At 40.4% G+C, this 121,896-nt stretch overlaps 3 protein-coding genes and 2 long non-coding RNA genes across 11 annotated transcripts; 3 read left to right on the forward strand and 2 right to left on the reverse strand.

The window, feature by feature from the left end:
- Positions 1-26,082: 26,082 nt before the first annotated feature.
- On the reverse strand, positions 26,083-71,635 carry LOC119120378 (protein diaphanous homolog 3-like). Of its 3 annotated transcripts, XM_037247208.1 has the most exons (29): positions 71,504-71,635; positions 71,076-71,246; positions 70,321-70,353; positions 69,782-69,961; positions 69,585-69,689; positions 69,199-69,329; positions 68,756-68,830; positions 68,459-68,528; positions 67,350-67,486; positions 66,954-67,059; positions 66,058-66,168; positions 65,823-65,941; positions 65,467-65,583; positions 64,540-64,658; positions 64,399-64,463; positions 64,110-64,202; positions 63,031-63,354; positions 62,188-62,302; positions 56,499-56,594; positions 56,084-56,178; positions 55,378-55,479; positions 52,672-52,911; positions 50,964-51,093; positions 49,221-49,345; positions 47,931-48,095; positions 45,566-45,701; positions 42,552-42,647; positions 42,309-42,371; positions 26,083-27,192 (listed from the first exon to the last, which is right to left on the reverse strand). In XM_037247208.1, the coding sequence occupies exons 2-29, from the start codon at positions 71,202-71,204 to the stop codon at positions 26,840-26,842; spliced, it is 3,630 nt and encodes a 1,209-aa protein (XP_037103103.1). In that variant the 5' UTR covers positions 71,205-71,246; positions 71,504-71,635; the 3' UTR covers positions 26,083-26,839. The 3 variants fall into 3 exon arrangements, with proteins under 3 accessions (XP_037103103.1, XP_037103105.1, XP_037103106.1); XM_037247210.1 differs by lacking the exon at positions 70,321-70,353; XM_037247211.1 differs by lacking the exon at positions 42,309-42,371.
- LOC119120381 lies at positions 71,396-86,866 on the forward strand. The gene is made up of 3 exons (XR_005097502.1): positions 71,396-71,409; positions 72,133-72,135; positions 86,774-86,866. It is a non-coding gene; the product is annotated as an uncharacterized LOC119120381 (long non-coding RNA).
- On the forward strand, positions 72,334-79,253 carry tdrd3 (tudor domain containing 3). 5 transcript variants are annotated; one of them, XM_037247213.1, is made up of 13 exons: positions 72,334-72,531; positions 73,291-73,393; positions 73,696-73,761; positions 74,256-74,413; positions 75,706-75,847; positions 75,938-76,009; positions 76,085-76,228; positions 76,374-76,511; positions 76,789-76,960; positions 77,167-77,289; positions 77,370-78,226; positions 78,317-78,442; positions 78,610-79,253. In XM_037247213.1, the coding sequence occupies exons 1-13, from the start codon at positions 72,494-72,496 to the stop codon at positions 78,724-78,726; spliced, it is 2,256 nt and encodes a 751-aa protein (XP_037103108.1). In that variant the 5' UTR covers positions 72,334-72,493; the 3' UTR covers positions 78,727-79,253. The 5 variants fall into 5 exon arrangements, with proteins under 5 accessions (XP_037103108.1, XP_037103109.1, XP_037103112.1 ...); XM_037247214.1 differs by having other exon boundaries at positions 76,085-76,210; XM_037247217.1 differs by having other exon boundaries at positions 78,317-78,447; positions 78,575-78,740.
- On the reverse strand, positions 86,841-89,769 carry LOC119120379 (protocadherin-20). The gene is made up of 2 exons (XM_037247212.1): positions 89,594-89,769; positions 86,841-89,482 (listed from the first exon to the last, which is right to left on the reverse strand). Exons 1-2 carry the CDS (start codon positions 89,639-89,641, stop codon positions 86,864-86,866), a joined length of 2,667 nt encoding a protein of 888 aa, XP_037103107.1. The 5' UTR covers positions 89,642-89,769; the 3' UTR covers positions 86,841-86,863.
- Positions 89,770-109,424: 19,655 nt separating this feature from the next.
- LOC119120580 lies at positions 109,425-119,953 on the forward strand. Its single transcript, XR_005097545.1, has 3 exons — positions 109,425-109,604; positions 109,721-109,843; positions 119,536-119,953. It is a non-coding gene; the product is annotated as an uncharacterized LOC119120580 (long non-coding RNA).
- The last annotated feature ends 1,943 nt before the right edge of the window (positions 119,954-121,896 follow it).

Consider the following 121,896-nt stretch of genomic DNA (forward strand, 5'->3'; position numbering starts at 1 on the left):
ACGTGTGTACGACAAATCAACATTTCCATGACAGTGTATGAAAAACAATACACTTATCCGTCTATGAATTACAAGATGGTGGCGCCCCTCGGGGAAGCCATCTTATAATCAGTTTGAAGTTGAGTTTACTGCCATCTTAATGCTAATAACGAGTGTGAGGTATAGCTTGAATAATTGATGCCAACTTAAAGAGAGACCATAATGGCAATTCTCTGATCTGGTACTGTTAGAAATGGAAGGTCTAATCTGTTTCAAAACGCCTCCTACTCTCAAACACCCACACACAGAAGGGCGACTCCACAGTCTTAACTGTCTCCGACTCATTACGTGTACATGGTTGAAGATAGATTAGAAGATGGCGAACCAGGAGAAAAAGGTCACAGCGACACAATGGCCTGATCTGCTTATTCCGCCAAAGAGACCAAATCGAACAAATAATACGCTCCCATGAGTCCAATGAGTCAACAGCGCAAAACGTAGTGGTGTACATAATATACCATGTGTGCCACTGCCCCAATTCCGGGTTGCTCACAAACTCCTCATGAAAGTAGATCACCGAGTGGGTGGATTCACTCTGCCACTTAGTGAGCTTTTGTGTGCCGATTATGCCGCAAAAGGAAGAAAGGAAGAGTGACAATGCTGTCTCTCCACACAGAAATGGACGGCGCCGCCAAAGCAAATACAAGTACATATAATCGTCACCCAGGTGTTTGCTATCTACAAACACGAGAATCATCTTCTCATATTGCAACATCCGGCAAGCAACACTCTCAACCTTTGTGTGGCAGGATGAAATATTGATAGTCACTAATGTTTGAGTCTTACATCTTCTTGGGTGCCTGTTAAGTGTAGTGACATGGGTGACACATACAAGATAGCATGTCTGGTGAATCATTAATACCAGGAACCATGAATACTGGACGGAGTATTCATCCAGTGAGCCACTAAGAACATGCCGAGCCGAGGCTTTCTTCCTTTTGATCATTATTTCTATCTGTCTGTAAATTCTGTAGACGCACTAGTCGATTGTCACTTTCATCATGTAACTCACATTTCAATAATAAAAGGGCATCATTAAATTTTGGGGAGGTGAGTCCTGCTGTTGCAAAATGATGTGACGAAAAATATGTTTGTTTTCTCACACCAGTCATTTAAATATCCAAACGGATAATTAGATTTAAATTGATTTCAAGGGGCGGAGGATGAACTCTCCTGATGGCAATTTGATGTGAGTGTGAATGGTTGTTTGCATCTCTAGCCTGTAATGGATGAGTGAACCAACCCAAGGTGAATGAGCTCTCTTTTCAGGTCCAGTCTAGTATGAGGCAGGGTCTAGATCACTGGTGTCAAACACAAGGCCCGGGGGGCCAGATACGGCCCACCATATCATTTTATGTGGCCCGTGGACAAATTGTGAATCAAATTCATTCATTACTAAAATTGCATTATTGTGTTCACTTCATCTTTTTTAAAAGATTTGAAGTTTCTAATTTGAAAACGAGTTATTTGTCAGTTTGTTTCATAGCTTATACTGTCTATAATGTGAGGTGTTCATACGTTTATTTGGGTTGACAGTCTTAATAGCCCTCCGAAGGAAACTATGACTACGATGCGGTCCGCGACAAAATTGAGTTTGACACCCCTGGTCGAGATCTACGCAAGGGTGGGCAAGACTAGGTTTTAGTACACAGCTTGGCACAGCTCAAAACTGGCATTTTGCAGCATTGTGAGCCTGAACGCAACCAATTTTACTTTCTCAAGACTCAACTTTGAAGAATAATAAACCTATGAAGTTCTTTCTGAGTGAAGGCCCATTGGTTACTCTTCCAGAAGTTTGTGAAACTTTTTTGAAATTGAGGAAATTATGAGCAGATAATGGAAGTGGAAGATGGGAGCTGCTTACAATTGGCAAAGCACTGCCTGGACAGAAAAAGCTCCAGGTACATATTGTAGCAGATGGCTATCAACTTAGAATTTTCACCCATGCGTGCCAGACAGATGATGCTACAGGTGTGACAAGATGTCCAAACTGGATCCAGGCCCATTCCCGCTCTCATACCGCTCATCAATGTGCAATTTTCTTCCATTTTAACCTCCTGCCTTTTTCATCCCTCCTCTTGTTTTGCCTTTTATTCTACCTTGTTGCACTAAGATCCAAGAGCCAAAGATCAGTTGGCAACATGTACGGCACAAGTGATTGGAAGTCAACGGCGGCCAAGGAGAAAGCGGGCAGATCGGAACTCCTCAGGGCAAGGAGCCGTCCAGGTGGTTGCTCAAGCAGAAATCCAGCCAGTTGTTGACAGAGTGTGTGTTAAGTCGGGAAGTGATTACATGGCTGCTTTCCTTATAATATGAAGAACTGCAAGGGTGTCGCCTCATTAAAAGTCGTACTGCCAGTTGTTTAGTAAAGGTTAAAGAACTAGCAGCAAACAAATGAGATCTAAAAAATAACATTAATATTAAACAATACTAGTATTTTTAATTTGAATATTTGATAACACCGCTGATTTATTACACATAGTTTATTTTTAAGTCAACCTCATAAAAAATTAAGAGCGGTGTAACAAAACTGGCTGGCATATAATGCAGTAATTAAAATGGAGTACGTACTGTATAACATTATCACGCACCATTACACCTGCTTAATACAAACGAGAGCTGATGCGGTCGCATCAAACTGCCTTTTTATAAACAGCCATTTGCAAAAGTATCCAAGTGCTCTGCATCTTGCTTCAACCTTATTCAATCGTGCAGGTTTTTTTTTTTTCCAGCTGGTGAATAAGAGTAAATAAAATTCAATTAAAGGATATTGCAGTGTTGTGAGCTTTATTGTCACATAAAGTATCTTGGGAGCCATGCTGGTGCAAATCAACTGCAGTGACCTTGCAATTGGGGAAGTGGCACTTCCACTTGGTTAAAGCAGATTCTTCTTCCGCCTGAATCCATTTGTGGTTTTATGACAGTGCTCCGTGGAGCATACAAAAAAAATCTTTGTTTTTACTGGAATGGCTGCATGGTTTTTATGTTCATGATTAATGCTGTTAACCCTCTGCTTGCAGTTGTGTGGGGCTTTTATTTATTTTTCAACAAATTGAATCAATCCCCACCAAATTAGGCAAAACATATTGGATGTGGGTTTTTCTTTCTTTCTTATTTTTAATGAAATTTATGGTTTCAAATGGATGTTTTGCAACAATGGTCCTGGAAACACACGAGTGTCACATTGGCCCCTAAGTGAGTGTAGCTGTTTGTCGAGATGTGACCTGTCAGTCCAGGGACGACTCCAAAGCGAGATAAGCTCCAAGCGTGAAAAAGGAGATATAATATTGAATATATAGTGAGAGAAATACATTCAATTTCCTGTGGGAGCAGTTGCTACGCAGAGTTTATGAATGTGTATGAAGGCATCCCAGCAGCTGGCAAGCTGCACTTTGGCCTTGGCTGGTGTGGCGCTACTGAGCCAAACGTTGTACACAGGATGCAAGCCCTCAAAATATAACGGCATTATACATTATGCATTCAACTCATTTTCATAGAGCCCGATCCTATCCTACCTGACTTTGGTGGAAGGTCGGACGAACGCCAACCTCGCGGTCCATTGTAGAAACTAGATGGATTCTGTCTCAGCCTGCAGGTCAAGAAAATAAAAACAGATGAAGTTTCCATGCATACTGATAATTATCATTTACTGTATGTGATACTGAATGTATCACTCTCTTGGCCTTTAGCTACAAACTGAGCATTTAAAATGGGTTTAAAAAGTTGCTATGGCTTCAGACCTTATCAAAAGAAAAGAATTTTTTTTCCTCAACCTTACCTCAGGGCAGTCGTGTGTCTTCCTCTCCTGTCAGGCTCACGTGACCTCCGACACATCACTGGCCTTGATAAAAGCAGACACAGATATTACCTCACACTGTTTATGAAATGAGGAGAAGGAAGTGACAAATTCAACACAACCTAATAGAATATTCAGACAGGATAGTATGTGCCCCCTGGAGCAATATTCTGTATCCCCTACTGCTAGCAAATACAGTACGTGCAACACCAAAGAGTTGATCTATCTCCCCGACTAACGTTTTCATATGGAGTTCTCTCAGAGCACTGTAGCGAAATGTAACAAATCCACATGGGCACTCTACAATTACCAGATGCAATCAACATGCTGATTTCTTGTCTTTACCATTTTGGGTGCAAATCCAGAATGTTTTTCTTAACCGCTTTTCACCTCCATTTGTGCAGATTGGATGCAATGGTTGCACAGAGCAAACAGCAGATAGCATTTGACATTTATTCAGGGACATTTCAGTGTGAAGGTTATCGGTGGAATTTTTTAGGCTTGTGCCATATCTGATGACTTTTTTTTCCAGAGCAAGACTTACATTTGACTTGAAAGGCATGCTCCTTGTATTTAGATTTCAACCTTGCTCTGTCTCACTGAAATGACAAATGGCTCTAAGAAGGGAGACATTATGTCTCACCAACTGACAATACACCAGTAAGAATTTGCATTGGCATGAGTAATACGTATGAAGAAAAAAAAAAACATAAAAAACAAATGAAATATTCTTCAAGTGTGCGTCCTTTTCATTTCATTTGCACACATTAAGACGCGAGGTCCAAAAATATTGTATAAATAAATATAAAATATAGATAAATAAAATATATAAAAATATATATAAAATAAATAAATGTACATAAAATAATATAAAATAAATTATATATATATATATGTATATATATGGTAATTTGTTATACTGAAGCCATTGCATGTGCACCCACCCGTTCCATCATCCTCTTCCCCCCATTAACTTTGTGGTCTTAAGCCATGGCGCACACCCCTATAGCACTCACATACTTCCCAGATTATATAACTGCACAGCACTTTTTTTAAACGCGGAAAAATGCAAATAATGGTATGCGCTTGCTCATCAGATACGAAGAGATATTTGGTAGCACCACTTCAAAAAGAAGCATGCGGATAACTTAAATATTAACTAGAATTTTATGACTTCTTACAAAAGTATTGTGGGAACGGGTCAGAATGTTTTTTTGGTAGCCTCAGAATCTGATCTCAGCCTGGACCTTTCTGTGTGGACTTTGCATGTCTCCCCAATGCTTGAACATACATTCACGGTTGATCTCGTTTATAACCACAGTCCAGTGCTGTCTTCCGACTGATTGGTTGTTCATGTTTAGCACATTTGGTTTCTCATTTCTTCCATTTGTTTTCTTGCTTTTGTACATTTTCTATTCATCCTTCTTTGGTCTCATCTTAAAAGGCATCTGAACAGAAGCTCTGCCCCCAAGTTGTCCCCAGCTGAGTCCTTTTGATTAGCAACATTCGCTGCCAGTTGTTGGTAATGGAGCCAAAACAGCAGTATAAGGTACCTAATTTACAACTGCATGACCCGGTAATTTGCCGCACCATTATAACCTTCACATTACACTTGCAAGCTATTCTGAAGTTATTGTTGCAATCTGCATAAAGAGCCTGGGGCGCCCAAAACTAAAACAATCTTTTCATATTTGTACAACAACAGTAACCAGGCCGGAAGTCACCGGAACGGGCTATGCTGGGCAAAGAAGGAGCACGGCCAAATTGAACACAACTAAATTGCCAATGAAGAAAGTATTCATACCCGATCTTTTTTTGTAATTTAGATTCCATGCCAAAAAGATGAATCAATATCTTACATTTTCAGCGGCACAGTGGCCTCTCTGCAATGTTGTTTTCCATTAGAATTTGCCATCTCGGGAAATGCAGAGGATAAGGTCTGCTGCTTTTCGCCGGGGAAACAGAGCTGATTCAGTAATGTAGTGCATCAAGAATTAGTGTGGTCATCATAATCATTACCATGTTTCATTTAGCATCTGATGTGACTTGGTCTGCAGGCCAGAGGTCTGATGACCATCTGTTAGAAGCGCATGCAAAATGAAACAGGGGAGCTTGCTCATTCAGTCAAATCACAAGTAAGGTTCTCATTTCATATATTTGAGGAGAATCATGTTTTTTAATTGTTTCGTTATCGGTGCGTCCGCGCAGATGGCGGAAAGAATTCCCCAAACAAGCATACAAGTGCAAAACAATGCAAGACTGCACATGCAGAGAGCGAGCTGTGTTGTTTTTCCAATTTTTTTTTTTTTTTTACAGAGTTGAAGCCATAAAGCACAGAGATGGGGGTCTCTGGCTGACATGCAGAATGCAAGAAGGTTTATCCTGATAGAGACTGACACTTTTGACTGTGGCATTTTTATTCTTTTAACAACTATGGCCTGTAATTGAATCGTTTCCTCAAACGTATCCGACAATTGGACATGTGCGAAGGCAAAGGGATGGCTAAGGACGCTAAGACAAATGGGATTGATGGCGGGCAAGACTACGCATTGTGAGATGGAAGAAACTGTCATTTATCACGGAGAACCCAACAAATCAGCGATTTGCTGGCCGAGTGCAGTGAAGCAGCCGAGTAATCAAGCCAGTCTGTGGCCATTTTCATCCCATGCGGTATGACCTTAAAACATCAATTCTTAAGAACTGGATCGTAAAATAATGAGACACGCACGACGTTGTTTAGGGTGATGGCTCAAGAGTTTTGAAGGAATGAGAGGGCGGACACTGAACAAGGGTGGAAGGAATCAAATGTCTACTGGCACATCCCCAGATAACAAGACGCGTTTTGTTTTTCGCTTTGGACATTTCCTCAAAGGAGTTTTTCCACTAAGAGAGATTTCTGTGCTCATGCCTGAGGCTCTCAATGGAAGCAATAAGACGGTTCGTATTGAGACTGGTCTGGACAGCAGTGAGTCACTGATTACTCAAAAAGGATGCAAGCGGGGGGTCAGATTATCTTACCTAACAGACATTGGAGTAATTGGCCAACAAATAACTAAATAATTAAATAAATAGAATATGACAAGTTAAAAAAAACATATTTTATTGTTGCTTCAACAATTCAATTAAGTTTACAATAACTTTTTGCAGACCTTCGTGTCCATGCAAAACATGTTGTGCACCGGACAGCATTAAGTGCACAGCTACTTTGGCGACCGAACCAGCTGGCTAATTTCCGATAGCATTACGAATTCTATCAGCACCCCAAAAGACAATGCAAAGTTTTGAAACCTGAACAAAGATGAGCTTAGAGATCAGGACTTCAAAACTGAATTACGCCCAGTCGTTGGGTAATTTCTATGGCGTGTTCAATTTTCTTATTTGGTTACATTAACAGCTGTATTTTGAATTATTTTAACTGAAAAGGTTATTGACATCAAAAGGAAGGAATACTGGGTCATGGCTTTGTGATGACCGTAGCCAAAAACGTTGCTCTCAAAACCATTGTCCACAAGAGGGTGCCAAAGAGCCCTCTGTGATTCTGAGGTCCCCATGACATGAAGAAAACAAAATGGTGTGTGTGTGTGTATGTGTGTGTGGTCAGTTAATTGATGCCGTGACAAGGGACATGTCAGACTTGCATGTCATCTGTCAGGGACAACTAATTAGAGCTCCCTGTAGGGCTTTTCCTTCCTGTTCTCCGCTTGCCCTGTCATCCTCTCGCTCATTTTGTTCATTTCCCAAAGTAATTTCAGCCCCGTCTGCTTTAGAGTAACAACAGACGCAAAACAGATAAGACAGCAACTTAATTAGGAATATTTTTGGTACCCAGTTTTAATCAAAACCTTGGTAAGTGTGTCGGCTAACCTTTTTTTTGTGACAATTTCAGAAGTCCAATCAATGAACATGCAAAAAGGCGGAAAAGTTGTGAAATTGCAACACTTGAAATTTAATTATTGAGGAACATCCGCATGTGTCAATTAAAACGAGAGATTGTTAATTGAACCAAACAGCCATCGCCCTTGTTTAGTTTGACGGATTTGAACATGCGGGGAGGCGATAGATGAATCTGAGATGGATAGACTGTCTGATCATCCGGCATCTTCTCGTGGAGGAGGAAACCTGACTAATAGATAGGAGGAGTTAGTCGGCTTGCCCCTGAGAGTGACACCACGGCGAAGGCACGTGCGGACATCGATATGTGGGGGAGGTGGAATGAAAGGAAGTGATTATACTCAGTGTCTAATGGATTGCAAGGGGATTGTAATCAGAGACTGATCCCTCTTCATCAAGGCAACTCCCTTCTCTTAGGAGAGATTTGGAAAAAAAGCTCACACGTTCTTGCTGAAGAGTGATTGAAATATTCTTCGTGTGCGTCCTTTACATTTACACACATGAAGACGCGAGCTCCAAAAATACAATATAAATAAATATAAAATATATATAAAATAGATATAAAATAGATAAATAATATAAAATAATAAAGACATGAGCTCATATATATATACTATGTATATATATATATATAAATATATGTATATATATATATATATATATATATATATATATACACACACACACACACACACACACACACACACACTGTCGCTGAAGCAGAAGGTGACTTGCTATTGTAACGACAGTGAGAACCCAACAGACTTATCAGCTCTTAACCGCCGCAGAGGCAGTAAAATTAGATGCAATTTGAGTGTGGAACAACATGATATATTTGTCAAAAGCGGAGTCGATATTTATTGCAATTACATTATGAATTGAATTTACTGCATTGGTAGACCTCTTTGGCTGAGTTTCCAGCATCTGCCGAGGCAACATCAATAACCGATGACAGCTGCACAGCATGAACAACCGTTATGGCTCTAACCGCTCCACAGATTCTTTGTTTGTTGTTGTTGTTTTTTTTATATTGTGTGTTTGTGCTAATTCTGCTCTGGTGCGCGTTTGCCAGCACTAATGTTTTATTTTGCCTCGACGCTGAAAATCTCCGATAATGATCACCGCTGTCAGAGATTCAGATAGCAATTTGTTTAGCGTTGTGGGTTTCAGAATTGCGAAAAGTGTTCTACTTTGACTCTCAAAGCAAAATATTAAAATCGTTGAGTTTCTACACCACGACAAATTACAACAAAACAAACCTCTGACACATTTTGTGCAAGTGATGTTCACTTAGCATGGAGGTCAAGACAGGACACGGCCATAAAAAATGTTTGTCACAAAGTAAACAAATGAGCATGAAGCAATAATTATTAACCACCATTTTGTCAACTTAATTAGGTGAATAATTTTCAAATGAATGATGATAACATTTACCAAGAAATGGCCAGCTTGTTTGGATCACAAACACCTTAAAAAGACCATTAGAAAATATCAGGACAGGCTATTAACTACTTTTAATTACACTTATCTTTCCCCCCAAAAGATTAGTTGTCCTTTTATAGAGATTGGGCTTGTCATCATCTTGTCATTTGATTAAAAAAAAAAACATTCTATGCTCATAGTACTGCATGAATTATCTGGAAGGCTTAATTTGGGGATACGATAAAGACACAGAATAGACAACATTTTGCAAATCAACATGAGTGATGCTGATGCCTTACAGAAACAAATTTCGAAATGCGCTGGCTCAATTTTGAAGTGCACATCAATTTTGTCTTTTTCTCCATCTTTGTAAGCTCAAAGGATTGCATACATTGGAACAGATCGGATGTCACCAACAATCGGTAATAACCAAGACAGTGAAAAATAACTCGAGCAATTACACCATGTGGCCGACGATATATTTGTCTCTTTTGTTTGATGTTACATTTGTAATGCCAGACTCTTCACATTCCAAAAGGTGACAGTCTTGCAGAGTGGCATCAAAGTGAGATTGATTTAAATGTATAAGACTAAAATAGGCCGGTGGAAAGGGGGGGGAGGGGGGTGTCACCCAATGGTAACAGCCCAAGGCATGTGAAATCAGTGATCCAAATTAAGTTGTTTTGGAGAATAAAGTCCATTTCTAATGGGTCACACTACCGCATCACCTTAGGCAATGTTGAAAATATCATTGGAGTGAGAAGGTCTGAAGACAAGAGTGACACGCTTAGCTATTTCCTGACGGTCCTCGTGGCCCGCGGCTCCACGTTCTCGAGAGAGGACAATGACTTTGTGACAGCCAATCAGAGCGGAGTATGTATGTGTGGCTCTTATCCGCATTGTCTGCACGGAGTACTGACTGGGAGGTTAAATGGATGACATTTTGTTTGATTTTATTTGACATGGATATCATCCCATCATTTGGCTTGGCTTCTTTGTACTTTACACTAAAATAATAAACATCTCTCCAATATCTGTCCTCAGACACCATACATTGTATTTGTTAGCGAACAATGCGCAACGCAATACTAAGCCAACTGTCACAAGAAGCACATATGCAGCAAAATGGTAACGTGTTGTACCGCTGCCATGGCTGGCCTATTTATGGCATTTGTACAGATAGCTGGAGGAAATAGGTGCAAAGTCTGGAGCGCTTCAGGCAGTCGGAAATTGCAAATTTGCTGAGAAGCTAAAGTGTTGTTTGACTTTTATTTTCAGCTCTCACTTGTTAGAATATATTCTGACTCTCTGGTCATTATCATCTTTCAAAGTAAAGGCCTGACCTTTCCCGAACATACATTAAAGGGCCCTATACACTCATTTTAATGTTCTGGGCTTAGAGTTAAAAAAAAAAAAAAGTGACTTTAGGGTTGTTTACTGATTGCAAATTTTTCTTCTTGTATGTCGACTGTTATTTTCTCTTGAAGAGTGTGTGTGTGTTTGTGTGTGTGTTTGTGTACTTATTGCTCAGGAAGGGTCGCGCCACTTTCTTACCCGTGATTTAATCACACAAGCAAAACACATTTTTACCTGCAAGATCACACAGAAAAATATGATAATTTGAAAATGCAAGTAATTTTTTTAGAATGTTTTCATGTATTGGCTTCGCCTTTGCATGTACACGTGAGAAGAAACTCTTTTTCAGCATCTCGCTCTTACCTGTCACACTATCTTGTGATTTCTTTTCATAAGTCATTTCGTAAAAGTAACTCAACTCTAATTTAAGTGGACTTTCTTTTAAAGCAAGAGATATCATTTTAACCCTGAAAGTTGGCAGATTGATGGAGGTCGTTACAAACAACGGGGCAGACACTTGCAAGAGGGACAAAAACAATATGGGCAGAGGACAGGAAACAAAATCTTCTAGCCCCTCAACAGGAACCAACTCTAAATCACACATTTTAGAGCTTGATTAATTTTGTCAGCAGCATTTTAAAAGTATTAGAAGTTATAAATTATTTAATTAATAGATAAATAAATAAATAAATGTCAACATGTCCAGACCCAAAAAAGCAGTTGTAGGTATTAAATTTGACCATTAAAAGAAACATCCATACAGAGGATAGTATGTTAGCATTTTACTGATTATTATACCGAGTAGCAGAAAATGAGTTTGAAAAGCCTGCTGCATTTTTCAGAGCAGTGAACTTTGACAGCTTCGGCCTCTTTATGAGGCTCATCTTGGCCCTGTTGCAATCTAACCTTCCTTGCGACGCCACATTTCTTTCTCTTATCACCGGGGCAGATGCTGAAAGCCTTCCCCTGTTCCATGCCATTCATCTTACCAAGCATTTTCTGCTAAGATAATTCGTCAGGCCATGAGTTGATTTTTTTTCTTCCATGTGGTTCTGCAAACTGCACTCATGTGTCACTGCAGTCACTTCTTTCTGTAAGTGTGGGATGCAATCCCAGGTTAGAGCAAGGTCACACTAAAGGGATTATTTCTCACGGCTGGACCCAAGTGCTTTTGGAGATCCCTTAGGTGTCGTTCCAACAAACACATTGCAGCTGGATAGGACAAATTATTACGTTTATTGAACGACGGCCAGGACCCTTACCCGATGAGGTTGGAAAATGGATCACCTGGACTTGCATGTTGAGGGGAAAAAATATTCACAATCTATTACATTGATGAGATATTTCAATGCCAAAGCTGCACGTAGTATTGCTAACACTTGACTGATGGGGTAAATGTAATTGCATATTGAATAATTGTGATCAATACGTACACAAATTACACAGAAAATGCAATGCAATGTCATCAATAAACAAAGACTGTTTAAGGGTTGTTCATGCCACGTATGGCTCAGTGTTATCAATATTTCTTGTGGAACCCCCGCTGGGATTGTGCTAAATGTATTATAATAGTCATTGTGAAGAAAAGGCAGCTTGGAAAACAAGTCTGGAAAAAGTTCAGTTGTCTTTGTAAGTGTCAATCGGCCCCTGCAATGTTATTGTTAGCCATGACTTAGAAAATGAAGCTTCAAAATTGCTTCATGAACCAGTTTTTGTATTTTTTTTTTACTTTTCTCGGTGATACTCTCTGTTCAGCATTAGGCACTCGCCAATTCTTAATCCCCTTTATCTAAACCAACAGTACCATCTCGAGAAGTCATGCTTTTCGTGGCGGCACATCTATAATAAAGTTTGACTTGACCCTGACAGCAGAAGAACCGCCTTTAATGAAAATATTTTTTTGTGGCAGTCTTGTGTTTGATTTCATGGCTCTGGGCCAAATCTGTCCAATATCCTCACTTTGCTTGCACCATGACAGGAAAATCCAACATGATCTTCCTATGAAGTTTTACTATTCAGCGCTATACTGCAAAATTTATCCGAGCGGGTCATCACATGTGGATGTTTTTCTTACCGTCCTCAAGTCAGGCAGTTGCCGTACGTGTTCGAAATACCAGCCGAGCCTGTTTTCATCAGGTCAAGGTCCGTAGTAGAAACTCTGATCCCAGTCCTACCAGCTGAGATAGTGAAGCACATTTCAATTAACCCAACCAGCCTCCTTATCATCATCTTCATCTCTTTCTTCAATTGACTAATTAATCAAACTGGATGGATATACAAGTGGAATTATAACAAGATTCCAAACAGTCGCTCTTGGTTGGCAGCTCTTTGCAATATTTTCCTTTTGTAATCCTCTTCACTTGAACGTTCACACCGTGCACTAATTGGGTTACTGCTGGCTAATTTAAATCATCCTTTTTTTTAATTGTAGTTTTAAATTGTTCTTATGCCTACCCTTCTTTTAGTATTATTTCATTATGTACAATTATTAAAAAAAAGTTTTTTATCAGTGGAGGGAGAGTACCAAAGTATGATTTTTAATTCCTCAGTGCGACTTCATTTTACTGTCATCATCTTAAATGTTAAATGAATTCATTTTGTTGTATTAAATATTCAAAGACAAGTTTTGTGGATTGGAATTTCATTTGGATCCAAAATGACCCTGCAAACAGTCCAAGAACTGGGGTAGTAGGAATTCCACTGTGGGTACTTTTCTCTGACAAGGCCCTTCCCTGGGGTGCTCAACTAGGTCAGGTTTTTAGAAGAGCTTTGTCTGGTCCCTCATCAAGAACCTGTTTGCCAGGGGTGACCTTCCCAAGGGCATACTACTGTAAAACCACAGATGATTTCCAGATCCTCTATCCCGACGAGGTGACGGCCCAAAGGGAGAATGGAAATTTATATTTTGGTATAAATGAAGCACTATTTTCCAGTCTGGGAGTCATTTAGGATGTTTCGTGATTGGATTCAATTGTGTCAATCAAAAGGAATTGCTTGTTTTAGCCAATGGATAAATTTACACAATGTTTGTGTTGGCTCTTATTAATCTGACATAATGACATGCATGTGGCCCCTTTACTCAGCAAACACATAATTAGATTTTTTTAATGGGATTTTGATTCTCAAATGTGGGCATATTTATACCAACCCACGTACATGTGATATTTGCATTTGTACTCGTCGAATGTAGCACACGTGCTTGAACGAACAAGATGCCCTGGCAAATGGGTTGAGCGAGCGAATCATTAAAACTGCCATTCTTGTGAGGAGCAGGCATCAGTATGTAATTCGATAATATGTCAGGTTATTGAGTCTTAATTGGATTCTATCTTGGCGCAGCGTTTCCAGGTGGAAGGAGGCCCACTTGGATCGAGAGCATGCTATCAATAGTATAGCTCAGCAATGTCCAAGAATAACACAACTTCTTTTAGTATCCAAGCTTTATTAAATGAAGTCAATGTTATAAAGCACTTCATTTTTTTTTTTTTTTTTGAGGGGAGGTTCAAGACATTCTGCGAGAGATTTATGTGGTGAGGAAATCCTTTTAAACCCTGATTCTTTTTCATTTGGACTTTCGATACTTTTATTTTTCTGTCAAGTCAGCATTTTTGTATCCTCTAATTGGATGGTCAGACAAAAACGTGTTACAGGCAACTTAGGTTGCAATCTGCACACAGCATCAGCAGACATTCATTTGCGATTCAGACAGCCTCTGGGACAAACGATTGTGTTTCACAAGTTCTGGGAAGCATTGCTAATCTGGCAATGAATAACAAATCATTGCTTTGCTTGTGCAAGTAATGATATTACTTTTAGAAGAGGAACTTGCGAGGGGGAAATAAGCACCATGGTGGCATTTAGACGATATTATATAAAAACACAGCTGAGGTTGGCGAGCTGGCATCATCACCTTTAATCCATTATCCTGGAGGTGGTTGATATAATTAAATGTGTGATACTGATGGACACTGCAGAAGTTGTTGCTTCCAACAGATCTTTCCCTCATTTTTGCAACTTAAAAGGAATACAAACACATCAAAAGAGGGACAGTCCAACTATTGGATGTGGACGACGAAGAAAACATCCACACTTTTCCATATCAGATGGTGCATTGCAGCAAGATTAAGCCTTCAGTATTTACTGAAGGACAAATGAGGCTTAAATTTCACCACACCCAGGTGTGTGTGTGTGTGACGATCATTATTGGGACTTTTATTTTACTTTATTAAAGAGGTTGAAATTCCATTTTCACTTCAATAGCCTTTATCTTTAAACCGAGAGCACAATCGCCATCTAGAGTCGTTTAAAAATATCGCAGGTGCTTCATGAAGCTTCACATCACAGTTAACAAATTAGACTTTTGACGAAATGTTTTTCTTCCCCAGCTGGTAGAAATCAATCAAAAGTAATTAAAACGAATTTTCTTCCAAACTTGGGAATGATGCATCTTTTCTAGAGGAAGCGCCCAACAGATTTTTTGCTTGATCTCTCACCAAAGATATCCAGCTTTCAAAAGACACTATATAGATTTAGCTTGAGCTACCTAAAGTCATCATGTTCTTATCGTGCCTATTTTCTCTGACCTTTTGCAGTTTTAGAGACATCTTTATGTCTTAAGCGTCTTCCTGAGAAATAATCTGCAATTTGTCCTTTGCCGGAAATTTATACTTCATCCCAAAAATATATACCAGTGCTGAAGACAAACAGTAAAGTAGCCCAATAAGTGTTTTGTGGCTACATTTGACCCACACTTGGCTCTGCATCGCCAACTTCCCACACACAACTCCACACAGTATAATGAGTTGGCTTGCTGGCTTTACGTTTGCCCTCAAAAGTAAAAATACTTGACAGGACGAAAGTTGTTTGCAATTACATACCAACAAGTATATTATGATGCTCCGGTGCAGTGAAAACTCAGGCCAGCAAGGCACAATATGCACAGTGCCTGGAGCTTTTCCTGAGGGCTTGGCACTGGCATCAGGAAAGAGTGTCATGCAACATTGGGCTCCTTTCTTTGTCCTCCAGGATGCTTCACATTGTTGGATGCTTGTTGCTGTTTTTTTTTTTCCAGCATGAAAAACTAACAACAGCGTGTGAAAGTGTCAGGGGAAATAGAGTCATAATTATATTTAAAATTAACACATATATTGGAATTGGCAGGAGGTCAGCAGTCACACGCTCATTGTTATGACCCTTGCGAATGCCGCTGCAGAAAGGCCTAGCATACCAATCACCAAATCAGGCCACTGATTGGTCAGCTAAGTTAGGCCCACCAATCAGTGGAAAGCTCCCACACACAGACTAACAAACAATAACACAAACACAAATTCAAACCTATAAAAAAATGTAGTCTTGTATTAACCAAACATACTCTCAAAAAGAATTTGTGCAAGCACAGGAACAGCATGTACATATATTCCACACAAAACCAGGGAAGTGAAAAGTTCAAATCTAAAACCTGTGCACGGTGGGATAGTGATGAGGAAATGAAGCTTCACATTTGTTTCATGAAGCAGTTGTATTTTTTGACTCCTCAAGTGCCATACAACAAATGGTTCGTGAAGCAAGCTAATATCAAAATATCAATTCAACTTGATCGTGGCACTCACAATTTCATATTGCAAAGCAAACTGCTCCATTCTGAACACTCGTAACTAACTAGCACTGTTGATTACAAACTGTTAAATCAATTCTACCAGTTTACACAAGCATGCATACATTATAACCTCAGACAGTTTTGAGTCTGAGATGACACTTAGGAGCTTGTAATGGAGAAGCTGTGCACTCATGAGAACACTTCCAGTGGCTCTGCATTTGGAATTGGGAAGCAACACAGATGTCACAGCTATTAATGATTCAGAGGCTTTGTGTGTGAGTGAGGGGAGGGGGGGGGGGCAGCACCCAAGAGAAAAGTTTCGTTATAGTTTTATGTCCCTATATGAATCTATTATTCGTGTCTTTTTGCCACCAGCGGTGCACATAACTACATAATATATAACAGATAAAGAGGAACCTTTCTAGCTGAAAGATCTGACCAGTACTGATACAACAGAAAGTGAATAGTCGATATGAAAATTAAAATTCTGTGACTTGTTGCGATAACATGAAGCTATAATACATACGCTATAGTTAATTTGAGCTTTTTTAAAAAAAAAATTATTGATGTTTAAAATGTCAAAGGCCTCCAACAATTTTCTTGCTGACTAATATCAGCCCTGAGGTTGAGGATTCTGGGTTCAGCATAGACTCTATTAAGAATTACGTCCGGTTTGAGATTCTGCCTGCTGTAGCTGCCCACAAGAGTTCTCATTTGTAAATTTAGTACTGTTCAATAAACAATTCAAAGCGCTTCGGTCATTATGGCTCTTTTTTTTTTTCACTTCACTCGGCGCATGAGTGACTTGCTAGGAATTCTCAATTTTGGCTCACAACACAAAGAAAAAAATGAAATCGACCAAGTGACAGCTTGAAACGTAGACAACTAACTTTATGAACCATTTGTTGTCTTTTTTCACTCTTGATGTCACATGTTTAAAGAAACATCTTTAAAAAAATGGAAGCCTCACTCATCTCAATTCAGAAATGAATTGGGAAACTTATTGTACATACATTGGTTGTTTTTACATTGTCCTATTAAAGATCATTAAAAGTTGCTGTAGCTGAATGCGATACTTTTCCAGTGTAGCCATATTATTATGTTGCCAAACGCTTTGAGCTACTGTCCTCAAAAGGCAAAACATTCCAATACAATACAGCTAAATCCTGGTAGCATATGACAAGGGTCTTACATCCCCCATTTTTCAATCGGACCGAAGCCTCAACAACCAGCTTGACCTACTTGGCTTCACCAGGCTGCCTCAAGTTGGCTCTCCGTGCCAGATGTGAAATGTCTGCCTCTGTCATCACGAATCATGAGGTAAGGTATGTAGAAGGACATGGATGGGCTTGCTTTCTGCATATGTGTAAGCGATAAGCAGCATCAGTGGCTGAAGGCTTCTGAGTTCTGCACGCATTGTGCAGTTTGGCTCCTGCAGACGGCTGAGTGTGGCGAAAATTGTTCTAAATGTAAGCAAGAAGCACTCGCATTGTATTTCAAAAAGCATGAGTTAAATGTCATGAAAAAGAATACATTTGCCTCCATGCTTCTTGAGGGATTTATTTTAGCTTCCTCATTCACTTGAAGTGTCAATCAAAATCACTGTGACGTCTTTCTCTTTCCTCGTGAGTGATTTTAATTTCCGACTAATCACAACTCGCCCTCCTGCAAGTTAAGTGGCAGAAAAGAAAGTCCCATTCTTTCTTCTCTATGTGAACACGATAAATTTAAACCCATTGTATGTCAAAGAAAGCCGAGTCTTCAGGGACTGTAAGCATCAAAACACGGGCGCGTTCAAGAGTACTTATTTTTTTCTGTGTGTGTGTGTCAAAAACATTCATTAGTTGTACGTCAGGAAATGCTTTTGCTGCCCTACACTCACCCCAATCAACTGCTATGTGTTTTACAGTACGCCAATTGTACATTTCTTATCTGTCATGACTTTTTCTCAAGGAAAGGCGAAGCAGTTCAGTAAATGAGGCAATCTTTTTTTTTTTTCTGTCCAGCAAGACAAAGCTTTCTTGCTTTAATTGGCACTCTACCTATAGCAGGGGTCTCAAACTCCAGTCCTCGGGGGCCGCATTCCTACATGTTTTCCAAGTTTCCCTGGTTAAACACACCTGATTCAAATGATCAGTTCATCCTCACGTTCTGCAGGAGCCTGATAATTGAATCAGGTGTGTTTAACGAGGGAAACTTGGAAAACATGTAGGAATGCGGCCCCCGAGGACTGGAGTTTGAGACCCCTGACCTATAGGGAATAAAGGAAGAAGCAGTCACCGTGCGGCTCTTCATGCAAGGCTTCATGGAACCAACTCGTTGGGATTGGGATGTTGACGACGAAGTCATTTTTAAAAAAAACATTATTTGAGTCAAGGGAGGACAAAAATATGGCCAAAGAGGAAAATGCACATCATGCACAAACATATAGAGCTGGTAGAAATACAGTAGGATGTCTTGATGATACTTAAATTAAATAATGAAAAATAATTAATTAAATACAGAAATAATTAAAATAATTAATTGAATAATCAATAGTTAATAAATAATAATAATAAATAATTAGTAGTTAAATCATTTTCGCTGCTTCTCTCAGTATCTTCACAAAAAATAAAAATGGTGTACAAAAAGTTTAAATGGATTTTATCAGGCAAAAATCGGTCCGATTAAACGCTCATGCTCAATTTTGAATTGTGGTTTAAAGGATGACAGCAGCGTTGGAGTTGTTTACTGCCGCTGTTAACTATTTTGCAAGTGTATCACAAATGTGTTTTGTGACAGAAAGTTTTGAAAAGGTTTTGCTGGGGGAGTCTTGTGAATCGATTCATACAATCAACAAGTTGGTGCGAGGAGACATAAGACCTATGCAGGCCACAGAAAATATCATTCAATTTCACAAGGTGAATATGTGTCAGTGGGACATCTATGCATACAAGCTCGATTCCATTCCGCCAAAGTAGTAAATAGCAAAGCTAATCATATAGTTCACAAAACCATAAGCACAAATGGAACACACTTTTAGGGTGCCCGACACTCTTTTTACAGAACTGTAAACACATCTCTCTGCTTTACAGTTTTGCAAATGGATCAACACGTTATTTGCACAAAATGTTTGTGAAAATGAATTCACTGCAATAAGGCTGAGCACTAAAAATAAGCCAAAGGTGAGATCTCGTTAATTTTGTGAAGATGTCAAAAGGTCGGTCTATTACCACCAGTTACTATTTTTAGCACGAAGGTCAAATATTGTTTTATTTGGGTAAGTGTGTTTTGAGATTTTATGTTTACATTGAATCCATTAAAATAAAAACATCTGAAATATCACAGTGAAAATCAAACACTACAGTGATTCTTACATGTCCATGAAATCTTTTCAACGATAAGGTTACAAGCATCCCTCAAATGTGCCCGTGGTCTTTTGGTTCTTGAAACGGACAAAATATTGGTGCGTTTTCAAACGAGTGGAAGGCAGGCTGTTCCCTGAGCAAAGCTACAGCTGACTCAGACACTCCAACCTGGGGCTGGGGGGAAAAAAAGAAAAAATTCAAGGATGCACATCAAAGTTCAGTCTCTGGAGCATTTGCGCTCACATACTGCTGAGATTATGGCTCCATCTATGCACACAAACACGTCCATAGAATTGCTGATTGCTTATGATCACACCATAATATGAATCATAATGAAAGCTTATTAGCACTCGCCATCACTGGCAGCGTTCCAGGGGAACTTTGACTCCGACGCACGCTGTGGAGAGGCCTTGAGCATCTACACGCTCGCCACGTGTCGGTTGATCTGACCTGACCATCAGACCTGAGGGAGAATTAGAGGGATTCCGCTGAATGTCAGAATCATGTTTTTCTCTTTCACTTTTTATTGCCAGCTTTTCTCTTGAACAGAGAGCTCAGACTAGGCAGAAACAAATGAGTGCATTTGAGAGAATTTTCAAGCTGATACAAACTCATCCATCCAAAATGAGCGTCCATTTTGTTGGCAGGCTCGACATGTCAGGCGTGAAGTCATTTCTCCAGAGCAGGGAATCAAAGGGATTTTGAAAACATTTTACATGATCTGCAAATTAGATGAGACAAGCTGGTTATTTGACGGGCATCTGTTGCTTGGTTGTAATCTTAATTCATTCATCAGGAAAACAGATCAGAGTCTTCGACACGAATGCAATTTGCAGAACACCTGAATTAAAAAATTCAACATGCGTGTGAGTGCATTAAATGTTGTCTCAAAGGCAATAAATATACATAATCATAAGAGGAAGGACGCACAGACAATATTAGTTTTCATGATGTAAATCTTGCATGGGGCTGATTCTCATGTTGGTGACGGTCACGTTGTCGTTTCTTGAATGATGTGTACAAATAAGATGACTGAAACGAAAAACAGATAGTGTAGTACACCGGTGTCAAAGTCAAGGCCCGGGGGCCACATACGGCCCGCCACATCATTTGAGGTGGCCCGCAAAGACAAATTGCGCATCGAGTTCACAAGTCAATTCCAAAATTTCAAATTGTTTTCTTTTAAAAAAATAGAGATATTATTAGCAATTTTTATTACCATTCATTTTTTAAAATAATTTTATTTTTTTTAAGTATTTGATTTGAGTATTTCATTTTTAAATATTTGAACAATTTTTATTCGTCTTAGTTTATTATTCCTGTTTGTTGTGTAGCTGATACTATATATACAATACAATTATTTGGGTTGACAATTTTAATGGCTCTTTGAAGCAAACTATGACTATGATGCGGCCCACGACAAAAAATAAGTTTGACACCCCTGGTGTCGTACAAATAGTGACACTAAGGCTTCACAAACTAAATATTCAACTATATATTCAAATGAGATGGTCTGCTTTTCATCTGTGTTCCATTGTCTGTAAAGGTTTTAGAAAAAGTGCAGGATAACGGGAGAATACACACACACGCACGCGGCATGTGCAGCACACACTTTGTTAGGATGCCACTATCTGTTCCTCTCCAACTGAGATGCAGCTGCCAGTTGAACAACTCTCAACAAGTATCGACTCCAACCGAAAAATACACTATAACAAAAAAAGAAAGAATGGCTCACGTTTCCAAATGGTGCCAAAATAATGAAGCTTTCATATGCCGTTTGAGGGGCAAGCGCACATTGAATTCATGGCCACATTCAGTCGCTTTGTGAGGATTAAATTTGACTGTCATGCTGCATATATCATGAAAAATGGGTGTGAGTGTGCATGAACACAAGGTTGTCCTCGGTGGAAGTCCGCTGAAAAGGTTTAAAACTGATTATGGGATGTAAATGTCACATGTGACTTGGAGTTAATTTCAACTTTTTGTGATGGGTGGGAAAAGTTTATTTTGGAGAAAGAAGGGGAGTGAGAACAAAAATAGAGTCGGTCCACCTTTTGCATCAGAAATAAATGCCATGTTGTGCGAGACAAAAACCATGCGAGGGCCATCAGAGGGATTGTAGCAACGAGTAAATGTTGTCAAAAAAAAAATCCAGGTGTGCTCACAACTCTGCAAGTACAAGTGCATGCTACATTTTTTTGATTAGGCTTCATTATGGAGCTAATGTGGATGTGAGGACTGAAATAAAATAGATAAATATGGGTTGATAAACGGTGCATTCGTTTGAACTGTAACGAGTAAAAAGGCCAAAAATTATATTTAGAATACAATGAAGCGCTCATATCTTGGCTTAAATTCTCCTTTAAAGGGTGTCTGAATACATTTGTCCATATAGCTAATCAGCAGCAATTTGCAACTTATTGTTCCTTCTTAAAAGAATATGCAGATCTCTTTTCTGATTTGAGAGCCCGCAAAGAAAACACAGCTGTTGAGTTGTTCAGAAGCAGAGCCTGATTGTTGGCAGTCAAGTCGCATTCGCACTGGCAGGAGCCGCCGCCACAGGGTGACTGACCCCCGGCGCGAGACAAACATGGAACGCTGCCACGGTCCTTAGCAGCGAACTCATAATCGGGGACCGAATGTACTCGGCCCACGAGCTTTGCTGCTGGCTTTCCTCGGCGACATTTTGTCATTAATTGCTCAAAACTTTGCTTTTCATTTCAGCTCGCATTATGCCAGTTTTTATTGCAATCTCAGAGTTGCTACCAACATTAACACAACGCCATCCCGAAATCATATTCACTCGCTAATTAACTCATATAGTGACATTGACGGTTATACACATCAAAGATATGAACTATTGGCAGTGAATGAGTTATGGACGCAAAGATGCGTGATAGTTCAAGTGTTCTACTCGACAGTCCCAATGGCAGCAATGCAACACACTCAAGCAAATGTAAGTGGCAAAAACAAGCCACTCAAGTCTCATCTTTGAGCCCTTTAGTACAGATTAGAATTGTGCAAACACTTGGGAGAGGATTTCTTATTTCCATCATAGTGTCCCATTTTCAGATATTTTTAGCAGATTGACAGTCTGTCACAAAGATCACGATAGCTTCATCTTTCTTAAACAGGACAATCTAGTGGCCCTCATCTTCACAAGAATTCAATCTAACAAAATAGCTTTGGTGTGGGAAGGATTTCCCTCATGGGTTTCACAGAGTTGGCTTGGCAGAGCATCGAAAGGAATGAACATTTAAAGTCAAGACCAATTCTGGAAACAGGAAGTGAGAATCAATATAAAGCTAATGACGCTCATTTGTCACATCTTCGGTATTACAGGCCGACATCGGTGTCATATCAGGCGGGGCGCTGAGGAAATTAGACGGGATCTTGTTCATTCTTTCCCAAAGTCAAACTTAATTGCTTATGACAAGCATTTGTAAAGCAAAGAGCAAGACTTTGGTTTATCAGCTTGCTGACACAGATGCATGCGTGCAAGCGTACTGACGTGTCAGAGGGAAAAAAAATAAAATAACGCCGGCTAATCATCTTAGTCAGCGGTTCTCGAGCCATTTTAAAAGTACCCGTTCAGCCCACAGGAAGTCTAAATGAGTTCATCAAAATCTGGTGTGATATGAGAACGGCGAGGAATTCTCCTTTTTATTTTTTTAAGTGTTACTTTACTGATTGAGGTAACAAGAAAAACATCGACAAACATCACAGCGGGGCAGAGAAACAAAAACGGAGGCCAAACAATTCCGCTAGCGTACCACAACTGTGATCAAAGCTGAACAAGACGCACAAATACACCTGCCGGAACAGATGGCGCCGGCCCCATTTCACAAGAGAGAAGCCAAGTAGCGTACAAACAGGTAGACAGGGAACAAGGAGGGATAATAGCCAAGAGTCGCTGGCTTACCAGCTTGATCTTTGCACTACTGAGAGAAGAGAGCAAAGACCCGTCCCTGGGATATTATTAGTTTACCAACAGCCGCATTGTGGATCTGAACCCCGTGTCGAAGATCTCCTGCTTCGGTGCTGCCAGATCAGCGGGATTCCGGCAGCCGGGTCCCTCGTCTTTGTTGCGGCCTTTATACCTCAGAAGTAAAAAGGAAAAACTCTTTGGTTGTGGAGATAGAGAAGTGGAAAAAAAATCCACAGCTCAGACTCTCAGAAGTCCAATTTAGTAGATGTCGAGAGTAAAAGTCTCGAGAAGAGCGGAGCGTTTTTTGGCATTGACGCACTGAGCAATTACAACAATTCTTCTTTCAGAGGAGTAAACACTGAGATGCTGTCGGGAGAGGAATGAATGACTTCTCGTCTTTTTTGGTATCCGGTCGCCTAAATCTGATGTGAAAAATCTAAAGAATGAGGGCCGATGTAATAGCAAACAAAGATGCTGCCGGTTTCGTTGGGAACAAAGAAAAGACTTTAATGGGAGATCACAGGTAAAGCAACAGTTTTGTTTGTTTTTGAGATCTGTTTGAGAGTCAATGCCAATATCTTATTTTTTTGACTAATCAACAACATCCAGTGGCACAGAAACACTGTTGTAAACAATGGTTGGCATGCAAGCAGAGCGAGTGGAGGGGGAAGGGGACAGTGGGGAGCACTGTCCCCCCTGAATTATGCTTGGACCCCCCAAAAGTCAGGCAAGATAATTGACAAAGGTTTTTCCCTGGACAAGCGAGCAATATGTCATCGTGTTGGGTAAGCAAACATTTATGGAAATATTTTGAGGTCGAGGATGAAAATGCGACATCATTTAATTGCTTTTTGCGACATACACTATCTCCGTGAAAATTTTAGACATTGCTTAGAGCTTTCCAAGGCTCCAATTGGACAGGGGAAAAAATAAAATAACAATGCAAATACATGCACATGAAATGGAAATCACTGTTCAGACTCGTGTTCCCTGCTTGTTCAGAGTTTTGTGCACGTCTCGGATGTTCACCACATTTTGTGATTGGTTGTAAAAGAATCAAGCACTCTTGTGCATCATAAAAACGTTCGAAGAGTCTTAACTCACGTCAGATAAGAATACAACAAAGAATATTTTTTTCAGCTGTCACTTATCAAATTAACTTCAATCATTGTTTTGCATTTTGAACCACAAATGTTTATGAATAACAATGATAAGGGAGCTGGGGTGCAAACAAAACAAAAGAACAAAGTACATATGACTTAAAAAAAAACAAAGCTCGCACTGCAAAAATGCTAATAACTTGTGAACCTTAATCCACATCTACATTTTGCAGCATTTTATTATTTTTCACCTCCTTCACCGGTGAGGTAGCTGGCATCCCATGCTCACATTTAAGTATTCAGTAAAACCTCGTTAAATATCGCATTAGCGGCGAAAAGTCAGAAATGAGAGCCTGGGGCGTGTACAAAGTGAGTGTTATGATACGACATCAAACTTGAGTCCAGATGCACCATTTGCGTTTTGACTCGCAGCCTCGGTCTACCTGCTACAAAAAATGGAGATGCCCTCTGTGTTTGTGAGGACTCAGAATGACGTACAAACAACTCAAGAAGCATCCAAGCAGCGGTAAGCTTGTAAATTATTTTTGGCAAGACAAATCATGAGTGTACAAACGTGATATGAAGGACAAAGCAATGGATCGTTCCTGTTTTTAGCCTACTCGACAGTCTAACTGACACGATCAACAGTAGATGACAAATGATACCGCCAGAGGACTGGGAAATTAGAAAAATAAATTGTGACAGAGAATTACACAACTTGATGTGAGGAGGCTATTATAAATGTTTCCTCTACGACTCAAGGGGAAGGAAATAGTGACAAATCTGATGGGCTTTTTTTGTATTTGCCACCTTGCGGAGGAATCCTCAGATGCTTTTTAACTTCAGCTCCAATCAAAGAGGCCCAGATTGCAATCTGCTTCACAATATGTTTTGTCCTCCTTTATTAGGACTGTAGATAAACCTCATGGCTGTGACACAGGCCTGCGAGTAATGAAGGCTCCCCGAGTGGAACGGAATTCCACTCCCTTATGCTCTGTCTCAATTTGCTGATTTTATTTTTGTTTTTTTTCCAGGAAGTAAAATGATTTGCCAAAGTCAAAGAATAGATGAAAAAGTGCAAAGAGGGACACTCGTTACATTGGGTCCGAAAAGTGCAAAGGCTTTTAATTAAATTAAATGTATTTAATATTTATATTATATTTATTATAATATTTAATCAATTTAATTAATTGATAAAAAACATTATTTAATTAAGACATTTTCAGTCACCTCATCAAAAGACCTTGTGAGATTTTTCTCGAAAATATGTTTGCTCAAGTTAAACAAAACTCCCTTTATGAAGTCAAATAAAGAATTAAAATAAAAACACCCACACATCTGGTGGTGATTGGTGAAATTAAAATATGAGATAAATATTTTCCTACCAACCAACTTTGATGAAGTTCTATCTCTTTTAAAAGCAATAAATGAAGATGGCTCCGACAGTTCCAATCAACTGAGCATGATTGTATTTGCAAGGGAATCATTCCCGATGCAATTATTATGTTTGATTTCAATGGACTGCGCATTAGCGTCGCAATTAGCAAACGTTAACCCAAAAAGGAGCGTTACTTTGTTTCAGGGGGGAAGCAGACAATGACAGCATCTGTCACATAGCCAACTATTTTATTGCAAATTGGAATATAAAAGGAAGCATTTAATATCAGGATTGAATAAGCAGCAATTAACATTTTTATTTGCAAAGCATGGACAGTAGTTTAAGACATAATTAGTAATGCTTGGGTATAAACGTTCCTTTGGCTAAAAACATGGTCAAATACATTTTACTGTCAAACAATCTCTAAGCATGTCCCTTGAAAAGTTACAATCATATATCAGGTTACACATTGTAAGTAGAAAAAAACGTTTTAAATATAGAAAATAGAACACACAACATGAGGAAAATACAAAACTTAGCCCATAAGAGACAATTGTTCCACAATGAGTTAGATTTTAAATGCTAAAATCAAATAATCCTGTGGAGATGTTGGAATTGAAAAGTGTCCTATGTAGTGCTAATATCTTGTATGATTTCCAACTAAATTCTTTTGAAAGCCTGCTGAACAAATGTTATTCATGAGATAAGACAAATTTGCATGAATGTAAGATAAATACAGGAAAACTGAATAACATTTGTATCAGAAAGTGCTAAGTCGTTTGACGTTAACGTTTTTGGACAACAAAAACTGCAATTTCAGGTCAGGTTTAATATTTACAAAGACACCAACTTGTGTCTTTTTGATATACTTTCAGCCACAATTTGGTCTAACAGTTTTAATTCTGTGAAGCTTCTTCAAAGATTCACTTCTTAAGATGATACGTGTGTGCAAACTATAAAGCCAATGTTTGGTTGTATCGAGACTCCTACAAGGCCCTGAGTTTCGCCAACAGAGCTTGCACATCAGACTGGCTGCCGGCGCTGGAGTGCACGGCACCGCTGGATGGCGTCTGAGAGGCCAGAGGCTCGCCTTCATCCCTTCTCTTGATCTCTATAGGTTTGGGATCTTCCCTCACCGCCGCTCTTCCGCTCTCTGACGCATAAGTGTGGCCCGGGGTGTTCTTGTACCTGTGTGCCGTGTCGGAACGCAGCGCAGATTTGAACGGTGCTGCTGCTGCTTGGCTGTCAGATTCCTTGGTGGGCGGAGCCTTCGCCGCCGCAGAAACGGCATGGACGTTTTGGCGAGATCGAGAACGGAGTAAAATTGCCTTCTTGTTTTCTGTAAGGGGAGGGGGTGAGTAAACAAAACAGTGAGCAAAAGTGTATGATGACAGGTTGTGGAATAGGGCTGGGCAATAATTCAAAATCAATAGAATATTCCAATAGCCATTAAAATTAAAGGTTAAATAAAAATTGTCATAGTTGTTTCAACTGCTTTTAATTTAATGTAAATATTTATTTTATTTAAATTATTTAATATTCATTTAATGTAAATCTTCTACTTTAAAATAAGTGAAATTCAGCTCTTTTCCTCGTACTTATTTGGAGGAGTAAAATTGCTCGACTGATACGACGGTGATACTTTTGAACCATATTGCCCAGCCCTATTGTAGAAATTTATGAGCAGCACGATTGTTAGACAATTGCAAGCAAAGGAACTTGATTATAAGCAAAGAAAACAACATTAAAGTTGTCAATGTGGCAAACAAATGATGAGGAGAAGCGAGGGGGGGGCACTTAAGTCACAAGAAGCAAAGTGAACATCCACATTGGCGCTGTTTGTTTGTTGGGATGCAAACACACAAAGATGGAGACACACATATTTATCTTTCAGTCATGTTTTCTTTCCTCATCAATGATGTCCATCCTACAACTCGCTGGGTTCACCATCATTATCTGTTCAACTTCGATGGGTCTCGTCACCCCCCTCCGCGGTCCTCGCCCTCCCCGGCCCTTCCCATCTGCTTTCATAGTGTTAAGAACAGTCAGTCAGTGAGCAAATCAGAGCCGCATCGTGAATTATTATCCCTGTGAGTGGAGCTTGGACTTCATCATCAGTATGTGCATGCTGGCGGGAGAGGGCCAATCCATATTCATGCGACCTTGAGCAGGAGACGGCGAAGGTACGGCAGGAGCGCCGACACCGCCGCATTTAAAGTTTCCCGAACGCGGGACGTCTGGCAAAGAGGAGTCAGACACAGCGGAGCAGAACAGAACAGGCCGCTCTGTCAGCCAATCGGTAATGAGCTTGGAGCGTGGCCAGTCAGTCATGACAGTGTGTTTTATGGGCACGCTGACGAATGACAAGCAAAGTCCCTGAACACAAACTCTGACAAATAAATAAGGATATAGGGAGAGTACAGAGGAGACCAGACAAGATGGAGCAGACTGCGAAAATTAAGCAAAGTACGCCTTCGATCACAGGTGCCACCCCCCGAGACACAATTGCAGAACATGACGCCGTTCGGAAAAAAAAGGACAATGTTATTTCATTCGACCGTGACTTACCGCTATCGAAAAGCCAAAACTCGTTTCATAATTCCATTCTTTCTCCTTCTGACATTTACCCTGGCGACTGCTTTCCCGCTCGAGGTGTGAGCAATGCCTCATAAACACGAATTTGTCGCCAAACACACTCAGCGCTAATGTGAAAATTGGCTATAGTGATATCGGTAAATTGCCTTTTAACTTCCAACATCCTGCTGCTGATAGAATGCCAATCATCTTAGAGAGTAGGTCGAATAGTGACAAAATATTGCCAGTTTTTTTCCAAAACTAAGGTATGATTCCAAACAAATTCAGATTCATAAATTACAGGCCTGATGAGATATTGATTCCTACGCAGTATATTGAGATCACGATTAGCTCTTATGTACCGTTTTTATTTTTTATCTGATGGTTGTTACGCCATCAAGCATTAAAGTAGCGAACATGATCAAAGTGCTCTCGGGTTCAGTTTCTCCTCACGCTTCCCTTTCAGTGACATGCTCGCTCACCCATCCTCTGAAGTCAAATAGCTTCTCAATGTTTGCCTTCATAGAGGCTGTAAAGCGAGGCGGAAAGATGTGAAGCGTGTGTCATCGCCCGCTTGCTAATTTCATCCGAAAGCTGACACTAAAAGTCAAGCGCGAGTTGCCGGCAGATAACCGTTCGGACCGAGACTCGCGAGTGTTTAACCGCGATGGGGCAAAAGTATTGACGTATCCGCTTTAATCAATAAATAATCAGGCGAGAGTTGGGGCTTCCCCTGAATTCCAATTCTTTAGTTTAGCAAGACATTTAGGAAGAGACGGATAAGGATATGTTGTCTGGCCGGGCTCCTGATGAGCTTCATGAACTCAAGTAATGATTGTACTGCTTAATCTGCCAATCAGGGGCTGGACCAGACAACTTTGTTCCTGATGCTTTGTAATTATCAGGATCGTTTGAGTCTTGCAACTGTGAGAAAGGTTTTGGGGAAAACACAAAGCGCGTTCTACAAATGCAGGCTTGGATCAGTCGGTTCGGAAGAAGACATTGAGTTGTATTCATAGCAATTGGCGAGTTATTTGAATTGCGATTTTTTTTAAAGCGATTAAATGTTCCAGATAATAGATTCACAAACTGTGACACTAAAAGATTACGATTCATAGTGTAATGGCAGCTTGGCAATTTCACACTTATACCAAAGGTCATTCCTTGGGAAGTCTAGTAGCTCTTGATAGCATTACGCCATTTATTGCGGATGTCAATTGCAAGTCGGATCTCGGAACGTTCCAGTCAACATCTTGCTGCTGTTTTCATTTGTCTACGCATGTCAACGATATCTAATAAAAATGATCTATGGTGGTAGCTAAAGTGTTTTTCTCAACTTTGCCGGGCCATGTTGGTTATAGAAGAAGGATTTTTTTTTTTTTTTAAAAAAGACAAATTATTGTTCAAAAAAGAAAGATAAACATGCTCATATGTTTGGTAAGATTGTGTTTTGTACAAAAGGCCCTGTCCATTTTTTTCCCTCTCTCTGCAAATAGCTGCGAGGAAGAATCCACATTTCCCCTCCTCATCAGATCATTTGCCACATCAAACAAGATGCAGATGAGCCTTTCCTCTCACCACTCTCACACTCGCCGTCTCTTCGCTCTTATGAAGTTTGCAGTATTTGATCATATGCAGAAGAAAGTAGTCAGACACTTATAAGAAGAGGCCGTTTCTCCCCGTGGAGTGATTGACACAACAAGTTAAAGCTAAAGGGATCAAACCTAGCATACGTACTTTAGATTCGCACCTCGGCTGCTGCGACACTGCGGCTTATTCATCTTGTCTTTCATTTGCCCACTACATGACATTAAATCGCTGAAAAAGGTTTTATTTTTCATTATTTATGTCTTAAATTAATTGTCTGATTAACTGGTTGACAGATTCTTTTCTCCTGCCAAATATTGGAACCAGGGCCAGTCCAAACAAAAACAACACAATTTTTCCGATTAATCGTTTTCCAGATTCTTTTCTCCTTGCCAAATATTGGAACCACGATCGGTACAAACAAAAATAACAACAAAAAAAATCGGTATCAGGTGGGCACAAGTTCAAAGCACGTCTGACATTTTCGGTCGGACGCATTCAAGAAAACATCACTAAGTAACATTACTGGAAGAAGACGGTGTCGCTCCCAAAACAAAGGGGGAAACCTCGAGAATATGAAAGGGCTGACTTGAAAGTCCGTCAAGTCTTGCGCCCTTCGGTGAACCCAAACCGCTGTGGGCTGCACTGAAGCATGACATTGAGTTTGCACGCTTTGGTGCATCCAACAATGCCTCAAAAGTCCACCCGATTCCCCACCACACTGGCTTCTTCTCAACAGAATTAATTTTACAAAAACAATACTGCACAAAATTTCAAATTATAGCAAAACTTGATACAATTAGAGTAACTGGACAGTTATTGGCGTATTTTACACCCTAACCAAACTTAACATCACAGCACAAAAATCGGCTTAACAAAGATCGGTTACATTTGGAGATTGTGTTATTTATTGCAAGTGTCCGCTATCTTCTATAAACTGTCGCCTTAAGAGACAAATTGCATTGCTTTGTATTTGAGGAGCTGTTTTCAATCTAGTTTAATAAAGAATAAATCAAAAGATGAATAAAACGCACACAAATCCTCGAATCACCTCACTTTGTGAAGGACGCGTTCATTTAGTAGTAACACAAAAAAACGAGGGGGGGTACATTGATAATCTGAGCTGTCAATTAGCGAGGCTAATTTGCAAAAATGTATTCACTCAAGGCAAAACTCGCTGTGTTTTGAAATGCAGCCGGCAATTAAAAGACATTAGAAAGAAGAGAAACACCTGGCAGATGGCTCTTAATCGACTCAGCCTCACTAGAATGACACGCGGGCTAATGGACTGAGAATGTATACTCATAGTAGGACGGCATCACTTGCAAAAGGCCTCTTCTACTTCCATCTCGCCCACAGACTCACATGTTCACCTTTTCTATTAAGCTCTGATAAAATATTGCCAGTGTAGTTCACAGCTGCCGGCTTGAATTAAACATATCTGGGCTTTGGGGCTCTGCTACCTGTTGTTATTTATGTGGTTACGGCTGGTAAATATCCCCATCAGTGAGCGTGTGAATACATATTCAACACAACAGCAGATTCACACTAACGGCAGACAGCCGTTTTCTCTGCCATTGTAAGCCGGAAAAAAGAAAAAAATACTGTTAATACGCATTTGCAATTATGTGATAATGAAACCCTTTTTCCCCTTTTAAACAAGTCTGTGGTGGCTGGTTAGTGCTTTCTTAAGAAGGATGGAGACATTATTTTTTTTCTTAAAAAAAGGCCCCAAAGTGTAAATAACAGTTATATTGTCTACTTAAATGGAAATGTGAGTAAATAAGTAAGCCTCCTATAGATATTTGAGTCGTGCTCCTTTTTTTGCCATTGTTTTCAGTGCCACTTGAGCGGTTGTGTTTAACACTCAGGCTGCTTGACAGATCTCAACATGCAAGGCCAGTACTGCCAAACAGACTTATGTATTCCAAACGGCCTGGAGTCATGCTCTATATTTCATTGAAGTTGAATATTTAAAAAGATCAACCCACTCAAAACCCTATAAAACCTATCGTTCTGGGGCCTCGCGTCCTAAAAATAAAATCGCATCTGCCATATCGCATTACAGACGGCCACATCGGCCCCATCTCTTCGGCAGTTTGCTCTCCGTTCCCCTCGCTTTCTGACAAAAGCCATCTGGTAACCAGCCTGTCTCCGTCAACACAGAGTTTGCCCTCTTTCTCTGTCAAACAACTTTGCACTTTTTCCTGCCTTCCTTCTCATTTGGTTCCCTTTTCCTTTGTTTACTTTAATAGTGGTACTGTAACACCCTGGCTACTCTCAAAACCTGTCTCTATCTATCTATCTATCTATCTATCTATCTATCTATCTATCTATCTATCTATCTATCTATCTATCTATCTATCTATCTATCTATCTGACTATCTGTCCACCTGTCTGTCTGCCAATGTATCTGTCGGTCTATCTAGCTATGTCTGTCTTTCTGTCTATCTGTCCCTCCGCCAATACACACACAATCACACGCACGCAATCACACGCACGCAATCACACGCACGCAATCACACGCACGCAATCACACACACGCAATCACACACACGCAATCACACACACGCAATCACACACACGCAATCACACACACACGCAATCACACACACGCTAACACACGCTAACACACGCTAACACACGCTAACACACGCACGCACGCACGCTAACACACGCTAACACACGCTAACACACGCACGCACGCACGCACGCACGCACGCACGCACGCACGCACGCACGCACGCACGCACGCACGCACGCACGCACGCACGCGCGCGCGCACGCACGCGCGCGCGCGCGCGCACACACACACACACACACACACACACACACACACACACACACACACACACACACACACACACACACACACACACACACACACACACACACACACACACACACACACACACACACACACACACACACACACACACACACACACACACACACACACACACACACACACACACACACACACACACACACACACACACACACACACACACACACACACACACACACACACACACACACAGACACACACACGCACACACGCACACCCACACACTTTGTGTGTGTGACCCAATTTCCACTTTAAATGGGTGTAATTGTATTTTGGTACTGTTAATTGATATTAGGATCATTTTCATCATGTGAGCCCAATGTTTTGAATTAGTACGTAGGATACAATTCTGAAAACTTTAATTGCACTGATAGTTGAAAAGGAAGAGATACTTGGCTGGAATACCCAATACAAATCAGAACAAAAGGGCCTCGCAATATTATACACTGCCTGCGACATCACAAAATGCTTAATTTATGCCCAATTGAGCTCATATATAATCTACGATGAATAAACATGACAAACACATGCGCAAGCCTGTGGGCATGAGCATGTATGCCCATTTAGCAGCCTTTGGAAAATGTGATCAAATCAAGGCATATCAGCATTAAAACAAAGAGGGAATGAAAAGCGAGGTCCAAGATTTTTGCATAACTGATGGGATGTCTCACTGATAAATCAAACAGATTACATTAACATAATATCGAAAGACGTTTGCATGAAGTTCTGACTGGTTAGGGGTTGACCCAATAACGGGGTGGTTGGTACAAAAGAGTTGAAGGGTCAGATATGGTTCGGTGCAGCACGTTAGAAGTCTTCATTGTGCATTTGCCGTGGATCAAAATCCATATAAAGTGAAAACTCGTAATATATGAAGACCAAATGACAACCGTGCTACAGAAACTGGCAGCGCTAATGTGATTTGCAACGGTTCTAAGCGAAATGGATAAGTGGTGGCCAAAGCGACAGGATTTTCACTGTAGCAGGGAAACATTCGTTTTTTCCATATACCATGCATGCAAATTTTCATTTAATACAAAAATCTGAAAAGTTTACCCAGGAAAACATTCAACAAAAACATCAATGATGGCTGCGTCCCAATGACACGGACAAAGATGCACCGATGGTTCTGAGTTTGCCACCTCTCCTGGGGCTTCTCCTTTCTCAGGCCCAGCAATTAAAAACACACGCATGATTGGTCCGTGCAATTTTTTTGGGAGGAACATAATAAAATATTTACACCAGAGACACATAATTGGACGTATCCATTCCGTGGACTGCAAATCCGTCATATTACTTCTACACTTGCAACTGATGGCCAGTTGCATTCAAAGAACCATTAATGGAGGCAGCAGACAAATGATGCGGGGGAAAAAAATTAGTTTGTACATATCATAGCTCAGGGGAACACATTAGCACGATCACCTTCAAGGGAATGGAGAGGGTTGTAGTTCAACACGGCAGAAAAATGACGGGAATTCAAGGAGGGTGGCGTTGGTGCGTTTAGAATGTACAGATGTTAATCAATAAAAAGATGAACAGTGACGTGTGACCTCCAAAGGAGAAGACACATATCCGACTTGGGCAAGTCAATTTTGCAAATAGTTGCCAGCGCATGAGTAGAGACTTTGTCGCTGGCGGTTAAAGTAAATTAGATGCTTATGTAGAAACAATGAAAGGCTATTTTGATAGTTTGGTTCACAAATTCAGAGTTCATTGATCAGCACAGAGCGCATGTCACATGACACTGCCATGGAAATACATCCGATTTTTAACCTAAAGCTGATTTTGCTGACAGTGCTTTCCTTCAGCTGTACAACGACTAACCTTAGCCTTATTGTTGATTGGAATTCATCCTTCAAAATCCACAGACAACAAACGGGAAAAATGGCTTTTTGTTTTCACTTGGGTAAACAAGACCCTTGGCATTTGCCGATGCTGACAAAGTCTCTCGAAAACGTAACGGTGACGTCACACCCACTTTTTTAAACTCATTGTATCAAGGAAATATGATCAAACTTGTCAAGTTTTGATTTGTTTCGCAGATAAGAGATGTGCATTATAGCAATTTCTGCAGAGAAGTCGAATTTCAAAAGGGGGGGCTGATAATTTTGGTCACAACTGAATTGCGCAAAGTTAAAAAGCAACACGCAGAGTTAATCCTTTGATGCTGGCAGAAATTAGGACGACTGATGTTTTCTTTTTGTTGTTGTATTTATCAAGGCTAACAAAGGCACGCACCACCAATTGCAGAATACACAGTGGGATACAAAAACACTGGTGGTTCGTCTAATAACGAATATACAAAAATATGTCGGACTTCTGAATATTTTGGGGCATTTGTTTTTTAGCTGTCATTCCAATTTCAATTGGGGCAATGTCTCGGAACCACTGGAGAGGAACGTTTGGCATGCACTCTTCATCTGCTGTTATTTTCAGTATGTTAAGCAGTAATCAATTTTACTTTTCCTAGAGCCGGGGGAAAAAAATCGTTCTATTGATGCATTGAACTGATAAGAGTAGTGCATTAATTGCTGGTGTGTGCTGTTCTATTAGTCATTTCAGTTGTCTGTGTTTGATTAAATGAGCGAAGGAAACAGGCGCAATGATGGCAAAAAAAGATAATAGCGGATGAAAGGGCGTGTTTGAGATGCAAGCATATCGGCTGCCAGTTTGGCTCTGGAGCACGGTGACCTTGTTTGCGCGATTAGAAGAACCACTGGGGCATGATTGGCTGCGTTGCATTGCTCTCCCGCTCTCCTCCTCCTCACTGTCATCTCAAATTTATCAATATGGCTCGCCTTCATTATCCTTCCCATTTCTGTATTTGTTTGGAGGCATCTGTTTATTATAATGATTTTTTTTTAACTGTGTGTTAATAAAAAAACATTTGTAGATATCCCGGTTAATTTGAATCCATGAAAATCTATACGAAGTCTGACACATTTGTTTGAAAAGCACAAATACATTGATCAAACTGTCAAGAGAATAAACAATGTATTATAACAAAACACTAAATCAAAATATATGCAAGCAAAATAAAGAATCTTAAAGATATTCAAAGCATTTCCCAGGCTCCGCCGATTGTATGTCTTTCCAAGCAATAGCTTGCTTTTATCTCGAGACTGTTTATCTTTCATATTAATAATACATTCAAATAATCTCGCGTCCTTCGAGACAAGGCTTTAAAAGAGCGAGCGTCTGTGTCCGACGGTGCCGAGGTCAAGCGGAGAGAAGTTGGAAAGGGGCCATCGCAGCAACGGAGAGAGAGAATGAATGTGAAGACACCTGAGTCCACTCTCGCTTGCTAAATCGCTACAGTAGCAAGGACGCTGAGGTCCCGGCCAGCGAGGATTTATAGCACAGAGGAAAAAAATGCTTAAATCCACGGGAGAATGTGTGCAGCATGCTTGCAGGGGCCAGAGAACACCTACGCTTCAGGCTTGATCAACCCAGAGTGCCTATCTGGCACGAGGTAAATGACACAATGGAGTGGACGAGAGACGGGCACAGCCAAAACTACGCAGAATATGTCCCGTAGTGATTAGCGGCCCAAAATACAAACATTAGCAAATCCTACGATTTACAGAAATCTTTATTTTGCTTCTTGTCTACTGCCAAAACTCACACACAATGTGTGTGTGGGGGGGGGAAGCCACAGAGCCACTGATAGCCATGTGTCCACATAGCGAGTTCTGATCCAAATGATTCATGAAGACTAGCTGCCAGACTATCGAGAACAAACTGGCCAACACGAGTGAGTGATTATCAGTCACAGGCAGCGTAAACATAAGCCCACGTTTTGGTCTTATGATTGCCTGGTCCTCGGGAATCAAGTGTCTACGCTTTTCTCAGGCTAAAAAAGGAAGAGATGACGCTCCATTGTAATCGGTATGGTTAATTATACGCAATACTTTCAATTAGATTTCCGAAGTGTGAGCAGTTTTACTTAATGTATAATATTTTTATATTTTATAATATATGAAAAATAAAATTCATTTAACATTGAAATGTTCCTTATTTTTTAAGACATAAACAGTAGAATAAAATATTTCCTATACAGTTAGAGTATGTTGAATAAATCTGAAAGGAAGAAATTCACTTTACATTGAATGTTTTATCTGCAATCACAACAATCTGAAGGTGAACTACTCTCATGGAATGTGTTGCATCTTTGGCATCTGTGAATAGAAAACCTGACAAATCAAGCTGCACTTTTTTTTATCTTACTGTCTATCCATAGTTTATTATTTGGGAGAAGTGCTATTGAAACACATTAGAGTGTAATTTCCAGTGAGTATAAATTAAGAATGATTTCAAACAGGGTAGCCAACAAGGTATGCTCCTGTTACATGCGAAGGCGGGCAAATGATGAAATATGCTGCAAAATATCTTGAATGCAGTCTTATTGGATTTTTATGATTAGTACATGACTGTGACTTATTTGAAACCATTCAAAGGCTTTCAGATAAAGGTGTATCCACAAAGGTCTTGTCGAGAAAGACTTAACAAATTGAGACGCAGATACTTGATGTTGCCAGTCGGGTATTTTCAGTGCGTTAGAGGTAAAAGATTTGAAGTTTGGGGGGAAATCTCTGCAGATAAATATGAAAGAATTTTCCTTTCGAGATAACTTGATGAAACAATACCAGGTCTTTGGAAGCCAAGTGACTTTATCCAGACATTGAAGCTGGAGAAGCATTGATTGATAAGTAACGCTGCTAACCTTAGGCTTCACTTGACACGGACAAAACACCAGGCGGATGCATCTGCTACTGACAATCAGAATCAATCACAGGTAATTTGATGAACAGAAAGCAAGACACAAAGTTGGAGGGAAAGGGAGGAAGGAACTGTCGTCAAAAATTAGCTATAGGTGGAGAGCGGAAATGCCGAGAACGGCAGGGAGACGAAGCAATTTGCAATGCTCATACTTTCCCTCAATTATCCGAGCAACTCAACAACATGTCCGCGGATAAAGAAACAAAGTTTGGGGGAAAAATACATTAATTAAATTATGTTTAAACCAAGACATACCTGCTTTCTAAAAAAAATGCAATGGCACATTTCCTTATGAAGCTTATTAAATTGTCATGAGGACGACGTCAACCTTGAAGGGTTAGCGCTCTTTGAAAATACAAAAACAAAACAACCGTCAAATGGAATTATTATCATATTTTTTCAGGTCAAGAGCAAGGGAAGGCATAGAAACATATTTTATAATGGGAGAAATCCCATTCTGCTCTGATTTGATTTATCTCCCATTAGATCTTCCCACTGTTGCATTTAAATGCTGCCACTTGCTCATATTTGTGTTCTTGTATGTGTGTCAAGCACCTTCACCCACTGCCTTCCCTGTGAGGTCGCGATTGTTCTAGTTTGTGTTGATGTTTATTTATTGCATGCGCATCTTCAAAGATAATCATTTAAGTTTATTAAAATGAGTGTCAACTCCTTCACCCTCATTCATCAAAGTAGGACTCTTTTAGTCATGGCAACCGGAACCAGGCAAAGACGTAATGACTTACATTTAATAAAAAAAACATGACAAGTAGGATAAAAAAAAAAAAAAAAAGTCATCAACCGAGCCTGAGTGAACTGTCAATGTGTGAAGTTGAATTTGCACATGAAAAGCGCAGCGGTTTAACGTTAAGTGTTTCATTACTTGATTCCACTTCACTGCCAGGAAACGAGATCACAGACTTTTTCTTTTACTTGATCTATTTTGGTGCTCGTCATTTCGCCTATGTAACACCCCAGACAGATAATTATCCATTCCAAATGAAAAAGGTCCCGTATTTTGTCATTTCCTACCTCAAGCTGTTTTCACATACGACACGGAAGAGTGACAAGCTGGAAGGCCAGTGATCACAACAATTAGCTATAAGATAGCATTTTGCTATCAAGAATGGTCCCGGAAACCGCTTCGCATTTCCCAATGTCTTTCGATGACTATTTCTCACAGGCCCTGATGAATGATGATTTGCATGTTTCATGAAACGCCAAGGAACCTTTTTTTTTTTTAGGTCCATCTGCTTCTGACGTACAGAGGCTTCCTATAATCACTCACCATACTGATAAATCACGTCAAGCGGGCTGTAGCCCAAACACCTTCCAATGTCGGAGCTACGGCGGATGATTTACAGGCAGCCGGCACCTTCCGTCTCCAAAGCCTTCCGAGATAAGTCAGCCTTGTTCATCAACACTCTCACATTCCAGACAGAGCCCATCCGCACTCAATTTTTTAACACGTAGTCTAGAGAGGGGGGAAATAAAGACTTATATGAAAAATGGTGATGCTATTGCCACCTCAAGTGTGGCTTCCGCTTTTCCTTTTCCAAACAATGAAGGTATGTTTCCCATTTCCACACAGAGAAAACAAACTACATGTTATGTAAAATACTGACATATTTTTTGTGATGGTCAAAAGCCAGTGAGGGAGTGGCTTTGTTGTGGTTGAACTTGACCACACACAATGTACACGTTATACCAGGAGCCTTATGTAATGCCTCTGTGTTCTGAAATATGTGCCCTACTACTTACAATTTTACTGGCCAAAAGGTGCCACATACCAATAAATAAAAAGACTTAAATAGTATTTCAATGCAATATTAGGGCATTACATCAGAGCCATAATTTATAATGTGACTTTTCATTCAAAAATCAATAATTCATTAGCATGCAGCTTTGAGGGATGCCATTATTCAAAGGCAAATTAAATAGCATTTTAAATTCTGCCTGCTGAGTAAGAAATGTGCAGTTTGGTCAAAGCTGAGAGGTAGCTTTTGGTTGACAATAAGAAATACAGATTAGTGTATTGTAATATGAAAAAACGTAATTTTAGATTAAAACGTAAATTAATCAGCATCTACTAAAAACAAGTGGTCCACTATTGAGCCTTTGAAGTTATAATAACTAGAGCTGAATTATTATGGAAAATAATCTAATAGTGTTTTCCCCCCTCGTAAAATTTGTGGTTACAATGTAATGTGACATTCTATTTTCAAGGTCATTTTCAATGTTTTTTTCCTCCCCTTTTGATTAATTCATCTTTATTACAATAAAATAAATATAAAATAATTACTAATCATCTGCCTTCGTATTACCGAAATTATTCTCTCCAAACCATTTTAAACTCTTATTACACAGTAACTTTAGACCAATTAAAAACATCCATAACCATATACTGTATACCTCCACAACTACGTCTCTCAACAACCTTAAGGTAATGGCTTTTCCAAAAACTAATGAAATGATCAGACAGTGCCTGGAGAGACATTTTCAGGCGGATACAGTTAAAAAGCTATGACTGCTTTATAGATTCAATACGTCTCGTACACCCGTGTGGCTAACCACCATCGATCCATCATTCTGCAGAGCCCAATCCAATTTGGAGAGCCAAGGAGCCCCAAAGCCCTAAAGCCTTATCCTAACTCAGGCCGGCTACCACAAAGCCCGCTTACCTTCATCCCTTCAAGTCGGTTGTGTCTGCGTACTTTTACGTGCGAATGTGTGCTCAAGAATAATGCGGACCGCTTCAAAACAAAACAAAAAGCCGCATGGTTACGCTGGTCCTCATTTGCCGAGTCATGTTAATTTTTAGATTAGAAGAGTTGAATAAATTCTGACTTCATTTGGTGTTCAATTGTAAATGGAAACAATGCCATTCATGTTAACTGGCACTAAGGACGACTCATGAAAATGTTCCGAATGAAGAACACGGTCGAGCAATAACTGATCTGTAGCAGAATTGTGCCATGACAACACAATGAATGGTCACATTTGAAAAGGCTTCCTCCAACATGAATTGCAGAATAGGAAAGCACAGATTTTTCTGCATTCGTTATTTCTGCTGTTGCAATCTCATCACGGATGAGATCAATTATTTAAACCATATATCTGCAAAAGTTGGTATTTAGACGGTGTGAACGTTAAGGCAGCCACTTCAGCGACTATACCTCACAATAAGCATTGCCACTATACCAGAATTAAGTCTGGCTCTCAAGTGTGGAGATAAAAGAGCTCGATTTTCTTGCGAGGTAGGCGGGCGGGGAATTATGAGTGATGGGCTGAGGCAGGAGTGTAGACTTCATACCAATAACAGGTAATTATATTTGGGGTGGGCCACTGTCAGGCCATGAGAGTATAGAATAAGACAGCAGGGATGCGGGCGGGATGGTAGGGAAATGTGGAGGAGTGTTATTTAGGCGGCAGATGGCAGAGTGGGGGAAATTAAGATGAATGGGCACTGAGAGGGCTGAGCTGGTGTTTGGGCAGGGCAGAGAAAAGTAATTAGCTGTTTGCTCAGGGTGTTTGGCATTGAACACAACACTGGGCCCCGCTATGCAAATACAGATGAGCCTTTAAGGTTTACGGGTCAACACAGGCAGGTCTGTAACTACCAACTGCTCACTTCCAAGTCCTTATTCCAATCAAAATGGATTCATTATTAAAGAGTAAGTTTGTGTATTGTATTTATTGTCGTCCCCACGTTAATAGCTACTGTTGGTCTGCCTTGTACAATCTTTGTGATTGAATCAAACACGTCAGTCCCAGGATCCATATTTGTTTCTTACTGCATATTAGAAATATGTTTGAGGCAAACCAACTGTTTTAATCTTTTTTCCACACACAATTTCTCTTTGTTTCAGATGTTACAGCCACCTCGATCTGTCTTTTTCCTCCCACACTGCATCTCTCCCAACCCTTCATCGCTTTCCAAGGCAGAACAACTGAGCGAGGCCCTTTATCATTGCCATCAATGATGTGGGCGGACTTGAGCTTGAATAATTTTATTCATGTGCGCCGTACCTTGGCCCGTGGGGATTTCGATTACAGGTAATAAAAGGTAAAAGGGCGAAAATGTAAGTGACTCAGTCGTGAATGTCGAGGACCTTTGAAAAAATGAAATCAGATGTGTTATGTTTGAAAGCCAACTCAATGGCCAACTTAATAGCCGACTTAATTTGATATATATTTATTCAAAAGTACTCGTAATCAATATTAAATTGTATTTAATATACGGATGCTTTGTCTCAATGAATACTTTTCGCCATTTTGCTTAACACAACATTCACCTCAAGTCGGCAATGTTTCACTATTTTTTCAACGTGAATTCAAATTCAGAAAACAAAAAGATGACTTTGATAAACCACGGCAAAAGAACAGCCCGCCCGCAGAGTTCAAAGAATCTTAACACAGCTTTCCCCAAACACTGTCTGTATCCACCCCAAAACACACCACTGCTCAAAAGTAGCCATCCATACAAAGTGCGCGGTGCACACGGGGTCACGAGAAGAAGGATCACTGAAAAGGTAAGAGCATAAAGAACGCAGTTCCCATTCCAAGCAGAGGAGAAAATGGTTAAAGATGATTTATGAGAGCAAGTAGATAGTATTGGCCATGCCTGAGATCTTAGCCGAGTACATTACTGGATTCTGCTTTACCGTGATCAACGGGCTTTAGAACCTGACGGTAGGATCTGGGACTGATGGTCTTCAGCTGGTTATCTGCAACGGAGGCGGTTTACACACAATGCAAACGCACGCTGTAAGGAGTTGTTCCACTTTTTGGAAATTTGCCCTGAGTTGGAGGTGTGGGGGACGCGTGGCGGGCTGTTCCTGGCCAGCGAGTTGGGACCACCCTGTTCAAGTCAATGTGAGTCCATAATCATGTGCAGGGAGCTTTACCTCTGGGTCTTGGTGCTCTTTTTCTGCGGTCTCGGAATGCAGCTCCCGATTGTAGAGCTTCGAGCAAGCTATCCATCACGCCTGTCTCATCATTCTCTGAAAACCCAAGAAGAAGAGGTTATTGAAGAAAATCAGATGAGGAAAGACCTTCTTATAGTTGTGAAGACTTTACATAATGATTGCAAATCGTTTCGACCTGACACGTACACAAGAGCCTCGCAACAAAAACACAAGCTGGTGTTTGCTCATGAAAAATAGTTTGGGAATACAAGTCAAGCCAATTTGTTGACAGAATATTGGAAGTGAATGAAACCAGGTAAGAATATACAAATCACTGACAGCATGTGTCTGATCAAACCTTAATCCTACATCAATACAGTCTGTGGTGTCTGACATGGAAACTACAAAGTGTAGACAGAGTATTGTTTCCCTCAAACAAACAATATGCTACAAACTGTCTGCTTTTTTGTGACACCTCCACCCCGAAGTTCAGCAGTATCTACGCTCACATCTTGTGCTTCATCATTACTCAGAGCACAGCAACAGCATGGATTTCTGAGCAGGCCCAACGCTCCTTGACGTCTAAAATTGTCTTGGCTGCTACGGCGATTCATCACGTGTAGCAAGAGTTCCACACATGCGTGTTCCTCATCAAAATGAAACAAATAACACGGAACGGATCTATCAACTGAAACCCGCAGTGTGTGTCGTCAAATGCAGCGGACTACGTATTTTCCTCCAGAGTGCGGGAATGTGAAATACATCGAGAGCCTCTTGAGGTGGAAAATAGAACACGATCCCGATTATTGGGGAGTAGAAAGAGTCAAATTGTAGACATCAATCAGGAGGAACATTACAGCATAATTGCAATGTTTAAATGCGAAAAACGTAAGCTAAAAGAAAACTCATGTCGTTTCAGGAAAAAAAAAAAATTGAGAATTGATAAATATGGCCAACAAGATTCTGCAATTGCACGAAAGCACACAAAAAAAGATCGTTCTCCATATTTTGCACACCTCTGCTTCTTTGTGCATTTGATTCCTTAATACAGTTTGTAGCTTGTAGCCATACAGTGAATGTTAAATAACGCTTTGTTGTGTAATATGTCTGAGCACAAACATCCCAGCTCCCGGCCTACCCTGGGAGTTAATGCTACAGATTTGTCATACACAAGCACAGTTACAGAAGGGAAAAAAAAAAAACAATCCAATCTGAATTTCAATCTCCGTCAGGCCCGATGCAAATGGCTTCACTCAGGCTGCTAGATGACACACTGCAGATGGTGAGAACATTCTGTGCATCAGTGTGTGGATATTTTGGTCTCTGGCAGCATGTATTCGAATATTATGATCATAGTATACATTAGTATGCTCATCTAGAACTAAAAAAAAGTTACCTCAACGTTTTTATTATCCTATGCTATTCATTGCAGTGTCCTTCAGTCTAATGTGGATAACAGACTTTCTGGGGCTTTTAGGGAATTGATGGATGATGAAATGATTACATACAAAATCTCCATTGAGGGCAAATCTCAAACAAAGAGAAAGCTCTTTAGTTAATAAATTTGGTCGGAGACAGACAGAAAGAGCGAGAGAGTTTGTGAAAGCAGGTGGGCCCCGGTTGGTGGCCAAATGCCAAATGAAATGAAATATTAATTTCGTTCTTGTATGTCTGTTGTATTGTCTGTTGGTGTGGCGATACCCTGCCCTGCCAAAAGCAGCAGTTTGTTGGCATGTACTGCTTGCTGCAAAGTTGACTTTCTCCATCCACTTTATTTGAACATCATCAACAGTAAACAGTGAACTCGCACACGCATGCACACACACGCCCGTACATATATAAACACGTCATAGTCCTAGATAATAAGATTCTCAAGACCCCTCACTAAATAGAATCATCCAAAGGCTCGCAGTGATGCATACATTTGTATTTTGGCCACCACTCGGCAGACTGAGAAGAACGTGAAGATGAATTTTTAAAGTTATATTTGCTGATGGCTATCGTGCTACTTTGGATGGTTCGAGCTGGATGGCTTTGCCATGTCGGTGGTGGAATGAGGTTTTGGGCTGACTAATGGAGAGTGGGATTTTAGGCCCCTTTAGGGTGCCTGAAGGTGTGCAAGTAACCTTTGAAAAGAGGCGACGTTTTTTCGAAATGGCCGTTTCTCGGCGTGATGTGACGAGAAAAGCTTTCTGCGGTAAAACAATTCTCGTGCAAGACCCAGGCACCATCTCGAGCTGCATGTAATAGCACCAAAGCTTTAGCAACAGATAGCGCTATGCTTTGACATTTCCTAGATACCTTCAAATAGAACGTTTCAAAATAAAATTTTTGTACACATAACTTACAAGGGTGATCTGACATCTTACCAGAATGTGACTTAACCGATTACCTCGTGCTCTATTATTAAACCCTGTAAAACAACTTCTGGTGTTAAACTTTGCCACCCGACAGCGAGGGAACGAGAAGCTTTGATATTATATTTAGCCAAAACGTGTGACAGTACTTTGGCACAAAACACACTTGTGGTTTTTATACGCGCACTCTGTCTGCAGGCAAGCTACAATGGCTGGCAAATGTTAGTGCTACACGCTAGCATGGGGCTGGGGCTGATGGGCTGGAGTTTCCTGCCAGTCTTCGGTTTTTGGCGTTGAAAATAGGTCTGGAGGCTGTGTTGTTAAACAAGTTTTTGGCACCCGCAATACTCCAAAGGGGGGGAGGGAAAAACAAACCCAAAAAACAACAACTGGAAGTTTGAAGCGTGTTCTAAATGTCTACTTTAATTCTAACTGAAGGGCACAGTCAGGGACACTTTTTTAAGTCGCAAGTATACAAATATTCCGGATACGTGCGGCGCACAAATATGTAAAACTGACCATGCTTGATCTCACCTTTGTGGCAAAAAATGCAACCTATAATTAGATCTTGGATTGTTGTGGCATACAAGCATGTAATGAGGAACAAAAACAACAGCATGAAATATCTTGTGAGGCAATGGTGAAATGAGTTTTTACCTGCATTAAGTTCAAGCAAGCCACTCTTCTTCTGCTGTCTCTCCTGCTTTTCACGCTCAGCCTTTTCCTTTGCCGCCTGTGCTCTCCTTTGTTTCTCCTCACACTCCTTACGCTTCGTGTTGTCTTTGAGTGCTTGCTGTAAAAAGAGAAACAAAAACGTGTAAGCGGCGCCAGAGTACAAATTTGCTTCAGTATTCAGCGCTGGGTGTGAGTTCATACGAGTTCATTTTATTTACTCTGCAAATGGAAGTTCGGGTTGCCGCGAGCTTGTCTATCTCTGCTCTCATCTACCTGGTCCTTCTAGTGTCAGCCATTATGAGGTGAGTTTACATAAAACTAATACCCGCTTTTATAAACGAGTTTAGTTAGAACATTTTTAATGCTTTTTCATTTAGTTTAGCTTGTGGCTTTGAAAAAGACTTTAGAGGAAGCCTAATAGCCTTTCCTCAAAGGAAATGCTAAAAACGTTGGTATTCTAATAAACCAGTTCATGTCAAAGAGAATGTAAAAACAAAAAGAAGAAGGCATAAATCACAGATTGAAAAACAGCCTCAGAATGTATAGTAACTATCTAATCACCTTGAATCTTAACCTAAACTAAATTCCCTGCTGTCCTGCAAAGCAATGCCAGTTGTAATAAAATATAACCCAGTCAGGGTTGATAAAAGATAATCATAATAGTACATGGCATCTGCGCAACAGATGGTTCTATCAATGTTGTTATGCAGATTCACAGTGGGGAGGGGGGAAAAAATGTCCCTTTGCTTGATGCCATTAGCAAAGAGAAAGCAATGGTTAGTCAATAACGAGTCGATACAACAAGTGGTCCAGCTTGGAGTGAATCACGCTTAGCTTCAGTGCAGCAGGAGAAGAGCAGCTCAAGAGCAATACGTCAGAGCCACTTTGTTCAAACAAAAACCTAGCGAGAGTACAATGACAAAAACATGCTGTCACCAAAACCAAATGTCAATAGAGTTGCAGTAAATGGGAGTGAAAAAAGGTTCTTTGTTGGGGGAGGAAAAAAAAAACATCTTAATGTGTATGTTAGATCATAAGTAATACAAAAACATACCGGTGTATAACTTAACGTAATTCTATCATTAAAAAAAAATGTCAGGGGTCGTGTTTTATTGCCCATACAAAATTCTAATAGAGTGATGATGCAAAATGAGAGAGGGAGAGCCAGAGCCAAACACAGAGAGGATATTGCCCTTAGCTCTCCTCATCACTCCAGGTCTGTTTTCCCCCGCCTCTTCTCCTGGATGTCTGCCATTAGACACGCTCAATTGGATTCCTGTCAGATGCGCGGCCTCGCCCTGGGTCTCCTTCCTACGGGTGACTGAGCATGCTGCATGTGTGTGTGTGCTGGTTTGTCTATGCCTTTGTATGCGCTTGTCATGTCGACGTTCCCCCCCCACCCGTCGAGGAAAAGCTGCTTAGCTTTTCCCCGCACACAAATGTGCGCACATATTTTGAGAACGCGGCACACACTTGCAGTTGAAGGCTCAGTTCATTACACGCAGTGGTCTCCAAACAACGTGTAGCTATTAGCATGGACCTTGGCACAGCGGTGTATATGCTGACACAGATTTGACCGAGAGGTTACTGCGCTGAGATTTACTGCATGAACACACCCTTTGACCTCCCGGTTGGATGTCGGTGGGAAGACACCTTTTGAACAAATTAGGAAGGGTGTTAGCCGCTTGCACCTTGTCCTATTAAAACGGAATCCTCGGGAGTACATTCAAAGTCCTTACAAGACTGCTTCTTCACTTATTATTCATTGGTATGTTTAGTAAGGACCCGGAGAGTAACACCAATGATATGGTGATGAAATGTAAGGCTTCGGAAATTGGACCAAGGAAAATATCATACATATCAATGTACAATATGTGTTCACATAACCGAAGGGACATACAAAGCTAACATTTGTGATACGGGTATTCAAATCTCACTCCTATGTATTTGACTTTGTCTGTATGGATGGCAAACCCTCGAATTGACTTTGTTCTTGACTTTTCTAACAATGCACTCTGTAACATGGAAGTGGAAAAATACAACTTAAATTGAAGGGTAGCTTCAGGTACCATGTAGCTGTAGCATAATAAAAATATTCATGTTGTTTTGTAAGTGGTGCAGTGTCACAAACAAAAGCTCACAAAAATAATATGGTTACAAACGACAACAATTTAGCAAGCTAGTATTTGTGCTTGACCCAATGTTATTCCAACCACTGATTTTTTAATCATGATATGACATTTATGACCTACTAGTTTCCAATCAGTCACCAATATATAGCTGTTTGTGCAAAGAATTTAATTAAGATGGGCTATTGTGGTTGTGCAAATTCTGAAATTCAACTCACGGTGAACATGCTACGGAAGTTGCTGAGGTCAGTGAAGAGCTCCTCCACGGATGTTTTCTTCGGATCGACGGCATAATACTCCAAAAGATTCCGGTAGAGCGTCTCCATGCTGCTCTGCATGCTCACCAGCTTGCCATACTGCTCACGCGCCACCTTGCTGAAGCTGTGACGGTGTTGGTCAAGGTCCAGCACAAATTCATTACGCATTCAGCAAATTAGCCGTGAAGGTACATTAATTTGCTTAAAATATTAAAATGGAAAGGTCAGGTTTAACTGTGTTGTTTATATTACGGCGACCCGGCGGTGGGGCCAAGGGTGGGAGAGCGCTGCCGCATCAGCGTCCTCCAAATCTCAAACTAGAATATAAAATTTGTAGCTAGGAGATAGAAAAATACATTATCTTTGAGTTAAATGATAAATTTTCAGCCTCAGCTAAAACTGGCTAGCGATGATGAGACTACTTACGCATATCGACAAAAATGAAAAAAACATTCAGTCTGGGAAAAAATGTTGATCTCAAGGTAACTTGAGCAGTTTTTTTCAAAACAGCAATTGCAATTTGACATGTCTAATTGTGAGGTACGGAAAATAGGCTCAGCGTGTAGCCTACTGACATTTTAAGCATCAATCACAAACAAATATTCGCCGTTCCAAGTTGAAACTCCTTAATCATTATCAGAGAAAAATCGGCCTGGCAACCAAATGATGACAAATGTTGACAGTTCTGCTCAGCTCTGCTTCTCATTACATTTAAATGCTAAATAGAAATTTTCAAAATCTGTCAATTTGGCATTTGCAAGACCTTTGAAAGGCAGATACCTTACAGGAAAAAGCTAATTACAGCCTGCGTTTTGAAACCTAAGATTTATTTTTTTAGGGATCTGTGGACACCTTGTTTATTTATCCACATCTGCAAGAGTATGACAAGATGAGCTCTGTAAACAGTCTGACATCATAGCCTTAGGCCAGCATAAAGCTTGACAGCGAAGAACAATAATAAAAATAAATATACACATACATTACTAAGAACATTACCTAAATTGCAAAAATGTTCGCGTTCATCCACAAGCTTGGTGGATTGGGAAAACAAAATTGAGTACCAAAAAAATAACCTCTGGTGTTTCTTTGAAAAGTAGATCAAAACTGAGTGATAATTATTGGTTAACAAAATTATATTTTTTAAATAAATAATATTAACTGATTCCATCTAAACAAGAAAAACTCCATAAATTGGGTCAGTTGCAACTGAAGGCACCACCGCATAACGAAGAAAATGTGTTGAAAGGATATTGCCATTTTATTGACAAACATGTCGTTGGGGTCATCAGAGGACGCAAAAGTCTCAAGGTCTCTCTCCAGCTGCAACAGCTGCCTCTCCATCTGCCTGAGGCTCTTTTCCAAATTCTCTGCAGACACTGACACACGCCAACATGCATTCAAGCGCACGCCGATTCATAAAAGCACAAAGAACACACACACGTCATCGTGGCAAGAAAATGGGAGGAAACAGAAGCACAAAGGACAACTATTATTTCCAAAAATCGAATCGATGCCTATTTTGAGGATCGAGAAGGATCGGACGGAAGTTGCAAATATTACTCTCCCTTATTTTTTTATTCTGTGTGTATAAGCCAGAGTTATTTTACGAGTGCTGGAGTTAAATGTCAAAGTAGCGGAGAGAGATCGCCGCCAGATGTAGAGCGATTTAAAGGAATAAAAGTTGTTAAATTTGCAGAGGTCAAAGCCCCCCATTGACACCTCTTTACTACTCTGCCAACCTGCTGTGCGATAAATAAGAACGAGTGGCACACATGTCTGTGTACTTTTTCCGCAGGGCCACGAGCGGCGCTCCACTTTACAGTAGATGATTTTGTGCGAGGCAAGGAAAGGAGTGAAAACAGAAAACAATGAGACATCAAACATACTGAAGTGTACTTACTAAGAATGTGAGCTTTAGACTTGAAAAGCATAGAATATAATGAACCTCCCAACACATGCTAGTTATTCACAAAGAGCATGAATGAGCGTGAGCGCGCACACGTTAGAAAAGCCTCGATTGAACAAGAACATACTTTCTCAGTCCCTTTCAACATCAGTTGTACAGGTCGGCGCTTTTGTCAGGTCTTTTGGAGGTAACTGTATATTTACTGCTTATCTGCTTCACAAAAATTAATTTTGAGGTGAAAAGTTTAATGCCGCTTTTCCCAGACGAGACTTTTCTCTGTACTGTCAAGATCGTAATGCGTTTTTGCTGATGGAATATTCCACTAACGTTACTATTAACAAATAATTAAATCAAGCTTCTTGGCTTTTTGGATGAGTACACAAATGCAGCGCATTAATTAAAAATACAGCTTGACGGAGCCTAATTTTTTTTGTGCAACTTAAATTATTAAGTTCGACCTCCGTACAGCTCTTTGATTAAGGGGCATAAAACAAATGTATTGTTGCTGTCAGATAAAAAAATGAGGATTATTTTAAACACCCATTCTTTTATTCATCCATTTTTGGACCTGATTTTTGGTGGCAGTGACCATAAGCCAATCCAAGCTAATAGACAAAGGGCATTTGCAGTGATTTATATAAAAATAACACAAACAGTATTAAAAGAGAATTTGAGCAAATTTGTTTCTCAAAAATGTGCCAAACAAGCATTAATCAACACCCAAAAAGCGGCTTTCGGTTTGAAAAGGGTTGGTGACCCCTGCTGCTGTGTTTCATACATAAAATGGAAATGTCACATTTATGTGCTTACTCCCTGTAATCAGTTGGGGCAACACAACCTCTCGCCCCGAGTCAGCTGGCACACCCATGACCAAACTTCGAATAAGCGATACAAAAAAAGCATGGATAGATGGTGGATGTATTTGCTCTAGACTCAAACCTTCCGCAAGGAAAGTCATGAATTGCTAGCAGCCACTCGAGTCTTTATGTACACTGCAAGGTCTTAGGCTTGGTTTTTTCATACGATTATAGAAATTTTAAAAACGGAACAATCGATGTGTGTCGAGTGTGAATTCGCATGCCGATTACCTCTGCTTGCTCGATCCACATGTTTAAGGTCTTCAACAAATTTGATCACATCTGGAAATTCCTCTTCACATATTTGCACCAGGAAATGGAGCAATGTGGTCTGCTGGTCAACTGACTTTGTATCCTTTAGCTGTTGAAAGCGAAAGAAAAAAAAAACATTAACATCGAGACATATATACACAAGATGACAACTGTTTCTTCCATCTGGCACAAGGGAAGAGCTTCTGAAAATGTGGATCAATGTGTGATGTTCACTGAGTGCTAGAAGAACATAATGTCTTCCAAATTTATATCCTGCAGTTTTTTTTTTCCCCAGTTATTTCATTCACACGTGAGCCACATCCACGTTCATGTTGTCAAGCTGCAAAGAGGTTTAGAGGCAAACAAACACTAAGGGGACCCAAAATGGCAAAATGAATAACCCTAACTGTACATCATTGTGACTTGGGATACAAAACAAACTCTTAAAGCGGGAAAAAAAAAAAAATCTTTACAATAGTATGATCTTAGCGTCAAAACACGGCATACTGATTAATATGTTCGTGGACTGAGTTAAGCAGCAAAATGCACCCGCTTTTATTTTCCATAACAAAATATGGACAATTGGTAATAGCTCCGGATATTTAATATACAGCCCACCAATTTATTTATCGAATAAATAATTTTCTTATTTTATTCTAAAGCTCACATGAATTCCTCAATCATCCACATATTCAACACAGTTGAAAATGTCAACATTTTCTTTGCTGCAAAGCAAACTGCTGAATATAGTTCAAACGTAAACAGGAGGCTAATGTTTGCGTTTATATACATAAACGTCTTTTCATATAAACTCTTACCTTGACCCCGCCACAAAGGAGACTGCAATCTTACAGAAATACGCACTGAATCATCAGCATTTCAACATTTAAAAAAAAAATGAACTTTTTCAGTGTATTGTACCACCGTTCACCTAATTCATCAAGTCGACACATACAATAAACGTTATTTATCAGAAGGTAATATTGAAAGCACAAGTTTAACAGGGCCGAATTTTGTCAGTGATGAATGGCTGCTTTGGTAGTTGTGCCGCTCAAGATGGATGAGTCTCCTAGCAAGGGATTACACTCTCCTCTCTGTCATCATCACTATCATGCACAAAAAGTGACTGTTCTGCCTTTGGTCTATGCAAAATGTTTGCCGAGTCCTCGCCACCTGAAGCAAGGACAGTCCAACGTGTCCACGAACTCGACACCATTAAGGTTAGATTGGGTCAATTAAATCATGTAGTAGCCAGGGTTCACGCACGTTTTCCATTGGAGTTTTTTCTTTTAAGAGGACTCTTATTGTTTGCTCTCAGGAGATATGCGTCATGTCAGTGTATAAAAAAAAATACATAAAATAAATAAACCCAAAAAACATGCATGCAAACAAACAAACAAATAAATAAATACATAAATCTATATGATATTTGAAATTTTGAGACAGGATCCGGCTAACTAAAAAGGCTTACCTACGATTAGTAAATACTTCGTTTGACTTTTCACAAAAATTTCGATTTACTGTAATTATTGGATTACAAGGCTCACCGGATTCTAAGGCACAGCCTCGATGAGCAGATCTATTTTGGGAAATTTCCATATATAGGGCGCACTGGGTTGTGAGGCAAGCTCAACTACGGCATCTTCCTGTATCAATTTAAAGATTTGACAGAAAGGTCAACGCTCACCTTGCAGAGAGAACTGAGGTCGAAGCCGAACGACTGGGCATTTCGGGAACCCGCGTTCAGGTAATTGCCCAGCAGCAGCACAAGTTCCAGCAAGCGGCCAAAAGAGCGGCTTGTCTTGACTTCGTCGCAAGCGGCGTTTACAGCTAGAATATCCGGCCGCAGATTGTTCACCTGCTCGTCAAACTGCAGTCGGAAAAGGATATGGTTGAGTCGTGGGCGAAGTCGCTTTACACTGCTCATCTAAGGAAGGAAGGAAAGGAAATAGACAGGAAAAGGGGGTGAAAGAAAAAAACAAGGTCAAATGTGTGAATCTTCTTAAAATAACCATCACTCACTCTTGAAAACAAGTTTTCAGAAACACAGGGGTGATCATCACATTCTAAAGTCTTGCTCGGCAGGCATGATAGATGCTGGCATTGATTCGATTTGGAACCCACGACTGTTAAGTTAATTATGGGGTTAGTGTCCTTATAGGGGAGGTGAATGGAATATACATAACAGGCCGCCTTGGATTACAGCTCGCACACAATTACAGCAAATTGGAAAATATTGCATTGGGCCTCAAGACCTGGACACTAGGGCGATTGCGGAGGCCGTGTTGAGTTGGGTTAGAGGGGTTCTGCTTCCACGTGTGTTAAAAAAAAAAAAAAAAAGCTGGCTGTCTTGTTTGATGTTCCATCCGGTTGAATTATTGCCACAGAAAAGATATCAAATGACTAGTCCAGTCAGTCAATGTGTGTATATGCAAAATAACTTAAAATAATATGTACAGTATATATATGTATTATGTAATATATATATAATATGTAGTATATATAATATATAATAATAAATAAATACCGTTTTTTTCCGTGTATAATGCGCCCCCATGTATAATACGCACCCTAAAAATGGCATGTGGATGCTGGAAAAAAGCCTGTACCCATGTATAATACGCACCCAATTATTTATTTTTTTTTTTTTTTTTTTAAGTCCCAATGATCGTCACACACGCAGGGAGGCAATGGGTCCCATTTTTATAGTCTTTGGTATGGTCTTAACTAGGCTGGATGTATTTTTTTTTGTTGGCGTTGATTTCTCCGACTGCCCGTAAAGGCACCACCGCAATCAGATGAAAAGAGAGGAAAGTGACGTGCGGACATGTGAAAAAGGCGGCTCTGTATGGGAGAGACGTTGAAGAGGAATAAAAACACCCTTGGAAACCAAAACTTGCCCCTCGTCGTGACTCGGAGCCGCAACAAATGTTTCGGATTTGTGTAGGGTACATTGTGACAGCAAACGAGCAGGTGATCGAGCAAGCGTCTGATACGAGAGCATTGCGTTCGTATGGAGCGTGTTTGAAGTGAACAGCAGAGACGAAAGGAACATGGCAAAGTGTTGTGAAATAAAATATTACCTGTAATACGCATTTTGTTATTTGCTGATTGTATTAAACTATCACATTCATTGTCAGTCAAGAAGAGAAGAGGACTATTATCCCTTCTTTGACGAAATGACCAGAGCACAGTACAAACACACTATTGTCGGTCAGTCCTGTTGTTGGTTTTGTTGTACCATGATTTTCTTAAAAAAAAAAAAAAAAAAAAAATTTAAAAAAAAAAAATTTAAAAAAATTTGTACCCATGTATAATGCGCACCCCAGATTTTAGGACAATAAATTAGTTAAATTTTGCGCATTATACACGGAAAAAAACGGTAATAAAAATACAGAATAAAAAAAAACTAAAAGGATTTAAATAAAAAACAAATAAGTGAGCTAGTATAAAATGTAATATTGTAAACTCAATTCTCATACTTTGGAACATAAAGCACTGTATAAGAACATATTGGTGAGTAAATGTTTTGGCAACTTGTAAAACGTGTCTGAGTGAAGTGTCAACAACAATCTAAATCCCAGACGAAAGACTAATCCAAAACGCTGCCAGTCATGAGCTGTGACTACACACGGGTGGGGGTTATGCATACTAGTAAACACGGATATTTGGCGTCTCAAGCCAAGTCTAATTAGCAACCCCAACATGAAAATATCAATATACTACTTACATTGCCATGCAGAGATCTGAATAATACAGCGCAGCTCAAAAGTTCTGATTTAATAACATACAACATCTATATTAATTGTAAAGACATTTTCAGCAATTTTCTATTGGCTAGTTAAAAAAAGACAAGTTGTTTTTTCCAGTTTTCCTTCTTTTTTTTCTTAATTTTATCAGCAACTGAGCTGCTTGCGGGAGTCATGTCGCATTCCAAAATTGATACAGTCCTTATGCAAATTTTTGCGCTAGTCTCATTCGAAAAGTCTTTAGGAAACCCAGTGCAGAAAATTAGACAGCAAAGTTGCTTTTTAATAAGTGCATAAATTAGGGAGGTATTCCAGGTGTCACTTCGGGCTCAAATAGCTGAATGTTAAAAAGCTGCGAGTCATTTAGGCTGTTTATCCCCACCATGCGACCGAAACTATCTCGTGCGTTTACATTACATTCGTTAAGAAAGCAACAAGTCTTTAAAAAGTAAGTCTTGTGACAATCAGCTGTTGACATACTTTTTCCATTTAAAAATGTTTATGCAGAGACCTTACGGAAAGGAAAAAAGGTGGCTCTACTGCAACGCAGTGACTACAGATGTGATGTTGAAATTTTACTTGTTTTGATTAAGCATAAAAAGAGAATCATATATGGGAGTCTGTGTGTTTGCATAGACACTCACTACAACCCCAAACTGCTCCGGCTCTGACAAATTTGGATAGTCATTCTCGTACTTGGCCAAAGCGTTCAGCTGCTCCTGCTCCGGCAAGTGCTTCACAAGGTTCTACAATGACAAGTGGGAAAGAGGAAAAAAATGTGACTGAGTCGAGATGAGGAAAAAATAAAAGTAGCACAACAAAAGAATCGTGTATAGTCAGGATGACCTTTGACCTTTTGACTCATTTTAACACAGCATAGTGAGGTGCTGATGTTTTCCAAACACGTCTCCAAACAAAAGGAATGCTTGGGTGTTCTGGAACATCTGATATTTACTCTCACGCTTTCTGTCCTTTTCCTGTCTTTCCGTTTCCAAAATGTGACGCTACTATGGAAACATCACCGGCCTTCTGCCTCGAAAAAAAATGTCAAAGAAAAAAAAACCTTGCACCTTAGTGTAAATTGCCTTTCATGCAATTTTTTGGGCCACTCAAAGACAGCTTAATTGCTTTCTTGGCCTTACTGGCCAGCTTGATGTTCAAGTGCCACAATTGTTGGCCAAAACACACTCAAACAAACATCTAGCATTGTCAAAATTGCCAAAAATTACACTCTCTAAATTGATTAAGAGGTACGAGGCGACCTATTTTTCCCTTAGTGTAGCTGCCAACTACTTACAAAGACGAATGCGATTCTCCATCAAACAAAAGATTATCTAAAAGTGAGCCCACCTGAATCATGGGTTCTGTGAGCTGCTCTTCATCAACCTCCAATATCATCTGACGAATTTCTTTGTAAGGTATGCGGAAAGAGCCCAGGAAAATGGCTGCAGAGAAACAAAGACATGAAAGTTGAGACATCTTGCGAAAAAAATTACATTGCATATTACATTAACATAAAAATGAAAAACAAAAAATGAAGTTGAGACATCTTGCAGAAAAAAATTCACATGGCATATTGCAAAAACATAAAAAGCATTAAAAAGCATACAAATAGGAGTAAAGGACAAAAAAAAAAAAGAAAACGTTATCAGGCAGGCAGCACAATGTGCAGCTAATTCATTCAGTTCTAATAATATAACTATATATACTTTTTATACAAGTGGGGTCAGTGAGGAGTGGGTAAACCAAATAAATAAATACTTACATAGATTCTGCGCAATCTTTGGATCGAGCACCTTCAGCTCTTTAATTCGTTTCTTAATGGATTTCTTATCATCCAGTTCCTCCTCTTCTCTTTTGGCTGATGAAAACATAAAAACAGAAAATTCTTATCTATGAATACAGCAAATAATTACACACCTATTCCTGACATATGCAAATTACCAAGCAATTAGGGTTTATTCTATTATCTTTATTCCCAGGTTCAGACACATGAAGTGTGCATGACGGAGTGATTATCCACAGGCATGCTTTCATGGGGGGGAAGCAAAAAATGAATTGTTGAATACTCGACAACAATGTCAACCTCAACTTGGAGAAAACAGGAAATTGTTTTATTCGTTTTAAATGATTGCATCTTTATTTACAAAGAAGACAACCGTTTGCCGTGACAGGATGCTATAAAAGCATAGAAGACGATGGACGGAAAATTACTAACACAAGTTGTTGTCAAAATTGCCATTGTTGTAACAGTGACAGGAAGCACAGCAATATTTATCAACAATTTCATCAACGATCCAACCAAATAGATGCCTGCTCCATTTTTGCGAGATGAAAACAAAAAAATGAATTTATGAAACTAATCACTCCTTTTTCATTCCTGCCAGGTTATAATTGGGATGAAGAGTTTGCGTGCGACTTTTTTTCAGACACACTTTGCACAAACAGGAATCTAGTATAGGCAAAGCGAGGGAGGGGGATAGGAAGGATCCCTACTGTTTCAACTTGGCACCTTAACAAGGATGCTACATTTAATAAGGAAGTGTGACTTTTGACATGAGCTGCTCCTAAACAGAGCTCCGAGTGCGTGCTGCTACAAATATACACCGATATACAGAAATACACCGACAGTCACTGGACTTACGTGGCTCCTCAGTTGACGTACTTTCTTCGCACTCTTTCGGAAATGTGAGGGCGGTAAAGTACACAAAGAACAGGACAGAAATAATTTTTTTTTTTTTTTTTGCTTTAAAAAAAAAAGGACATATATACAATTTTGAAAATCACATTGAGTAGACGATAAAGAAATGAAAGCGATGACCGTCAAAATGGTTGGAATTAAACTAACACTTGGGTAAATGTGATGGACTCCAAAACCACAACCACCATTTTGTATGAGGACCAAGACGTGCAACTGATCTATGCATATGTGCGTATTACCCTAGCAGTAAGTTCCCCGAGGCTGGACCACTAAATTGCATTGTGAAAACACCAAAGGGGAACGCTGGATGAAATAAAACTGCTGTGAAAGAGCATGACTGATGCTGTACATGACAGGCAGGCCTCAGAGACAGCCAAGTAACACCTCAAATCTCCCGCACACAAAACATACACACCTGTGTCTGTCTAGGATGCAGTCGTCTCATACTAAATTTAAATGGAATTCATTGACTCCTATCAAAGTGTATTCTGATAAGGCATAGGTGTCAAACTCAAGGCCCCGGGGGCCAGATACGGCCCGCCACCTCATTTTATGTGGCCCGCAAAGACAAATTTTGCATCGACTTTGTCATTACCATTCATCTTTTTAAGAGATTTGAACAGTTTCTGATTTCAAAACTAGTTATCCATCAGTTTGTTGTGTAGCCTATAATGCATGTACCGTATTTTCCGGACTATAAGGCGCACCATTAATGCATCATGTCAGATTTTTAATCCAAATCAAATCATTCTCCATTTTAGCTTTTTTATTTCAATTTCAGACGCAACAAATTACTTTATAATCACAAAATAATGATCCATAGTCTTTTTGATTCATGATTCATAGTCTTCAGCAGGCCACTTATGATTGATTTCATGACACAATGCTTCGGGCCAGTTTAAATTTAGGAATTTGGTCCATATATAAGGCGCACCGGACTATAAGGCGCACTGTCGGCTTTTGAGAAAATCTTAGGTTTTTAGGTGCGCCTTATAGTCCGGAAAATACGGTATATATAGAAGACGTTGAGAGTGATAATGGCCCTCCGGGGGAGCTCGTGACAAAAATGAGTTTGACACCCCTGTGATAAGGGAACAATGTGAGGCACGTGCCAATTTAACGTGACATTTTATCCAAGGTTTGTTCAATGTTGTTAGCGAAGGACGTACACTATTACATCTTCCAGATGACTCATGGCGAATCATGTGTAGCATACTCCTCACTGTACATTGTAATGTCGCAACCTCTTGCAAGAGACCTCCCTTCATTGCGGTTAAGACTTTTGATGATTCGTATCACACATCTATGTTCCAGAGTGTCTATCATTTCTCATCTCTGCCCACAGCCAAATCCAGCAGACATGTGATGCACAGGAGGGGATCCGTGTGCAACAAGTGAAGAAATTCCACTCTTCCGACGCATCCGTCAAGTCGTCAAAGCAGCTGCTCTGTTTGACTCGCCGTTTTGTTCTGCTGCGGCAGAGTCTCGGAGTTCAGTCACCCTGACAGCAAATCAACAAATAGCCCTTCTCCGTGCTGCCGATGCACACTCAACCACCTTGACTAATACCGACAGTACAGGACAGCAGATGAGCGAGAGGCAGGTTGGAAGAAGGGCGAGTCCAATAATGGAGTGAGGAGCCGGGCGGCGAGAGGGATAATCAAAGTGAGCCGTGCAAGGCCACATCTCCATGTGATTCACAACAGATGACCGAGGGCTATAATTATTGGTAGACTTTAATTCTGACAGCAGCAAATTAACAGACTTCATTAAGGTTCTCTCTTTAGACCTGCTCCATCTTCCCACATTGGCTTGAATTACAAACTATTAGAATCACCTCTGCATAAAGCTCACTCGTAAACATCACACTGGTATACACACAAATTGCCGCGATTGGAGGCTTTTTACAGGCCTGATGATTTTGACCGTCGGCTGGATTCTCGGTGGTGTAGTGCCCTCTAAAGGTCACTTGTATAAACACACAGCAACGTGAGTTCCATAACAACAAATGAGACATTAGCCTCTCTATGAAATGTTAAATAAGGCGAGCTCCGTCTGAGTCACTAACATTTCCCAAGTCTCTTCGTGGATTGAGGTTTTCTAAATCACCCTCATCTCAAAAGTCGTTTGCCATTTTTGACGCAGGCAAGTCTGCGTCGAGACGTCTTACCGACCTCAACATAAGCAAATGTGGACGAAAAATCACAACAGGCAAATGTTGCAAAAGCAAATATCTTTTTAACGAGCCGACCCATTACTTGGGTGATGTGAGGACATAAAAACACAAATTGGGAAGACATTGAAATGCTGATGCCTGAAAAAACGGTGGCTGGATTTGAGCAGAAAAACAATGACGGAGAAGAGTGACTCTGAAAAATGGAGATAAATTACTGCTTTTTTTTTTTTTTTATAAATATGATGCACTTCTGTGATTCGCGATAGCTATGTTCTTATTTTCTGTGTTGTACATTATAAGAAAGAGAACGGCCAGAGCAGCCATGCATTGGACATGATGACACCTTGCCTTTCAACAACGAAAAGAACCTTTCATGATTATACAGCTGATGAGTGCTCTCATAATGACAGAAAATTTCGGCAGCCGCATGAAGCCATTACAGAGCTAATGGAGTTCTTGAAAAATGTCACAGGAAAAAAAAAAAAAGCATAAGGGAGGAAGTGAGTTTTTTTTTTTTTTTTAAAAGGATTGTTTTTATATTTAAAGAGTTTCATTTATGAGATTATATTCAGCCAAAAAAAAAACACCTAGTGTTTGTCAAATCCTTTCATCCCCTCCTCCCCACTGCTCTAATTCTCTTCGTCTTTCTCCAACCCATTTAGTTCTAGTCCTGATGAATAGCGCAAATGGGACATTACTCGTGAGAAGAGCAGTGTGGGCAGTAGAATAGGTCACGTACTTTAGTCATCAAGAGTTTTGATTTGTCATTTTAGAGGCATTTGAAGTGGGCACGCCATGTTTGTTAGAAAAGTACACAAGGGTGGTAACCACTTCTCACATTGCTAATTCAAGGATCCAAATAAGCCGCATCGCAATCGGCGGGTCAAAATTTGCATTTTGCGCCTCGTGTAGACAAAAATATGAGGCGGTAGTTGACGACGCGAGCACTGTGGCGTGTCATTGTTCTAATACGAACCTTGCTTTCTGTCAAAGACACCCAAGTGTGAAGCCACGTAGGACCCGAAACAAGACAAAATGAATCTTACCAGATCAGTGACATTTATTTTAATGGACAATACAAGTTCTAGGTCTATGTTAATTATCACAACTGTCAAATTTGTGGCTTGTTTATTATCAAGGTGTCAAGTACAATACATGCACGTTTAACTATTGCATCATAGTGTGTCATAGGTTTTGCTCAGTATAGGCATAGGCAAATATCTAAGCAACTTTATTTTGTAGGGTTTATTTGCTTCTTTATTATGGTTTGAAAACTTCTGGTGGATAAAAAAAAAAAAAAATCTTTGTTAACTGGTCCAAGCTCATAAATGTGGGTTGGGAGTTAAGCGTTGGGTCAAAAACGCAAAAGGGGACCAACTAAATTTTTTGGGCTTATTCAAGTTGCGACACAACTTTTTGAGTCACCCAAATAGTTGGATCAAGGTGAATTTTGGTAGTTGAAAAAAGTTTCCCGTTTATAAATTGGGGTTTTAATATAAATCCCTACGCTTGGGACTCCTCGCTCTAAGTCAACATCGGTAAGGACCCCAATGTCATAAAAGGACGAGGATAGAAATGAAAATTTGATGAGTTGAAAACTGCTTCATATGGTGTCCTTCTAAATCTTTAATGATGATCCAGATGTTGTTCTTAAATGAGACACTACACCGTGATAATAAGACAATACAAACACGTTGAGAAGGCACACACCAACGGCAATTCTCACTACCAGCTGAACGAATCAGTCATGCTGCGCTTATAACCACCGGTGGGATTGCAAGAAAACAAGAAGAAAACAACCGAGATGGCCACAAACCATCTGGAATACGGAAAATATTTTATGCATTCTTTCCCAAATGTAAAACTGCAGCATGTAATGCAAAACAGTAGTCAATAGACGGAGTGCTCTGAGCGTTCTGCTCTTCTCTGAACGTGAGTAGAAATTGCAGAAAAATGAATTTCTGATTGTGTGGCGTGAACCAAAGTGTCATGGTTGGGGTCATTTTCCGAAAAGGGGAATGCAATCTTCTGCAGATAGTATTCACTGCCACTTATGGGTTCCAGAAATCACAACTTTGAATATCGGTTTAGCTTTTCAATGTACTTTCATGTTAAAAAAAAAATGTTCGTGTGCACGTGTGTGAATGGGGGGGGGCTGCCTTGAGTGAAAAGGCGTATAATTGACAGGTAGCTAAGACCTGGATGAATAATGCATCGATGTCAGTGACGGGACAAGCGAGGAAAGAGCTGTGAATAAATCAAGGACAAATATGAACAGACACTAGAGCAATAATTGCTTTAACAAAAACTCCTCCGTGCTAAAACCCTCTTCAGTCTAATTTTAGACAAGCAATCAAATGGCCACACTTAAAGCGAGTGACACTTCTATAGGCAAGAAAAGAGTTCACAAAAATAGAAGGCAGACCCTTGAAGACGTTTTTTCTTGAAGTAATATTTATACGTCTAATGCGACACTTGGTGATTGCTACGCGACAAAGATCTATACACTGTAATGATAAATCTAGCGCAGACGGAACGTTGGGTCTCATAAAAATGACAAACGCAGCAAAGTCTTACCTGCTCTTTGTGATCCGAAGGTGAGAGCAACTCTGCTGAGCAAATCCGGCTTTGCGTATTGATCGTCATTAGCGAGCACCCAGAAACAGCCTTCTGACATTTCCTGGGGATTGATCTGGATAGAAAAGAAAAATCCCAAAATTACACAATTATGTCATTTGCAAATGCACAAATTAATGACATTAAAAGTAATGCACATATTTAGTATACTGTATATTCAAAGATGCTTTTTGTTTTTTAAATTTCACAAGTTTTGATCCTTTGTACGTCGGTATTGCATGCAGCCCTCAACCTGTCCTTGTAAAATGCTCGTTTGGTATTGCAAGCATATGTTTGAGTTGGTTGAACATCTGTACAAATCTCCATTCTCTACAGCGGGTATTAAATAATTAATCACAACACAAACTAACACCATTTGCCGTGTGAACTAATATCGCTCCGCAGGGAACAACATCTGTAGAGGTGCCACTCAGTGTGATCGAACAGAAGCATATGATCATCTGTTATTTTCAAGAATTGCCGTCTACTCAAAGAACCTTGTTGTTCTGGTCTGCAAAAACAAGGCTTTTCTTGATCTGCTGCCAACAAAATATCAGGGACAAAGTTAAGAGTGGAGAAAAGGGGGCACTGAATTGAAGTTTGACAAACTTTTGGTAACTTACAAGACTCAATGAACAGTTAATGCTGTAGATATTAGTATAGAATTTTAAAAGAAAAAAAATACAACTGGTTCATGAAGCAAATTTGAAGCTTCATTTTGCCATCACTACTTTAAAGCTAACCCGGCTTGTATAAAATTGAGATGTATTCATATTTTTCAAAAGTCGTCACACTTGTACTTACCTTGGACCAATTCAGGCGCTTAGTGGAGCTCTCAGGCTTGAACTCCTTCTTTGGCTTGAGGCCATAAGGCAGCGGAAGGCCAGCGGACAATTTTGAGGCACATGCAAATCCTGGGGGTAAGGGAGGGGCACCGAATGGAGGAGGCACTCCAGGGGGAGGGGGTGGTGCTGGACAACCAGGTAATGGAGGAGCAGGAGGTGGTGGTGGTGGAGGCGGTGGAGGAGGAACTGGTAAACCAGATGCCGGGTTACTGGGCAAAGAGCCACAGGGTAATGACGATGATGACGACAACACCTCTGACACAACCCCTGGTCCAACTCCAACCTAGATAGAAGGACCAAAATTATGCACATAAAATGATAGAGAGGAAAAAAACATTAGATTTGGTAATTGCCGAATGGTCTGTCAGCAAATGTGTTAAGTAACACACTTGGAAAAAAAGGGTTTCTTCAGTGCTCACAAATTCCCTGCAAGCACAATTTATGTTTGTAACGTGGCGTCAGCTTTAATGGAGAGGAGGATTTATCGAGATGTTGAATATCGGATTCAATGATTCATGGTGAGTGTTTAGAGTTAGAATATTAAGACCCATGACAGACTGTGTGTAAGAACCCTTCTTAAAGCTTACACAACACAGCTAGTTGAGTATTCCTTCAGTGTTCTTTGCTCTCAAATTGAAAATTTATCTCGCAAAGAAAATGAAAATCCTCTTTTGAGGCAGCAGATCAGGGGTAGTGGGCCAGAAAAAAATGGAAGAGCGTTGTCAAAAGAAATTGCTTTTAAGACAATTTGCCCTCACCGAATGGCGATAAGAGCGTCAGAAATGGCCGACATGTGCCGAGACCATTAAACTATGTATCGGTTTACCAGTACACAAATCAAAATGATATACTTGGGTGCGACAAAAAATAAATAAAACATTAAAGCCTATGTACCAAAAACAAAAACACACCATATATTGTAAGAAACTTGAAATTGTGTTGGCATATTATAAGTCAAAGTTTGACATCATAAAGCATGTTTTGCATGCGATCGGAAATACAGATGAACGCGTTACCTGAGACCACCAGCTTAAATACCTGCGACTTGAAAGCCTGCAACTCGGCTATCTTCTCTTCACACTTGACCAGTTGAGCTTGGGCCTCCTGTCGTTTTACAAACTCTTCATCAAGCTAAAAGAAAAAAAAAAGTGTCATTTATTTTAGAGTGGACATGTCAGTTAATGAACTTAAGCTCCCATCTGAAGGGCGCTACCTGGTGACCCATTTCACAAATAGGTTTACCTATATTTGTTAAAAATCTACAACAAATTGAAAGCTCCTCAAACTGACTTCAAACTTAAAGATTCTTCAGAATATCAATACTTGCCTTTTCTGCCAGTTCAGAAGCTCTTTGTTCATACTCTTCAAATCTAGCCTTTTCGGCACAAACTTCTATAAAAAACAACAACAACAAAAACACAGTTAATCAAATTTGCAGCTCCAATATGTACAAAATAAAGTGACTTGCCGATGAGGTGGCTGAAGTCCACGTCAAGCCGTTTACGATAACTGAAGTCTGGGTCTGTTCCACTGCGATGCAGAACAATTTGCGACACGCATTCCTCGATGATCTTAAAGTATTGAGACCTGAGAGTGACAAGCCAAACTTGAAGGTTGTAAGAAAACTGCGACCACAAAAACAAGCCGTATTGTTGTTGATTAGTGCTCCGTCTTTTGATCAAGTGAACTTTGGTCAAAGCCCACACTGCTGTGGGTGATCCAACTAAACGAAAGACTTTGAAAAGTACCAGAAAAGAAGACGGGGGGGGAATTACTCTCGAGCGGTGGAAACTAGATTGCTATCAGATGAAAGAGACATTCTCTCGCTTAGTTGATGCCATTCGGAGCCTTTAAGGCCCACATGGGCGTTATAAGAGCAAAATGGCCCCGTCCGCAGACTGTGAAAGGTTGTCGTGAAGTAAAAATATAGCAATGGTTGATCACACTATTTCACATTGGTCGGATCTCGCACTAAGTGTGCGGTTGAAAACAATTTAACCAACAAAACGGCGTTAACGGACGGACCCTGTCCCCTTATTAGTCCGTTAAATCGAACTTCCACTGTACACGCTATTTCTTGTGTGAAAGATTAAAAAAAGGTCATAGCGAGGCCATCCATCCATTCTCAATACCGCTCAGCCTTGCAAGGGTATTGGGTAATAAAAACTCAACAAAAGGTAGCGTTTGAAAAGAAAAAAACCAGTAACAAGCAGATGGGCAACTATGTACAAATCAAATACAAGTAGTCTGAAGACTTTGAAGAATGATAAGTGACGTGCCTTATGTTGTTTCTAAGGTAACATCACATGCATCACAACGTACAGAACAATTATTCCTTTGATGGAAAACAGAAATGTCAACTTTTACGGGCCTGTCCTTCACCATCTTAACAGACCTGACAAAGTAGTCGTTGCGAATGAGGACCAAGTGCTGCAGTATGGAGACGAAATAGTTTTCCGCACTGCTGTCCTTCACCATATTCAGCAAAATATTGAACACGTCCCCCGCATCAGTAAAAAGAGTCAAGGCGAGGACTGGCAGATTAATGGAAGCAATGCTTTGTAACCATAAAAAAACATCCTTTTCAATGAATAGCCGGGGAATCGTTGCATTCAAAGTGTGTCACACTTTGTATTATCTAATATCTATTCATAAATATTTGACCTCCACTATGTGGCGTGGATTTTCATTTTAAATAGAACACGCTAAGAGTGAACATTCACTATATTGGGTTAATGCTATAAAGGATATTCCAGCTCGCTTTTGATGTCCTCCAGCCTGTGAGAGAATTCCATCATGTCCTCTTCTTTGTGCTCCTCAAATACTTTTAGCTGAATGTCAAGGGCATCGTTCCTCACCGATGACAGTTGCTACGTTTAAAATAAAGAATATACGGTAAAGACATTGCAAGTGTTGAGCGTTACAACTTTATCAACAACGTAAGTGTGGATACAAACAAGTCGGATGTCAGCGGGGTGGTACTTACGGGTAAAATGGCTTTAAGGCCGCAACGAATAAATTCATTCCTGATGTGTAGCCGCAAGTCCAGGTCGTCAGGTGATGTTACGAGAGCATTGATTAACTGCATGCATGCCACCTGAAATATGATATGGAAAAGTAACATCAAAAAGGGGTAGGGGCACGTTTGGGTCAGCGACAAACAGAATCCCTCTTACAGTCGATGAGCACGCCGAGTCGCCGACATTCATCGTAAATGAGCTTTTCGCCCGGGACGAAGAGAAACATAACTAATGCATGCCTGTTTTCTCCAGCCTCCGACTGGGGAGGTCTGATTTTAATATTGATGCAACAACTGTAGACATATAAAACCCAACAGTCAATCAAAGGGAAAATTAGATCATTTGGAAGCTGGTTTTCGCTGGCCTCTAAGTTTAGTTCTGGGTCTGCCGCTTCAATAGTCACACGCAAATCAATTATTGATTGCATCAAGTCGTGGATGAAAAATAGCATAGCAACACGAGATTCCAGAAAAAGATGAACAAGTAATTATTATTCATTATATATGTATCGTTATGTATTACTTATATTTCTATTTGATTACATTGGCAAACAGATGAGTTGATTTTGAAACGGCTTCCTTTACTGCATCAGTTCTATGTTGTAATAACATTATTGGCCACTAGATGGCGGACATGTTGAAGTGCTACTGGTAGTAAACTGTAAAGTAAAAGATGTCCTGTTTTTTTTATTTTTTATATGAAGCTTTTATATAGCTACATTATGTGTGAAAACATTTTGACCTTGACTGGTACATATAAAAGCAACAAAAATATTTTCATAATCAATAAAATATATGTTTAAAAAACAAAAGTGCCACTTGAATAGCTCTCCCAAGTTGAGACGCCGCCTCTTTGCCCTTACTTGTAACTGCACAGATCGATCTCGAAGTCCTTGCACAATGGGGTGAAATCTTTCAATGCCTCTCCATTCCCCAGCTGTGGTGATGGCTTCGAGGACCTTCTCCAAACTAATGAAAACATCAGAACCAGGAGTGGTGAATGGTCATCATGGTGAATGTAAAATGTATCAATCGATATTTTGTCATTTTAAAACACGTAGATGCTTCAATTGGGCAGTGAATCAATCGATAATGAAACTATATAAAAAGTTGCACTACATCATTTTTAGTTTTTTCCCAACTTTTATATATTACACCAATATTGAAACTGTTTAAAAGCATTTGGTTTAAAATTACGATAACAAAACAAAGCATTGTAACTCTTGTTTGAACCAAAACAAAATGACGTGAGAACATACGTATTATCTTCGCCCACAATGCAGATGGCCGACAGCAGCTTCATCACATCGGTCATCATGGCCGACTGGCTGGGATCTATTGCTCTTGCGAGTAACACAAGACTTCTTTCCTCCCCAAGTATTCGATCCAAGCCATACTGCAATAAACAAGCACATCGTTTCATTTGCACGGTGAAACGAATCAAGCATATGACTTGGCCCAGGAAAAGAAAACTACGACAGTGCCTCGGCAGCGACGAGGGGAAAATCTTATAGTGGATGTACAACAGATGGAAGTTTGATTTCTGCGAGATTCGGTGCAAGGACCTCTTCATGCCCTTGATATTGATTAATGGCGCATTAGACCGTAGCAAAATCATTTTAGCTCAATTGGGAAATAAAAATTGGGTCATTATAAAATAATAAATACAATAAATAGAAAGAACAATGATAAAAAAAAATAATAATAATAAAAAATAAATAGAAAAAAATATATAATCTTTAATATAAATACAATTAAACAACACCAGTTTTCATTCTGCATAAAAGCAGAGTTTGCAAAAAGAATGCCTCAACATGAACGTGTGTGTCGGTCGAAGACAACAAAACAGCGTCTCAGCTCCTCACACTTGACTTCTCTGGCTTGTTAACTCTGCTCCCTAATTTGTGCCGCCACATTGCGTTGCTCCCAAACAACTCTGCAAATGATCAATTTCACCATCCCATCATGACAGATGCTTTTCATTCCGATTCCAAACATGCACGTGGCGACCGCATCTACATCTCACTTTCAGTAAAGGAAAACAAAGATAACATGTTTAATTAGTTTACTAAAATAAAAAGCCGACACATTGCTGCTCCTCTTTACTGACACGCATATAGCGAGGGGGGGGGGCTTCGACAAAATAATTGGAATGCTGCTGGGCCACAAATTAAATGCAGCCTAATTAACATTGTTTTCAAATGATTGCGCACAGGCAAAGTCTAATTTTGCAAATGTAAACATCTTTGCCGCAACTCTTCTCTATTGCTGCATATGACGCGTCATGTCAGGTGCAAGCGCGTTATTAATGCAAGTTTGTACTGTTCAGCATTCTGAGTCGAGAAAAGTGTCTGTTAGTGTATTTTACCTTGTTGTTCATGAAGGCTTTTAGACATTGGATAACCTTATGTTGGTTCTTTTTGTCAATCCTCTCCTGCCTAGAGTCAGAAAATGAACAAAATCAATCCATATTGTGTACAATTCACCCTGCACAGGGTCACAGAGAATCTGGCGCCTGTATCTGAGTTTGGAACAAAGAAGGACTTAACGCCTATTCATTTTCAGAGAGCGATGCACAGAATGTCTGAGCAAAGACGTCTGAGCAAAGACTTGTTTTGCTAACATTTATTAAAAAAGGCGAGTCACCTTTGAATTTAAAACTTACTGTTTGTTGGCCAGCAATCGCTCCAAAATGTCAAGTAACAGTCCAAGGCCCTCATGTCCAAAACTCTGCACCCAACTGGAAAAAAACAAAACAGTGATGAGATATGTACTTCATCAAATTAGGGAGTATGCTATGAATTTTTTAATATATTTTTTTTAAATATAATTTTGTCCCAGTAGTTTGCACAAATGTAGCCTTTATTTACTTATTTTTGTGTTTATTTATTTATTCATTTATTTATTATAGAATGAAGACTGTTATCTGAGTCACCTTCAGTTTTTAAATGGAGACTTATAGGCGAGCTTTTCTAAAAAGGTATTTTTAAAAAGGTGAAGGAACTTGTGACATATCATTGAAATCAAAACAAGAGGGAAATTCTCATTCAAACGACGGGAGCAATAAAAAGTGTCGGAAGAAGTCGTTTTATCTTTGCCGCACTGTACCTGACGGGATTGCTCGTCAGTGAGACACGCAGTGAGTCGAGGCAAGCAAAAAGACGTTCTTCCATCACCCCAGACTTTAGTTCTCCCAGGAATTCTTGAGGAGAGATCTGATAGCTGCTTTTCAAACTACCCTGCAGGAAGGAAAAAGAAAATATTTTACATGCAAGTGAGGAAAAAATATATATTGTAATACAACAATTCTCTGCTACACCACCATAGCAGTTTTACACATGCTGTTCTCAAGGCCTCGGCCATGAGGTTCCTTTAATATGAACATCTCTAAAGCTGAGAAGCAAACAGTGCACCTTCAAGTACGTCAAAGCGGGACTTGTTACATATGGCCAGCAAAACATGAGGATGAACGTCTTGTGAAATATCAAACCCACCGTTTTTGAAGCAGTACAAACATACTGGATGACCATTTCTCGCTTTGTATTCAAGTCTTTGTCTCTCAAGGGAGTTTTCTTGTCTTCGTTCAAGTTCATGTCCTCCTACAATCAAATGGACAAAAGTTTGAAACACAAAAAGGTTTTTTTTGTTGTAATATCCTTGGTAACAGGATGTCCCGATATTACTTGCATACCATCATCTTTTCAAACAGTGCCAATATTTCTTTTTCTGAAGTGATCTTTGACGAAAGTTCCTCAAACTGGGAGTTAGAAGATGAAAATACAGACCAATCGGGGGCACTGTATTTAGAATGCGGTATGGCTGGCCGGTCCTTTTTGCTACCGGGGATCCGAATGCTTGCAAACCTGTCCAGCTAGAAGCAAAGAGGAAAGGGAATAAAGACAGAGTCAAAATAAAATAAAAAGGCAGAGCCTATTGAAAATGACTATTAATTTAGATAAAAAGTAATAATTATCAAAGTCAACAGTGCATTCTGCATTCGAAAAAAATCCCATTTGTATTTTGAGAGAAAATCATGAATGGGGTTAGAAAGCGTGAAGGGAAGATTGGTAATTGTTTTTAATTAAAGGAAAATATTTTTCTTTGTTAATGAATGCGATGTCTGCTAATAAAAACATGTCAGAGTTTCAAATTAGAATATGGTTCTAGTCATGCTAGTTAGTCTGCAGGCAAGAAAATGGAAGGACTGTTTTTTTTTTTTAAATATCTTACCATGTCATCAGTGAGATTTCTAAATTGTAGGTGCTATGAATAGAGGACAGACAAAAACAATATGAATTTTCATGAAGTATCACTGCCCTGCATGTAATCAAGACTTTTCTGTCATCTTAGTATTTGTGTCTTGAACAGCTGGAGGTTTTTCATGCTTTTTTATTCCAAAAAATGATTACATTTTTGTTGACAACACTGTCCTGGTACCGTTGGTGCAAAACTAATCCATTCAACATTCCAAGATGTGCAGAGTCATCAACCATTTTGCAATATTCTTTTTCTCTATAATGACACTAATAAACAGCAATGCAAATTAAGTTCACATTAAGCAGTGATGCCAATAAGAGCTTTTTAGTTTTTACATGTTCTCTGAGAAATTCTGCATAGGACTCCATATTGGGAAAATGTTCCTATAATAACTCATTTTTTTCTCGGGCCGCATTGGAGTCATAGCTTCTTTCGGAGGGCCATTATGACTGTCAACCCAAATAAATGTATGAGCACCTCAAATTATATACAGTAAAAGCTACAAAACAAACTGACAAATAACTCGTTTTCAAATCGGATGAGTAAAAACTGGTCAAATATTTAAAAAAATATATATTAAAAGCGAAGACAATTTGCAATTCTAGTAATGACACACGAATTTGATGCACAATTTGTCTTCGGGGGCCACATCAAATGATGTGGCGGGCCGTATCTGGCCCCCGGGCCTTGACTTTGACACCTGTGCTATAAAGTGATGCAAAACTTACAAATTTGGGTTTGCGGTCTCCTTCGTCGCTGCATGGTGTACTGAGGTGGGAAGAGGAAGAAGCCTTCTTCTTGTGCGATTTACCATCTCGTCCCGACGCGGCTTCAAACCGCTGACCGTAAGTGTCCATGTTGTTCACTTATGCGCATCTACTCGACGTCACGGCCTCGACCTGTGTGGAGTTACAACATATCCTTGTCAAACGCTGCAAGTCGGCTTGACAGACCCAAATAGAGGTTGCAGTTTTGCATAAAGTCGAAGACATTATTATTATTATTATTCAGATGCGGTGGCGTCTCGCACATAGCAACTGTCTGCATAGCTGTCAATGGCAGGTTTGCGACAACCTCATTTACTGGTAGCTTTACACAACGCTAATCCAATTTGGGCACTGTTAGTGTCACGTCAACGTGTTAGTTTTGCACTAACCTGGGAAAGACGTTGTAGTCTCTCTCTGTAGATATGCTTTATGTCTACTGATTACGTCCGAGTACGAAAACTGTTGTAAGACATGCAGTACTTGCCTTTTCGACAGACCCGCGCAGAGGTGTAAAAATTCTCCTGTTTGAGTTGACCAATCGCGTCCACTGAAAAGTGGAGGCGGAACCATCAGGGTACTAACTCCTCCTTTTTTCAGTTGAACGTGCAATTGTTTGGTTATCACTGCTGCCAATCAACTAACTTAATTTCAAAAGCCTGGTTTTTTGGGTTTTTTTTTCCTGGGTAGACATTTTTCCATCCATCCATTATCCGAACATTTATTAGCAGAAATTGAATTGTTTAGTAATTTCTTTGACAGTGCGTCTCCTTGCCCGTTTTACATGTGCATGTATTGCCATCTAGTGGATAAGATGATTCTGGACAAGCACAACTGACAGTGTTACACTAGTGTAACAGCTGTTACATTATTTTTAACAGAGAAACACTCTGTCGAAAGTGTTTTCTGTTTTCTTCACAAAGTGGTGCACCTTATGCAAGATCCTGATTTTTGTGGGCGATCGAGCCATATCAATCACCAAATCCTTTAATAGGTATTTTTGTGACATTAACGATCGAAGTGAGTAGAGAAAAAAGTACTTCACTTTGATAAATGTCTTTCAGCATGTCACATTCAATCAAATTAGGGTTTATTAATTGCATTATGTTTAAATTCATAGAGAAATATTCAAAAATTAAAAATAAAGGCAGCCCTGTACTCCACTCCTTTGAAAGACAACGCAAAACTGGGAACTGTTTTGAACTCTTTGGCACGCCGTCCTGTCTCATAATAGTGACGTAGATGACGTTTAAGCTATTCGACGTAGCGGGTATTATTATTAACCTACGGATAGATGTAGTAGAGTATCGCGCAATTTGATTTCTTTTGCATGTCTTTGACTATATTACCGCGTCATCATATTACCGTCTACTTGGGCGACAATGTCCACTTTGGTAGAGTCCCTGGCCGACGAGGGCTGGTAAGTCGCATGGTAGCTAATATTGCTTCACAAATTGATAACTAAAACGTGTTCGATTGTTTTGAACTTCGTGCTGGAGGAGAACCACAAAGGTCCCCACATCCACAAAAACACAATGTTAAGTATGTGTTAATATTGGGGTTTTGGCTTCAAAGCCAAAGCAGGATCACAACGTTTTAGCCAGCCATAACTATGTAGCACGTAATTACAAGTAGGCTAACCACTTGAAGTGTGTGTTGGCGGGGTTTCGTCCTTACGACAAGTCCTACAATGATAATAACAATGCTACGACTGCTGCTGCTGCAACGTTTATTAACAATAACAATAATAGTAACAATAATAATAACATCAACACTGATAATAACAGTAGTAACGACCTGTTTACAGTGTATACAGTTTCAGTTTCGTTCAAATTCCCCTTTATTGTACAATTGATTATTTTAAGTACAGATCAGTTAAACTGTCTAGCATGTTGCATTTTATTATTTAAGTTTTATGTTAAATGCTTTGTTACAGCTGCAGCGGTTGTGAAATGTGCAATGTAAATAAAGTCGTGTTGTATTGCATTAGGAAAAGCAGTTCAGGGTGTCACACACAGGCAATTTACAAACTATCTTCCATGCATGTTTGTGAAATGTAGGAGGAGACCGGAGTACCCACAAGGGCAATTTTCAAGGCTACAATTTCACTTTCCTCAATGTATGTCATTTTACTACACGGTGCATGTTATATCAATTGATGAACTTATTATTTTCACAGGTACCTCAGTGATGAAGGCATTGCTGAACTGGAAGGCTCTGCTGAACTGAAAGGCTCTGCTGAGAACATTACACTTAAAGATGTCATTAGCATTGCACTTGATGTGAGTTTAGAAATATTTCCTTCTACAAACTACAGAGGTCCTGCACGTGTGTCTTTGCACGTGACTTCAAGCCAAGTTACATGTTGTTAAATTGAATTTTGAACCTCTTTCTTACAACGGTGGTCATCTCAACATATCGAAGCTATGGAACAAATGCACTGGTTGTCATGGTAACAACAAATATGCTGAATTAGCCTTAATGATGTCTGCAGCAAGCAGTTATTATCCTTGTAGTACGTATTCTAGTAGAAGTAAATCATTTGTTGATGGTGTCTCTCAGTTAAGCAATATTCCTTTTGCAGACTGATCTCAGATTGATTGGAAGGAAATTTTTGCCACCAGACATCAATAGTGGAAGGGTTGAAAAGGTGAGTTGAACATTTGAGCTGGCTTGCATTTCTTCTAGATGTCACTAGATGGCTCTAACGTACTTTCAAACATGAGAGATGGGTCCACGTTTGTTCATACTCGGGCTGTCAAGCAAGTGGAAATGTCAAAATTGCTCTTGTGGATCCACACATAATTTTATGTGTAACGTACACCACCCACGCAAAAACGTCATGCAGCTCATGCAATTTGTATGAATGACTCTGCATAATGCAGGTTACGGTTTTTTTTCCTCCCACCTTTCTTTCCTCACCCAATTCGCTATGCATGGATTGCTTGTTTTCCATTCAACAAAGAAATAGAAATGAAAAATGGACTCAGTTGTGATTATATTCCAAAGCTCTCCAAATGCAGCATGATAAAAGAAGTCAAGAGTGACATGTATTTACAGAAGAAAAAAAAAAAATCTTTCTTTGCTGCTGCTGTTAATTTTCTGCACTTCTTTTTGCCAATGTCTATCTTTATATATGGCCAGCTGGAGGGTCCGTGCGTTCTCCAGCTGCAGAAGTCGAGAAATATCTCCGCACCAAAAGACATCGAGTCCCAAGGAGGGCTACGAATGCTGCGCCTGCAAATGACAGATGGCCATACCACCTGTGCTGGAGTGGAGTTTAAACAACTTAGCAAAATCAGGTGCTTGAGTCACCCCTTCTCACATTTTTAAAAATAATTTCAACTCTGCTCTATTAACTATATATTGTCGTTTGAGTGACATTGCTATTTTTCCATCTGCGCTCTACATATCAATTTGCTACCTTGTACTGCAGTATATGCATGTGCAAATGTGAAATTCTGTCCACAGTTCACCACCTTGTCAACACTTGTCACTTGCCAGACACACGATTCAGTTTTCCCTTTATCTGCAATTTCCATGCGGCAGCTGCTGATGTAACATTTCCCAGCCTGAATTATTTCTCTAGCCAAGCAATGGTGTCCTTGGTGACTGCTACCATGGTGACCAGACAGCCTGCACAGGTGGAGGGGCTTGAGTGGAGGCCTTGACTTCCTTATGGGTAGCGAGACCACAGAAGAACGAATCCCCTTTTTACATACATGGACGACATTGCTGGGACCCCTCTGTCGATAAATAAAAATGACACAGTGGTCACATGAATAAGTTGAACTTGACAAAAGTAATTTATGGGGAAAAAAATGAACAATGAACCGTGTTTTCTGTCTGTTTCCCAAATGAATGAGGCTGATGCATTCTCAGGTCTAATGAGAACAGGGGCTTGTCATTTACCACAAAGAAGAGTAAGCATCTGGATCTTATTTTATAGTCGTCCTACCCGAGCCTGCATATCTAATCCATTGGCAGTGCCCCATGGCACGGAGAAATACATAAGGGAAAGGCAAAAGTAGCTGGTAAATCTACAGGAAACGAATTGTTTGGCAGAAAAATAAATGTGTTATTCCAGGCCATGTTTTATGAAACGGAGAAGATCTCAGAGCATCCTGGAAACTTTTCCAACTGTCGAGTGCTTTCCCACAAATTTATATTATCGTCTGGATAACAAAAAAAGAAAACGTCTTTTTTTGTGCGTGTCAAGTCAAACTTTTCAGAAACATGACAACACCCTCCAGTGCCTTTGATTTCAAATACTGATCATGGATTTTGTAATAACTGGGTCGTCAGTGACAGGCACAGATCACTTTGTTCGTTGCCATAGTTGACAGTGTTCATCATAAATCCTGCCTCTTTTTGCTAAGATTGGCATCTGGTGAAAAAATAGCTGATAGCTGATGTTTAGTGTGAACGACTTGCGCTAGATCTGGAATTATCTGGATTTGTATACAAATAAATTCAGTTATTGCTAAGAAAAACAAAAAAACGCTAGGATCAGTCATGATTAAACTGAAGTGTTTCTTGAGCTTCTCAGCAAACTGCTTTTGTGCACTAATGTCTGATTTTGTTTTCTTTTCAGCCTTAATACTCCCCCTGGAACAAAATTTAAGCTCCTGGGTACAGTCCTGATTAGAAATGGGTTTTTGCTCCTTGATGACTCGAACATTTCTATTCTTGGTGGAGAGGTTGAACACATGGTGGAGAAATGGGAACTGCAACGTGTAAGGGTTGCTTTTTTTTTTTTTGCCTGTTTGGTGAAATAAGGGATAGTTTTGAAACGCATTTTAATATTTTTATTACTTCACGTGTAGAGTCTGGCCAAACACAGCAGAAACAACATCGGAGCAGAAGGTGGGCCGCCTCCTTTTTTGGCATTTGGCCAGGTAAGGTCAACCCTTAAGATAATTATGATGTAAAAAAAAAAAATCCAAACTAACAAAAATTATTGCTTTCTGCAGAAGAATGCAAAGAAGGATGAAATGGACATTGAAGAGCTTGACAAGAGAAAAACCCTTCAGAGTGTAGTCAAGACTGCTGAGGAGAATGACGAGTTTGCAAAGCAGCGTACGGCAGCTATTGCCGAGGTGGCCAAAGGCAAAGAGGTAGCTCAAACCCGACTCGCACGCTGACTTGCATTTCTTGGCTTGTTGTAGACCTAAGCTTGAATTTCATCTTAGCATAATTGCTTTTTCTTTATTTGCTTCACACAAGCTTGGTTCCACATGTCCTTTTATGTTTCCTTGTTAGGGTCCCCGTGTGTTTGGCGGAGGAGGAAACGCAGGAAGCAATTTATCCACCACGACTTCACGGAGTCGTGACAAGTATAGGCGGGAAGACAGGGTTGAGCGACATGAAAACAGACAAGATGGAAACTATCGGGAGCTGGTGAGAAGACCTGATTTTAGTCAGATGTTTAGGCCTCTTTAAAGAAGGAAATAAATAACTGCAGTACTGAGACAGCCTGATATCTACGGATTCTCTGTTCAGGCAGCTTTACATTCTTTAGTAAAAACATTGAGTGTTTTAAATGTTGATTGTTTGAGACATGTTAACCCGTTTGTAACCTTATACTGAGGAAAATATTTACTCGTTTTGGACGACTACGCGAATGAACATCCCGCAGCTCCTTCCAACCAGATTGCGTTTCTTTCCGTGTGCACAGGTGGACGAGCGTGCACTAAGAGACATCATCGATATGGGCTTTAACAAGGAGGCAGCCAGACAGGCCTTAATGGATAACAACAACAATCTTGAGGTGGCTCTCAACAGTCTTCTCACCGGATCCTCCAGTAGCAGGCCTAACTCTGCGGGCGCAGACAAGTCTCAGCCTCGAGGTTTGTAATTGACAGATGTGGGATTTCATTTGTTTGTCAGTGGGAGCAAAGGTAAACAATATCTACCTAAATGGACGTATATACTGTAGTTAGCTAGAAAAAGTCCTTAAAATCCGAGATTATGATGAAAGTTGTCACACTGTGTATTACTTTGAATTGCTCACTTGTCCGTAACGAATTGTTATTTGGGGGTGGGGCTTATTCAGGCAGAGGTAGGGGGAGAGGCCGGTTCAGAAATGGTGAGGAGGAGGAGGCTGGAGGAAGGCCCTCTGGACCGAGTACGCTATTTGACTTCCTAGAATCCAAGATGGGCGTTTTCTCCATTGATGGTGGGTAAAGCCGAGTGATTTACCGCCTGGTCTCGAATTCCTGCATAGCACATCGATTGGCGTCTTTTTGTGTGTTTCAGAGTCAAAGAGCCAGCCCCCCCAGAGACTTGAGAACAACAATTGGCACGGCTCAGACTTTAACTCCAAAGAAGCCCCTCACACCAAGTTCTCCTCACATAACGACTATCGGCAAAAAAAGAACGACAGACCGCCCCGCTTTCACAGGGACGCAGACTTTCCCAAACCAGGCCAGGAGCCCGTCTCGAACTGTATATCCTTGCAAACTTCATCGGCCCAGCAGCAGTGGAAAGGTCACGATAGGTCGTCACGGGGAACACCAGACAGACAACCGAATGACAGGAAAGAGATAGAAAACGAGCATATTGCCTCGACGCCGTCTTTGAGGAAGGAAACTCAACATCAGATGGAATCAGTCGGATTGTTTCCGCAGCAGTCAAGAAATGATGACGTCGGGCTCCCGGTTGGCCCATTTCCCCGGAGAGGGCCAAAGGACTACGCGCCCTTATCGAAACTGTCAAATCCTTCAGCAAATGATGCAATCCCTCACCCCATCCCAAACCACTTGAGGAAGAAGGGGAAAGCTGACCGAGCTGACTCTGGCGCACGTCAAAAGGATAGCGCGCCACCAAAGGGAGGAAGCTTGCAGGATTCACAATTGCTGACAGGAGCTCCATCGAATTACCAAAATGGAGACGCGCTACCTATAAGGACTGGGCCAATCAAGCCAACCAATACACCCGGTCCTACTTACAGGGATCAGCCTCCGAGGCGGAACCCTCATAATAACCCCGGGCCTAGAAGAAAGTCTGGGCCCGGTAAAGGTCAAGGTCCTCGAGGAGGGATGAAAAGTTGGAATGTCGATCGGACGTGGAAACCCGGAGATCAATGCCTTGCCCTGTACTGGGAAGACAGTAAGGTATGAATTTGCTCCATTCAGTTGAAGCTCACAAATTGCCGCAGACTTTAATTGACACTTTTCTTTGTCTTGACACATGGGGAAAAAAAGTTCTACCACGCCAGAATCGATGCTGTGCATCCGTCAGGCTCGACAGCTGTGGTGGTGTTTAGTGATTATGGAAACTGCGAAGAGGTCCTCCTCCATAACCTCAAGCCTGTCAGCGCCGACATCTTGGTAAGGTGAAAAATGACACATTCACAAAAACATTTCAAATAGTCTCCCAATATCGTATTGCTCGGCAAAAAAAGCCCATGATGCCGAAGCTACTACGCATTGTCATGAAAAATCAATGAAATCACATTTCAGCTAACAACTCTCAACTGTTAACTGCCCAACGTCAGGAGGAAGATGACGGCTACTACGACAGTTCCCTAGAATTTCGCCGCGGCGGAGACGGACAACCGAGGCGCACGAGACCAACACAACAGTATTACCAACCACCCCGGGCGCGGGATTGATGGCAACATTTTTGCCTGGCAGGTGAATTTACATGCAATTGCAGGGTCTTCCCCTCAGTGGTATTATTTTTTTCTCTTCTGTAAATGTCACTGTTTAGAAAATGGGTCAACTATGAACTGAATTAAGGAATTAATTTTCAACATCTCATTTATCCACTCGGATATTTTTCTAACCTTGTATTATTATTTCTAATATACGTTAAACAGCCCATCTGACAGGCTGTTAAATAAAAATAAAAAAATATTGCTGGAATGATGTAACGACTGTAACAGATGGATGTCTTCCTCTGAACTCTCTCCTTATTCGATGCGATTGGAATGTAGAAATTGCCTTCGTCAAGTGATTCCCTCCTCAACCAAGTGTGTTTCTCAATCAAATTTGGGCTCTCTTGGTGAATCCCGAGTGACTCCTAAACTGACCGTTCACAGACACGGCGGGCTTTTCAAAGGGCTTACAATGCAAAAACACCGAGCACTCGATTTTGTTAAGCGCATGGATGTCTTGAAATAAAACCTAATCTACCGAGCACATGTGTTGCATTCTGGATTTGAACAAATGAAAATGACGTAAAAGAAAGCGCAAAGGGCTGTTTGGTCCCCAGCGCTCATCTGGAGCGACTTTAGCAAGCAGCGCCGCGCTTATTGGTTTTGTTCTTTGAAGCAAATCCCACCCGTGTAAAACAATCGCTTCCCCTGTAATTGAGCCGCTTGCACTGCACAGATATCATTTTGCACATGACAAAAGGTTTCCTTCTTCAAGCGTCACACAAATGCCGCTTACACTGCGTGAGGGACAAGTTGTACACATCAGGAAATATTCTGCGCCCGGCTTCCAATTACAGCCGCACCTGCAGCAGGAGACCCGTGCACAATGCGCAAAGGGTTCAATCGAGGTTACGGCGCTATACTGTGTCACCGGTCCAATAGATTTGCTTTATTTTCCTACTGAGGCGCCAAATAGACGTAGATGAATAATGAATGTGTGGTGATATGGAAAGTTATCCAAGAGGAACTGAAATTGAAGCTCTTCACTGCATTGTGACTGATAATGTCGCACTGTCCAGATATTCATCAAGTACAGATTTTCAATCAGACCAATCTTTTTTTAAATGCAGTTAATTTGGAATGATTCAGTACCGTTTGTGCATTTGAATCCTCACCAGTTCTGCAACTTGATAAGCTTCACAGCTAGAGGAATGCTTTGCGCCCCACGAGAGGAGACCACAAAAACATCTTTTTTCTCTGCCGGCTTCTCATGTCACTTTTCATCGTCAATGACCATTATCTTTGGTTTTACCTGACCCCACCACGGTCCCTTTTGTGGCCGTGATATCTGAACCATGTGATCTCCGTAAATGTGTCCTTTCTTGTAACATTTCTACATCAAACCCAAACATTCGAGAGAATTGACACATTTTCTTGACTTTAGATTCAAAAGTTTACATTGGTTACATTTCAGGATTAGAGGAAGTCAACCCTAAAATTTTCTTTCTAATAATGAACTGACACTTGTCCAAACACAGCATTCTGATTAATTTAGAATTTATCACATTGTCTAATGTTCATCCATGAGTGTGAAATAAATTCATGCAAACTTTTCACTCCCCAACTATATAGCCCAGCCACTTTTTTGGCTACTATCAGCGTGGCATTACATGTAATCTGAATGCTCGGTTGGTACCTCTTGGCAAATGCAATTTGAATTGCAAAACGTCTCTCGCACAGTGCAAGTTGTAACAAAAGCAACGTTGGCCAAAACCAACCTGGGACACGGTCGCTTACCTTGTTTGAATTTGCTTGTTTGAATTTGCTTCGAGACACACGGCCTGCAAGTTCAAATGAATGGAATCATTTCTACCCATTTTGGGACCCCTGTGTCAGCAGTTCCACCTGCTGCAATGAGTCCATCTTTGGTCAACTCAAACATCAACGTTTTTACTGGACTTATTTGGAATTATGAAAAAGTAGTTCTCATAAACAGAAGCCTATTAAAAATACATGTAATTCCTGCAGAGCACATATTGAGATTTGATTTATTTGATCCCTTTGGTGCACAATCATTTTTGATGGCAATGTTTTTGTTTAAACTTCATTTATTCACGTTGTTGAGGAGCAGCGGTCTAACAGCCCAAACGAGAGCTAAAAACATTACCTTTTAATGACCCCATAATGGCCGTTAAACCGACTGATGCAACAATAACATATACGGACAAAGTTTGGCAGGGTTTAAAGCATCCGTGTTTCCACAACAGCGAGGTTCAACACATAATGAATATGGTACTGGCTGCCTGTCAAGTGCTAATGGGTGTTCTCGGTGCGCATCCGACCGTAGCCTGCACGGGTCAGTCCGCCAACATTTGTTGCCGTGTATCACTAATGCTCAAACAGTGCCTTCGTTTGGAAAGGTGAGTTGATGAATCAGCAGCTGGATATTGATGTCACGTTCATGAGTGTTTTAAAAAAAAAAAAAAATCTGTTGAGGCCATCTGTAATGAATATAGTGTTTCCTGTCATGTTTTTGAAGTGGCAAACTAAATGAAACCAGATATTCTGTGTCTTTAGAAGTGTTACTTCCTACAAGATTTTCTTTTTTTCAGTATTCAGTTTTATTGTCAGATTATCCTGTTGGAGTTTTGGATTGGTGTTATCGATTTACTTTCTCCTGCCACATATTGGTAATCCACCATTGATCTTTTCTGACTCTCAGTATCAACTCATATCTCCTTCAAAGGCCTCTTGGATATTCACAGCCCTGAAATGGTTCTGTTTATTTCACAGTGACTGGTCACATTTTTATTCTCCTTTGAGGTCGGAAAGTCTTCAAACATTGTAAATAATTTAAAACATACATTCTCGTGTGGATCTCAAATGAGCACCAGAGGTTGTTTGGTGCTCTCTTTTCCCCCGACCCACTGACCTCATGGATGAACTTAAAAACATACAGCGGGGATCCAAATCGTCTGTGCTTCTTTGATGTTGATGAGCTTCTGCAATACCAAAAACTGATTTTAAACAAAATGAATATCAGTTCTTAGAGAAAAGCAAAGATAGCCCCTGCACACCAAATTAGGGTTCACTGTGTCACTTATAATCGCCTTTGTCTGATGAAGCACAGAAGGATTAACCTTTGAACAGTAGAGAGTGTCTTTCAGCAAGCAGGGGAAAAAAATAAATCCACCATAAACAGAGAGGATGGGTGTCATGGCAATTCTCTACTACTAAGTGATTTTTATAACGAGGTAGCATATGGTGAAGAGTAAAAGGTTCTCTGAAAGCTCAGACAACAGAAAATGAAAGGAAATTTGTATTTGTGTGGCTGTAAATAAACACACAGTCTACACGCCGTAACCTAATTAATTTTGGTTTTGTGGTAACGCTGCGGTTGACGAGACAACCTTTTACACTAGTGATTGGAAAATGAAGCTTAAAATTTGCTTCATGACTCAGTTGATAAATTTTATTTTCAAATATCGTAAAACATTTGTGTTTTATTGCATATGTTTTAGAAGTGACGTGTTTGAACACAATAGACACAATAGATGTCTCTCTGATGAGATGTGTACGTACTGTACGATGCTCAAACAATAGCAGCCAGACGTCATGACTAGTAAACAAATCCTTTTGTATGACATTTTTAATTAAGGGAGTGATTCAATGAACTTGCCTACTGCCATGTGGCAGATTGAGCAATGTCCATCAGCAGAACCTGACACCAACCAAGTCACATTTCAATCTGCGATTGAGGTGTGTCTGAGGCCGATCGAGTTGGACGTGTCAAACATGTTCTTAACTTGGATTTAAAATGACTTTTGAGGTTGAGTGAGCTGAGATTCGAATGTATTTGTTCCAGAACCGCTTGCCTCTACACCATAGGTGTTAAACTCAAGGCCCGGGGGCCTGATACGGCCCGACACATAATTTTATATGACCCGCAAAGACATATTTTGCATTGACTTTGTGTCATTACTAAAATTATAAATTGTCTTCACTTTTTAAAAAGAGAGATATTGATAGCAAATTTTATTACCATTCACCCTTTTAAATTATTTGAACAGTATTTACTAATCCCTGATTTCAAAACTACCGTATTTTCCGCCCTAAAAGGCGCACCTAAAAACCTAAAATTTTCCCAAAAGCCGACAGTGCGCCTTATAGTCCAGTGCGCCTTATATATGGATCAATTGATGAATTTGTTGATCCATATTGGTTGTCCACAGTGCTCTGCCAAAATGTTTCAGTACGTTTTAGTACGACTAGTAAATTACAAGGTCGCATCGCTTCCCAACATTACGGTAACTGTAGTCAGGGGGCGTCACCGAATAGTTGTTGTACCCGCGAGGCTATTTCATTTCAAAATAGGCTGCTCCGTTAATGTTTCGAGTAAATTTACGGATCGATATGGAAGGGAAACATAGGTAAGCAGTACCAATGTGTTAGATCGAACTTTAGTCAGTTCCGATCATTTTATAGGAGATCGTTTGAGAAACGCGATTGTTTACACTTTGCTGAGGCTCATGGGAGATTGCGAGCTGAGGCTCGTGGGACTTTGCGGATGGCTAATGCTATAACGATAGCTGCTATACGTACCAGGCTATTTCATGTCAAAATAGGCTGCTCTGTTAATGTTTCGAGTAAATCTACGGATCGATATGGAAGGGAAACATAGGTAAGTAGTACCAATGCGTTAGATCGAACTTTAGTCAGTTCCGATCATTTTATAGGAGATCGTTTGAGAAACGCGATTGTTTACAGAGGGCTCGTTGGTTATTGGCTAGTGGATGCATACCGCAACCCTAGTCAACCTCAGTTTGTTGCACTATAGCTTCTATTTTATGCGCCTTATAATCCGGTGCGCCTTATATATGGACAAAGTTTTAAAATGGGCCGTTCATTGAAGGTGCGCCTTATAATCCGGTGCGCCTTTTTGGGCGGAAAATACGGTAGTTATTCATCCAAGACCAACTTTTCTTTTTTTTTTTAGGGTATCATTCTCTATTTTTCTCAGATTCAGACCCAAACATGGCTCAACACAATTTTAAAACATTTTATTAAATTAAACATTGGCTAGTTGCCAATCAGGATGTGTTGGGCTTGTTTGACAAAAATGTTTCCAAATTATTCCTGAAAAAGTTTTCCTTGCCAAATGTGGTGTGTGGACTTAGTTCCTCTTGGCAGAGAGAAAAGATTCCTGAAATGCATGAGTGACTCATACTAACAAGAAGTGTTCATCTCACGTATTAAAGTTGGCATGATTCAACAATTGAGCTACACTGTCAGCCCTAAAACGGCATCTTCTTTATGATCCCCCCTCAGATCAGTCATATGGAAAAGGGCATTAATGGCTTATTTGCCCCAATGCCTCCTTCCTAAACTTCCTTGTCAGTTTGGCTCTTGCTAACATTTTTTGAAGCATGTAGCCAATACATTTTTGGAATTCAAATCCTCATACAAAACAAAAGCAAAAAACTATTAAAATATAAAGGGGCAGTTTTCTAATTGGGCATTGTTAGGTGTGTGAATGAAGCAGCAAAAGATCTTTGAGTGTCTTTCAGGTAGAAACGAGTTGCAAAAACTTTTCATCCACAGTAAATTGCAGGATAATTGAAAGCCTTTTGTTTGCATTGTGCAAGAACCACTTTGACTTGTGTTGTCCAAACCTGCACTTTAATAAGAGTTTGGAGTGCTCTTTTGCTGTTTTGACTATAAATAAATTGAAATAAATAAATCGAAATACATTTAAATACATAAATAAACATTTACAAAACAAAAAAACAATATCACCATATATGAAGAACTCTCGTGATTCATTGGAACTGGAGAAAATGAGAGAATGAATTCCCCTACATACAAATGTGGGGGTGGGGAATCCCAAATCAAAGCCAAAATAAATCTGTTATGCATCTGTGTGTGTTGCTGGGATGCAAAACTCGTTAAACTTCAAATATAAAGATGGGAAGTTCGGGAAATGATTATCCATTGTGGGATCTTGTGAGCTGTTTTGAATATTGTGTGCCACCATAACAATGTTTATCATTTTCTCATAAAACCTTTTCACGCGCTTGTGTTTTTTGCATGTTTAAGATCAAAACTTTGCTGGAGCAGGTGTAACCAAACCTGGGCCGTTTTCATTTATTTGTTGGATTTCAGGGCAGCCAAATTACAATCAAGCCAATCTCAAAATGGGCTCACGCTTGGCGAGATTATACAGTCCGATAATTACTGTCTGTCCGCACCATTAAGAATTTAATGTAATTTCAGATGGGCAGATGGACAGATAGATGGGACAGGCGGAGGGAGGGGAGGGGGTGTCGTAGGGATATTTATTTAACTGTTTGTATAATGAATGAACTGGAAACCTTTAACAGGAACTAGCTGTACAAGTTGTATGTGCTTGCAAATTGTGTTTTTTTCCAGACTAGAAATACTAAGGACATGAACGGGAGAGAAAGGTCACAAAGAACTTTTTATTCTGACCGTGGAACATATTCGGCCTGTTCTGAAGAGGCATACTCGTTTTTCTTTTTCTATTCTTCTCTTTTCTTTGTTTGAATTCAATGTGTTTGTGGGTGGCGAAAAAACAAAAACTAAATAATACTCGCACGATAACTCCTTATCTGTGATGAAACTTATCACTGGACATTATTCTTTATTTCTGGGGAAAAAAAAAAGTCATAAATTGTATTTGTTGTTGTCTATTTTTTGGAATTTCTATGTCAAATGAATATCATAGCTCAGCCTATTTTGGAAGCGTACAGGGTGGCCAGAGGTGATTACGACGGATTACACTGAGCTGTTCCCGATGTGCTCCGTGCCGACATGACATGTGTCGGTGCTGCTGCAATGCTGTTTCCAACTCGTACTGGTTTGTTTGCATTTTTTTCAGTTGTTGTTCCAGCCAAACCCAAGCGAGATTAAAAAAGACGGGTAGTACCGAGGAGTTCCTCACTTGGGAGGGTGCGAATCCCCGATGAGTTTCTTTTACCCACTTTGCATTCATGTTGTAAAAACAGAGATAAACAGTCAAAGCAAAAAAAACCATACATGTTTGTTTTCCTTCTTTGCATGACTGCAATACCCAAGTTGTCACCTTTGCAGGTGATGACAGCAGAACTGGATTTTTCATCCTGCGTTTCACAAATATGAGTCCAAACACTAATGTATACTAAAATATAAGTACTTTAATATTTACTCTTCTACATTTCACAGACACATTGAGAATTGCACATTTGAAGAGGGTAATTTGTATGATCTAACAACACAGACAAACTTAATGCATTGGATGCAACATATGGCGCCATATGACAACTTGTGTTTCATTACAAAAAAACATCTTGCCAATCGTGGCACCTGACCAAAACTGCCAAAAAACAGGTTGAACTGTCAAGTTAAACATAACCTTAAGAGAGAGGCGGAAACGTTTACAAACAAACTTTTAGGTCAGTCCTCACTATGAAATGGATGGATCAAATTCCTCATACATTTTGATATTGGGCAGAATCTTCCTCAGTCTTATATTTGAATGCAGGAATACAAGAGGTCCACGTGGTCTGTCCAAAAAACATCCCAAAAAAGGACATTTAAAAATATTTGTTACGTTCATACAAAACAATTGTGTGATAGCTATGACAATAATGTGGATGGTCTCCAAGAATGTGCCTTATAAAGATAAAATATGTTCCTTCAAAGTTGAAAACAAGAGTGCAATATGTACATCATTTTCTTTTTCCACTCCTTCATTTGATAGAAAATTCAGAATTTAAAATCATATTGCAAGCAATCACTGTGCACAATCTAAAAGATTGAGAAACTGCACCGTCATCATACTCAGATGGCTCAAATATTACAAACATGATGTAGTGCAACTGTACACACCTGAAAACTCTACGACTATAAATATAGAATACATTAAATTCAAACCCCAGAAAAATAAGATCTTTGTATCATTTTTGTGGCTATATGTTGGGTCACATTGTGTTAAAGTGGCCTGAGAGGGTCTGTAAAGAACGCTTTGCCAGAACTGACCAAAGTTAAACTCATTCACTGCCAGCTGAGTAAAAATGGAAAATGCTCACACGTACAGATTAATAAGAGCTTCTCACAGTGCGTCTTGTAAACATTGGTGTAAACACGTGTGTCATCAAATGTTCGAGACATGCCTCAACTTCCCATTCTTGACCTGCATCGAGTCCGTCTTCATTTTAAGAGGCAACTCAACTTCCGATTTTGTCTTTTGCTTCTGGAATCTTTTACAGCATATGCAAGCCGTCATTGTAACGAGGGAGAAGAACAGCCCGGCGCATGTCACCGAAAGGGCAACAAGGACGGCTTTACACGGAAATGTGTCCTTCCTCTCAGGCACCTCCTGGAATTGACCGATCTGCCAAGGTTTGTCCTCTATTTCGATCTCATTTTCTCTGCTCAGCAAACTCTGGATGTAGCTTTCGTTGCTGACGGTTTCATTCACAAATAAGTTAACCATGACGGTGGAGTAAAGTGGCTCGGGCTGACCGTGATCGCTGACTTTTACCAGGAGGCTATAGAGGCCCCGATTGCTGAGTTCCCTCTCTAAAGTGATATTTCCCGTTTCCGGGTCGATGGAAAACGAGCCGGGCTCAGCTCCCTTTCTTTTAATGATACTATACGCGATCACAGCATTCATTCCCGTATCGTTATCCACGGCGTACACCTCCGTGATGGACGTTCCTGGCAGAGTGTTGGGCAGAACCAACATGTAGGATTGATTGGATTGAGGGAAGAGGACAATGGGTGGGTTGTCATTGACGTCCAACAGCAGTACGGTCACCATGGTTACGGAGGAGAGCGCTGGCTGCCCGCCGTCGACGGCTTCGATCCACAGCTGGTATGTACCTTGTTGCTCGCGGTCAAGCGAGACCTTGGCCCTTAGCGTGCCTCGGCCGGTGTCTATCAAAAAGATGTCACTCCCGTTGAGGATGGAAAGGGCTACCCAGCCGTTTTCCCCGATGTCGGAATCCGTCACCGACAGCACCCCGATCTCACCGTAACCGGGGAAGTTCTCAGGCACGAAAAAAGTGAAATCCTTATTGATGAAACGCGGACTGTTGTCATTGCGGTCTTGCACGGTCACCACCACGGTGGCGATGGACTCCCTCCTCGGGATTCCCCGGTCCACCGCTCTCACGATAAAGCGGTATGTTTCCTTCTCTTCGCGGTCCAGTGATGTGGTCACGCTCAGGATACCCGTCACCTGATCTAAAACAAAGATGCCAGGGGCGTCACCTCCCAGGAGAAAGGTGACCTCCCCACGGGCTTCGCTGTCCTGGTCTGTGGCATGGAGTTGCGTGAGATAAGTGTTGGGTGCATTGTTCTCATCGACCGATATTTCCACAAAAGACTGCTGAAAGACCGGCGCGTTGTCATTCTCGTCCAAAATCTCGACCTTGAGGAAAGTCTTGATGACCAGCCCTTGACTATTTTCAGCAACTACCATGAGCTCATACCCCCGCGTCGTCTCATAGTCCAGCGGCTCCGTGGTTTCGAGCAGGTATTCGTCTTTGGCCAGCTGATACGGTCCGATCCTAAAAGGACCCGAACCCTCCAAATAGCAGTCCACACTTTGACCGACTTGTAGATTTTTGACGGTAAAAAAAGCAATCGGAGAATAAACCGGCTCCGATTCCTTAATCGTCAGCACTCCGTCTTTTTCCTGTGCGATGTATCTTGGTATGACTTCAGGTGGTCCCGTTTGAACTTTGACCAAACGAACGGCAACAGTGGCAACGGCAGGAATGCAACCAGGTCCGTTGGCCAGAACCGTGAGTTTGTAAAACGTGGCTGTAGCCGTGTCTATTTTTCCCGCAAGTTTGATCAGCCCTGTAGTTCTGTCCAAGTGGAACAAGCTTCTGGTCTCTCTTGGCACACGCTCGCTATAAGCATAGCTGATCTGAGCATTTGCACCGAGGTCGGGGTCAAAAGCATGCGGACGAGCCAAATGCGTTCCTTTGGTGGAATTGCCGTGCAGGGTCACATTGAGGTGCGATTGGATAAATTGGGGACAGTTATCATTCACGTCTAAGACGAGGATTTTTAAAGTGGCCGCACCAAGTAGAGGAGGGGTCCCACCATCTTCCGCGATGATATCCGTGACGTATTCGGCTCGCGTCTCACGGTCCAGCGAATCGGTCACGATGACAAAGGGTGTCAGCTCCCCTCCTTCGTTTTCTTCCACATCCAACGTGAAGACACCAAAGTCATTCACGAGCCAGTAGGTCTGCACTCCGTGAAGACCCAAGTCGGGGTCAACCGCGGACTGCTCCACTGCGTAGCGAGCGTTAACCGCCGTGTTTTCCGGGATGGATATAACGATCTCGTCCACGGGGAACTTTGGTCTGTTGTCGTTGATGTCCTCAATGATGACTTTCACTTTGATGAGCTGAAAATATTGCTGAGGAAGCACAAACACATCCAGGGAGAAGAAACATCCATGTTTGTTTGGGTTATGAGGGCAAAGTGCCTCCCTATCAATCTCTGTCGCTGATGTAAAAAACTCTCCGGTCAGATTATTAAGTGTCACATACTGTTCACTGAGCCTCCTTTGAGCCACGCTGAATAAATAGGGGGGGTCAACTGTAAAATCCAAATGTAAGTCCACACCGATGGCTCCAACAAAGGTCCCCTTGGGTAAACCCTCCTTTATTCTATAGATGAGTTCTTTTGCTTGACTGAACGTTGCAAAGCAAGAAGGAGGGCCGGTGTAAAGCAAAAGGATGAAAAATCCCTGCAACACAAGACGAGCATTTGAAAATATAGAACACGTTTTGAAGCTAAACACAACTATATAATTTAGTTCTGTATATTCATCAATTTCTACTCTGAAGTTAACACTTACCCATATTCCCCCTCTTTTGCCAAGTCCAGGGAGCTTTCTGTTGACCATATTTAAGGTATGTCCTATTCCAGCTGTTTGCACTTATAGCAGGAGGCGTAGCCTTTGAAACAAGCAAGGCATTTTGAGCCATGCAGGTCTCTGCTTTGTCCAAAGCCGACTTGCTGTCTGACTTGAAGCACCCGTTCATCCCAGCGCAGGCTCGGGACACTCCCACTGTATGCAAATCAGTCCCATATGCCATCCAATGAGCCCTTACGGCCACTGAGACATCTGTACTTTGCGGGTTACCTTTTTCTCATGGTTTTAACACAAATCATCACACGCCTGGCTTTCCTGTACTCATATATCAGTACAAACCATGGCATCTGCAATTACCATATGAATCGTAACAGGTAAATCCTAATCAGCAAAAAAAATAAAAATTTTGGGGGGATTATATGACAATCAAAAAACAAAGGTAAGGCAAAATAAATGATGAGGAAGAATTGACAGCCAGCTTTCACACAAGCATTTTGTTCATGAAATGAACGGCAAACAAATGATCAGAAGGCAGATCTTGGCATCATAAGTAGTGATATGGTCTGATTCTGGATTGAGCCTTTAAATAATTCAACCCCTTAATCCCCATGTGTTCTAAATGCCAGGCCAGCTGTTTGCTGGGATTGGAAACATACTGCTCAGAGAAAATAATGATTGAAGTCCATTGGAAATACACACACGCCCGAACGAGCACGCTATCGTGATGTAGATAATCAATAAATCCCCTTTCCTTCCAACATTTTAATCAAAGCGCTAAAGCCCAAAACATTCTCGCAAACAGTGGCTGTGATTTTACAGTGTGGTAATGTGACTGCAGAGTTAGTCTGAGATGCAAATGGCTTGTAAATGTTGGACTTTAGCAGGTTCCACCCAAAAATCTAATATTTTATTAATTCTAGCATCTGTATTCTGATACTTATCTTTTTAAAGTAATGATAAAATAAACAGCATTTAATGGCCATAATAGAATGATAAAACATCTTTGCTCGGTTGCTGCAATGTGTTCGAGTTAAAAAGTTGCCCGTCATAAAAGTAGCCACACAAATTCATGCGTAGAGTAAAAACAGACAATTCAAACAATCGTCACTCCATATGTGTACAGCAGATGCAAAAATGTCCCTGCTCAGCAAAACAACACAGAAACTTTACATTTATTTATGGGATTAAATTCATATGCATTTATACTCGCACAGAATTAGACAGTACTAAGTGGAAAAACTTGGTGACTTCTGGGTTACAAAAGGAAGTTTCAATCCGGCCAAGGGTTTTATGACTTATTTACGTCATTCGATTCTGTGTGAGATGAGGCTGAGTAATCTCTTCCCAGATTTCCGAACAGATGTCTTATCAACGATGGTCTCCTCTTTTAATCAAAGTGCAGCTAAGCAAGCTTGATAGCTGTGACACAACTTGGTGGCTGGTCAGATGGATATGAGCACTCACACATTAGCTCCACTTGTAGCAGTAACAAAACATTTGGGCAAACGTTCTTGAAAATAATAATAATTAGGGGAATCCAGTTATTTAGGGTAATTATGTACATGGGTCATTTTTTTGCACCTTGGCTTTTTTTTAGTGTTTTTGGGAATGAGTATTTAATTTTTCTTCCACATTAGATCAAATGACAGGTTGAATTTTCTGGGCTTGGCTGTTGCTCACCCAAGAGTATCACGAGGGCTGCAGAATGGATGGCCCGATTGATGTCTTTGCATTTATGCTGCCATCTGCTGGTTGGAATTATAAACTACACATTGATCATGCTGCAGGACAACCTTACAATGAAATAAAACCGATTGCTTTTCTGGCGCACTGTCAGCTTAGTGTGATGGATTTTTAAATAGATGGAATCCTGGAAAAAAAACCTGCTTATTTTCATAAATCTACTAACAAATGCATCTCATATGTCGGTCTGTCTTCTAAATCATCCAGTGTGCTTTTCTTCTCTTGGCTCTTTTCAAATGCTGAACATGTTTTGGTAATAGTGCCAAGCTCATCTTTAAAGAAGAACACAACAGAAAGCGAGACGCAATCAATTGAGGTGATGTCGCGTTTGATTGACAGACAGAATAGCGAGGCGGGTTGAGACTAAAATATCCGAGTGGTTAGAGTGTGAGTGACTTTATATGTGACTGAAGGCGCACGCTGGGTCTGTCTGTCCCTGCTTGCCGAAAGTTGCCTCAGTGCAATGCATCGCTCACACAGCAGTCGCCAAGAAGATTACCTGCCAGGTCGACCAGTAATGAAGTTTCTATTGACTGAGCCCACCACAGGTACTACTTATTTCCGTCTGCTGACTGTTTCAAAGGTTTAATTTAAAGTTTTTGAGTGCATTAGTTTGGGTTTTTTAAAGAGTGCTTCCTGCAGGGTGTCAATTAAGGATAGAAAACAAATGTAAGCAACTTAAGAAAGTCCAATTTAGCTTCACATCTGGGTCAATAGAAAATTGGATTGGATTTTTTTTTTTTGCTTTCTCTGTTTTTCACGTTTTTATGGTCATTGGAGAGGTTATAATGTTAAGAGAATCTATTCTTATGGTTAAACAAATCTTAGCAGGAGAGCGCAAAGCTCATTTGGCTCATTAAATTTGGCAGATGGGAGAAAATGGCAAAGTAGCTCAGAATTGAGAGGTTTAATTATATTCCAGAACATTTTCCTTAAATCACTTCACGCCATATTGAAAGAAGATAATTTCACTGTTGGTCTTGCATTTATTATTCAATTTAATATGTCAGAGCCCTACTAGATTTCAAAGACTTAACTCAATGTGTTGAAATACTTATCATTGCCGTTTTGTGCATTCTTATTTTTTTTAATTTTAAGATCTTATTAGTGTTTCTTATCCATCTGTTTGTCGATTTGAAAAAAAAGCCATGACAATAGTGAACTTTGCAAACACAGTTAGTGGCACAAACCAGAGCAAAGGGCAACCTAGTTAGCAAGCAGTGTTCTGGTTCATGGTGCGTTATGTGTCACAAACAAAAGATTTGATTGACTCGCTGCTCGGACGGGCAAGATATCAAAAACATATCTCAGTGTGCCGCATTCCTTTCTACACCGCTTCCAACTACACCCAGCAAAATATTCAGTTGAGGTGTCAATCTGTAATTATAAAAATATGTATTATGTATTTCTAACCAGCAACAGTTGTAATGCCAATTGCGAGGAGTAACCTGTGCCAAGTATTTAGCAGGGAAGGAAGCACCTCTGCAGCTTTAATTGGATATGACAAACCTTTCCTTCACTGTTTGCGACTGCAACTGCTGTTCGGTGCCACATCATTAGGATGCTGTTGTTGTGTTTTTATTCAGATTGGCGCAGTGCTCGGATTTGACAGCACGGCGTCCGTGTCATGATACGACGGACTGGCTCAAGGTCACATCTGACATAACAACATGCCAGATGGTGGGGAGGGGAAGCGCGGATGCAACAAATGATGTCCGTATATGTCCTCCTTTGTATCTCCACGCTCCTTCCCTGGAACATACATTTATCGTGTTGTTTTGATTAGGATGAGATAAATCCTTGAATAATCCCCCCCTGAGACGGAACGTACAGCAATCTGCAACCTTGTTTGTTGCTCTTTGCGTATGCTTGAGGTTGTTGTGCATGAGGACAAGCAGCACAAAAGCAATATAAGTCTACGTCACCCGAGTCTCCCGGTGATGTATGTCCTCGTGCCCTCTGGAGAGTTACGAGCGGAGTGGAACAAAAGGAAGAATATGGATTTCTGGCCGTCTTTTCCTGAACATTTTTATTACTTCGTTTTGACATTCCAGTCCAACGGAGGAATTTGTATCTGGGTCTGCAGGTTTACACTCATACACTCACTCGCCGCAGACACAGTTACTCTGATAATCCAGTTTTTTTTAATATATCCAGCATCAGAGAGGCATTAATTAAACATTATTTATTCTTTGAATCTGAAAATGACGTACGACACGTACGTCCCCATGCAGACGCAATTAAAATAGTTTGACTGCATACACCGTTGGGTGTATCTAATTTTGTGACCGGTGAGGATATTAATCTTCCACCACAATTGCCGATTCTGCACATGAGAAAAGAGAAAAGGTTAAAGATGAATTACACATGATGAGAAGAAAATAGATCCAATGGAAGAGGAGAGGAGTTTGGAGAAAGTATAGGGCATGGGGAGGCGGAGCATCAGATAGACAGGCTACTTTCTCTTTCAAGGGTCAAGCTGTCAGAGTGGCTCAGTGTCTTTGTTGCACCACCTTTTTTCACTGTGACCTTACATGAAGCCAAGGGGAAAGGAAAGAGAAGCGGATTGGCTTTTCTTCCACATCACATTTGACATCTCTCTCTCTTTGTGACACGTGCTAACTCTTCAACGTGTGGACTAGCATAAAACTGGTGCATCTGTCAAGATGACTTTTCAGCACAGGCTCAAGTCTGAAAAAGCAAAGCTTTGGGGACTGCTTTACCCCGTTTGCTGCCTCTAAACCAATGCTTTAAAGTTTTTACGGCCACATCAAATTTGAGGGATGTAAAATGAATAGTGACCCTTAACCTCTGCAAATGTAAACAGAACTTTGGAAGAATAAAAAAAAAAACATATCAAGGTTTTGTGGGAGGGGGAAAGTAATAGTTACCAAGGATTGATAGCCATGTTATATTTATATTTATTTATTTTATTATTATTATATATTATTATATGTATTTATATTTTAATTATTTACATTTATATAAAACAGACATTTTGCTATGTTAAGTCATATTATGCTTTGTTTGACCTTTTCCATCTAGCTTATTGTAGAACAACATAAAATATACTGTCTGAGTGAGAATATCTTGAAGTTAAATCCAAATAAACTACTTCTTCCTCTTGCGTTTGCCCTGATTGGCACTACAAGGCGAGCGGAAAGGAAAGCAAAACGATGGTAAATAAGGTAGCACTGATTAGCTTATTCAACGAATCGAATCAAAACAAGCTGGGAGAAGGAGTCTGGACCAAAGCAATTTAAGAGGGGCAGCGACTGACAAAACATTCAGATTACCACTACTTTGTGAAGAGCAAACTAAAAGAAAAAAATGGAATTGTGAAGATTTAAGGCAGGTTTGTGTCATTGCTTGATTGCAGCATGCCAAATGGTGTCAGGGTCGATCACTCTGATTGGCTGATAGCTTGCATATTTGTGCGTGAGATAGAAATCAAATAGTACACACGGTAAATAAAATGGTGTGTGCATTTTATGACTTTTATAACTTTATGACAAAACGTTGACTTCTTAATTACAGAAGAGGTTTCAGTAATTAGCCACCCAGCAGATTTTTTTTTTTTTACTTGATTGCCATGATGAACAGGAGGATGCTCCAGATTCCGCCTCCTCCAAACATCTGTATGAACACACAACTCCCACACTGGCCCTTATTTATCAGCCATTGTTTGTGGGAGAGCAAAAGAAAAAGACCTCCAAATGACGAATGCCCCTGCAGCCTGTCGCAACGATCCTCCCTCTGTTGGATTGTCACCATCGTTTACCCCCGCCATATTTCCTCACTTTGCTAATTTAGTCGCAAGGTGAGAGGATGCTGGGAGCTCCTAAAAGTCCCCTGGCTCCAGATGTCTCCACCAGATGTCCCATGATTTCTGCAGTGGTCCTATGATCGTCATTTGTGTCCCTTTCAAACCAACTTTATTAACATGCGCAAGCACTAAATAAACACAATGGGCAAAAATTAAACAACAGACATAAATAATCCAAAGACATTTTCACAAAGATTTAACACACATCCTAAATGTATTTTATCAAGTGATTGGAGAGCATAAAACGACATAATTTGACTTTCGGTGCTATTTTTACAGAAGGTTAATGAGCAGGCAGTGAGACTCAACACATCATTAGTTTGTCAGAGTGCGCTGCAGGTAGCAGAGGGTTAGTCATCAAACTTTTGAAGGGGAAATGTTCGTCTACACCACAGACACACAAAATATAATTTTACACAGAACTGGTGGAAATGGATAAGCGGTGGGGGTTTACGGATATGACTGAATTCGGCTCTCCTGCATAATAACGGAAGAATACAAATGGCACTCATGGGAGACACGCAGGCCATATAACAGCTGTATCAAAAGTTGACCTCTAATAAAAGAAAATGGCACCAGCCTTCAGTTAAAAGCTGCCTCAGTTTAATGGCGGCGCTGATGTGATAAGCACCAATAGATGGCAGTGAAGCACTGCCTCAAACCATGCGCCTCAGCATCGCTTTGCCGTTGTCACCGCTGGTGGCTCCAATCTTATCTCATTTGAGATCCGCTTTTTCTATTGTAGCACTGAAAGATAAAACCTGCCAGTGCACACTGGTATCATTTGGGGATCTGTTGTTGCTGACGGCACATTGATGGTTAGAACAGAGGTAGGAGAGGTGTGAGAAGAGGAAAGTGAGAGGATGAAGCAAGTGAAGGTGATGGTGGGGGGGAGAAGAAGCGACAGCTGTAATTGGCCTGTGATGTGCCGCAGACCAAACTCATCTTCATCGAAGTCCTTCTGTGTGTTGTCGACCTCCCTTTCTGTGATCGCGTATCCGCACACATTCAAATCACTTTCTGTCCTCTTTCACCTTCTCGAGTTCCATCTCCCTTGCATGCCTTTGCATACTTGACCTCTGAGCTCGTTTTTAATCTGACGTCCCCTGGGAATGAACATCAGGGACGAGGCCCTAAAAAGGTCAGAGTGCTAAAGCCCGCCCGCGTGGGACTTCTGTTCGTTTCTGACCTCTCGGTGCTTTCAGGCTGCTTGACGGTAGGAAAGAGAAGAGGGGACGGTGACTGTGGCTTATTAGTCTGTGACATTTGTCTTTTAGAATTTGCCACGATTGCAACTTCTTCAACAGGACACAATGTTCCTTTAAAATTACACAATATGAAAAAAAAAAAACACACGAGATGTACTTGGTGTAATGGCAAGGTGACCATATATAGTATTTTAATATTTATTTCTTATAATTATATATTTCTTTTAGAATTTTCAACTATTACTTACTATTACTTTTTCAGCAGGACGCAATGTTGCCGTAAAATGACACAATATGAACATAAAAAATCTAATCACACTAGATGTACTGGGTGTAATGGCAAGGTGACCATATATGGGATTTTAATATTTATTTATTATATTTGATATTCAATATTGCCGAGCGGCTAGCTCGAAAATGTGCATGCTGGTCGTCCCGAGCATGTGATCTCCCCCATATAGCGACACAACAAGTGATTGTACTTTACGGCTTATAATAACAGCACTTGGCATCTCATTCTGTCCTCTTTATCTGCCACACTATAAAGCTCGTGTTTGTGTAAATGATCCCGTAGTTGAAAAGCACAAGATAAATGTACGATAAACAAAGGTTGTAATGCGGGAGCGCCGGTTTATACTGCACATTAAGCCGTTTTACGACGGCAACAACACACAACCTTGACCTGTAAAATAAAATGACCCGACTCGTAATAACTTGGGTGCCGGCAGACACGCCCAAATCGCAATACTCTGCCATCATCTTATTAACAATATACTCAGCAATATAAACAACAACAACAAAATACGTGGGCCACACGAGATGATGGAAACTGCCTGATCAGTCTTGGAATTTAAATAAAAAAAAAAGAAAATTTGATACTGTTTATTGCAAGAGACTGCTCTGTACGCATTAACGGATTTCTAGAAATAAAAGCTCCGAAAGGCCAAAAATTCCAATTGTTCCGTTATTGTAATCCCGGCCTCCGCACACTAACAAACACACTATGCGGACATGCATAATTGGATCTTACATACGGTTCACAAAAGGGAAACCATCTGGAGGCTATGTTTGTGTGTTGCTGTTTGTGATTTTGCGTATGAATTAGGAGGTACATTTGTCTCACAGGCCACCCTCGGGCCCCGAGCTACATTTGCGTGCCATCCATCAGCCGGATGACTTGTGTCCTTTTCACATTGCTGACAGCATCGGGGGAGGAAAAAACCAAATAAATCAGACATTATATTTGTAGATTAAGACCAATATCGATAATAGCTCTCCGGAGGCCGTTTGCCTTTGAAAACAAGGAGGTTGACATACAAGAATTGAATGAGCTCAAGTGATTTTCTCAACAGGAAAACGACAGCAGCCTCTTTCATTTTGTTTTTGCGTTTGCTATTGTGACTCAGAAAAAGTGTTTTTTGATGATTTTGTCGATAACTAACAAACCTATTGTTGTGTCTTCTATTCAGTTGGCTGCTTGGTGAATTATTTTTTTTTCCAAACCCATACTGTGCCTCTCCTTTCTCGGGGCATAGTTTGGTCCGAGTTACATATAAAATCAGTGACTCGAGTTGAAATCACGTGACTCAAATTGCTGCACCAAGTAAGGCAAGTTCTGCTTCGATTCTTAATTTAATTTATAGTAAGTACGGCAGAAAGCAAAATACCAATTTGTGAGGTTCGCAACGAACTAATTTATGTATGAAATAAAAAAATTGTTTGTCTCTGTTTTGTAATTTACTCAACATGAAGATATTTCTCAAGTTTCAGTGAGGCTAATAATTCAATGACACGATTCAACCTCATCACAGCAACAGTCGAATACAAATTTGGGTTCTCCGTGATGGTAATGTTTAAAAATACTTGCCATGTTCAAGCTGCTTTATTTTCAGAGCCAGTTGCGCAACCCCGTTTCCTGGTCACTTCAATAGTTTGTTTCTAAAAGCAAACATTGCTTTCAAGGAAAACTTGCTCGCTGCCTCCCCCCCACAAAATCAAAACATTGGTCATCCACCACGCCGGGCCATCCACACATTTCCACCTCAGTGGCCAACACCAAACAAGTACTCTCCCCCCGCAGGCAAGTTGCTCATGCACCTCGATTTGCTTTCAAGTGCCTCGCCTTCCTGTGTGGACGGACGGGTTTGCCCATCTCCCTTGGCGGTGTGCACATCTTCCAAGTCTCTCTTGATTTTATCTGCCCATTTCATTTCGCTAGCCTCTTCTTTTAAAACCCGAGATGTGTCAGCTGACAGCTGACTTTTTCAACTTCATTTTCGGATAGCTGTCAAAAATACAGACATGAAACACTCCGACTTTTATGATTCCGCTGTTGTCTCCGTGGTGCCCCTGATATCGGACTTTGGGTTTTGGCAATTAATACCTGGGCTGGGACATTCTCAGACCCGAGATTTTATTTCACTTTTGCAACCAACTGGCAACACTGCTTGGAAGCCAAATTCACCTTTTTTCGCCAACTCAATTTTAGATCCACCGTTAACTCATTCACTACCGGCCCAGTTAAAATGGATCTTTGACGTCTATTTCCGTCAATGGCAGTGAATGAGTTAATAATCAGGACCTAGCGTGAGTCTAATCAATTTATAGGGCAGGTGTTGACAGAGTCGGACGTGGAAAATGGGAATGAAGTCGAGTTGAATCTCCCGCATGTGCCGCGAGCGTTCCAATCGCAACAAGAAAGATGAACGACACAAAGGCGGAGTCCTCTGGTCAAGTAGAATCGACGGCAAGGCAGCTATCAACATCTTCAATGGACTTGTTGCCTTGACGGCCACGGATCAACGGCTGCCTCATCTGCTCATGCACATGTGCTCTGATTTGATTGCATTCAAAGTGCTTTGTTGAGGGAGTACTTGCGAGGTGGGCTGCAAATCGCTTCAAAGATAATTTTGGCTGAGTGACACTAAAACTAGTCAAACAATTGAAGTCGGACGTTGAAATGGCTGTGGAGGGTGAACGCTCGCTGATGAAAAATCGGCGAAACCTGTTAATATCTGAGCTTGCAGGAACACTTTGTGGTTGGTTTGTGGTAATTTGAGTTTTTTATATTGATGTGATGGCACGTTTAGTAACAGATTTCTTGATTCCTCAGTGAGTACTAACAACTGATAACAACTCAGAAGTGTTGAGTCATCAACATCTTTCCATTTTGATCAAACGCTTTAACACATTCAAAATTGTCGACATTTCCATCTGAGCAGGCTTCATCAGTTGACGCTTGAGGATTAGACAGCTCAAGGCTGACCGTGTCGTACTCAAGTATTTTATCCCTTTTGGCTACATTTCACTTTTTGGAGAAGCAAAATGCCACTTGTTAAAATTCATTAGAGAGCAGCCTTGCCAGCCAACGACAGTCATTTGGCTTTGTTGGCAGAGTAGCAATACAGCAGCAGGTATTTGTGCGAAAGCCTTGCAAGTGCACCAAGTTGGATAAAAGCAAAGAAAGCCGAGGAGGGTGATCCTCTCTGATAACACACAACTCACTGCAACAACGACTGCTGCTGCATGCATGAGAGCTCTTTATTAAACACGCCCACTTCATTAACACAGGTGTCTTAGACCATAGGTGTCAAACAGCTCTGAGGAAGTGTGCGCGGTCAAAACTGTCAGCAGCAGGTAACAACGAAAATCTCTTTCATTTGTCTGAACAAAAGAATCTACGGAGAGCATTCAGAAGACATTATAAAGCCAATAAAAAAAATCATAGGTGTCTAACTCAAGGCCCGGATTGCCTGCCAAATCATTTTATGTGACAAATTGTGCATCGACTTCATGTATCAATACTAAAATGATAACTTGTCTTCACTTTTAAAAAATAGAAAAAAATGCTAAGAAAAGTATCCAATATTTCATCTTTTTAAAAATTTTAAACTGTTTTTACTAGTCTCTGATTTCAAAACTAGTTATTCATCAGTTTGTTGTGTAGCCTATACTGTATATAAAATAAGTAATTGACAATCACAATGGCCCTCTAAAGGAAACTATGAATACGATGCGGCCCGCACCAAACATGAGTTTGACACCCAACTGAGACAATCAATCAAAATTTTCCGTCATCCGAAAAAGTAATAAATATAATTGATCAAAACATAAAAAAGAAACAAAATATAATTGAGAATATAACTCAACAGGCTGCATTTGCCAACGTTAGTGTCCACTCCGTTGTAACAACAGTCAGAGGCACCTGAAAGCCCAAAGAAGGCAAAATGATCAAATCTTTTGGGAAAGGATAAAAGGACAGCCCTGCATGTTGTAGCTCTCCCCCCGTGTTCCAAGATGGGCTTTCAACTTTGATGTAGATGCTGGACTGATTACTCCTCTTTGCAACCACCCGTCAGTCATGTGCATTCTTGTGCTGAAAATCGTGCTGTTTCTGTTTGAGGTGAAGCTAGATGGCCAATAGAGTCATCCCGCATTTGTTGTGACATACCTGCGTGTTGCATCGTCTCCTTCTGTGTGGCGCATTTATTCTCAGTATAGCGTTGGAGCCGCAATTTTGCTCCCAGTACACCACCGCCGCCACCCCTCCAGTTCTGTTATATTTACTGTTGCTGCCGAGTATCATCTTCACATCCCTTTCCAGCCTCCAGCCAATTTCCCCACAGTCCCCTTCCCAACATTTTCTCTATATATCACTGCTAATCTACCTTTCAGTCATGGCTCCTGCATGGTCTGATGAGCTCCCTCTGTGTTTATGCTCAGTGTGTGTTATTTCTATCCTCTACCGTGGAGAAAGTCATTGCTTTATGTAGGGGTCCGCTGGCCCCTCCCAGAACCACTCGCTGTGCTGGCTCTCACAGGGACCAGGCCGCTGAAGATTACACTTCACAAGGCAAGTTTCCTCTCTGCGGGCTTTTTCCCAGCAGATATGGATAATGCAACCTATTACCGCTGTGCCCTGCACCCCCGCCCCTCAGACCTTTATATCTTTTTTCCACTTTCTTCTCTTATTCAGTTACATCTTGTTATGTGGGAAGATCACCTCTCTGGACTGAAGGACACAGAGAGGTCTACCTACCTATCGACCGACCTACCTACCTACCTGAGGATTTTGTTTATTTCACCGTCCACCTGGATAAAAAGGTCACTCGGAGAAGCTCTAAATGCACAGCGAGTCAAAACTCAAGCTGTGATGGCCAGTTGGGCAGAGCAGCAAGGGGTCGTCGCCTCACATCACCTTGTTAGCCGCCTCACCCACTTATGTCTTACTGCTGGAGCCAAACAACACTTTGGAGGTCACCGCGCTCACTTTTGCTTTCACAGATGGCCGGGGCTCGGCTCAGGTTGGGATCGCGTACCTGATCAAAATTCATTCCTTTGTTTTTGCTCACTCACCAATTCTGTTCCCAACACTCTTGCCTTCTTTTCTTGATTGGATGTGGATATTTCATGTTGAGGCAGTACAATCAATTCAAAGGATTGTGCTGTAGTGGTATTTCTAGTACACCTAAACCCATGTTCCAGTGCTTTAAGATTTTCTTCATCTTTGTTTGCCTTGTCCTAAATTCACACTCCAAACGAGCCCTCTTGATCCAGAATCGATGTTGCATTTTGGGTAATAATGAAATGCACATTTTCCCTCTTCTATTTTCTTCCTCATCTGCTCCCTTGCCCTCCCAAGTCTTTTTGGCTTACAGCTGTGACTCCAAAACAGCTGTGGCAATACGCATGACGTTCCCCACGAGACAGGATGAACTGACGATTTAATAGTAATTTATAAAAAAGATTCTGTATCGGCGTAGTTAAAAAAATAAAATAAAAAATAAAAAAATATATATATGTGTATATGTATATATATATATATAATATATATAAAAATATATAGATTGAATATAGGACCAAACCAAACAAAGGGAAGTGGAAACTAAAAGGCAAAGCAAAATAAACCCAGACAAGTCACTCAGATGAGATGCAGCTGAGGCACACAGTGAGCTGATTGGTTGACGCTATCGGCTACTGACAGGGTAAGGCAAGCTGATGTGGACAGAGGAACAATTAAAGGGACAAATGGTACAAATTTCAAATATAGCAAGAAAAAATATCTCCACGTGTTTTGAATTCATATACACAATACTAATTCTATGGAGCAAGTGATCTTTTTTTTCATGCACTTTCCTGGCTAAAATATCATTTACAATTTTTCACAGTTTTTTATTTTCACTCAGAGAGAATAAATGGAAGAAAAGCCTTCAGCCCAAAGACTGTGCAGGCACATCTTTCAGGGGGAGCTGACAATAAAATGTGACCACTTTGGGACAGAGTGCAGATTGTTGAAATTGTATGAAAATTGGATTGCTTATCGAGTTTTACTGGCACAATCTGGAGAGATCGGAATTATTTCCAGCTTCTCGCTGTTCTCAGGGTGAGTTCAACATTCTCAAACCAGTTGTGTCAATTTCTTCGTGACATAGGGATGAAAGAAAAACATTTTACTATTAAGTGAAATATATTTCATGTAACGTATCGAACAGCAATAAATGTACCATTAATTGATAGCGAAACAATTGCAAGACATGCTGTTCCACATTATTTTTCTCCAGTGACACAAGAGAATCACAGGCTTTTTTTTGCTCACACCAGTCTCAGTCAGTTTCTTGAGTGTTCAACAAGAGCAGACTGGGTGATGGTGATGTCAGTCATCTTAAGCCAGAGCAGGAATGTCGCAAAACATTTTCAGACATGCCACCATTGATCTTACAGCAGCACTGCCGTCACACTGTCGTCAAGCAGAGTGTTGAGAAAAATCAGGGGCAGGGAGCAGACACTGACTGTTTCCCCCCCCCTTCCCATATGATGCCTGCTTTGGCTTTGTGAAAGATTCAACAGAATTGCCACAATGCGTTTTTGGCAGTACGATTTGACGGAAACTGTATTGAACCCAAAAGGGCAACTATTACAAGGCTCGGTTCAAATGTTTTTTGAAAAGGCCATTGATCTGTCATATATTTGTATCTGTCATATATTTCTAGCTTTATGTACCTAAGAGGACCATATTGTTTTTTAATACACTCTTCATCAATTATGATGCATCGGTTTCTGTCTTTTTCAAAATGATTGAGTTTGACAAACCAAGGGGTGATAGAGGAGTCAAGAAGTACATCTTGTGAAGCAAATTTGAAGCTTCATTTGCCATCACTAAGCAATTTCAACAGAAAACCATGAAAAAAACATTCCGATTTTTAAAGTGGAGTATTGTTCCCACTTTTCTTTCTTTTGGAGCTTGGATGACGTAAACTGAGCATAATATTGCCCGATTGCTCCATCGCAATTGGTTTCACCGCGCCGTTGAATTCACCGAGAGACGTATGACTCATCATCAAATCAACAACGACAGCTCCAATTGCAAAGTTTTGTTCGTGTTTATTCCTTAGCTCAATTCTAGGTTACACCATTTGATTCTTTCCATCCATTAAAAATTTGGCTGACTTAGACGGTCGAGCTGCCACATGACAACAACATTAATTTCAAAGACTCCGGCTACGCATTTTTACAGCAAATGAGATGTAGTCGTCAGTGCTCCTTGATTAGGATTCCTCGGTTTGGATCACAGAGCAATTTTCTTCCTCTTTTGCTCAATGACCCTGTTTCCTCCCCCCTTTTCTCTCCTCGGCTGGCATAAACAGACAGTAATGGCGTTTGCCTTTTCCTTCCCCCTCACTGGTCTCTCACATGGCTCAGTAGCTTGCCTTGACAGCTCCTCGGCTCGTGGGTTCAATTGGTGGGAGTTGAAAGCCTTTTGCAGCTCTGGGCTTTCCAGTGATAGAAACCTCCCTTTACCTTTTGCCCTCAGGCAATGAGAGGAAAGGAATGGGGTTAAAGCTATGCTGCTCCGACAGATAGATAAATAGAACACGGTCCTGAGAAACACCGAAAAATTCCAAGAGAATTGTCAGAGTAAAGGGGACGAACGGTGTTTTGTGTGTGTGTGTTTTTTTTAAACAGACAAGTGTATTCCGAGTAGGATACACATTTGTTTTTCTTTTATATCGTGTGACAATTCTTCATTTAAAAACCAAACAGCAACAAGAAAAAGTTGTCTTTAAAAACATCAGCTGTGACTACGCTCGGCATAGAACACTTGGCTACATCATTTGCATATTCCTTCACTTGTACGTTAGCTTGGGCTAATAATTTACAAATTCACTTTTGAGGGAAGCGTGCGTTCATCTCTCGACCGATAACTTGGAAACTTTTCTGTCAAGGCTAAGTACTTGCAGAGGGTGTCTGTGTTATCAGACATGTCATGTGGAATTGTGAAAGAAAATGATGGATGGCAGCTGTTGTCTTTAATGACACTGAAATTGTCCACAGGAAACGAAGGTTGTCGTATTGTTGTCAGTAATGATGAGAAGATTGCGGCAACCGCGGCGCTAGCCTCGAGTGGTTTGCACTCAACTCGGGTAAGCTTGAGGTGCTGCCGGAGCATTTATACAAAAGATCCCAGCATTCACAAATTGACTCCTCACATCGCGCACTGGTTTGAGCAAACAAAGAAAAGCTTTGTTCAGTTCCCTCTGTATGATAATTGTCTGCGGAATTACATGATAATGGAATGAAAGATATTTCCAGTTTGCTGTTGTAACTGTGATGAGAAAAATCCCAGCAGGGGAGGCTGGCGAGCGGTGACGGCAACCGAGGCCTGCTATCCCGGGAGATGAATGGCAGGTGTTCAGATCCGTAGACATGCTGTGACAAGAAAACTCGCTGCACAAAAGTGTCATGAGATGATGAGGCCGCGGGACACGGCAATGACAAGTGCCACTGTGGCAGTGACGCGCGGAGGCTGGATGTTATTAACTTTTACTGGATTGGCTTGGAAATATGAAATGCCTAAACATAGCACTTGAGTAATGACTAATGTTCTGGCTTTTGACAGACTCAGGCGATGAGGTCAAATCAGAGACAATTTTGAAATGTCACCATAAAGACTGTCATTGAACATGCTAATGGTCAAAACTAGAAGTACTCTTATCGGGATATGAATGTCAACAAGGAGGACGTGTTTTGAGAGGAGTGGCTTACAGCAGGAAAAAAATGAACAAACACAAAATGATCTACTATAATTTGGAAATGGTGAACTTAGTTCAACATTTGGATTTATGAACTTATCATCATTAGAATTATTATTGCACGTACTCTTCATTGTGTATGTCCGAATTTAGCTTGGAGATACTCCTTGTATTTTTAAGGGAACAGCAACATTTGAAGATGATCCTAAGCATGTTATGGCATCATTTTGACCAATTACAATCACTTTTAGACATTGCAGTGACCTCAAGGACAACATCAATTATTTACGCTCATTCATTATCCAACCCCTATTTTTAATGAAAAACGGACGTCCACCATACTCAGAATATGCTCGCAAACACATAAACATGAGTTTGTCTGAATGTTGTTTTTCTTTCCTGTTAGAACAAGAGAAAAACAAATGTTGAGATTACACACACAGACTCGGAGAAGGCATGAAAGAAATTAAGGCACCATATGGGCCGTGAAACATCTGTTGCCCCAGGGGGTGGCAGGGACTGATGCAGCTCTGTTACTCCCTTGGATGATACATTATTATGATTGAATAAATAGAGCATTAAGTCACTTAAAATTATCCCCAGCTCTGAAAAGCTGTAAAAAGTGCATTGTTTTTGTCACTCTCATGAGAATGTTACAGCAAAAATAACATGGTGTCGCTCAAGCAATTTTGCTGAGTTGGCATTTAGCAGAGAAAATATTTAATCCACATAAAGCAAACTTTCTGTTATGGGTTATATATCTTCAGAAAGCTAATATTCTTTTTTTCTGTAGCTAAATAAATTCAACGCCAGCCTTTACTGGCAAAAAGAGGTTAGATGCATATAGTGACCATAAAATAGCTGAACAGTGGCAAATAATTAACCTTCGGGCTACTTTACATATTGAACCAATTAATGGTGTCGAAAAAGAGTCAAGATGTTGTCTTTGTCCTGAGGCAAACAGCTGCAGCATTGTCGTGAAAGAGAGAAACTGTACACTATCAACCATTGTCTGTACTCCTTGTCCTCATTTGACTCGTGAGCACAAACTCTCGAACCGGGATTCAAACTCAGAATCTCTGACTTGTGTGGCAGCTGTTCTAATCACCATTCCATGTTGCTAGCCTCCCCAAAAATGTATTTTGAATCCATGCAGGAGACAGAAAAGTCCAGGAAAGTGTGTTGGACTCCAGAGGGATTACCTCTACTCTGTAGTCTGGATTTGAAATCTATCTTTCACGACAGCAGCCCAGGAACCTTTCTGAATTCTATACAGCATATTGATCACAGCGTGACTTCTTGTTTCATTTTCTACACAGTGTTGAAGCTGCGTCTAACACATACAGTATGCATTACAATTACTCTACCAATGAGCCAAACTCTCCGCATGGTGGATGAGATGAGACAACTCTAAACAGTACAAACGAGATACATCCAAGGCAGGCTGGAGAAAAAAAATGGACTCTCCCTTCATTCAACAGGAGGCCTGAAGTCCTTCTAAATTAATTTTTGTTCTACAGACTGCTATGAGCATTATCACGCTGTCGACTTATTTTCCCAAAGGAATCACGGTTGGATGAGGTATCAAAATAGCTTCCGTTTCTCCGACCCCCAATGACTTCACATTCATCAATGGAGGAAATGAAATTAAGGCCCTGACAACTTGATAATAAGGATATGGTTGGAGGATAAAGAACATTTTTAGATTGTAATGAAACTCCATTATTCATAAAGCATAATAGATTCGGATGCAAAGAAGAAGTGTCATGTGAATTTGTGTTATGAAGTAAATATGAATAAAACATGTTTTGTCGATTCAGAAGCAGAGAGCAATACGCTCATGTCTGCGTCAAACAAAGTGATTATGGAGCGAGCCCTGACACAATTTGTGAAAAGTTGAGAGTAATCAGAATGATCAATAACATGAAACAACAATATCAATAAATTTAATCTAAGAACTGTGACTTTTTAGATTTTACCTAAAGGGGACACTAGATGAGATTCCCCCCCCAAAATATGCAAATACATGAAATTGCAAATGCCGAACAATGATTATGCGGGGTTTCCTGCATGGTAAAAACAACATTGTTGATTATTTGTGGATTGGAAAGTTTCAGAAGATTCCCGAATACATTTATTTGTTTGTTCCCCTGACACGCAAGGCTTTTAGTTCCTCTTGTCAAAAACATTCCATGCATATGAATGCTTTTCGAGTTGTTTGCTTTCCTCACAATGTTTATTTTGGATTCAAATTTATTTTATGCCCTACTCATAATTTTTATCTGTTCACAAGTAGATTGTCTTGATGTTAGAAGTTCTAATAAGATTTATGTTTCAAGAACATTATGAGGCTTTTAGTCCCAGTAGGACGTTTGTTCATCAGCACTTTTCCTTTTTTTTAAAACAATAAAAATAAACAATTAAACAAATTGTTAAATAAATAAATTAAAATAAATTAAAATAAAATAATGGATGGATGGATGGATGGATAAAATAAAATAAATAATAATAAAATAATTAAACTCAAATAAATTAAACAATAAAATCAAATAACAAAGCCAAACATGATAGACATGACGGGGGCTTAATACGTGTGTTAACGTAATTGAGTGCTGAATAAGCAAACTCAATTTTCAATTAAAACCCGAAAGGTCAACAAAGGCTGATTTTTAAGTGATCTTATCAATACTTTAAAGTTCAAGTTCTTAAACAAATTTTATAAAATGCACATAAACTGATGTACTGATGCTACACAGATGCGTGTGCACAAGACATACTAACATATGGTAGGTATCACCGGTTTGGGATACAAAAAAAAAAAAGACAGTTGTTGAGGAGGCTTGAGAGGGAGTCCTCTGCATAGCAACAAGAATCATTGAGGTGGATTCACCCTCTTTAATATTCCATTCACTTGTAAAATAGCGCTGGAGGCACCTGAAAGCCAAACGCTGCTGTTGTTTGTTTGTTCTAATCGTCAAAAACCTTCACCTCTGTTCTGAGAGTCTTTCAATTTTAAAATAAATGAGCTCACTTTCAAACCACCTGTCTTTTCTGGCCAGAATATGAACATTGCTGTCCTCAAAAGGGCGCCGTCTCGCTTTGAGGTGCATTTCGACAGCTGAGGCTCGACCTCTGTCTGTGTTGAGACGTCATGACTTTCTCCAATAGAATGCCCCTTTTTGATTAAGGGTACCAAAATGACGCATTTCTTATAAATCCTCAAATCCACCTGGCGATGTTTTTGGTCTCTGTTACTTTTATTCACCAGTCACGTTGCTCTTGTTGCTTTCTGGAACATCATGTCCTTTTTTCAGTATCATCTTTGGTCACCACAGGTTTTGATGGCCCCCCTCAGGTGTATTGGTTTTTCTCTTTGGCCTGAGGGCCGGTTGGAACGTGATCAGCTCTGTGTTGTCGGCTTCTGACAACGCCGTTTGTGTTCCAGTGGGTGGTATGTGTCAAAAGGGAAGAACTGGTCAGTTTGTGCAGAGTTTCTGTTTTTCAAAAGATGCCAGGCAAAAGAACAGTCCGGTTGCAATCGATTTAGTGCCCTGCGAACAAAATGGCCTGCCCGGGTGAATGAGAATATTCACGGCAAGAGACGCAGGCTGGTGATATTTTTTGCGTTGAACTGTACAGCTTTATATGATTGTTGTAAATATCAGACCAACTGGCATTTTTATAGCAGCGTGCCTTTTTTTTTCCCACTCTAAGTGCAGCTATTGATGTTATAATCATTTTATTGCATTGCTTGCATTCTACTGTTTACAACAATAAAAAATCCCCCAAAAAACAAACATGTTCTAGCTGACAATGATATATATGACCAAAGTGGAATGTGAAGTATATCCGCCCATTACTGTTGAGTTATATTCATTTAACAACCATGCAGTTTGGAGACTATAAATGAAAACTTGGAATAGCGAGGCCAAATGACTTTACACACACGCACGCACACACACAGCAAAAAGTGTGATGTGAGACAAAAAACAGTGACTGCTGCGGCTTGTGACATCACCTCAGCAAGTAATGTGTGAGGAGGAGCGGCTGACTCTTATTGCCCCTCTCCAGGCTGAACTGAACTGTCTCGACTCTAATGAAGACGACTGATGTTGTGAAAGAAATAGAGCATGTGATGTCAGAGGACCTATCTGACAGATACTCTGATCAAGACGCTCTTCACACAGGTAAGCCAAGGTTAGCCTTACAAAGGATTTCTTTCATGCTCTGCCTAGCATGCTCTCTGCTTGGGAGGCGGCGTATAACAGCCTTGCTCTAATATGCTTTTCTCTTTTTTAATCAGCATCAATATTGGACCCACTCATCAAAAGGTGCACATCTCCTTGAAGTTGAGTACGCTTGACTCCTGGATAAATGAAACGCCGCTATCCTCACCGTGGAAAACAAGAGATTAGACACACTTAAGGTGCAGATGAAACATGGCACACAACACGTGAGCGTATAAACTGGAGATTTTCTGATGCATTCTAAAATGAATCTTGCAAAAAATAAAATTAAAAAAATGAATATATATATATATATTCATTTTTTTTTTTTTATTCATTTGATATATATATAAATATATATAAATAGAGAAGTATAGAAAAATGGCTGAACCTTTATGTCGGTGGATGAACATAGCTTGAAACCCTGAACTACTTCAAGAGTAGGACAGCACGACTTGAAACAAAATGACATATTGATCTATTGGGACCTTTCTGAGAAAGAAGTAATTTCCTCCATCTGCGATGACCTTTGGCGAGGCTGTTTAAAGATGGACATTGTCGGTTGAAAAGCTAGCTGATGATTATGCATCTTTGTGTTGTTGATTTCACATCCACACTCTGAGTTTATAAAAAGGCAAGTAGATTTCCACAGCAGGATCCAGCTGCAACTGAATAGAGAAAAGCCATGTGCAGCTTTTTTCCCTTGCCTTGAGTGAAACATCTTGAGTAGCAGGGGGACGGGGCTCTTCTCGTGGTTCCCGTGGCGTTGCAGCAGGCGCTCGTGTCTCATCTACACTCGTTTACTCTTTTAATGCCATGTGTACTAATTACCTTGATGAATGGTCGCACACTCATTTGTTACATGTCTTCACTCGCTGTTAGACAGGCCTTTCCATTTAAACAGCATGTCGAACGATCCTACAGTTTCAATGTTTAGCACACCGGGGTTAACAGCGATGAGGCCACTCGAACGGCAACAAGATTCATCGACATTCACTGCGCAAGATTAAAACGACAACAAAAGCCACGTTTGTTCCCAAGGAAAGCCATTCTGTCAATTCACTGACCCCAAAAGCAAATGTTACTGCTCTGCAAGAGGAATTATTAATCGCTATCGCTCAAATATTTTCTCATTCTCAGCTAGTCCAAGCATGAGCTGCCATTTGGAGACTGGGAGAGTAAATGTTAATTCCTCCCATGCGTATTTTCGCACCAGAGGAGCCACAGGGCTGTATGCTAACAATGTGGTAAAATGAGGAGGGGGTCACTTGGATATTTACATAAGGAAATGTGATTGAGTTTTTCCATCGATTTACCCTTTTCCTTCCAAATCATTGTGCAAAGTGAGGAAAAAAAGAGATTTGTAGGTGTGTGGAGATTTAACTTGTCACACAGACATCAGATGAGAAAAAGTAGCTTTCCTTTGTCGTATAGTCTGGTCGTGATTAGATTGTTGATGTACTGTAGTATTATCTTTAGATTTTTTAAATTAATAATTTTATTAATTCTTATTTATTTATTTATTTTTTCCTGATTTTTATTTATTTATTAATTTATATTATTTATTTCTTCTTCATTTACGTAACGGGGGGGACAAGCAATGAAATACATTTATTGAAAGGAAGATTTCCTTTTTGTTTATGTATAATTTGTAATCTTCTATTCTCACATTTGTTGCCGTTACGAAACAGACTGATACATTTTAATTACCGTCCATGTTCAAGTGCACATATAAAAAAAAACAGCTTTGTCAAAGACTTAAGGGACGGAATTGTTTCCATCCTGCAACCCTGTGGAGAAAATTCACAGAGCCGACACTTGAAGAATAGGACCCGTGCATGTCAGCGTCGCGATATGTGTCCAATGGATGTACGTACTTCATAAAACGACAGTTGGGTGGCAGCGGGTCATTACGCGCTGATTGCGCACAATGTCTCCAAGATTCTGCTTGCACTTAAATTTTGTGGACTTCCAAGAAAGCGTTTATTCAAGAAAATCTGTGCCCTCATAATGAATCTTCAAATGTTTGTGGCCTTGAAAGACTTTTGACGTTTGGATACAAAAACCGAAATTATTTATTATACATTTATTCTTAAATATTTTTATTAAAATTATTAAAATTATTGAATTATTAAATGGTTTTAATTTATTATTATTATTATTATATCAGTGCCAGAATACGTTATAATATTATTTGATTTTAATTATTTTTAATTATTATATATGTCTAAAAGTCACATGACATACTTGACATTCATGTCATCAATCGCACCTCTCCGCCCATTCCTATAACCTGAACCGGTTGCCTTATCCAAAGCTAAAAGGTTTTTTAAGTGTGCAGCTCGGAAGTGGGGGGGTGCTGGTGCTGCGGGATTTGGGGGGGGGTAAAGAAAAGCAGGTCAGTTGTTGACATGGACAAATTGAGGATAGAGCATCACCATAGCGACCCATATAGTGAAGGACCACTTCAAAGCAAGCTTCTGTGTATTCGGTGTATTCGCATACAGTATGCATGTGTTCTGTTTTTGTGTCGACTGCTTGAAGTGTTTACCGCAAAACATCAGCAAGACATGAGAGCAACTTCAAAAGGTTTCCAGCATAGGCGATGCTCGGGATGTTTTTCTCTAGTGGACCCTGCTTGTTCAACCACATGGTGGTGCTAGTAGACTGCTGACCATGAGGTCATAGGACAGTTTCAATTGCAGTATGCCCCCCCCCAACACACACACACCACATTCTTTTATCTCTCCTGCTCCGCATCTTTGGCATAATCTGAGACGAGGTAAAGTGTGACGGTGAAAAAACAATGAATATGTTTTTAATCAGCACGTTTTAAATAAAAGAGCCTGGCATCAGTTGGCCTTGAAATCACTTCCAGTACAACATATAAATCATATTCAGTTGATGACAGGCTGCTAACCACGAGAAAGGTTTGAGTCAGTGGACGAGAAGATACAAGACGTGACCTTTGTCAACCACTAAAATCTTATTTTGCATGCGCTGATCTCCCGAATGGACTCCAGCGAGCCGACTCTTGCCATGTAAAGTACACGGCAACTTTTTTCCCCGCATTGTTGAAAATTCGGCTTTCTTTCCATTTTTGACCATTTTTTTTGTGCCCCTATTTATCCCCCTTGCCTTTCCCCACGACTGTACACTCCTTGTCACGCTTTCTTTCTGTTATGTTTTGACCCCACCTCGTGCAGTTCTCCCGCTTGCCAATCCTTCTCCACAGCACCATTCAATTCTCCTTGTACCCACTCGATGGTGCCACTCAGAGCTTGCTCCTTCATCCTCCTCTTCTTCACTAACTGGCTAACTCTGCCCTGGCAGTCTGACAATTGTTGGAGCACACACGGCTGAGCAGTTATCACCAGCCCACAGAGGTGTGTGTGTGTGTGAGTGTGCGTATGATAATAGTCGGGGAATACATACACATAAGCGTGCGTGTCACCCTGTGCGTTCTATTTATATTGATGTACGCGGCTCTTTTGTTCTACAAAACAATAGAGACAATATGTCAGGCCCGTCCCTATTATATCGTCGCCTTGTATTTGTCTTTTACCATTTTTTTTTGAAGGATGTATGATACTGAAAGGCTTCAACCCATCTCCTACTGCTTGCCAAGCATCCCTGGTGTCTGGCTACTCTGGATCCATATGAAAGGCACTAATTTCTTTGCCTTCAAGGATTTGATCCGAGTTATAGTCCCATCTGTCACTGGGAGGAAGTTGAAAGAAAGGAAGAATAATCCCAGCTGGAATAATGGCTCTGTAGAAGGTAGATCACATTGTAGGAAGACGAGGACAATATTCTTCTGGCCTTGGGGTAGTGAGAGACGATGGACACGAGCCAGGCTTGTGACCCCGGGAGACAAAGGAGGCAAACAATATTGCTTCTTTGTTCTCCTTGCGAGGCTTGAATCTCATTTCGTGCAGTTGTTGTGAACTGGCAAAATTTGTATTTTTGTGTTTCATTCTGGTCACTTTTTTTTTTCTTCTAATGGAGGCTGGTTTTGTAACAGCGGTGTGCTTTGTAAAGGCACAGTGTGACACCCAGGCAGCTCAAAGAACAAAAATATGGAACATGTTGATGCAAAAGCGCCTGTTAGCTTCCTAAGCACTGCAGAGGAACATCGCAGCAAGTCATCAAAGCGGTTACTTGCATGTTGCCCTCGAACTTTGGCGCTCTCCAGCATGTCCATAGGGCCCTAATTTATGCGCATACCAGAGGATTTGGGGGGTCTTTGTAGAGCATATTTTGTTCAAAAAGTAGAAAAACAAAATTTCCTTCTGTTCCTGTAACTCACAGGTGTTAAACTCAAAGCCCGGGGGCCAGATACGGCCCGCCACATCATTTTATATGGCCCACGGAGACAAATTGTGCATCAAATTCATGTAATGACTAAAATTGCAAATTGTCTTGACTTTTAAAAAGAAACTTTTTAAAATATTTGAAACGTTTTAACTCGTCTGGTTTGAAAACAAATTATTTTTTTAAATATTTAAATAAAATACCCATGTTGAATGCCTGAGACCACTTCAAAACAGTCCAATGTTTTACTGGTGGCCATTTTTTGGTGTTTTTAACTGTTGTGTTTTTGGGTCATTATCATTTTTATTGGCGCTTTCTAAGCAGTTCTCGTCTAACTCCTTTGGGTAGAATCTGGTATAAAATCACTTATACAAATATTTTTTTTGCTTTAAGTTGCCTGGAAAATGCCCTCCCCCAAAACCAAAAAAGGAAAATAAGTTCAAAGAGGTAGAGGATAATCCTTCACAGTTTTCAGAGTTGTGAAGACCCATCTTATGGAGCAAATGGGGTTCTGTTTCTCCCTCAAGGACACTTTGACAGGTCTGCGGGGGGAGAACAACGAGTCTCATTGGCAATCTTCAAATTGCAGCCACTAACTCTAACCCTCAGCCATGTTGACCTGGAAAAAAAAACACACTAGACAATGTGCTGAGCATCACATCTGGATTTTCCACACTACAATACCAGAAGATTTCTCTTGCAGATTTTTTTTTATTCATACAACTATCAGCAGGTGGTTTTGTTTTCGGTTCGACTGGTTAATAGAGTAAAAATAACTGGCAATGGAACAACTTGTGGTGGTTGGCAAACACAACACCACCATTATTTTCAAGGAGAAATTCTGTCATCACTGCCACAGACCTTATCAAATAAAATCTACACCAAGAATCATACAAAAACTCCTACTAGGCAGCTTTTGAGGACATAGATCAAAATAACACTTTCAGTCAGGAAATCTTTTTTTTTATTCACCTTTTTTTTTTTTACTAGCTAAAAAGGACCGAAATGAAAAAAGACAGTGAGTTCAATTGTTTTTTTTTCCTCCAGAGGAAAATGTGAGTGGTTAAGATGAGAGTGGTGGCCTTGCAGCTAACGCAAGCTATTATTACATGTCAATTTGTTGAAAAGAAATGTGTTTATGTCTTCAAATTTTCTTTCGGATCTAAAATAAAGGTTCGCGCTCAGATTTATTTGAGAAAATCACTTACATTTTCAAAAGCAGGACAAAGCCTGTGTGCTAATTTGGTTATCTGTGTTGAGCTAAAGTACATATGGCGATGGCAGAAGGTAAGATCTTGCAGATTTTGCATCTAAAACAAAACAAGTCCGAAAATGTCTAGGGGATAGCGGGGAAAGGGAACAGCATTAGTGAGGTGTATCTTAAACAACTTCCCTATGCATAAATTAGAAATTATCAATGTTTTTTTTCCCCCCTAAACTTTCTTTTTTTCCCCACATATTGGTTGGGAAGCCCAGGAGACCTATTAAGGAACCAAGGGAAGAAAACACCAGATTTCATCTGATTCCCCCGAGACTAAAGAATATTGAGATCACTTGGTACAGCAAGACTCTTTTCTTGGAAAGGGAGTTTTACTTTCTTTCTTTCTGATATGGATCCGCTGAGCCGAGTGTGTGTGTGTGTGTTATTAAATTATCCTCAATGCAATGCATAACATGCTGCTGTACTCTAGTGGTTTTGGAAGCTGGAAGAGAGAATTGTCAAATAAGGGAGTTTACTTTTCTCAAATTAAAGCTGTAATCCATCGGTCTCAAACTCAAGGCCCAGGCGCCAGATACGGCCCGCCACATCATGTTATGTGGCCCGCGAAGATAAATTTTGCATAGACTTTGTATTATTACTAAAATTACAAATTGTCTTCACTTTAAAATCATAACGGCCCTCCAAGGGAAACTATGATTACGATGCGGCCCACGACGAAAAATGAGTTTGACACCCCAATTAGCGGCTAATTGGTTAAGGAAGGGTTCGTACAGAAATGCCCACAATTAGTCGAAAATCCATCGTAGAGAAAATTTTGCCTGTTTTCTTGCCGGAAATAAATAATTTCAGAATAATCAGTCAACCAATTTTGTGAGAGGGACCGTGAGAAAAGGAAACTCTAATAAAACCATAGCAACACATAAAAGATTGCGAGAAGATGTCCAACTTCAACAGGCGTGTGTGTTTTTTTGCATTTGGTGTTAGAGGTTAAAAGCAGATGACAGAATCCTTTGCAAGAGAGCATTTTGCCCATAGGATTAAGATTGGATGGCTGGCTTTCAAGCTGTCAAAGGAGCAGACTCAAATCCCTCACTCACAACGCTACAGTTCTCACATGAAGTGCGTGCGAGCAGTGGTGGAAGGAGATATTTCTCTTTCATGCCACTTACTTCACAAGCCATTCAACACATCAACTGGATTTTGGAGGATTTCAAGTGCCTGGGCAAAGACTTGCGAATTGGAGATATTTACACAAAAGTCACATCGTTTAATTGCTAAAATATAACCACTGGCCTGATCGAATCTAGAAATTAATGATCATGTACGGCAAACTTGACTCCATTCTTGAAGCCACAAATAATTCAACTCGGCACAATACTGTTTTCTGTTTACCGCTGCTTTTCTGGATGTGTCTTTGGCTCGATGCTGAGCAGTCATGAGGCAAATTGGAGTGAAGCAGCAAAAAATGCAATGTTAACCTTGCGAGAAGTCATTTGAATAGAATTACAATGTCTTGGTATTTTGCAAAACCAGGCAGTGTTTGTCTAAAGAGCACCTCGCTTGGGATTTACCTTAGAATGCAAATAGCATTTTGTTAGCTTATTTAGTTTCATACAATCAATGCAAATCCACAAGGCAGAACTCAACAGTTTATTATCATTATTATTAATGCGCTTGATACAGTTTATTGATTTTAATTTTTTAATTATTTTTATGAATATGCTTGATACAGTTGATTGATTTAATATCACTTTGAAAACAATAACATATTTTAGAAAATAACAAATGCAAATTCAGTCCCGGCATATATACAACCTCAGCATAAGCACGCTGGCTTCAGGTGGCCTCCATTTTTATTGCCTCACGATTGAACTGGATTGCCGCCGTCGAGTGGCTTGAGCAGGGGTTATTTAAACTTATTTTTGTCGCGGGCCGCATCGTAGTCATAGTTTCCTTCGGAGGGCCATAAAACCTAAATAAATGTATGAACGTCTCATATTCTTTATAGTATCACCTACACAACAAACATTGCGGGCCACATAAAATGTTGTGGCGGGCCGTATCTAGCCCACGGGCCTTGAGTTTAACACCGGTGGGCTAGAGGGACCTTCAAGGTTGGATCGTGTTTTGACTCATTTCTAGGGGGGTTTCCCCCTTTTGAATCAGATTCTTCTCTCTGGTGGCACAAAATACGATGCCTTAACTTTGTTAATTGGCATAAGTGAACTCACCTCCTTGTGAACTTGGCTCTGATCGATTTCAGCCGTTGTTATGATCATGTTTGGATAAGCGCTGTCATAACAAAGAGGTCAGGTGTATATACTGCAGTGTTGCATTTATTATGAATTGTGGCTCTGGAGCTACGCTGTCGGAATAGCTATTGATTGGAGTGAGCCCAATGCGGCTGACTTTGATTATGCATGTGAGGAGTAGGACATACCTGTGTTGGATCAATACAGGCGCCGCGCATGAGAACTGCGGCTTTAAAGCAGAACTAGTTAAACCTTGTTGATGATTGTATTTGCTACTGAAAAGTAACATTTGACATATGATCAGCTGTGCACACTGTGAAAAAGAATTGGCCTTGACATTTTCTATCAGGCCTCTTCATGATAAAAGACAGGATCAAATTTGCTTAACGATTTTTCATCAAGAGAATTTTAGCCTTTTGTTCTGTTGTTTCCTGTCCTCCTTTTTTTCTTCTCCAATTTATTCTGGCTAATTAGGAAACTTAGAACAGTTTGCCCGTCCCCCCCACAAAGTCTCACCCCAGCTGGGCTTATAAAATGATTAAGAACACTGAGCCTGTCAGCTCATGATTGATTGACAACAATAAATAATGGACCATGTTGTAAAAAATAAAACAATGTTCCGTGTATAAGACGGCGAGTCCCCCCCTGCCTGTGCACCATGACGTACGTACGTGTTGTGCTGCCGGTCTAGTAATTGATGCTCAATGATAACAATGGAAGCAATCCCCCAATGGCAAATAAATGTTCATCTGCTGTATTGTTTTCTGAAAGAAATCATGAGGAAAAAGCCAATCAATTAGCAGACGCACGCAGGAACACAGCGGGAATGATAATAATGAAAGGCTCCTCTTCCCATTCGTATTCCACCAAAACTCATTGTCAAGCATCCAGCAGGTGGAACAGACGGAAAATGGGGGGTAGGGGGTGTGGGGTGACAATGACGACGCGTTCTGTGCTTACAAACAAGTGTGACGATTTAGGGATGGTTCTCACTTTCTGCATGTCTTCCTTGCGTTCATTACCAGTACCTTAACAAATGATGTAATTCTCTTTTTCTCTTTCCGTGTGTGTGTGTGTGTGTGTGTGTGTGTGTGTGTGTTGGATTTCATAATAATCAACAAACCAACTGTGGTATAGCAATAATTTTGTGTACTGTTAAATCTCTCTCTCTCTCTCTCTCTCTCTCTCTCTCTCTCTCTCTCTCTCTCTCTCTCTCTCTCTCTCTCTCCCTCCGTCTCTCTCTTTCTGTCTCTCTCTGTTTTCTTCTATTACATTGAAATATTTCCATAATGTGATGCAAAGCCCATGTCACATTTACACTTAAGTCTTTCAGACGGCAGAGAAAATAAAATAAAGACACTAAACTCCTGCCAAAAGTTCAGAGCAGTTTTTTTTGTCACTGCACTTTGCTTCCATTATTGCACCCTTGGGCCCAGGAAGTATTTAATCCGATACACAGCATTAGGAAAACTATTTTTTATGCATTGTGTTCTCTGCGGATGCTCCAAGAATCCCGTAATCCGCATTTATAAGTAGAAACGTGGAGGCTGCAGCATATAAGAATGAGCACAAATGAGAAGTGTCACTGCTTGTGCTGTTTGCACTATTATATTATTTTTGTATAATGTGGCTGAGACATATCCAGTATGAAAAGCATTCGTGCCAAGTTGCATTAAGCCCCATTTCGTCCAATCGGTAGTCTGCTGATGTTCAGTTTATTGAAAAGGTTTTTTTTTTTTATATAAGAGGTGCACAAAATGGATGGATGAATAGAAAGTGAAGAATATAAAAACAGACACTGTCGTGATACAATACATGAAACACGCATGGCTATTCTGCCGTTTATCCTGTTCAGGGTCACAGATGAGCTGGAACCCATCACAATATGCGACATTTGAAAGCATGCAACAAAACCAAAAATAATATCTGTTGTAATTCTCGGTCTCCCGGTTTTAACACAAGTGGTCGTCTTTTGGTTTCAAGTGCCGCCTCCCATGTCCTTTTCCTACTTGCATCCACCCAAGGTCAGTTTGGTCTCCGTGGCAACAGTGACATTCGGCGCATTGTCAGGTTATTTAATCAAGACTGACTCTCCGTGTTTCAGATGAGCACCGACATGGCTTTTATTGCTGAAACTGCTGAGTGGGGCAACCCTCCACAAACCTTGAAAAGTGGAAGTGATAGAGTGGAGGAAGAGACATCTTGAGGAGATGCTGCAAAAACGATGAAGCATCATTATTATATTGCTGTAAGAAAGCCCTTCATGTTTCCTTTATTGATTAGACTTGACAAATAGGCACCAAAACATACACCACTTCACAGATGACCACTGCAACTGCTTTTCTGTCGACTGATTTTGAAGCCACTTAACTCGTTCGGTGTCATTGACGGTTATAGATGTCAAAGATATTAACTGGGTTGGCAGTGAATGAGTGAAACACTTCACTTCTCATTTGAACAATAACAGGCAAGGAGGAAGCCTCGGGAGAGGAGAAAGTGGTGCAAGGGGAGGGGGGGGTTCATTTACATCTCATCTGTTGACAGTCAGGTATGTTGTTATCATTGTGGGCTGCCCTCTAGTTTATCTCCCAGTAGAAGATAACAGCCCGCTCCACGTGACTATAGGGCCAGACAAGCAATTATCTATGTGCCCTCTATCCAATGTGATTTAAATCAGCCGGCTGCCCCTGCTCCATTTTCCCCTCTCAATCACTTCCAGCTAAAATGCAAAAGAGACCCTTAATAAAACAAATAGCTAATGTCCTGGATTTGAGACCGCAGATAATCTGCTTGGATTTTACAGACATTAGACTATGGTACAGAGAACGGACAGATTTGTGCACGTTGACAGATCAAATATTTTTGGACAAGAATTTCATGTTGTTTCATGGTGGCATGAAATTGCTAGCTTAAGTTAAGTTAAAGTCCCAATGATCGTCACACACACATCTGGGTGTGGTGAAATTTGTCCTCTGCGTTTAACCCATCCCCATGTGATTTTGATCCATCCCCTGGGGGAGAGGGGAATCATTTGGTGATCTAACCCCCCAATTCCAACCCTTAATGCTGAGTGCCAAGCAGGGAGGCAATGGGTCCCATTTTTATAGTCTTTGGTATGACCCGGCCGGGGATTGAACCCACAACCTTCCAGTCTCAGGGCGGACACTCTACCACTAGCCCACTGAGCTAGTAACATGCAAGACAGAGTATTTGCAGACATGAAGTGTCACTGGTTTGATGTCATTTTTTCTATGGAATGCACAATCAATTAAAATATAAAAGTAAAATGGAGGAAAATAAATAGAATCATGTCGATGCTGGCCCACTGGGCATCCGCCCTTGAAGGCAGATGGCTCATTCAGCCCTGGGACTGACAACACTATGTTTCAGTTAAATTTCTAGTCTATAAAAGCCAATTTACAACCAATTCAGCAGGCAGACGGCACTTGCTTCCTTTACAAGTAACACATACAAATTTAGTTAATTGTACAATTTGTTCTCTTGTGTTTGCTCATAACTTCAATGAGTAGACTTTTTATTTTGAAGCTGAGGAGAGAGAAAAAAATCTTCAGATACAAGCTAGCGGACTTACATAGGAGCACTTCCTACTCTTAAATGCGCACAACAGCACACACACGGCAACTATTTATGGCATGTGCATAGCTGAGAATGTGTGCGCATCAGTCATCCGACTCGTCCTTTGTCCTGTTTGTCTCTCTGCCGCTTCGCACTCAGAAAGCCGGGCAAGATCACATTAAGTGGGCCTACTGTTGCGCAGCTGCATTTGGCTGAGTGCTGAGGGAGATATGGGGCAAGGCATTACTCTAAGTCAGTCCCAAAAGGCTTCTGACAATCCAAAAACAACAAGGCCAATGTAATTCACTCGGCCAGACATCCTCACTTCGGTGCTTCCAGACTTGTTTGCAACGGTCCCCGCCCCCGCCTTGCGTTTTGTTGCTTTTTGAAATAGGATTTCATTGAAATGTGAAGGATATGCTATCTGTGGGTTTATGATGGCAAAGTTCAGATGTGTGTTTCAATTGAATAGAGAGAATCTAAACATTGGTGTGGACTTTTTTGTGCTTGTTGATTGAGCAGCAAACGTCAAAACTGCCCTCGGGCTCACTTTGTAAACGTCACATGGCTAGAAAACAGTCATGACAATCTCGAGCATTCGGATGTCAGTTTCAATGGACAGCAGGGGGCGGTATGGGCGGTTCGATCCGAGACAAAGACTACACTGAAATCTATTCATCTGTTGATGTTTTAACAGGCGGTACTAAGATATGCTAATATTAGAACCACTTCACTACTTATTCATGTCAGCGCTCACTGCCTGCACAACACGTTCAAAGTGGCTTTGAAGTATTTTAGTTCATATGCATTTTGGCAAGTTCATATCGATCAATTCAAATTGTCATCCTGAAAGAGCCGATGACGGATTAATGATTTGACGATTCCTTTT

Source organism: Syngnathus acus, chromosome 3 (assembly GCF_901709675.1).
Source record: "Syngnathus acus chromosome 3, fSynAcu1.2, whole genome shotgun sequence".
NCBI lineage: Eukaryota > Metazoa > Chordata > Actinopteri > Syngnathiformes > Syngnathidae > Syngnathus > Syngnathus acus.

Excerpts from the sequence above, each read along its gene's own strand:
- LOC119120379 (XM_037247212.1), bottom strand. The coding sequence starts at position 89,641 with ATGGTCAACAGAAAGCTCCCTGGACTTGGCAAAAGAGGGGGAATATGG. Across the intron at positions 89,483-89,593 it reads GCAAAAGAGGGGGAATATGG|GGATTTTTCATCCTTTTGCT; the intron begins GTAAGTGTTAAC and ends CTTGTGTTGCAG.
- tdrd3 (XM_037247213.1), top strand. The coding sequence starts at position 72,494 with ATGTCCACTTTGGTAGAGTCCCTGGCCGACGAGGGCTG. Across the intron at positions 73,762-74,255 it reads ATAGTGGAAGGGTTGAAAAG|CTGGAGGGTCCGTGCGTTCT; the intron begins GTGAGTTGAACA and ends ATATATGGCCAG. Across the intron at positions 76,961-77,166 it reads AGACAAGTCTCAGCCTCGAG|GCAGAGGTAGGGGGAGAGGC; the intron begins GTTTGTAATTGA and ends GGGCTTATTCAG.
- LOC119120378 (XM_037247208.1), bottom strand. The coding sequence starts at position 71,204 with ATGGACACTTACGGTCAGCGGTTTGAAGCCGCGTCGGGACGAGATGGT. Across the intron at positions 64,203-64,398 it reads CTTCTGAACTGGCAGAAAAG|CTTGATGAAGAGTTTGTAAA; the intron begins GCAAGTATTGAT and ends TTTTTCTTTTAG. Across the intron at positions 62,303-63,030 it reads AGCGCCTGAATTGGTCCAAG|ATCAATCCCCAGGAAATGTC; the intron begins GTAAGTACAAGT and ends TTTTCTATCCAG.